At 40.3% G+C, this 109,366-nt stretch overlaps 1 protein-coding gene across 3 annotated transcripts; it reads left to right on the forward strand.

The window, feature by feature from the left end:
- The first annotated feature begins 23,709 nt into the window (after positions 1-23,709).
- Positions 23,710-109,018, forward strand: PTPN4 (protein tyrosine phosphatase non-receptor type 4). Of its 3 annotated transcripts, XM_053403019.1 has the most exons (27): positions 23,710-24,453; positions 50,398-50,552; positions 56,323-56,430; positions 60,242-60,284; positions 60,397-60,475; positions 65,219-65,263; positions 65,904-65,956; positions 67,755-67,875; positions 68,406-68,493; positions 70,181-70,269; positions 73,440-73,503; positions 75,254-75,426; positions 76,733-76,801; positions 82,353-82,487; positions 84,760-84,918; positions 87,181-87,346; positions 88,282-88,365; positions 88,447-88,503; positions 89,151-89,307; positions 93,966-94,132; positions 98,112-98,202; positions 98,292-98,353; positions 98,986-99,132; positions 99,830-99,958; positions 101,244-101,392; positions 103,429-103,564; positions 105,337-109,018. In XM_053403019.1, exons 2-27 carry the CDS (start codon positions 50,415-50,417, stop codon positions 105,418-105,420), a joined length of 2,793 nt encoding a protein of 930 aa, XP_053258994.1. In that variant the 5' UTR covers positions 23,710-24,453; positions 50,398-50,414; the 3' UTR covers positions 105,421-109,018. The 3 variants fall into 3 exon arrangements, with proteins under 3 accessions (XP_053258994.1, XP_053259012.1, XP_053259002.1); XM_053403037.1 differs by lacking the exon at positions 82,353-82,487; XM_053403027.1 differs by lacking the exon at positions 65,219-65,263.
- Positions 109,019-109,366: the final 348 nt, after the last annotated feature.

The following is a 109,366-nucleotide window of genomic DNA, read 5'->3' on the forward strand; positions in this document are numbered from 1 at the left end:
GTTTGGCAACAAGCAGCTATTTTAAGCAAATCTTCAGACGGTTTCCATCTGCTGCACCATTCACCAACCGGAATATAATTAAGGGGCTTCCCTCATGCTATTCAGTGATAATTTATTTTGAAATCAGTCCCTTACAATAAATGGGCAGATGGGCAAGTGTGTGCCCATGTGTGTGCGCACAGGGTAAACCTCAGATCATATAGAGATCATTTCTGTGCAAATCAAAACCCTTACACACATGCAATAGCTTTTCTCACCTCTCAACATTTTTGCGACAGTTTTGGGGGAATATTTATGAAGAGCAAGAGAGAGGGTGGATATTCTAGTTTGAGTTGCCTGAAAACAAACCACATGCAACAATGTGAGCCAGTGTGGTGTAGTGGTGTAGTGTGGTGTAGTGGTTAAGAGCAGTAGTCTCGTAATCTGGGGAACCGGGTTCGTGTCTCCACTCCTCCACATGCAGCTGCTGGGTGACCTTGGGCCAGTCACACTTCTTTGAAGTCTCTCAGCCCCACTCACCTCACAGAGTGTTTGTTGTGGGGGAGGAAGGGAAAGGAGAATGTTAGCCGCTTTGAGACTCCTTAAAAGGGAGTGAAAGTCGGGATATCAAATCCAAACTCTTCTCTTCTTCTCTTCTCAATGCGATGGCATCTTCACCTGGGAGGGTACGTCTCTCAGGGAGTGGTAGTGCAGATGTTTTGCATGTAAAAGGTCCCTGATCCTATATTGTGACATCTCTAGGCAGGGATAAAAAAATACCCCCTAACCCTGTCTGAAATGGCGGAGAGCTGCTGCCAGTCAGTGTGAATGGATAAAAAGGAGCAGAGTCTAACTTGATATAAGACAACTTCATATACTCTTGTATGACAATGATCTACTCCAGGTATGTCTACACCGCAGCCTTAAACTGCTTTAATTCCTTTTTGCTTCTGTTCATCTTTGAGGGAACTGCAGTTTGGACTAGGGCGGGAGGAGGCACAAAAGGGCTGAGAAGAATTATTGGCAGCTTACCAAGAACAGTTAAAGTGTTCTTTGAAGGAAGTGATATAACACAAAAATAGTTATAGCAGAATAGAAACTGTGTTAAATCAGGACTGCAATCTTCCCCTCACTCCATCTTGGTTCTAAGGTGATGCAGACTTCATGGCTACAACACAAAGCCATTTTTGGCAGACATCCTCCTTCAGTCTACCCCCTAATTTGTGCAACATCCATCCATCCTGATAATTCTGAAGAGCTCAGAAGTGTGTTTACTATTTTGGGAACCTGTAGATGATCCTATTAAGATGTTGCCCAACTGTGGATTGTAGCATTTTTCTTATGGACCTATACAGCTTCCTTTGGGTTTTTTTACAAAAAAGAATTAAACAATCTTTCTCACAAGTACTTCGTATATTTCTTAATAGAGATGCGGGTGATGCTGTGGTCTAAACCGCTGAGCCTCTTGGGCTTACCGATTGGAAGGACTTAACCATCCAGTGGTCCTTTACCTTACCTACATATTTCTTAAACAATGATACATACTCAATGATTAATTCAACCACCAAAAGTTCATTTACAATTAAATGGACTATTTACTCTGCCTAGGATATTGTTTTTCTTTCTGCATCATGCTTTATTTACTATTTTTGTACTTTTATGCTGCTTTAACCTTTAGCTTTACTGTATTTTACATTTTGTATATTTTATTGTCACATGGTCTTGTTTTTTACTGGAGATTATAAGATCCTTTGTGGAGGAAGTTCCTCAAAAAGTGGAATATATATGGTTTATGCAACAAACAAACAAATAATAGGAGGGTATACATGTTTTATAAGTTAATTGGTATTTTGACTGATTTTACAGTATACATGGTTTATTTAAATGTGTATGTTCACTCTGTGTCAAGCTGCAGTGAATTAAGAATGCTAATTAGAAGCAGGATACACCCAAGAAAAACACTACAAAATTGCATTAAACAAAGGATGCAATCCCAGACACACTTTCATGGGAGTAAGTCCCACTGAACACAGTAGGACTGATGAGACATAACCAAATTTCAACATTTTTGCTCACGGCACGTGTCTGTTTCTTTTAGAGACAACAATGCCTCAGAACGTTCCAGCCGCAGGGGCTGGTTGGGAGATACTGGGCAGATGCAGAGCTGTCTTTCCCATAGGGCTTAGCAGTGCATTGCGCCAGGGCGCTGGCCTCTCAGGGGCATCCCAAAGAGTGGGGGAACTGTGCGGCTTTGCCAGAGGCCTCCCCTTAACCTGCACACCTGCCAGCTGCGCCCTGCCAACCATATGGCTGGCAGGTGTGCAGCTTCCTTCCCAAGCCTCCATGGGGATTGCTCTCCCACAGCGGCATGGGGGAGAGTTGCACACCGCCCCATGGCTGGCTGGCAGTGCACAGCTTGCCCCCCCCCCCCACTATCCATGGTAATTTGTGGGCTCTGGGCAGATATTTGCATCCTGGCGCCGCATCTGCTAAAGACGGCCCTGGGCTTTTCTAGGACGAAAAGGACGTGTCCCTAATTCAAACAAATTTGTAGCAAATTACAAAGCTCACAGTGAAATTGGGAGGGTGTGAAGTGGTGAATTGTCTGCCCTGATCTCCACATTTTTAAAATTCCACTCCTTGGTTCTAATGCAGTGGAAATTAGTTTTACTAACAGCTCCAAGCCTAGATGAGGGAGTCCATTGCTTGCCCCCCCCCCAAAAAAAGAATAAAGGGCTTTGGATTCAATAGATTTGTTTTGCAGCCTAACACCAACTACTACTGCAAAAACCACCACCAGTTGTATCTTTATGCCCTTGGAACTATCCACAGGTATACTGGAGGCCTCTGCAGCAGACATGCCCATGTGCTTGCAAAACCCTTCTCTGCTGGACACACATCTAATCACTCCTAACCCCTTCAAACTAGTGAACTGGGGAGTTAGAATTGCTCCCCCCCCCTTAGTTATGTAAAAATAGAAATGCACCAGTTTGCTAAAATGGGAAAAGTGAATTATCTTTCTTGTGAAGACCAGGAGCTGGATTCCAAAATCTGTGGTGACTTCCTAATTCTTCGCCCCCACTTTTAAATCTGCACTAACAATATAGTACAAAACCAATTGTGCCAGAATGATAGTTCTTGTCCAGAAAAATATAATTTATATGTAGTCCTTCACTGACAATCATAAAGTTGCCTTTAATTCAATGCATGATGGAGAGCTGCTCATTCAATTTTAAGTAATTATAATCATAGGTTTAACAGGGGTTTTATCCAGTTGATTTAAAACAAGCCATGTGTACATTTTTAATAACTAATAATAATAATAGTACCACTTGGTTTACATTTTTAAAACTCAGTTTAAATTTTTATTCAAAATTTTATTTGTCATTTTATTCAAGTAAAAGGGGGTCTGGTTTTAGTTTCCTTCCCAAGAGCTTATTGAAAGTGACAAAGTAGGTAATCCTACTGATCCTTTGATTCAAGAGACATGGGCAGACTCAGTTCATCAAATGCTGCATCTTGCCAGTGCTTTCCCTTTATCTCTGAATCATAAACAGGCAGCTCACTCCTTGGAGGAATTCCGTGGAAAAGCATATTTTTTCAGCTATGCTACAGCACCATAGGCCAAATCCAAGGACATCCTACAGAGCCATGTTCTGCACCTCCATCTCTTTAATTTCTTTCTCTTTCTTTTTGAGAAAAAGGGGGGTAAATTAGAGAGGAGCCACAGAATTGGGTGAGGGGTTAACACTTTCTCCAAGCCAGCGTGGTGTAATGGTTAAGAGCAGTGGACTCGTAATCTGGTGAACCGGGTTCGCTTCCCTGCTCCTCCACATGCAGCTGCTGGGTGACCTTGGGCCAGTCACACTTCTTTGAAGTCTCTCAGCCCCACTCACCTCACAGAGTGTTTGTTGTGGGGGAGGAAGGGAAAGGAAATTGTTAGCCGCTTTGAGACTCCTTAGGGTAGGTAGTCCTTTGGGACGTGGGTGGCACTGTGGGTTAAACCACAGAGTATAGGACTTGCGGGTCAGAAGGTCAGCGGTTCGAATCCCCGTGAAGGGGTGAGCTCCTGTTGCTCGGTCCCTGCTCCTGCCAACCTAGCAGTTCAAAAGCACGTCAAATGCAAGTAGATAAATAGGTACTGCTCCGGTGGGAAGGTAAACGGCGTTTCTGTGTGCTGCTCTGGTTCGCCAAAAGCGGCTTAGTCATGCTGGCCACATGACCCGGAAGCTGTACGCAGGCTCCCTCAGCCAATAAAGCAAGATGAGCGCTGCAACCCCAGAGTTGGTTACAACTGGACCTAATGGTCAGGGATCCCTTTACCTTTACCTTTACCTTTACCTTTAGGGTAGTGATAAAGTGGGATATCAAATCCAAACTCTTCTTCTTCTCTTCAAGTCATCAGGTGGGAAAATGAATGAGATTGGAACCATGGCATTTGGAGAATGGGTTTATCCTTCCTCCCCACCAAGCCATTTCCCTCCATCTAGAATCCAATCACAGATTTTCAGTGTGTCTCCCCAGTTTTGGCCTTACAAACTAAGCACTTTGCTGAGTCCTGGCTCTTCGACCTGATGAGCTTCTGTTTTTCAGAAGGAATTCTCTGGACCACACTGCCTCCTAGAGGTACTCTTAAAATAGTGCACCACAGCCTAGTGCTAGGATCAAACGGCATCAAGTTTTCCAACTATGGCATAAGGAATACAATGCGGGCTTTGCCACGGATGGCAGAAGCTTTGTTTTTCCAGGGCTTATAAATGCAGCAGACAAATGCATCATCATGGTCTAACAGCCAGACCATCTGCATGAACACTGAGTGCCAAATCTCACCCAGCACCATTAGCGAGGCTGTGCTATTTAGTTAAAAAAGAAAATGCTGTAAGATCCCGACCCACTAATTGCATCTGACAGAACATTTTCCCTGGTTGAAGGAAAGCAAGCGCAGCCCTTTGTTTCTGTGTGGGAGCAAAAATAATCGTCTTATGGCAGCATCTGATGGATTCTGTAGGTTTTTCAAAACCTGTTGCAAATGCAGAAAGAATAATAGAAGGGGATAAGATTAAAAGGGGAATAATAGAAGGGGATAAGATTAAAGTAATTAATCTTACAGGGGAATGAACAGTATATTCCTAATACTTGATTCCTCCATTGATTTTTCTATTAGGCTAGGGTATCAAGTGTGTGAACAATTAATGAATCTGCACACGATGTATTTTTCAATCTGTGGTGGTCATGGTTAGATTTCTTTGTTTAGACATCCTGTGTTGTTCAGTCTGATCCTGGGAGAAGTTGGTAGCAGTTTGCTTCATATATATATATTTGTGACAGAACCATATTTCTCCCTAATCATATTGGGAGATAATCTCATCTAGCCTCGTGTATCCAAGCAGGGCTTTCTAAAGAAAATCCATGTTGCCTAAAGATTTATTTGGCTTCTCATGTAAAGCCTCCAGTGGAGGTGGGGTGGGGAGTCTGTCCTACTCTTGTGGCCAATTTATTCCCTTGACCTTTTATGGTCTGGTGTTTTTCCCTGTATATTAAATATATGGCGATGTCAAGGGAATGATGCTCTACAGAGAGTACGGGAAGGCAGTGAGTCTACAAGCTAAAATTCTACATTGGAATGAAACAGAAGAAGTGGAGGCAAGGCTTAACAGTCAATAGGAGAAAATGCATTAATTATTATTATTAATTATTTATTGCATTTCTATCCCAAATTGTCTGCAAGGAGCTCAACGTTTAATTGACATAACCACCCAGTGAGGTAGGTTAGGTGGCCCAACATCACCTAATGAGCTTCATGGCTGAGTGGGGATATGAACCCTGGTCTCCCAGGTCCTAGTCTGACTACATGTCTGACTGACAGGTGCCAGGGGAAGAGAAGGAGGAAGAGCCAGGGTTTTCCAAGACAGAGGAAGGCTGTGGCAGAAGAAGAAGAGGCTGTTCAGGCAACAGATGGGTCAGTAGATTCCCCACCTTGTTGTCTCAGAACCAGGAGGGGCTTGAAGCAGGAAGAGCAGCGACGACTTCCATGCAGAAGAAGTCTCAGGTTGCAGAAATACAACCCAACAGGGGACAGTATATAAGCGGGCAGAAGGGTCTCACTGTGGCTGCAACTGCTCTGCAGGTGTCATGGGCCAGGAGTCCATTTCACCTGCTGAGCAGCAGCCTGAAGGGGTAGAAGGCGGAATCTCTCCACTGCAGCTGATCAGCTTTCAAGGACAGGAGAAGAAGGCACTAGTGGGAATCAGCTGGCTCCAGCCTTCTTAAACAGAGCTCTCAGCAGCACTCAGGTGCTGGAAATAGTGTCTATGGTTCCTGGTCCAACCTTCCTGCTTCCTGCTGTCCATCTGGTCCCTTGTCTCTGTGATCATCTGGATCCTCTGACCTCTGGATCCCCTGACTTCATATATGAATTCTGCTCTCAGACAAGGGTTCCTCAGAGACTCCTAGCCCATGCTTGCTCAGCAATGGGGCTACGACAGCAGGGCACATATCTGGGGGACAGCTGCCTAATGCTAGAGGCATGTGTGCGCATATTAATCCAGAGCACTGTGGGAGTTGCTGTAAGTGCTTCTTTTGTCAATAAAGATTTCAGTACAGTGGTACCTCGGGTTACATACGCTTCAGGTTACATACGCTTCAGGTTACAGACTCTGCTAACCCAGAAATAGTGCTTCAGGTTAAGAACTTTGCTTCAGGATGAGAACAGAAATCGTGCTCCGGCGGCGCGGCGGCAGCAGGAGGCCCCATTAGCTAAAGTGGTGCTTCAGGTTAAGAACAGTTTCAGGTTAAGTACGGAACTCCGGAACGAATCAAGTACTTAACCCGAGGTACCAGTGTATCAGATTTGTGGCTTTCTTAGCTGGGTGGGCCAGGTGGGCCAGGACAGAAGGTGGGATATGAGAGATGAGGGGAAAGAAAAGGCCAGGGAAGGTTTTGAAGGCAAGCACGAATAGTTGGTTCTGGAGCTGGGAGCAGACCAGAAGGCAGTGTAGGAATATATGAAGGAACTGGTTGGGAGAGGTGCCAGAATGGAAAAAAATGAACCAGGCATCAGTTACAGCAGGCTTCCTCAAACTCGGCCCTCCAGATGTTTTGAGACTACAATTCCCATTATCCCTGACCACTGGTCCTGCTAGCTAGGGATTATGGGAGCTGTAGGCCAAAAACATATGGAGGGCCGAGTTTAAGGAAGCCTGAATTACAGTAACTCTCTGCTTGCCTGTACCACTGTCCCCAATAATATAGTGGACAATTTCTGCATCCATCTTGTTTGTGACATTTTAATATCTACTGTCTCCTTTCTTGAGCTTCTTTTCAAACTAAACAAAGGTGATGTCTTGGACTTGTCTTCCAGTGATGCGCTTGCAAAACCTTCTGCCATCTTTGCCAATTGCTTTTGAATTTTCTTCAGTTTGTCTGCACTTGTCCTGGAACATGGGAATAGAAAATGGGTTTTGATAGTATATATCTACATATGCTATGAATGCCCATGACACAGTTATACTATACTGTTGAATCACAAACAGTTTATCATCCATTATAGCAGTCAATTCCTCTCGGCAATGATGTTATCTAACAAAATATCCCATTTTTGAATGTAACACTTTATTGTCAAATGCACAGACAAAGCACATTTCTTGCCAAAGGCTTACAATACTGTATTTTTTTAAAAAAACAATTGAGGGACAGGGACAGGAAGAGGAAAAGCTGATTTAAAAGCAATAACAATAACAATTAAAAGAAACCTAGTATGTTAACTTCATTTTCATTCTTTACAGGATAAAATATAGTTCTCCAAATTAACAATTATATCTGGAATCCAAAACTTAGCCTCCAAAGTGCTTGCCGCCCCTTCATTTTATTTTCATCTGCAATTTCTATGAGCACAGTGGGGCTAAGTCACAAATAAATAAAAGAAACAAACCAGAATACAGCCAAACCTAATCTTTTTTAGGACCCCATTTGATGCCTCCACCTCAGAGTGGCTGTGAAGTGGCTCCTGGGTCATAAGAAAAGGATTGTTGACCTCTACATCCATACCTCTCCCCTTGCACAGAATGGCAGGCTCCTGTTTGCTCATTTGGTCCGTGTTGCACATCCCAGGCCATTGCATTTGTCCTGGTGGTCTGTGTTGCAGCAGAGAGGTGAAATCTTGTTGGCATAAACCACCGATTCGGAACGACTAGGCCATTGTATTTTCATAGGCACTGGTGTGCTTTCCCAGGGTACTGCTGCCAGTTGGCACCCTCAGTGATGACATGATAGAAGAAAGCAGACAAAGGACAACAGCTGCAGCAAAATCCACATCAGCAACCATTTGGTCAGGCTGCTGTAGTAGCCACTCTACTCTCTGAGTAAGAGGCAACTCATCATGGCCTAACACAAAGTCAGGTGGTGGTTGGCATTTGTTGCCACCCATCATAAGTTCACAGGATGCACACTGCATACAAACTTTTATTTTTTTAAAGAGTACTGGAATTATTTATGGTGCAAAAATATTTAGGCTGCATTCCAAAGGCACATTTTAAAATAAGTTTATTTGAAATCCATGGGATTTAGTTGTCGCAAGTAACAGGGCTTAGAATTTGGAGCACCGTGCTAAAATATCCAGACCATTTAACTCAAGGGGAGTCCTGTGCAAGTAGTCATGTAACTGCTGCTACAAAACCTTTTGTGAAGCCTCTTCTACAGCGGCCTGTCCAGATCTCGAAGGGCAGAAGGGAGATTGGCGTCTGCTGGTAGATCTCACTGTGATCTGAAGTAGATCAGCAATGCTTTAGGACTCCCACTTGTTTTAACAATGGCTGCAACAAAATGACTCACCCACCGCACCTTGATATACTGTGAAATGAAGAAATCTGGGTGGGCGGGTAACCACAGGTGGTTTTTTGTATGGAAGGACTGTGAGCTCAGTTCAGCTGTCATACTCAAATCCCCGTGCTCAGAATTCTTAAATTCTAAGTGAATGTCTTTTGCACTAGTGCCTTCTATTCAATCACTTCATTTTTGAGATTATTTTGAGTGGTGATGATGTCTCATCAGTTGAAACAGTGTGTGTGTAACCATGCCACTACATGCAGTTTCACTCCACTAAGAGTAAGATCAAAGCTAGGAAATGACATGTTATATATACACTTGGGTAATTCTGCCCAATGAATCTGGAATTCTGCAATCACCCAATCCAAAATGTAGTATTACTACATAGGTATACTATGTAGTATACTACATAGGGCTTGCACCCACCACGCCAGTTTTGCTCTTTGTGATTCTCCAGTGGTTTGACTTCACCCCTGAAGGTGCACTCCAGTGTCATTTCAGACAGATGGAAGCCAGCAATTATCCTCAGAGCGGAACTTTGTGTTTGTAAAGATGCAACCTCAGAATTTTGTGCAACTGAGAGTGGGCACAGGCAAACATTTTTCAAGTAGTAACTGACCATTGTGTAATTGTAATCATGAAATAAGGAGGATAAGAAAATGGGTCGGGGAGGGGGGTGAAGTTGAATGAATTATTTGCATCTGTCTTTACTACAGAAAATCTAGGGCGGATACCTATGCCTGAACTGACTTTCTCCCTATGGGACCCTAAAGAACTAAGGTGGTGACAAGAGATGATGAGCTCAGTGGCGTAGCGTGGGGGGTGCAGGGGGGGCCGGCCGCACCGGGCGCAACATCGGGGGGGCGCTCGCACTCGCAGCTCTCTGCCCCTACCTGGCTCACTCACTCTCTCTCACTGCAGTGCTGGCTGTGCGAATCCGATCCGAGCCGCCAGGTCGCCACCCACTGTGGAGGGGGTGGGTGCCAGGCGTGCAGTGCGGAGAGAGAGCAAGGGACTATCTGGGGGAGGGACAGTGCAGCGGCTGCCCAGCGCAGCGCTGAGCGCGGGAGAGAACCACACCAGACCAGCCCAGGCAGCAGCAAGAAGAAGCTGGCAGCGGTGGCAGGTTAGGGGTTAGGGGGCGCAAATTACTTGCCTTGCCCCGGGTTAGGGGGCGCAAATTACTTGCCTTGCCCCGGGTTAGGGGGCGCAAATTACTTGCCTTGCCCCGGGTGCTGACAACCCACGCTACACCGCTGGATGAGCTAGACCTTATTGACAGATTTAAAATTAACATCAGGTCCAGATGGGATCCACCTAAGGAATCCAAGTGTGAAATTACTGATCTTCTGAGAAAAACATGTAACTTGTCCCTAAGGTTGGTCTCTGTACTAGAGGACTGGAAAGCAGCCAATGGAATATAAATTTTTAAAGGGGGATGCAAGAAATTACAGGCTGATTAGCTTAATATACTCTGCTTAAATTGATGGAATATATTATTAAAGATGAAATTATCAAGCATTCAGAACAGGGGTTGACAGCCTGTGAACCTCCACCTGTTGGCCTCTGAACTATCAGCCCCAACCAGTATGGCCAATGGTGGAGGATAATGGCTGTCCACTATCATCTGGAAGGCTACATGTTGCTCACTAATAATATAGAATAATAAGTCTTGTTAAAGATTTTTGAGAGTATCAGTAAAAATATGGACAGGGGTAATCTGTTAGACATGGCATACTTGGACTTTTTAAAAGCTTTGACATAGTCCTTCACACTGTAGTAAATTCTGGTAAATGTTTGCCCACATCAACCTTGTTTTTAGGGTACGTTGTTTTTGTCCTTAAGTATGAATATGAGTACTGTATTCATAGGTAAAGGTAAAGGACCCCTGGACGGTTGAGTCCAGTGAAAGGCGACTATGGGGTTCATCTCGCTTTCAGGCCAAGGGAGCCAGTGTTTGTCCACAGACAGCTTTCCAGGTGATGTGGCCAGCATGAGTAAACCACTTCTGGTGCAACGGGACACCATGACGGAAACCAGAGTGCATGGAAATGCCGTTTACCTTCCCACTGCTGCAGTACCCATTTATCTACTTGCACTGGTGTGCTTTCAAACTACTAGGTTGGCAGGAGCTGGGACAGAGCAATGGGAGTTCATTCCATCATGAGGATTCGAACCACTGACCTTCCAAGTGGCAAGCCCAAGAGGCTCAGTGGTTTAGACCACAGCGCCACCCATGCCCCCACCGTACTCATGAGCAACCATCATTCAAGTATTGTGTACAGCAGGGCTAAAAGTGCACTCATGCAGCTATTCCTATTTGATCCACAAGGCAATTATTTTTGTACTCAAGTATTCAAATTAGAATACAGCACAAAACTTGTCATGAGAACCAGCCCTTAGACTTCACCAAACAAATGGATTCATGCAGATTTCTTCCTCCATTTTTGCTGTTGCAAAATCCAGCCAACACAATCAAGGCTATTGTGATAATAGTGTCTTTAGGCAAGATATATACTAGTATTTTGTTTTTCATTTTAAAAATTGAGTCCTTGCTGTTCTTTCCATTCATTGCTTATTACAGACAGCATATACTGTAAGGTGGGGGGAATCGTAAGCATTTGCCATAGATGACAGAGACTAATACCACATCTGTTAAGAATGTTTAATTTCCTTATACAGGACAAAACTGTACCTATGTGTCTCCCATAAAGGGGTGAGCATTGGGTTCCTGTCAGCTCCCTGCCAATTAGCACTGTATTCAATTGGTTACCAGGTACACGTTCATTCATAATGATTTCTCTGACTCCACTCCCACCCTGCCCATGGCACTCTAAAGCTCACAGAGCACATCAGAGGTTTTGCAGTCAATACTAAGCGAGGTTAGTTCTTAAAAATTAGTTCAGGAGAAAATCCTATATATTCCATTCCAAGCCCCCTGAGGCACTTGCATCCCCTTTTACACAACACAGGGCAGGTTCACTGATTCCCAGCCATCAGAGTGAAACAAACTGCCCTTTGAGTCATGACCTCCAGAAACCAAATGATGTGTAATTTGGGTGTGAAGATGGGAAAGCACACATCAGATACTTGCTGGCAGACAGGTGAAGCCTGGAAGGCTTTTTGTGGGGGACAGGTTTCCTGTGCCTTTAATGCATGCATGGAAAAGCACGTATTGGGCAAGTGCCTCTGCAGCCTATGTAATTATGAAAGGCAGAGGGGGCCGGTTGCCACATTTAAGTTTGCAATCTACCACCCTGGTGTGCAGATGACCTCCCCATAATAAGAGCAGGAAGAGAGTCCTTCCCCCAGTAACCCTGGATATAAAGGGAAAGATTAAACACAGAAACACTGAAGAATTAGAACATGTGCAGAATGCCCTTCACCCCCCATACTTGGCCAACCAGCAGAGATCAGCTAGTCCTTAGTTCATTCTGCATCCCCACAGAGTTCAGGGTATAGCGGCCATAATAATTCATTCACGTAACTATAAGTCGCCATAAGTCTTGTGAGTGCTGCTCTAAAAGAACTGAATCTCCCCGTGTGATTCCATGGGGATGCAGTTGGCTGGCAGTGGTATTAAAAGGCTACATCTGATGGCACCCTAAGCAAATTTAGCCAAATACTGAAGGCCTGCCAAAGCAGCATCTGCCCAGTAGCCAATAAAGCATTTGTTCTCTGCTCCATTTAATAGAGCAGTGCTTTCAGCTCCATGAAACAAACGTCTCAAAAGATGGCCCACAATCGCCTTATGGTTTCTGCTGTACAACTTAACAATTGAGGCAATTATCTCCAAGGTACCACAGCTTTCACCCACAATAACTTTCTTATGTAGAGAAATGAGAGTATAGCAAATAAAATATTTACTCAAATACAGTACAGTGGTACCTCAGGTTAAGAACTTAATTCGTTCCGGAGGTCCGTTCTTAACCTAAAACTGTTCTTAACCTGAAACACCATTTTAGCTAATGGGGCCTCCTGCTGCCGCTGCACCGCCAGAGCACGATTTCTGTTCTCAGCCTGATGCAAAGTTCTTAACCCAAGGTACTATTTCTGAGTTAGCGGAGTCTGTAACCTGAAGTGTCTGTAACCTGAAGCGTCTGTAACCCGAGGTACCACTGTATTTCTTAAAATAGGCTACTTGGAGTAACATCAGCTCCAAGGAACATCACTGGATACTTGATCCTCAGTTATGAGTACAAGGAATTAGAAGGGAGGGGAGGATTCCCTCCCCTTTACTTGTTCTTTGCAATGTTGCAACTGGTTCCCCTTTACCAAAAAGCACCTGTGCATAAAACCATACCCCCAATAAGAGTTTGATCTCCCCTGCATCTCCCCCTCCAACCCCCACTGAGCTTTGCATTTGGAATCTGGACCAGGCTCTGGGCCACTACAGCATCTCTACAAAAAGGACTGATGACCCTCCCCATACTATAACCAAAGACATGGCCATTCAACTGTGATCACCTTTAGACCGTACACTAAATACTGTGTCATTATACATGCAGAAATGCTACACAGGGGGGCAGAAAGTCTCCGCTGAAGAACTCTGGAATCCAGATCTGTTTTTCTAAAGCACAAAGCACTTACCGTATCTCCTGAAAATCTCCAGCAAGGCCACACCCTGAAACATTTCCCTAAGTGGCAGTGTAGGCAAAATTATGCAACACTGGAGAACATAGTTTTCCTTGATCATTTGTATAATGCTAATGACACAGGAGATTTCATTGAATGCAACCTACACTTAGTCATATGTAGGTTGCTTTCTGATATGGGTATAGGAGTGGCTGAATGAGTAAATCCTTTGAACTGAGGAATGTCCCATTCCATTGTAGTTACAGATATGGGGAAATGGGTCTTTTTGATGGATTATTCCACACGTTTGAGACTGGCATACAATAGACTTCCATTTGACCTCCTCTCAGTAGTATCATGAAATTTATAACAGCTAATTTGTTCCAGGCATCTGGCCGTTGTTGTACACAGCAAAATAAGTGACCTTGTAGTAATTAGACAGTTGGTATATCTAGTTTAATCCTTTCTCCTCTGCTTCAGGAAGAGATTTTCCCCAGCCCTGCTACCCAAGAATCTTCATGGGAGAGGTCAGGAACTGAAGCTTGGATTTTATTCATGTGTCCTACACACTCAAGCAAAGGGGGAACAAACTCCTGCTTCCCCACTCACATTTTATCCAGTCAGCATCATCTCCTGAATCCTTTCCAGTCTTCTATCCTTCTCTCCTGTTTCCTGCATCTTTTCCATGGTTATAAAAAGTATCCTCCCCATTCTATGTAATATTAGAACAACAGGAAGGGACAGTATATTATGTGATAAAAACTAATGGAAGTATTCTATGCCCTTTTTTCATCTGGTTGTATGTATGGCTTGGAGGAAAGCTTTTATTTCTCTTCAGCTGTCTTTAGTACAAAGTGAAGTGTGTGACGCTGAAGTCAGAAAGGAATAATCCAGTGAAGCCCAGCAGGGCTCACCTCTGAGTAAACTAGCATAAGTTTGGTATTTCTCATCGGAGGCAATAAATGCAAAAATGGAAACAGCTCTCTGTAGCTCTTGACTAATTGACACACCCAGTTTTTGTGCACTGCCACAAAAATATGCAGGACTGAATTAATCACTCTGATGTTGCAGCAATTGATCTGACTGACAGACATATGGGAACCAGATCTACTGGAACACTGAATGCTTCTGTGGCTCTTAGAACCAGATAATAATTAACAATGGCGGCTGCAATTTGCTAACAAGAACCGTCCTTCAGATTACACAGCCATTAATAGCAACCTGTATTTTTGTGAGAGTTCAGGTAGCGATTTTGGCCTTTCCAGTGCACCTGTATGTATGCTACGTCATATTATGCTTCTTACCTGGAATTCCAACCTTTTGTGAGACTGTCTTTTACTATCTCCTTAAGCCTGTGTTCTTAGATGCTTCTCTTATCCATTCATCTTCCATAGTATGCTCTTTTACGTAACAATGATCCAGAAGATGTTAGGTGTACAGAGTAGCTAGCATTATGACCAGGCCAGTAAATGTGTGCAGAGATAGGAGTAGGGTGTCTAATATATTTATTGATAGAGATATTATTATTATTATTATTATTATTATTATTATTATTATTATTATTATTATCATCATCATCATCATCATCATGTGGAATTTTAAAATATATAAATACTCAGGTTTAAACAACCACATACTTAAATTGCTTCAGAACCATTTCAGTGATTTAAATCTGCACATATTACTTATCGCCTTGCTATACTTCTGCACTGGAACCACATAAAAGCTCATATAGTTTGTGAAGCTACTGTAATGACTATATGGAAAGTCATTACAATTTGCCTCATATATTTTTTACTGTATGTGTGCAGGCTTTAACATACCAAGCACAAACGTAATACATGGACCACTGTGATTTCTGCCCTTAGTGTCGAGTCCCAAAGAATAATTCAAAAGCAAATGTTGGTGCTTACGTTATTCAATTGAATTTTGATGTTAGTCCTTACTGTCATAAGGAGCATATGAAGGTAATATGTGAAATGCTATCTTAAACTGAAGATTCAAATTCTGAATTATTTTGGCAAAAAAAAAAAAAAATCCCTAATAGCTGAAGGTCACTTTCAAGTGCTGCAAGAGGATTTTAGGCTGAAACGATGGCTAATCTAGCTCAAGAAGAACCATCACTAGTTTGAAAGTAAAGACATTATTCAACCCTCTTCATTACTCTCTTTCCTCTCCTGCGGATTGACATGTGTTGCCATCTTGGCTTGCAACCAGCTTCCCTCAATTTCCTGACTAAACTGCAACAGCAGAGCAACTAACATCGGGGAGAAAGGAACACATTTTCTTTCATGGTCTCTGCCATTTCCTACTGATGTCAATGATGCCTCACTAAGCCCTGCATGAAAAATACAGTGGAAGACAGATCACAGGATTTGGCTTGGATTCCATCTGGCAGAAGACCAGCACTGTACTGTGTTCACTTCCACCAAACCTACCAACAGGAATTTAAAAAGGTTGGTGCATAAGAATGCGCAATAGATTTTTTAGTGTACGTCTTAACATTAAAGGAGAAAAAAGTTGAGCTTTTAAAAGATAGCTCAGCCCTGAGGGTGATTCCCTCAGTGTGGTCAGTGCCGGATTTATGTATAAGCTAAACAAGCTACAGCTTAGGGCCCCACTCTCTTGGGGGCCCCCAAAAAAATTAAAGGGGAAAAAATCTTGGATGTACATTTCCGAAATATAAGATAAAAAACAAATAAAATAAAACCTACATACAGCAACAGTGTTTTGTGTTGTGTAGGCTCCTATGATTTAAGTAATGGGCCCCACCTGCTAGCCTGCTCCCTAAAATATCACTGATTTTAGATACCCATTAGGTCCATAAATTACCATATAGCATATATTCAACACAAAAAACAGCGACAATTTGTTGTTGACAAAGGACAGCTGGACATATAAAGGACCCCATTACCTTCAGTAGCTTATGGCCTCATCAAACCTAAATCCGGCCCTGAGTGTGGTCCACAGCTATGACTGAAATGAATAATATTAGGGTATGCTGTCCAATCACCATAAAAATTGTAACTGGTTCTGATTATCAAAATCACATGACCAGGGCATTGCCCTCACTAAACGGGACCCGCAAATCAATGTACTCCAAAGTTGAAAATCTTGCACTACAAGGGGTTAGGCTAAATGATCCTCGAGGTCGCTTCCAGCCTTGTGATTCTATGATAAAGAGTTTGATCTCTCTTCCTTATCTTCATATTTTCCTGGCCTTTGCATTTTTGAGCTACCACAGTATCTCTACAGTCTCGTTAACAAAGACATGGCCACTCACCTATTTCCCATAGTAGCCTTTTGAAAAGGAGTGTAAGTGCACAAATAGTATGCTGGGGACTGAAGCAATTAACTGAGAATTGGCAGCACGTGTTTTACCTACAAGGCTGTCTTCCTGAATGTATGCAAAGCCATTCAATTTTGTTTAGAAGGAATAAAACACATTTCAGATGGGAATTAAGAGTTGCATGGCTGAAAAATCATAAAGACAAACATTTATTGTTATAATGCAGGTAATTATTGCTTTAAAAAAAATTCTTCTGCCACATAATCAAAGCTCTCTTGCTTTTATTGTGAAGATTATCCTAACCTAAAAAAAAAATCCATTCAGTTTCATTTCTTCCAAATCAATGATCATCAGAAAAGAAACATACATATAGGGGTTTTTGTTTAAAAAACAGTATCAAATACAAAACACAGCATCTGACTGCACCAAATTAACTTGGTGTTCTTTGCATACTTATTGGGGTTTGGCAGTATATAGCAGGTTGCACCAAAATCACCTTTGCCTATAAGTTTCCCAGGCATCTAGCTAGAAACTGACTCTTTTGAGGTTTCATGGAGTGGCGAACTCTAATGCATACGCTGGGATCCTGTGGCCCTTCTGTGTGCAGACCAGCTTTCGGTCCAGCATTCTGCTCCCGATGGCAGAAGGGGGAGAATGAATGTGAGTTTCATCAAATCTTCAATTTCCCCCTGTCCCTGCACTATTCTCACACTGTTCCAGAGAGTCCTCTCAATGCCCAAGAGCAGATTTTCAAGGGTGCAAGAAAGAGGCTGCCGCGAGAAGGAGCCCTCAGTGAAACCCTCCTTTGCTTGACAGCTGCAAGTGCATGTGTTCAAGAGACACTCAGGATCCAAAAACCATTATGTGAAATGGGGGAGGGGGCAGCTGAAGCACCAGGTGGGTGGGGCCCCTCCACATCACAGGATCATTCACCATCAACTGCATGATGAAAAGAATCCCAGGAGATTCTTGCATGGAAGCATGCAAAATTTGGTCCTGCTCCAGCTTATCTGGTATTGTTTTGTTTTACGTGCATAGGTGTGAACTGATTTGCTTCATTTTATTAATATTATGGCTGCAGTGTTCATTAAACAAACATCTTCTGCAGCTTGCTGCCAACATATGCATACTATCACCACTGATCTAGTGGTATTTTCATATGCCTCCTGACAATATAAGCAAATGGTGTTACAGTGGTACCTCGGGTTACATACGCTTCAGGTTACATATGCTTCAGGTTACACACTCTGCTAACCCAGAAATAGTGCTTCAGGTTAAGAACTTTGCTTCAGGATAAGAACAGAAATTGGGCTCCGGTGGCACAGCAGAAGCAGGAGGCCCCATTAGCTAAAGCGGTGCTTCAAGTTAAGAACAGTTTCAGGTTAAGAACGGACCTCCGGAACGAATTAAGTACTTAACCTGAGGTACCACTGTATTTGAAAATGAAGTTCCACAAAAGCCATTATAGAGCCCTGGTAATTAGCATTATTTATTAAATTTGGAGTGTTTCATGTGAGACAACAGGGTTCCAGTGCTATTTGTTGGATGTGGCAGCACCTCCTTCATGTGCACTGCAATTCTGTATATCCCTCAGTTGCTCCAAGGATCTCAAGGTGGTATGCATTATTCTCCCCCTCCTCACTTTATGTTCACAACAACCCTGTGAGGTGAGTTATGTCAGAAGACAATGACTGGACCGAGGTGAGCTTCATGGCTGAGTTGGAATTTAAACTCAGACGCTAACCACTATACCATGTTGGTATTGGGCCTAAGTTCAATGAGGCAGGTATCTATAAGGCAGCTTGCATGCAGAGATGCTGTTTAAGATATCATCACCTCAAAAAAGTCCACATTTTGCAATCATTTTGGGACAAAACCGATACTATCTCTCTGCTTACCGGTACTATCTCTCTGCTTGCACCAGGTGCAAGCTATAAGGATGACTCATGCTAAAGGTAAGTATTGCCATTATAACAGAGCATACTATGGGCTAATTTCTTACCAGGAAATTATGCTTCACTTAGTTCCTTAAACTGTGGCTTTCACTGATGCCTGTAATATTCCTTCCTACTTCACACAATAAAAACAAACCATCCCCATCGTCCTGCATGAGTTGGAGGAATACCATCTTCAGCAAGGAGTCTGTTCTTCTTGTGCGAGTTCCCTGTACAATTTACAATCCTGGGAAATCAGAGTTCCATGCTGCACAGGGAACCAAAATTAGGGTTTTGGTTTTTTGTTTTTTAAAAAGGAGACAGAGCTAGCACACTCATATTTGAATGTTGATTTAACTCAGAGCTAGAGTGCTGTGGCTTCATTATTTATTTACCATATTTTTTGCTCTATAAGACTCACTTTTTCCCTCCTAAAAAATAAGGGGAAATGTGTGTGCGTCTTATGCAGCGAATGCAGGCTGCGCAGCTATCCCAGAAGCCAGAACAGCAAGAGGGATTGCTGCTTTTGCTGCACAGCGATTCCTCTTGTTGTTCTGGCTTCTGAGATTCAGAATATTATTTTTCTTTTTTTTCCTCCTCCAAAAACTAGGTGCGTCTTATGGCCTAGTGCATCTTATAGAGCAAAAGATACGGTACTTACTACAGTTATATCCCACCTTTCCTTCAATGCGATGTACATACTCGTCGCCCCCATTTTCTCCTCACAACAACCCTGTGAGGTTGGTTAGACTGACTTAGTGACTGGCCCAAGGACACCCAGTGAGTTTCCTGGCTGAGATTGCTCGATTGATATCTTAATTTTGTAAACCAGCCTGGGAACCACCAAGCGAATTCCCTTTAGCCTCTGGCTGCACACAGTCTGCAAAACCAGTTCACGCAAGGTGAACAGAGAACCATTAGCAGAGACTGACCTGCTGTGGTAAGAAAGAGAAAAATATAAGAATCGATAGTTGTGCTCCAGAGCACAGCCTAGCCACCTGTTTCCAACAACATCAAACCCTAGTAGTAGGAAGAAACATGCAAGAGTGATTCATCCCCCATTTCCCTTGCAGCTGTCAAACTTCGAAGGTTGAAAGGGGCCCTAAGCACAAAAACCACATTTCATGGTCACATTGTTTAGGCCAGCCATGAAGAACCTGTGGCTGTCCAGTTGCTGGTGGTACTTACCATCCCTGATGGCCAAGCTGTGCAGAGCTAATGGGTCTTCTGAGTCCAAAATATCTGGAGAACCACAAATACCCCATCCTGGCTTATATTCTTCACATATCTTTTGAGGCTGCAATCTATTTTAGCAAAGCAAATTAGGAATTTCAGCATGCATAACTGCAAGCTAAATATATAACTGATTGTAACTAAGCTTACTCAGAAGTAAGTCCCACTGATTTTATTGGGAGTTCCATCCAAGTTAGTTTTAGGCACTGCCTAAATTGGTACTGGCCACCCCAATCTCTGCTGAGTTGGTGCACAAGATTCCAAGGGGCCTGGGTTACTTTGGGGGAAATGAGGTGTGGAGGAGTCTGCAGTGTCTTTGAAATATGATTTATTGACACATATTTGCACAATAAGCTTCCAATGGAAAAGAGATTTCGCAGAATTCACATCTCAGCAGGAGCCCGTCCTTCATAACAGCTCAGCACTGGTTTCCCAGGCACCTCTGTGCCTCTCTCCCAGCCTGCCCAAATGGTTACAGAGGCAGATTTATGGGATCAGAACCAGTTCAATCGCATTGGAGCCTCAGCAGAGCCTCAGGGGTGTTGCAACTATAATATAGAATGGAAGGTGAGAGGAGAGGGATCCCTGAATTTTGGCATCACACAGGGTGCTGCTGAAATCTGAGACTCCAAGGTCCACCGAAGGTTCTGGCCTTCACAGCAGCTCATGAGAGCTCTCCTCCTTCTTCCCCAACTTCTAAATTTCAAAAGGACACATTTTTCCTGTGTGACATCATGACCCCTGCCTCCTTGGCAACCTCCTCCTTCCACCTGAAGAGCATCCTGTCATTGATGAGTTAATGACTTGCTTCCAACACATTTTGTCATTCTTAATGACTTCTTTCTCAGGTGAGGCCCTGGCATCTTCCCTTCAATACTCATATTACTAAATTCTGCAATTTATTAATTTCTAACATTCACTGTCTCTAGCAGTTATGGGTGCCCTTGCACCCCCAAACTCTGCTACCTCAGATCTGTAACAATATTTTATGGAAACATGATACAATATTGTATCCTACATACTGGCATTTGGGGGGGGGGGGCGAATCTCACATGTGCCTGGTATGAGACCTGTTGGCTCCCCAGCACTCTTACACAACACCTGCCTTGGGAACTGTTTTTTGATCCAAAGGTGACCAAATATTAGCTTTAGAAATAAACCGTAACAGTGACATGTCATGCAAATCCTAAAGTAACTGTAGCTAATGTTAACTATGTTTTGTTTCTGAAGACTGTTTGATTCAGAAAAGCCATAGCTAATATTAACTACAGTGTGTCAAGTTCAGATGACAAACTAAGCAAGACTGGAAGTCAAAACTTTTGTCCTTCTTGCAGCTGCACCAGAGTAGGAGGCAAAGCACATGAACCTACGGCTCACTGTGGCTTGTTCTCATCATGCTAAATTATTGCCATCCCAACCAGGCAAGTCTCTATAAAGTACAGAGAGGCAAGACAGTATTTTACCTGTTTTATGTGATCTGCACTTCCCAGCCCAATTTAAGGTGCTGAGTGGTCCTAAGTGATTTGGGGGCAAAATATCTCTTGTTATGTATGCTGACCTGGTTGCATTTTTGTACATTATTTTCAGCTATACATGCATTTTCATGCACACTTCCCCTCAAAATATGCATTTTGGTACTCATGACTTGACCAGAGCACTGCACTGCAAAATTCAGAGAAGTGTGAATTTCAAAGGATTTCTGCATTTCAATTCATGTATTGTTTTGGCAGGTTCACCCTCAGAGGCAAACTGAATTAAATCTGCCCCACCATCCTTAACAATAGTAACAACACAGTCTGCTCCAATTCCCCACATCTGCCCACCCAGCATTTGTGGGGAACTGCAAGCTGAGCATCGCACAAATAGTGCTGTTGCCACAAGACCATAAACGTATGACAATATATTCCTGTCCAATGCAGCAAAATACAGGCAATCCTGCTGAGCTCTCTGCACCTTCATTTTAAGGCAGCTGAGTATTTCAAACCCATCACACATAAATATGGAACTAAAGCACTTTTGTCTGTTTAATTTAAATCACTATTCATTACATAGCACACTACTGTTCCTGGGTTCAAGTTAAATCATGAAGTCCTCATAATTTTACCAAGGATTCCCACATGGCTCCAGAGTCACAATCCTAAGATTTGAATATTGGACATAGGTGCAACTTGGGAATTCTTAAATCAATACTTCTGCACAGTTGAGCCTATCTTTAGGATGTTAAACATGTAGGCTACCTTTGAACTACAACTAATCCAGAATGCGGCAGCTAGACTGGTGACTGGGAGTGGCCACCGAGACCACACAACACCAGTCTTGAAAGACCTACATTGGCTCCCAGTATGTTTCCGAGCACAATTCAGAGTGTTGGTGCTGACCTTTAAAGCCCTAAACGGCCTCGGTCCAGTATACCTGAAGGAGCATCTTTACCCCCATCGTTCTGCCCAGACACTGAGATCCGGCGGTTCCCTCGCTGCAAGAAGCCAGGTTACAGGGAACCAGGCATAGGGCCTTCTCGGTAGTGGCGCCCTCCCTGTGGAACGCCCTCCCACCAGATGTCAAAGAAATAAACAACTACCAGACTTTTAGAAGACATCTGAAGGCTCCCTGTTTAGGGAAGCTTTTAAAGTTTAACAGACTATTGTATTTTAATATTTTGTTGGAAGCCGCCCAGAGCGGCTGGGGAAACCCAGCCAGATGGGTGGGGTGTAAATAATAAATTTATTATTGTTATTATTATTATTGGCGAGGGCATAATGTGTGGTAGAATAAAGTACCAGGATTTATATATTATTATTATTAATAATATATGCTATTGGGGGGGAACCTATGGATCCACTTTCACTGTGTTTTACATAAAAGAGTTTCCCTTCCTATACCTGCTTCCTCAAAAGTCTTAGTGAGCTGAATAGGGCTTATTTCCATATTAGCACGAGCATCATTACAGCGTAGGAGCGCAGTCTTACAGATGTTTACTCAAAAGTGAATCCCATGGTGGTTTTTACAGCGTTATACTTGGAAGGAAGAGTTGCAGCTTCACCGCTTAACCCTATGCACGTCTACTCAGAACACACTCCCAGGGAAGTGTGTCTGCAGGGTGGCAGCCTCAACAGCTTAACGCAAGAATATATTATAGCGATGTTGTAAACACGTCCCGCAAAACAGGCACACACTCAGTTCGCCCGCCTTTGCAATGCACGGTGCCGCTTTTTTACACGCGATTCTGACTACAAGAAGAAGAAATAATGAGGCTATGCGAGTTCTGCAAGCGATTGCACATCACAAAACAATGAGAATTGTGGACAAAACACCGAAAAAAGAAGGAAAACTACGATGATCCAAAAGCACAGCCGTAACGAAGGACAATGATCACAAGAAAAGAAGGGCGGGGGAGAGAACTGCGCTAGATCCAAAATAAAAAGCTGGTGAAATGCACAAACTGCGCTTCCAAAAAGAAAAAGAAAAAACACCCGCGACCCGCAAAATAAAAAAGCCCAGGATGAAATTGCCAGCAGGTGTCACTACAGCTCTCATTCAAGCAACCGCTCTCCTTCCCCTGCCTTTTGTAAGAGCCTCGCGAAATACTGCAAAAATCCACCCTTGGTTGCTCTGAATGAAGCCTCAACTTCGGAGAGGCTTACGGCCGTGACGGGCGCAGTCTCTGCCCTTGCAGCGACGGACGTCCCGGCCAGCCAACCGCCTGCCTTGGAAAGGGAGACGGGCGGGGCTTCGGCCGGCGCAGCCAACCCCGTCGCGTGATTCGAGCCAGAAGCTAGGCAGCGACAGAGGAGAGGCGAAGGGGCGGGGGCGCGAGAGCGGGCAGAGTTCGGGCGCTTCTCGCGAGAGCTTGCCCCCTTCCCACTTTCCGCTGGGTGACTGCGCAGCTGCCATGTTGGTTGCTATGCTGCTGCCTGTCTGAAGGCAGGCTGGAGGAGAGGAAGGAGGGAGGCAGGCTCTGGGGTGGAGGAGGGGGAGGAAGACGGAGGAGGAGGTGGTGGCGGCGGCGGCAGCTGCTGCTCGTTCTCGGCCCCCCGCTCAGTGCAGGCAGGCAGAGCCCCGGTGTTTAGCCAGCGCCTCCCCACCCCCCAGCCTCGGCCCCACGGCTGCAGGAGAAGGAAGAGAGGGGAAAGCCTCCTTGCGGGGCGGGAGGGAGGGAAAGGTCCGGGGGTGCCTTCCCCTCAGGCAGAGAGGGGTGACTGCTGAGACCCCTTCCCCCCTCTCCCCTCCCTCTATTGGAGGGGGTGCCCAGTGGGTGGGGAGGGGGGGAGGCTGCATTGCCTTCCCCCCTCCCTCCACCTGCTCACCCACCCACCCTTGCCTTTCTGTCTGCGGCAGGAATGTGGGGGGCTCTGAGTTGAGAGGGGGCGCTCACTGCAATGGTTGCTGGAGACCCCCATCGTATTCGCTTGCTGCTGCTGCTGCTCCTCGCGGGGTGCAAGAACTCGACTGAACTGAGCCTTTTCTGCGTGTTAAATTGAGCCTTTTGTGTGTGAGGTGTGTGTGTGTGTGTTGGGGGGCAAGACCCCCTTCCCACCTCCACTTTACCTTTTGGCTTCCCTTTTCTGGGTTGCTTCCTTGCTCCATTATCATCCTCTGGAAGGACGTGGCTGTTATATGAAGGTAAGAGGATATTACTGGGGGTTTCGGTTTTAAGTTTTCAAGTTAAAATGGGGGACTCCCTCTCTTCCAATTTTTTTTAAATAATAAAATTGTTACATGCTCTCGTTTCAAATGTTGGGTGTGTGATATCCCTTAGGTTAAGGATGTAGAGTTAAAAATTGCCAGCCCACCCCCTAGATCGCTGTGGGTCTGAGTGTTAAATGTTGGACGACCCAATAGATGCAGAGGAATGTGTGGCAACAGGAAAGGAGGTGGGTGGGTGAATGACTGTTAAGAGTTGCCAAATCATAATTATCCAAAGTATTGATCTGGGGAGTGTAGCATTTATTTACAGTTGTGGATTTGCTGAATTCTATAGTGTATATGGTGCTCCTTAAAAATGCAATATGCCTTCTTTGAGTGTGCTGTTTGCGCTAGAAAGGGAGTTAAAGAGATGGTAATGTTATTTTAGGTCAAGCTATTTTTCAGTTCAGTATTGGTTCACTGAAGATTGGGAAGGTCCTGAAGTAAAGGGGGTCTTTCCCCCCTACCTTTGTTAGTCAAGTTGATGTATTTACAGTAGATGCAGACTGGTAACATTTGTATAAATGGTTTCTTAAACCCAAAGGTTGTGTATGGTTGACTGTGTTGTGTTTGCGTTCTATTATGTTAGCTGAAGAAGCAGCAGGATTACGTTATTCTTAGGGGGAGTAGAGCCATGACAAATTTAGGTTGCGTGAAGGTGTGTAAGGGTCCTGTCTGGGTTCTTGCTTGCATTGGTATTTGAAGAAATGCTTTTCTATCACCAAGGCATTCAAATAGGTCCTGAGATCAAAATGTTGCTCTATTGTATTCCATTAATTTTTTTGCAGAATTATGATGTGTGAAGTGTTACGTTACATTTGTATATTTAAAAAAACTGAAAAGGCCAGGCATCAGTTATTTTGAGGTGTATTTCCAAAAGACATTCTGTAAAATCAAAAGTCAAGCTAGAATGTGTTGCATTGTATTTTCAAGGGGTAGTTGCCTGTATAAAAGGTAAAGGGACCCCTGACCGTTAAGTCCAGTCGCGGACGACTCGGGGGTTGCGGCGCTCATCTGTATATGTATGTACAAAACCCAAGGTTCCACTGTAGTATGAATGATCTTGTATCTATCCTGCTTCTAGCAGCACAGTTAAGGGTGCATTACTGTGTGTCAATCTCAAATCAGCATATACTAAAGATAGTAACTTTGAAAATAAAGAAATTATAATTAAAGGCTATTGCGGCTTTCTTTTCATTTTGATGTAGTTCCAGATGATCTTAAGAACCCTAGGGTTACACTTCTTTGGGGGGATATGACATCTGACATATCTCATGTAAAACTCTCATTTGTCATCTTCCCTTTGAAAAAGATGTCATGCCAAATCAGATGCCAAGGTTTAAAATGCCATTCAGAAGAACAATAAGGATAGTGGTAGTGTTTTTTATTTATGACCCTAATTGATTTTGCAACTTGATTTTGCTTTCTGAAATTACTTTTAAAAGTTCATAGCATAGATTCACACTGATGAATTGGACCAGGGTTTCATATCAATAAGGTGGGGGAGAGCTCAATTGCAAGTTACTTTGTTTCTAAATTAGTGTATACAATTATCTTATTGAAGGGGTTTATGTTATAATAAGCAATTGTTACCTTTTCTATATCTTCTGAATATGCTTTTGTATGTCACCTGCAGAGGAAAGAATGTTCATGAAGGTTTTTCTACTGGCTAGTTTTTAAATGAAATATAGTTTGACGTTATCGAATAAAGTAGCACTATTCATGTAGAAATAAAAACAATAGAGTTATATGCATGTAATAAATTAATAAAATTTGCAAAATTAGTATACGTAACATTTCTCTTGCTTTTTATGCTTCCGAAATCTTAGGCTTCAGCATCATTCCAGATTCAAAATAATTCTTTAGGCATTTCCTCATCTCATGAATTACCCAGTCTATAATACTGTAGTAGATCTTTTTTTCTTCACCTTTGTTTTGTCAATGGTTAAGTAATGCTTTGTAATGTTGGAGTCAATATTTTCTGATACTGTCAGATGTTTTGTAAGCCAGTAAATCGCCAGTGTATTACAATGATATGACTTTGTCAAATGAACATTTCTGGAGCAGCATAGCTTTACTAGCTAGCACGCTGCATAAAGATAACATAGCACTTACTATAATTCTTCTGTCCAATGTACTTTTGGCATCCTTATGCTTAATTTACTTTAGTTTTTTTCCCCTTCATACATTTTAATGGAATAACAGATGGTAGGCCTATTCAGAAGTAAGTCCCACTGAAGTAAGTGTGCAAAGGACTGCACCCTAAATCCAGAATCTGGTATGTTATACCATCCCTTATGATGGTATGCATATTTAGAATGTCTCACTTTTTGATTGAAATTCTGTCCTGACTACTTCATTTAGGACCTATCCTGGGTTTTGCATGCCAATCAATAAATGTTTAGTATGGGCTAAATTAATTTTTGGAAATGCACAGTAGTACAGGCCATTTAAAAAGAACATAACGACATTGAAAGCAGATATGTTGGTTGCATGTGTTTAAGTTCAGTTATGTGCTACTTCGATCCATTAAGGGGTAATTCATATGTGCAAGCAAGTTTCCATGTACAGGATGCCTCCATTGCATACTCAAATGGTTGTTGTGGTCAGTGTTAGAAACTCAGGTAGACAAGTTTGGCACCACATGACACCTGAAAACTAGGTTACGGTTGCACTAACAGAATGTCTATGTGATTTTATTATTGTTGTTGTTGTATAACAAGATTACAAAGCTGCAAATTAATGAACTCCAGCCAAAATCTTATGTTAATTTTTCATATGATCTAGTCCTCATCTGAAGATCGCAGAAAGCTCCCCTAATATTCTTATGTGGGTCCCTTCTCTAGTCTTCAGAGAGTGGTTGTAAGTTGGAAGGCAGAAAAAGGTACTCCATTCCTTCCACTCTGCAAACAAGCTCTTGACTGTCCCTAAACCCCTTTCCTTCATATAATGTAATCTTTCTGGCACAACAACTAACACTTATTGCAGGCCTACACAACTGATGGCAGAGACATCCACCTTGAGTGACCAGTTTGCACAACCTAAGACTTCAGTGTCCCTCAATGACCCCACTCCAAATTTTATTTAGATTTTAAACACTACTGTGATAGTCTGAGGTAAATACGTAACACTTTAAAATGCACAACTTAAACCGTCATAAACTAACCAGATAGTATCATTATGCCCCACATACATTAAACAAGGCAACTAAAACTTAACCAAAACATGTTGGGTTTAAAACACAAACAAAAAGTTATGGAAAGCACAAGCTCAAGGAATGAAGTTTAATCCCCAAATACCTTTCCTTCTCAGCAGATGTTATCTGATATTGCTCCAACTTCCTGGACTCACCAGCCATCCTAATACTGGGATGTTACTGGCAAAGACTGTCTCTCCCCACCCCCAATAGGTACACACATAGCTCTTACATGGCACCTAACCCCTACATCCACTACTAACTTTTGCTTCTGCTAGAAAGCCTTTAGATAAACTCTTAACTGCTCCCTAGTGCAGTATCACTCCCAACATCCATCATGCCTACCCACGTTCCCTTTCTCCTCTCTAAGCTGATTCCTGGAATGCCAACATATCCCTTCCAGGGAGTTATTCCACATGTACCCCCCCCCAGCTCTTTCTTTCTCACATGTGACAAGGCTTAACACGACAGATGATAGCTCAGTTGGTTAGAGCATGGTGCTGGTATTGGTGCTGGCAAGTAGTGGTGCCAAGGTTGCAGGTATGGGGCAGCTGCGTCTTCCTGTATTTCAGGGGGTTGGACTTGATGATACTCAGTGTCCCTCCCAACTCTACAATTCTATGATCCCTTCATGTTTCTCCAAACCGCATTGTCCCCACATGCTGATACTCTTCATTGCCCTTCCTCATGCTCCTTCCATGTTTTGTCATGTCGTCTTGGCACTTTTAATAGTTGCCAGCTTTAAGAGCCTTACCACCCCACCCCACAGAGGTATGTGCCCCATGGGCCAGTATGCGTGGCTGCAGCCAGGCTGGGTCCCTGCAAAAGTCCCGGAGCCGGAGGAGGAGGAGCGGACAATGCCACCAAGGCAACCAGAGTGGGGAGAGGAAACCCACTGCAGCCAGCCATAGGGAGCTGAGCTGGATGAGGAAGTGGGTGGAGGCAACGGAAGTCAGGCGCTCCGAGAGCACCCCACAGAAAAAGAGAAGCAGTGATGACTGGCTGGTGGCTCAGAGCAAGCTTCCTGGCCCTACCATCAGAGCCCAGCCTGGCCCTGCAATAGGGCGGGGGGGGGGAGGGAGAGAAGCACCTATCTGGGTGGCCTGACCAGTTCAGTGTGGCTGCTGTGAGGTGCCATGCACTTTGGCTCATACTGCAATGTGCACTGGGGAAGTTTCCCTCAGTGGTAACAATTTTACTTGTGAGTTGCACAAGGCGGCATTTTGAGTTCTGTGCTGTCCGCGGTGCCATCCAGGTGACTTACAATATGGTGCAAGTGGGGGTAGTATCTCTCAGCAGCAATTTTACTTGTGTGTTGGGCAGGTCGGCACTTTGACTCTCACACCGCTCACAGCACAACCCAGGTGACTTGCGCTGCAGCAGGCAGGTGGGGGGGGGGCTTTTTACTCTTGAGTCTCAGGCACCATACAACATGACCATGATGCAAAATGTCCTTAGCACCTGGGGAGTTTGGCTGCTAGTTGTGGTGGTCCAGGATCTCCCTAATTCCATTGCCTTGTCCTGTACAGTCTATTCTGGACGTGATCCAGAAGAATGTGTAGCAGGAGATTGTTCTGCTGCTGTTCTTGGGGAACTCCACTCCTTCTGTTGGAAGGAGGGGGACATGGTGCAAACACCTCCTTCCTGTTATTCGTCTTTTTGGGCTTGGGAGGGGAGAGGACTGCAAGTGCTGCTCTAGTCATAGAATTGTGAATCTATGGATGACTGAAAAACTAATCCCATTGATTTCACTTTGTGGTTTTCATGCAACTACAATATAGTGGAAGGATGAGTAAAGACAACAGTGTGGCTGGGGAATGCCAGTGGCTTAAAGCCAAAAGCTCATTTGAAGAAGCTGTGTATACATGGTTATTGCTGGCAACATTTATGTGTCTTTCTGGCTTCACGTAGATCTTTTTTGGGGGGCGGGGTTAATTTACCTTAGTGGTATTGTAGAAACATCTGTAGTTTCCTGAAAAGCAGAATGAGTGATGTTTTTGGCACATTTTTTTCGCTATCTACTTTTCTGATATATTGGGCTTGGATAAATTTGTATTTAAAAACAGTTGTAGTGCTACAAAAATATTGTGCATAGTTTTGTTGCTCTAGCTTATGTTTACCTTTCTAATTCCCAGTTTTTGTAGTTCTTCAAGCTTTGACATTAGAAGGGTAGAACTATCGCTTGGTATAGATATAGCTCAAGTATACCATGAACAATGTCTGGATTTTTTAAAACTGATATCACTTTCTAAACATGAAAATGTCACTTAAGGTTGCATATTGACTAAGGACGTCTTTTTGGTTTTAGCCTCTGTATTGCAAAACTCGTACAGGGTGTATGTGGATTTCATTACAGCATCTCCAGTTGGGTCTCTGCTGTAGGCACTCCTACATAAACAAGCTACAGAGATTCCCAATAAGTACTGACTTATGGGGAATCTCTCTGGCTTCTCCTTGTAGGAGATCAGGCTACGCCATAAGTGGCCAACCTGCAACAAAAGCTAGTAAACCAGTATAGCATGGCCTGCTTGCCTGATACTGGCATGTCATGACTAAGTGCTTGTCTGTCTGTTCATCTGGCTCAAAGAAACAGTAAGAGGCAGAATGTCAAAGGCAAATCAGGTTGCATATGTGCTTCAGTATGTTCATCTAGGATAGCATTATCTCATTGTTGGAGCCTGACTTGTGGCACTTACCCACACTAGTTGGATGGGGATGTTATAGCATTAACATCTAGGATTTGGTAGGATAGGGTGTAAGCTAGCACTGTAAATACATACTTTTGTCCCTGTGTGAAATTTCATTGATTTCTACACACCCACACATACATGAAGCTGCAAAATATTAAGACGGATTCAAATATGTATTTTGGTGCACAAATAGGCATATAACATGTTACTGCAGCAAATGTGTGTCTTATGCATATAGTCATCATGAATCCAGAATGGGCTGCCAACTCCTTGTTGTATACACATGCTGGCAAACTAGTATGTGGAATGGTCCACACCTAAAGCAGTTAAAGCCATTCCATGAAAATGGTGACTTACACAGATGTGCATTTTTATTCAATATTACAGCATTTTTAACAGATCCTAGTAATTTAGAATCATTGACTATGGTAGTAGGTTGTAAACAATACACGAAACAGCATGAGCTATAAGTTAAAGTACATTTGCTAGGAGCAGTTGTGAATAACCATACAAAGGACCTTGTTTATAGCTGAAATATAACAATTCTGGTGTAGCTAATAGATTGTGACTATTGTGTTTTAAAGGGGAGGGGCAATTCATTATATCTCAGAAAACTTTGCAATCTTCTTCTTCTTCTTCTTCTTCTTCTTCTTCTTATTATTTATTATTTATTATATCCTGCCCACTCTGGATGGCTTACAGCATATATAAAAACACAACCAAACATCAAACATTAAAAAACAGAATATTCTATGCAGACAACAAACCAATAAATCAATGGAAATCAATAATAATAATAACAGCAATAATAAACAGTTTACAGTTATACCCAAATTAAAATAACTGCCAACCCCAACTAAACATTTAAAGAACCCAAGCCCAACAAAAACAAAAAAAGAGGAACCAAAATTAGAACCGTCTAAAACATTGTGAAACATTTTGGCCAGCTGCCCCAACCCAAGAGTTGTTCTAGCAATGTCTCAGTGGCTTTCTAGGAGTCTCTTTTGGCTGTTCAATGTGAGTCTGGGCCCTGCCTCCTAGGCCAGGTAAAAATGGGCCTTGCAGCAAGGAGCAGTCTTCCTTCCAGCACTCATGGCAGTTGCTGTATTGGCCTTGGAATAAGATATATTTTAGTCATATGTGACTAACGCCATTAGTCTAGTTCCTCAATTTGCAGTAATAATAATAATAATAATAATAATAATAATAATAATAATAATAATAATAATATTTATACCCCGCCCATCTGGCTGGGCTTCCCCAGCCACTCTGTGAGGCCCTGTTTTTGGTGATCTGTTGCCCTAGCTACTTGGATTTCTCATCCTGAGTGCTTACATTTTGGTAAGGGATTGGATGATATACAGTATTTTTGATACTAAAGGCTAGGTATGCCAATGGTTGATAACTGGCCATCCTTCTTTTCTGGCTGGTTAAAATTCTTTGTAACTGAGATACTCATAAATTGATCCAGCAAAAGGTATTGCTTAACACTTTTTGTACTTGGCATTATTGGGTTGGATCCAGCTTCTACTTCTGAAAGCTGCCTTAGCCTGATTTTCAGGGCTTCTCCCTTCCCCCTCAGTCCCCATGCCACACCCCATCATTTTCAGCAGGTTCTGCTGACCTCTGGGAGAGGCTTTATAGTTTATAGGGAACTGATAGGGGAGGGGGAAAATCAGTCTGACATCGATTTTTCTCTGAATCCAACACATTCTTGTATTATTAAATTGGCTTAATGTGTATCTTGCACTAACAAATGTTCATATGCTGCAATGTTGCTTTTGTCTAGGCTGGCTGCTTGGCTAAGAAGAGTTTCACACTTTCAAAGTTAAAAGATGGCTTGCATTCTCCAGAAATAATCCATTGAGAGTAGTAGTTTGAAACCATTGGCTTTAAACATATATGAAAACACACAATCTGTTGTTGAGGTTACCAGGAATTGATATATGCCACCCTGCTTTTCACACCAGTCCTTTTCTGATTTTCTCATTTACTAATCATGAGCCTTTGGATTTTCTGTAGCACTTACTGTCCAGGCTCCCCCGCCCAAGCTACAACATGGTTGAACAAGCAAATCTTTCTTTTGAGACAAACAACTGTTCTTTCTTTTTGTACCATGTGCATTCTGGTGCCATCACTGCTTACAAAGTGATGGAAAGTCATCAGTTAGTTTCACCCTGCCTTTACTCAAGCTGCTGTGAAATTGTTGTGTACAGAAATAGTCATGCTGCAAGTGTGCAGCGGGAAACTGAAGAGTGTACTGTGGTATCATGAGGAGTGACAGGGTCACAGAAAGGTGTGGGACTAGGCAGCACAAGTAAGCACAGCTGCTGCCTGTCCCCTAACACTATTTGATGGCATTGCTATAGCTACAGTACGTATGACACAGTGATTCATAGGCCACTTATAATAATGTAGTCTTAATTGATTTCAGTGAAAGTGCATCAGAGTAAATAGTTTGCATATGCCAGGGATACCTTGTTAGCTCTTTGCAGATTTTAAAGAGTACAATATAGTGTTGGCCATTTGACTTGCAAAATGAATACAGTAGTCAGTAATTCAGTCAAATACTGGTCAGTTATACTATACAGTACTTGCAAACAAGGAAGAAGAGGAGACTGCCTGATAGATTTTCTTACACCATCCTCATCTTTCCCACTGGGTTGAGGGAAGCCAGCAGCAACGTTGTATCAGCTGAGCAGGGTGGAGGGAGTCATCCTCAGTACCTTAATGTAAAAAACATTCATTGTTTCCCCTTTTTCTGATAATGGAGGGTTCAGAAAACTTGACTACCCGTAGCAGTTTACTGGTACAGTGGTACATCTGGTTGTGAACGGGATCCGTTCTGGAGGCCTGTTCGCAACATGAACAGAACGCAACCTGTGTGTGCGCGGGTCGCGGTTTGCCGCATCTGTGCATGCACGTGACATCATTTTGTGCGCATGTGCGAGCGGCGAAACCGGGAAGTAACCCTTTCTGGTACTTCCGGGTCGCTGCGGGACGCAGTCTGAAAATGCTCAACCTGAAACAAACGTAACATGAGGTATGACTATATTGGTACTTAAAATTTTAAATTATTCTTTTTGTCTATAGAGAAAGTATAGGTTTAAATAATTACTGAAGACAACTCCCCTGAACTTCATTTTCACAGTAGAAGGAATTGTAATTATGACTTCGATGAAGAATGATCCGTAGCTGTGCAGAGGAATCTGGAAAAAGAATTCTCATGAGTCCTGTGTCAGAATTCACAGTGGGATGTTTTCTTAAACACAGCTCAGTAAAAAGTTGGTTTTTAGGGTTTTTTAGGGTGATCAGACTCTGCAATAATAAAGCAAATTGAATCTTTTCGACCGTATGCCAGTAACTTGTGCAGGTGTTGTTGGCAGGTCTGTTGATGCTTTATCAGTGTATGAGGTATATATGTACTGGGAAGAGGAGTTCACGACATCTTTGTATCTCCCCCTCCCCTCACCAAATTAAATAGAAAAGGTGGCTTTATTCACCACTTGGTTCAATTGCTAGTCTTGGGAGTTCCTGGCACAATCTCCTCGTTCTTGAAAGCCTTTTTTTGCTTCTTTACATTTAGCTTTCCAAGTTCTCTACAGCATCTTCTTGTCCATTATTTTTTTCCTTCCCCCCCCATTTGACCTGCCTTGTCTCTCTCACTAAAGCAATAGAAAACATGTTGTGATGTAACTCACCTTTATTGTGTTAGCACACCAGTGACTTGTTAAAATTACTACTTTCCCCTGTGATAAGTAGGTAGGATTTGGTAGCTGGTTTTTTAAATACTTTGCTTAAGAAGCGAGGTCTACAGTTACGTTGTGATTTCTAGGAATATTTTCTGTGAACTTTCTTGCTAGCGAGAAGTTTAGTTGTACTCTCAAGTCACAAGTGAAGTGTTGTTTCAATTCATTCTTCAGTGAATAATCAATGGATTTTTAAGAGGATGCACATCTCTGGAACACTGTCAGACTTATAAATATTTATGATGTGGAGGGAAAGTGTAGTGGTTGTGCTAGTAATTTTTAATTGCTTGGCTCTTTTTATAGCTTAAAGTCTTCTAATTTCCAGCTAATCAGTTAAAATTGAATATTCTTGTGGAATACCTTCTCTTCCAAATTTTACAGTGTGCTTTATTATTTCTAGACTGGTCCATTTGTTCCATGGTTTACATGTACTGTTTTGAAGTATGTACAGTCTTAGTGATTCTTCACTTATATGGGAGATATCCAATTGGTGTCCCTCTGCTGGCAGAAAGCATCTACAAGTTGCATGGGGAGGGTGACAGTCGTCAGCAGTTTCCCTCCCCCATCTGCTCTGGATAACTGCTCAGCAGATGGAGGTTGGGGCAGGGAACTGCAGGAAGAGAGGGAATTGCCAGACATTGCCTCCTTTCCTGTTCCTAGATGCCTTCTATAAGCAAAGGGACACCAATTGGATATCTCCCTATCTGTCATTTCTCTTACTGCAAGATTTCTGGGGATAATAAATTTTGAATAGAGAAGAATAGAATGCTAAAGGTGTCTTTTGGTACATTCAGGATATGTACTTATTAGGAAGAGCAGTGCTGATATAAACAGTATAAAATTTCCACGTCTGTATTTGATAGTTGAAAATTGTTTTAGAAATTTGCTCTTACTGCTACTATTAACCCATATGTGCACATCAGCATCTAGGTACACTTCTCTTAAATGAGTCACACTGATTTCACTTTGAAAGAATGGCATTCTAAATAGAAATCATCACAATGCATTTATTCATTGCTAGTGCTGATTCCACTAAAATACTATGCAAAATAAATATTCAGGTAAAACTGCAGCAGGTATAATTTATTTATTCATTTTGGAACCACCCATTAACCCAAAGGTTCCCATCCAAAGCACAGTGTTAATATATAATATTGATATTTCAAGTCCTGATAGGTGATATCTGACAAAGTAAGTTAGTGCAAGGACTTCTGGCTGTGCAACAGAACTTATTGTTCCTGCATGCCCACTAAATTTGCACTAGCCCTCTGTAGCAGATTTGAAGGGCTCACAGGGAGATGAAAGGGTGTAGTTCCATTTTGCAGAACTATTTTGTTGGGTACTTCCTAATGGGTTGATTATAGAGAAGTGCAGGTATAGTTGGGCTAGTGCAACAGGGCTTTCCTGCCCCTTCTGCTCCACTGCACCCTAAAAATCTCTGGAATGACATGAGACCAGCAGCAGAAAAGGAGCTGTAAGAATTCCAGTGATGCAAGCCATCTTTTGTATTCAACCCATTTTGCCTTAAATTCTGGCTTTGGTATTTTTGTGTGTCTTAAAAATATTTATAGATTTGTGTAGAAATCTTAACTTGGTGCATTTTATTGAATTCAGATTAGTTTAAAAATATTATTGGGATTTCATAAGCTAATCACTTTCAGAAATGCTACCCTATCCAGAAAAAAATGCCTAGAAAACCTGCTGCACCCAGGGTTCATTTTTTTTCCTCCTTCCACGCCCATTCTGACCAAGAAATACTGAAATACAAATTATTCCACACCTAGAGACTTACAAGTATAAAGTTGATAACAACAGGCTGAGACCATACATCAGCCATACCCAAAATAATGTGCTTCTGCCACCCCTGATCATTTGTCATGCTGGCTAGGGCTGATGGGAGTTGCAGTCAAGAACATCTGGATGGCTGAGGAAGGCTACTGTAAGGACATTTATTTCTGTGGGTCTATTCTGACTATGGGTTAGGTGGCTACAACCCACATAAAAGTAATGTATTGGCCAGCAAGGCATTAATTCATAGCTTAAAACTCTCAGTACCTTGTTAATTTAAAAAGAAGTGTCTATGATTTATAGTTAACATGGCAGTTTATGAAAACGTTAGCGCAGACCAAACAGTTATATAAAAAAATACATTTTGGGACAAGAGGAAATTGTGCATATGCCTCAAAATGTGTTAAGCAACAGATTTTTGGATCATTTTTCAAGAATGCAGTATCAGTATCAGTTCATTGGAAGTCTGCTGTTCAAATAAAACTGTTCCAACATAAAGCAACCAATTGCTTATCCTAGTATGCACTTGATTTTTCTTAGATTAATACTGGCTCACTCACCTAGTTGCTATAAGTCTTTCTGCATCAATAAAACTAGTAGAGGCATTCTATAAAACATTTGAGGATCTGATGGTCCCACATATGACTAAACTATATAAAGATATTCTAACCTGGGGGCCCATTACCACCAATCTGGAAACAATTGAGAATAGTAGCAATCCCCAGACAATACAAGGAACCCCTCAAATGTCTTACTGTCCAATTTCCTTATTTTATTTGGATTATAAAATTCTTACAGCAATCATGGTCAACAGAATAAAAAAAGGAAAATATATTCATCTGGATCAGGCTGGTTTTGTTCCAGGATGTGAGATTACAGACCCAATTAGGAAGCTATTAAACATAACTTATTATAGTAAACAGACGACTTCACTAGCATGCCAATCATTAGATATATTTAAAGCATTTGATTGTGGAATCAAAGTAAATTTTTTAAATGGATTTGGCCCTAAATTTACTAAATCATTTGGGAAAATTTACGGTATAGCATCTGTCACTATTGGAATAAATAATATAGATTCACCAAAATGTCTTCTTGGCTGTGGGACAAAACAAGGCTGCCCACTATCACTTCTCTTATTTGCTTTAATTTTAGAATCTATAGTAATAAGGCTGTACCAAACTTTAGCTGCAAAGGGGGTAACCATTAACAGATAGGAAACAATTGAGAGTAGTAGCAATCCCCTATTTGGACTTTATGCAGATGATATTTTATGTACATCAGATTCAATCAATGCTGGCAGGATATTAAGGGATAAATTAGAGGCTTTCCCCACTGTTTCTCAACTTAAAGTAAGTTTTCAAAAAAACAGAAGTTATGTTTTTCCATGCTTCACTACAGAAAGAATTATAATTACAGTTTGGCACATTGTTCAGAGGACTCTTTTCTCTTGGGTTTGAATTTATTTGCTTCTGTAAAAGGAAATGGCTGCAAGGTGCCTTTGTAGTGTGATTATTACTACAATGACAGATAATGGTTTTTGACTTTATTGGGAAGGAGGAGAGAGTAAAAATATGAATTGTGTTACATAATAGAGTAGGTAGACCATGGCCATGAAGAGGTTAATGGCAAAAGCAGCTTGTATGGTGAATTTTGAATAGCTTGATTAAAATATGGTGGGTAGTGTTTAAGAGAAATTTGCAAAAAGAAATTTCCATTACAACAAGTTCAAAATATTTATTGCTTTTTAGTATGTGGTATATAAACTGCAAAGTTCATCTTCATAACCAAGGGTGTTGTGAGGTCATTTTTAAAATGAATGATTGGATATGCTTATACTGTTTCTGTCATAGAATCAAGTACTCAGAATAAAATACAGGTATACAGATGAAAATGTACAGGTCTTTCTTCATGGCCTGTATATTTTCAAGAAGGCAAATGTTTCTAACGCATTTGTTTCTGCTTAGGTTTTCTTGTAGCTTAATAGATTGTGATGAGGAAGAAAGCAAAGAGAGGGGATAGATTAGAATATAGTGCCTGTAATCCAAACACTTTCATCTGAACTAGAGAAATTTCAAGTTAGACTGAGATTAAGACAGGCATGTCCAAAGTCCGTTTTGGGGTCTAATCTGGTTCGTTGGTCGGTTTAATCTGGCTCCTGTGGCAGTTTATTTTTTGGGGTAAAATCCTTTAAAAACCCCATAACTTCAATCCTAAAAAAGCTCAACAAAATAACTTCAATCTTAAAAAAAGCTCAACAACGTCGATCCTAAAAATAGGTCAACAACTTTGGTTGGCCCTTTGGCCGGCCCTCACGGCCCTTCACTTCATCAAATCTGGCCCTCTATGAAAAAAATTTGGCCACCAGTGGATTAAGAGCTTTATTCTGATCACAACAATTGAATCAATTAACACATGTATAGAGGTCTGTGACTTCATCTAAATATCTAATTCACCTGATATATCCAGTTATATCACTGTTGCTGCTTTCAAGTGATAGTGTTTGATCAAGAATCTAGGGCACAATAACAAATTTTTGCATCAGAAAAAGTATCCCAGGACTTAAGGATATGTGTGGAAATCCCATAGTTGGATTCTACCCCAGATTAAAATGAAACAAAGCAAACAACCCCCACCCATTCTATGTGACAGGGAGATGTCTAAGTGTGAATTCCTAACCTTGGTATGGTAGTTTGTTGCTTGTAGCCGAATTTAATAGGGGGAGCTTTCAAACACATGCTTCTTTCCCCTGATTTTAAAGCAATGATGAGGGAATTGTTTGGCTTGATTGGTGATTGGGTTTGGCAAAATGGTCTCTGGATTTGTCCCTTCTTTCGTGGCACCTTGACTGCTGTAGTGGCAACAATCAAAGTACTTTTGGATCCCAGGAAATAATGTTTTACAGTGCACCTGATGTCCATGTTAAGGATTCAGACATCCTGAAAACTACATTTATTCGGGCTCCTGGTTGTTGGCATGAGTGTAGAAATGAAGCAAATGACTCTCCAGTGACACTTTGGAACCATTGCCAAGAAAGCTATTAAAATTCCAGTTTTGGCTCCCTATTTGAAACATAGTCAAGCATTGACTTCTGAGTTGCAACCTAAAACGAAAACTTTGGGACACTGCTATTCCAAAATGGAGCCGTTGCAGGAGAGTAGTATTACATGCATATTTATTCTCCATGAATGTTTAGATCAACTTTCAGGTACTGTACTATGTGTAAATCAGCCTATCATAGCTGGTTTTTGTTTTTTAACCAAATACCAGTATCTGATAGCTTTCAGATTAACCTTTTTATTAGACTTTCTTTACCTGTACAGACATGCACAATCCATCAGCATACAGATTACATACAGTCTAGACACCATGAAACATCAAGTTTATCCATCAGAATAATGATATTATTAAAAATATCCCAAAAGGAATGTGGATCTGTATGTGGAAAGACATCCCGCTGTATGTACGAATCTTAAGGATTTTTTGATATATTTTTTAAAATGATATTTAGGTGGCATTTGCCTCTGTTTAGGTTGGGTGATATATAGAGAGAACTTTTTTCTTTTCTTTTCAGAGGAATTGTACAGAGAATTGTGTGTGTACATGTTGGACGGTTTTCTCAATGGAACATTTCAGTCTGAATGTTTACACAGGTCACAAAGTTGCTATACAAATGTGTTTTTTCACAATAAAAGGTTCCTAGGTATTATTTAAATTTATTCTTTCTTTTCAACCTATTTATTTATTTAGTCATTCCCTACTTCTCCCCCTGACAGGGATTCTGACATTGTATACTTTCACAAGTAACATGTTTAGCAATCCTGAGATACAAATTGGGACTCACTTCTACCATATGAAAGAAACTTTTCAAAGTTTTACATTGAAGTCCTTTTATTTTTTGTTTGGATTTCTCTTTGTATTAGAAAGCACATCAAGCACAAGCTGTGATGTATGTTTCCAAGATCACATAGAGTTCACAGTTCATACTAAATCTGTCACTTATCCCTGCTGAAACTAAAGTGATCTTACTATCTTTTGTTTGGTTCTTAGTTTTTTTAATAGTTGGTGAGCAATTGCCTATTGGTTTGTTCCCCGCCCCGCCCCCCAATAATTCATGGGATTTAGAATATCTAGTGACATGCAGATATTTAATTACTCAAACAACTCCATTCATCCTGGGAAATATTTACTAACATAATTGGGAAACCTTGTAATAATAACAACAGGTTAGATTAGGAACAGCTAAATCTCTTTTTTCCCTTGATCTCTACACCTTCAGTTTTCTCCCCCCAGTTGAGTTCTTTCAATAATCTCTGCTAATGGGAATACGAAAAATGAACAGTAATTTAAAAAAAATTGGGAGAACTGAAGTCTTTATGGTTGAAATTCTAGAATACTAGTATAATTGGTTTCTTCTCCACCTATGAAAAAATTCTCAAGTTTTTGAACATGGCCATAATTTTATGCATGATAACTGGCATAACAGGTGAGAACTGAAAGTGCACAAATATTTTGAAATCCCGAAAGGAGGATTTGCATATGTCATGTACCATGCATATTGTTTTCAGATTCCCAGCCTTCCTCCAGGATCTCAGGTGGTGATTTTCCATCTCATAACTCTGTGAAATAGGTTAGACTGAGAGGTAATGACTTGCCCAAGGCCACCTACAGAGTTTCATACTGTTCAGGGATTTGAACCTGGATTCCCACAAGTTTAACATTAGCCACTACATCCCACAGTGTCCCAATGTTATATTGCTCGACAGGAATAATTGAGGAGTAGATTAAAACAGAAAAATCACTCTTTGACAGTTTCACAGAACAGGAATCTTATGTAGAGAGAATCATATGCTTAAGTATTATAAACGTTCTCTCATGGCCTTACCTTGTACTGCATGTTTAATGGTAACTACTAAAACAAGAAACCATTTCCCATATGGTAGTGACTCTTGCATGGGAAACTTCATTTGCAAACCAGTCTCAAGATGTGCAGAACTGGGTAAAATAGTCTGCTGTATTCATTGTTTTTTATCTGCAAGTATCTGAGAAGTGAAGAAAAGCCTGCTGGATCAGCCAAGTAGCCCATCTAATTCAGCACCCACTTCTTATGGTGGCCAACCAGATGCCTGTGGAAAGCTCTCAACAGCACTCTCCCCTCCTGTGGCCCCTTGCAACCAATATTTAGAAACATATTGCCTCTGACAGTGTAGGTAGAATATATCCATCATGGCTAGTAACCTCTGATAACTTTATCCTCCAGGAATTTGTCTAATCCTCTTGACACAGCAGGAGCCAGTGTGGTGTTCCACAGATACTGCTTGACTACAACTCACATCATCCCTGACCATTGTCTATGCTGGCTGGGGCTGATGGCAGTTGGAGTCCAAGCTACATGTGGAAGGTACCCTTCCCCATTTACAGTGGTACCTTGGGTTAAGTACTTAATTCGTTCCGGAGGTCCGTACTTAACCTAAAACTATTCATAACCTGAAGCACCACTTTAGCTAATGGGACCTCCTGCTGCCGCCGCACCGCCGGAGCCCAATTTCTGTTCTTATTCTGAAGCAAAGTTCTTAACCTGAAGCACTATTTCTGGCTTAGTGGAGTGTGTAACCTGAAGCGTATGTAACCCGAGGTACCACTGTAATGCCATTAAAGCAAATGAAATGGAGCTGTACACAGATCTTTCAGTCCTTTAAAATTGTAAACCACCTTGAGCGCCTTTGGCAGAAAGGTGGTATATAAATGGAATGAATAAACTGAATGAATGAATGAATCTTCAGTTAACACAGGAAGTTTGAATTTTGTAATGATTTCAATATATGCAGAAATAATGTCATGTGTGTGTGAAGTGGTTCTTAACTGAAGCGAAAATATGTGCCTGCGTCAAAATTATATTAACCACTAAATCATAGAAGTATAGGGGGGAAATGTACATTGCAAGGTTCGGGCACAATCCCTATGTATATTCATCTACTTACATGAATGGAAAATGGGAGACTAATCTGTATACAGATGTAATGTTCAAAAATTTAAAAATCACAAGATCAGCAAAACCTGACATCTACAGAAATAATAGGCTTTGTTTGTTTGTTCATGGTAAATAGAAATATGGAGTGCATAAAGCACAATGGTAGCAGAAGCACTGTTTCAAGAACTCATGACAACAAAACATCTGTAGTATGCAAATAAAAACATGGTTTATATCTGAGGCTTCAAATCACTGAATTTGAAGACTTTGGAAGAATAGAACTTGGAACTGGCATTCTAGTCAGTGTCTCGTTATTTAAGCAGACTGCACTAAACTTAAACATGCCCAACCAAATGTCTTAACTGAGAGCATCATGCAGCAGATGTAGGTTTATTTTCTTGTTTATTGCTTCCCCCTTTTTGCTTTCTTGTATTCCTAGCACTTTCCCCATTACTTTCCAGGTACTGAGTTATGCTTGTTCTCTAGAAGTGCAGAGATAGGGAGGAAACTGCTAGAAAATTAAAATCATGATTATGTTCAAGGGATGTTAATGGAAAGAGCTTAGTTCACATTTTTTGATCAACTGAAATGCTAAGTTGCAATCTGAATATTGGCTAATCATATTAAATAACAGGAGATAATTAGTTCTTTTAGATGTAGCAGGTCCTTGTAGCAAGCAGCTGAAAGGAAAAGCAACTTGTTACAGAAATATCTGTGTTTCTGGTCAGGGAAATCTAAGGCAAAATTTATTCAACCTGAAATGCAGAAATGAGAAAACAGAGGAGTAATTTGTGTTGTTTTTAAAAGAGAATTTAATCCTATCTCTGTACATGTGCATCTCTGTCCTTAACTTTGTTTTCTGTTTGATTTGATTTACAGGTTATAGTTGACAAAATTAATGTTATCCTAAAGCATATACAAAGCTGGCAAATATAAATAGCTATAGAGCCATGTTTACAGAGTAGTTTAATAATAGTCTGACCCTTGGCTGCATGCATGGCAGCTTAGATCAGCATCACACACATTTTAGCCTTGAGTTTTACTCCTCAGGAGAAACCTTGAGCCATGTTGCATTACTTCTGTGCCTTGCCACATGTTGGCAGTCTTCAGAATCTTGAAAATCTGGATTTTATTAAGTATGTAATAACTGTGATTAATATTAAATTATTAATATTATTAACTATGTGATTAATATTAAAAAAAGACAGGCCTGCTTGTCTTTTTAAGGTGAATTTTGAAAGTGTTAAGCAAAAATACAGTAAATGATCTTCAGAGTTGCATGAATAGAAATTTCTTCATTGTTATATGTCATCATCTCATGTAATATATCTATACTTTTTGAAAGGCAGGCATTCAAATATATTTATTTCTGTTAAACATCATGTTCCATAGCCTCAAGGCAAATGGTGACCTTATTCTGCTTATTATTTTAGTTTTCTTATTACATACATTTGCATATTAAAAGGTAAAGGGACCCCTGACCATTAGGTCCAGTCGTGACCGACTCTGGGGTTGCGGCGCTCATCTCGCTTTATTGGCCAAGGGAACTGGCATACAGCTTCTGGGTCATGTGGCCAGCATGACTAAGCCTCTTCTGGCGAACCAGAGCAGCGCATGGAAACACCGTTTACCTTCCCGCCGGAGCGGTACCTATTTATCTACTTGCACTTTGACGTGCTTTCGAACTGCTAGGTTGGCAGGAGCAGGGACTGAGCAACGGGAGCTCACCCCGTCGCGGGGATTCGAACCACCTACCTTCTGATCGGCAAGTCCTAGGCTCTGTGGTTTAACCCACAGCACCACCCGCATCCCTATTTGCATATTATCTATGCTCAAATATATTTTTCTCATAATGCTGCTTTTCTGTCCTTGGCTTTTAAATGGGCCATTTAACATGGGTTCCAGGGAGCTAAGATCCATGCATTAAACACTTTTAAAAGAAGCTAAGAAATTGTCATCTTCCAAGTAGCACTTTTATGGGATATGAAATTGCGTGTCCCTCATGTAGTCCGTCCTTCCTTTCTTCCTTTTCTTTTTGGGGGCATGTTAAGCCCTTATGAAGTATGGGGGCATGTTAAGCCCTTAGGATTATGTTCACTTTCCTTTGACAGAGGAGCAAATTAAGCTCTTATAACTCTTAAACTCGGATATAATTTTAGGATTTCACACAGATTGCTTATGGTTGTACTTTTCAGAATCCTTATGAATATTTAGTTTGATTGCCAAAATATATACTGAAGAAATGTGCAACATTTGCCGCCCTCTCTATTTCTGTTTCCTCTGTGTGCTGCTTTCTCTTCCCCATCACCTTTTTTATTGGCTGCAGACTTTCCTTCATCTCCCATGTTGAAGGCATACACATATTTGGGCTTCCATCTAAACAGCAGAAAAAAATAACAATTAGCTTTGAAGTCTGTGTGTCTTTTAGCAATATATATATAATAACTACTTTGGTCCATCTTTCCTTTTAAAAATAAGTATAATCTTTGGCCATTATAAGTACAGTAATAGCAAGAAATATATTCATTTCATAGAGAGATGTAGGGAAGAGACCTTGCATAATACATGTGGTGTTCCTTCCTTTGGGAGGAAGGCAGGAATATAAATTTAATAACATCGTCACAAAAACATTTAGGTAAAAGAGACCCCTTTTAGTAACACACAAAACATATGTAACCATGTTGTCCTATAAGAAATATATTCAAAAGCTGGATTAGGCCAATACCTTTCTTAGTGCCACCAAAAAGTCACAAATAGTGAGGAAGCTTTTGAGTTTTCCAAAACACTCTTTTCAGGCTGCATGTTAAACAAAGCCAGTGGTGAGGTCGGGGAAGAGAAGAAAGTTGCTGCTGTGTGTATAACTCAGAATCACTTATGGCAGTGAAGGGGTGAGTACTGTGGGAGTGCTCAGAACATAGATTTCAGTTCAGATCATGATTTCGCTCTTCTGAAAACAGGCAGTCTTTGCCCAACATGCTTGTTAGGATGTCTGTTTCATTTTACCTTGATTATTCACTATTGATTTTTTTTATGGCCATAGCTTTTTTTCTTCAGACAGGAATAGATAAAATTTGCAGGCACACCAGCCCCTATGGAGTGAATAAGGCTTGGCAAATTATAAACAAATATGTTCAGGGACTTTTGTGCTGGGCAAAGTTTAAAGTTTTAACTTTTTAAAAAAGGAAATTTCTAACTTTATTTTGGGGTAGAATTGAATGACATTTGCAGGCAAGACCAGCCTTCTGAGGGCATGAATCCTCTGGACTGATTTCAGAAGGATAATGGCAGTGGTTTCCTGGAGGGGCAGCCATTGTAGTTTTAGGAACCCCCCCCCCCCCAAATCTTATCTTACTTACTGTTCTGTGGACATTGGTCGGAACATTGCAGACTGGAGGGGTTTTCCTGTGTAAGAAACCTGCCAAATTGTAAGCAGATAGGTTCAAGGAATGTTGTTCTAGATTTTATTGGGGCGCTCAAAGGGAATCGCTTTCTGGGTGAAATCATTCCCTCTTATTAGAAGTTTGACCTGTTGGTCACAACAGAGCTCTAGTTTTTATTCTCCCTTCCTCCAGCATTCATCCCTATCATTAGAGACATTTACCGTATTTTTTGCACCATAACACTCACTTTTTTCCTCCTAGAAAGTAAGGGGAAATGTCTGTGCGTGTTATGGAGGGAATGCCTACGGGTGGCATGCCTACGGATTTTCCTCCTCTAAAAACTACGTGCGTGTTATGGTCGGGTGCGTGTTATAGAGCGAAAAATACGGTATTTTCTTTCAGCAGAAGCTTGTCTGTAGTGTTTTGTTCTTATGTTTGGGTCACCAAAGCACCATGGTCCTTGCTTCAATTTGTACCACCTTGTATAGCTCTCACTTCACCTCAGACTAGCCAAAACCCCTTGAGGTGGTACCCTTTCCCCTTGAAATTCCATATTTGCCTGACTCCAGTGTAAACCACTAGTGAACATACAAAGGTGAGACTTCTCCAACTATAAATGTTTCTCTGTTAGCAAGTATGTAAGGTACTTTACAATATTCTGCAAATAGCTCATAGTAACAGTACAGGGTGCCAGCAGCTTATACTGATTTGGGGATGAATAACATCCTGTTTTCTGTAGCATTATCTGATGTGCTAATGCCACAGAACTTAGGTTTTGGGGGTTTCTGCTGTGATAGGTATCAGAGATGATGCACGCCTCTGTTGTTGCTCACAATATATTCATAATTGAAAATGAATAAAAACGATGATACCTCTGCCTCATCATTTTCTGTCTTACTTATTCCAAACGGTGCCATGAGAGCAGTGACTTATATAAGAAGTATTGAAATAGCTGTTAAACTAAGTTTGCTGTGAAATAACCTTGAAATCCCAATGCGAAGTCCTTGGGTACTTTAGGGCGTGTAAACTTGGCAGCCAAAGAAAGTCAAAACAAACTTTCTTAATGAGTAATTCTAGAAGACTAACCTTGTATGCAGAAGCAGAAAGATAGTGCTGCAGTACCAAAGGACTTGAACATGGTCATCCTTCATCTACATTTTAATTTATTCACAATACTTCTGCTTGTACATGCAAACCTGTCTGCTTGTATTTTATATTTCTGAAGGATAAATATGCTGTAGCATACACAAGGGGAAAGTGTGAACCTCTTCATAAGAAATAATGCAGTAAACAGTTTACATAGCAACAAGGTCTGGGTGTATGGACCACATGGATCAAGTGTACATAGACTGAGTTCTACACTACCACTTTGGAAAGTATGAATAGCAGGAGCTTGGTACTGCCTTTAGCACAATCTGTTTGGCTGCCTGTTGTGTGGTTTCTAAAAATTACCAAAAAAAAAATTATGTACACCAGCCAGTTATGGTACACATGGAGACTCCTGCAAGCAAAGTGAGCTGACAATGACTTCCATAGATATCTGACTTCATCATCAATAATGGATCCAAAATATACCAAGAAAATAGGATGAGGGAAAATGTAGAATAAACCAAGTTATAGATAATGAAGCACCAAAACAAACACAGCAGCAAATTAAAAATTAAAAATAATGCTTGCTGGCTCATTCCCAACAGAGACAGATTTCTTGTGCATCATAGTCTCTTTTTTTCAGCATCCCTAGAAAGCACACCAGTGACTCATAACCTTCCTAGTGTGTCTCCCTCTCGGCTTCCACTGCCCTGAGATCTGATCAGCAGCTAAAATGCAGCAACTAGGATTATGCTTACTTCCAAATCAAATGGGCCTTTTGGCAGCTCCAAATGGGTCTTTTGGCAGCATGTTGCAAGATACATGTGCCCCAGCTTAAGTCTGTTGCACCACCAGTGCAGAGAATTTCATTCAAACATTTGTTCATGTGGCTTATTTTTTTAAGCCTAGACTCACTGCACTATATTGGATAGTAGTTGTTACTTGGTTGCGTTTATTTTGACAATATACTTCATGGAATCTTGACACAGTATATCCAGATCTACAGCCTGTGTGCTGCATAACCTTGAACCCTGTAAACAAGAACAAGTTATAGTACAGTTGGACACTACACATTCAAATGAGTGTCACACAGGTCGAGGTTCATGATGGTCATTGCATGTATCTACAGTGGTACCTCGGGTTAAGTACTTAATTTGTTCCGGAGGTCCGTTCTTAACCTGAAACTGAAACTGTTCTTAACCTGAAGCACCACTTTAGCTAATGGGGCCTCCTGCTGCCGCCGCGCCGCTGCTTTGCAATTTCTGTTCTCATCCTGAAGCATAGTTCTTAACCTGAGGTAATATTTCTGGGTAGCGGAGTCTGTAACCTGAAGCATATGTTACCTGAAGCGTATATGACCCGAGTTACCACTATATACACTTAGGACGCTAGCTTTCATATACATACACACACACACCATTTGTATACTGTCTCTGGGCAGTCTACAACATAAAAATTACATTAAAATAACAAATAAACACAACTATTAAATCAATCAATTGCAAACTGAGTAGAATGAGCATTTTCTTAAGTACAAAATTAAATATAGGAGGGACTGAAGGCACAACTGTCTGCTGCATACAGCATTATGTAGTAGAATCCCCCATTACTTTTCTGTACTGTATACATACTCCAGGCAGGTAGAAATTGCTTGTGTAGAGCGTTCTAGCTCCAGCTACTAAACTTTGCCCCTGCTGGCTTTGTGATCACTCGGGTATTGTGATCTGGAAAAAGAATCAGCTCTTTGCCTTTAAACTGCTCTCTTGCAGGTCCATGAAGGGAAAATAATTCTGTTGAATTTCCAAGGGGCTCTTTCCTGAGCTTTGTGGTTCCTTGCCAACAAGCATCAGTGTAAACTTACGGAGTGTTGAATTTCATTTAAGAACAAGTAGTGGTGCTTCTTCACAGATGTGTGTTTGTGTGAGAGTGTGTGTATTCTAAAAAAAAGCTTAATTTTAAAATGTAAGTATGAGTTCATTTATGTAGTTTTGAGCTGAATTTAGCATGTTAGAACTGAACTTTTAGTAACTAGGGAGGAAGCTATTGTCTTTCTGAAATTATAATGGAGGGATAGCTTTAAACAAATCCTTTTGGAATTAATTAATATGTCAAGGCTACATAGAAATTTAAACAAATGTTTTACTCTTTGCTAATCTAAGTTTAAGCATGGGTCTTAAAAACTACCGTATTTTTTGCTCTGTAAGACTCACTTTTTCCCTCCTAAAAAGTAAGGGGAAATGTGTGTGCATCTTATGGAGCAAATGCAGGCTGCGCAGCTATCCCAGAAGCCAGAACAGCAAGAGGGATTGCTGCTTTCACTGCGCAGCGATCCCTCTTGCTGTTCTGGCTTCTGAGATTCAGAATAATTTTTTCCTTGTTTTCCTCCTCCAAAAACTAGGTGCGTCTTGTGGTCTGGTGCGTCTTATAGAGCGAAAAATACGGTACTTTTGGTACCTGCAATGTATCTCTTTATCTTCTTTGAACAACAGATCCACATGCCACATCACAAATTTTCTTGGTTTTCAGAAATGGTTCCCTTATGACGGGGGGGGGGGCTGCTCTTTGAGCAACAAAAGTTTGAAGACTCCTTGTGCTTATTGAACTAGTGCTGTGGTACTCTTGTCCTTATTCTCAGTTTATAACTAGCAGGGAATAAAACCCATTTTTGGTTCTACAGATGTTCTTTTAGCTTCATCTCTATTTAACTTCCTGGGGCAATTCTGGTTCTTCTCTAGTAAGAGTTCTTTCAGCAAAGCAAAAAATGTACTTAGCCAGTGCAGAACCTTTGATCTACTCTATTGACTTTTATATTTTGTTTAACTCTGAAGATTAATCTGTAGTTTGGCATGACAAGCTTTGCTTACATTTATATTTATACTGTTTGCGTTATAACTTTATAACCTGCATTTCTGAAAGCTTTTTTAAACTCAGTGATGTTTACTGTTGCAACACTGTAAAACTCTACATTTGGGTACTTGGATTGTGTTTGATGTTACATGCACTAAAAGGAGTTAGCTTTCCATGTTCATTATGTTAAGTTTGTTTTCTGTCTTCTACACTATTCATAAACCTTTATAAAGCAGTTGTTTGAAGAAATGAGCCCAGTAAGTTTGCAAAATACATATTGGACATACTACTTGAAAACCTGGTCTCTGGAAAGGTGGCTACTTAAAATTCCACCTTTCAGAATTAGATGTCAAAGCTATAACTTAAATAAAGGAGAGAGGTGGTACTTAGGATTGCTTTAAACATTAATTTACTGCTGTGAACTAATGTGGGGAAATCATGAAGTGTGGTGTGGCTTTCATTCTGTTTAGGACACAACTTCATTCTCATTTCCATTATGTTGCATAACATATAATAAATTTAAAAGGATAACTTACATTTTACGAGCACATACAGATTAGAGTGAGATGATTGCCATCAGAACCTCTTGACATATGGCTGTGTATGGTTGTCATAACACATTTCATAAAATCTCCATGGCATTGCTAGCAGCTCTTTCAAAGGTGCACTGCTGCCATGATTTTTTCATAGTAGATGGGTGGTGTGAGATTTGCTTAAAACAACAGTATGGATCCATCACCATATGGAAGCAGTACTTGGATTTTACACTACATACATAAAGTTGGCCCCTCAAAGACAACTAAGGATTTTACAGAGATTGCCCCGTGATCTGTGCTTTACTTGCTCTTGCCTGCATTTTCCTCCAGAATGTTTGGATCTATTTTACAACGCAGACTTTCTTGACTTAAAAAAATAAATTTTAGAATTTATAATTATGGGTGGCTGTGAGATAATATTGTAATGTTCTTTCCTAAATAAGAAAGGGTCAAGTTAAAGTTGGCACTCAAGGATGGCAGAAATTTGCTAGTTTCAACTTGAAAGGAAAAATACATTTATTCTGTAAAACTAAGTAGAATATATTGATACAATAATTGGGATTAGCTTTTATTATTAAACCCAACTTCTGAATTATCAAGGATAAAGTGTTTATGATCTTTGTTCCCCCCTTAAGACGTTGTGTGGACAGTAATGACCGCACGTTTCCGATTGCCTGCTGGCAGAACCTACAATGTACGAGCATCTGAGCTGGCACGAGACAGACAGCATACAGAGGTGGTCTGCAATATTCTTCTTCTGGACAATACTGTACAAGCTTTTAGAGTTAACGTAAGTATAATATTTTAGGAAACATGTTGTATCTCATTTAGAATTGCCTCATAGTAGAGTCCTAGGCTTTAGAAAATATGCTCTTGATTTTGCATATTTATTTAATCAATAGTATACATTAGCCATCCATTTACTTACATTAACATGGTCATTAATTCAGAGTCCTTTCCTAAGGGCCTCCTCTTGTTGTTTTTTGTTTTTTTTTTTTGAAGAGGCTTCTCAGCAGGGAATGGCCTGAGGAGGATGTGGGAAATTCACCTTGCATGAGTGCTGGCACTAGGTACATCCATGTATACAATGTTTTAAAGACTTTGCAGAACGCACTATTTTAATAGGAACCTTTGCAACAAATAATATAGCTAAAAATGTTTTCCCTCTTATTATATCTTGAAAATGATTCCTTGCTTAATTAAATACGATGAGACCTAAATAAAGGTCGTTATTAAGCTAGCATAAGAATAAATTTGAATGTTATACATGTTTTATATTAGTACATTCATACAATTTAGAAATTATTATTTATTATTAAAAAGAGTTTAAAGCAACTTACAGTTACAGAAATAAGGTGGGTCTTAATTCATATCAAGTGTTAAAAGCCAGAGGTGTGTTAAAATGCACTCCTTCGGACATTGTCCCAAAGCATCTTTTACAAAAGACATTTGCAGTACAGTTCTATGCAGATTTTCTCAGAAGTCCCACAGTGTTCAACAGGACTTACTCTCAGGGAAGTGCACATATGATTGCTGCCATAATGGTTTATTTTGATTATTGTAACCTTTTTGCATGTATTCAAAACAAAAGCATATAACTACAAATAACTCCATATTTAACATTTTTATTAATGCTCCTTGTGTTAAAAATCAAATGGAGGCACTATTCGAGATGCAGTGATCCTCGAACCCCTTCCAATCTATGCCCCATCCCAAGGGATGAGGGTAGGGAGAGCAAGGATTACACACCTCCGTCATTGATGCTGTGCAATGCCAGGTCCATAGGCAACAAAACCGCCACCATGCGTGACTTTTTTGTCTCGCAGGGGATTGACCTGGCTTGCATGACGGAGACCTGGGTACGGGAAGGCGAAGTAGTCTCCCTACATGAGATAACACCCCAGGTTTCTCTGTCCTCCATCAATCGCGGACTGTGGGTCGGGGGGGGAGGAGTAGCGTTGTTATTCCGGGAGGATTGCTCTTTCAGAGCTCTGCCATCACCGGCGATCTCCGGCATTGAATGTGTTGGTCTCGTGTGGGGCACCAAGGAGAGCTTGGCTGTCTGACTGGTGTACTGACCACCCAGCACACCTGCAGCCACCCTGTCAGACCTGCTGGAGGTGGTGGCGGGCTGGGCCTTGGAGTTCCCAAACCTACTGGTTTTGGGAGACTTCAACGTCCATGCCGATGCCGCTCCCTCCTCACAGGCTCTGGACCTAGTGACTTCCATGGCAACACTAGGGCTCTCCCAGTTTGTTTTGGGCCCCACTCATCAAGCAGGCCACACGCTGGATCTGATCTTTGGGGCTGACATAGATGTGATCATGCTCCCCGCTGTGGAGGTGCCATGGTCTGATCACTACACTCTGAAAGCCAAGATTGACTTCCCGCTCCTCCCCGGCTCGGGTGGCGAACCTATTTGGGCTCGTCCGCGAAAACTGATGAATCCTGATAGATTCCGACAAGCCTTGCGGAACCCTGCTCCTCCTGGCGACTCATTAGATGACCTTGTTGAGGACTGGAATAACCGGCTCTTGGCAGCCATTGATGAGCTCGTGCCTAAGCGCCCTCTGCGACCCCGTCAAAACCGGGCACCTTGGTTTACTGAGGAGCTCCGGAAAATGAAGCGGGATCTCAGGCGGCTAGAGCGAGTATGGCGACGGACTCGTGACGGAGCCTCAAGAACATCTTATAGGACGCTTATGAAAGCCTATGAGATGGCTATGAAAGCTGCTAAGAAATCTTACTTTGCAGCTTCCATTGCATCCGCTAGCTCTCGCCCGGCACAACTTTTTAGAATAATTAGGTCAATAACGTCCTTAGGAGGACAACCAAATTTAAGCACAAATTCGAGCCACAGCTGTGAGGCATTCGCAAGCTTTTTTGCGGAGAAAGTCCTGTTGCTCCGCCGTGACCTCCCTGCCAATTTAGATACAGTGACTGAACTGGAGGCCCCTCGACTGACTTCAGGTCCAGTGTTGGACCATTTCGATCGGATACTCCCTACTGATGTGGATAGATTCCTCCAAGTTGGTAGACCCACCACCTGCCTCCTTGATCCGTGCCCGTCTTGGCTGATTAGGGAGTGTCCAGATGTTGCACGGACCGCCCTGGTTGAAATTATCAATTTGTCCCTTGACATGGGGACATTCCCAGGGGAACTGAAGGAAGCAGTGGTGTGTCCACTCTTAAAGAAAACTTCATTAGATCCCTTAGACCTATCCAATTACCGCCCAGTTTCAAATCTTCCATACCTGGGTAAGGTAATTGAGAGAGCGGTTGCTGAACAGCTTGGTAGGTTTCTGGAGGAAACATTGGCATTAGATCCATTTCAGTCCGGTTTCCGTCCTGGTTTTGGGACGGAGACGGCTCTGGTTGCCCTAACAGATGATCTCCGTAGACAACTGGATCGAGGCGGGTCAGGACTGCTGATCCTTTTAGATTTGTCAGCAGCCTTTGACATGGTCGATCATGATCTTCTGGACCACCGCCTCGCAGACGTGGGGATACAGGGCATAGCCCGTAACTGGCTGTGCTCTTTTATCTCTGGTCGGGGACAGAGGGTGGCACTAGGGAGGGAAATGTCGTTGCGCCACTCCTTGGTGTGTGGAGTGCCGCAGGGCGCAATTCTCTCCCCGATGCTTTTTAACATCTTTATGCGCCCCCTTGCCCAGATTATCTGGAGCTTTGGGCTGGGCTGTCACCAATATGCTGATGACACTCAGCTCTATCTGCTGATGGATGGCCACACCGACTCGGCCCCGAACACACTGACCAGATGCTTGGAAGCTGTGGCTGGATGGTTTTGTGGGAGCCGATTGAAACTAAATCCTTCGAAGACAGAGGTCCTATGGCTAGGTCGGGATGGCATGGGGATGAGGGACCAACTCCTTCTCTTGCGGGGGCCCAATTAGTGCCATTGCTTTCCGTTAAGAGTTTGGGTGTAATCCTTGATGCCTCCCTTTCCGTGGAGGGGCAAGTTATAACAACAGCCAAGGCGACATTTTTCCACCTTCGCCGCATCAAGCAGTTGGTCCCTTACCTTTCCCGCCCCGACCTGGCCACAGTGATCCATGCGACGGTCATCTCCAGGCTTGACTACTGTAATTCGCTCTACGCGGGGCTGCCCTTGAAGCTGTCCCAGAAACTCCAGCGGGTACAGAATGCTGCAGCGAGGCTCCTCACGGGGTCTCTGCCATGGGAGCATATTCACCCAGTGCTTTTCAAGCTGCACTGGCTCCCGGTGGAGTACAGGGTCAGATTTAAGGTGCTGCTTTTGACCTTTAAAGCCCTTCACGGCCTAGGACCCTCGTACCTACGGGACCGCCTCTCCTGGTATGCCCCACGGAGAGCCTCAAGGTCCATAAATAACAACACTCTAGTGGTCCTAGGCCCTAAGGAAGTGAGATTGGCCTCAGCCAGAGCCAGGGCCTTTTCGACTCTGGCTCCGGCCTGGTGGAACGCCCTGCCTCATGAGACCAGGGCCCTGCAGGATCTGATTTCTTTCCGCAGGGCCTGTAAGACAGAGTTGTTCCGCCTGGCCTTTGGCTTGGAGCCAATTTGATTCCCTCCCTCCCTCCCTCTCTTTCTTTTTTCTTTTCCTTCTCCTGCGATGAGGCTACATTTTAATATTTTAATGTTCCATTATTTTAATGTTGTATTTTATTTTTGTTTTTAAGTTGTAATCATTCATCTTGTTTTTATTATTGCTTGTAAGCCGCTCTGAGCCCGGCCTTGGCTGGGGAGGGCGGGGTATAAATAAAAAATTATTATTATTATTATTATTATTATTATTATTATTATTATTATTATTATTCTCCCTGCCCACTGAGTGTTGGATACACATATATTTTAAGGTTGCTTTGCAAATAAGTTTGAGCTTTATGAGTATGTCAGCAGTAGCCAATAATTTAACCTGTCTGTCAGTAATAAACCTACAGAAATGACCTTGATCTTTGCTGAATGGAGGCAGCTTGTGACTGATTTAGACCAATGATGGGTTTTACAGTTAAAACTTAGGAGCTGCTTTATCAAAACAGGTGCCCAAATAAAGTATCTTTTTGTAATGAGCAAGCTATAGATTTGCATTAACACAGAGATTTGTGGAAAAACAAAATGCCAAAAGGCTATTTAGGACACTGTTCAGACCCCTAAAATTTACAAAGGAAAAATGTATTGTGAAATAGCTTTTCCGTGTCAAATGTTTCTCAACTTTTTTGGTCCTCGGCACAGAAAGGAAGTTCTGCATAAGTAACTTGGCCAACAGGCCAAAGCATGCAAGGTAGCGTGAAAGGAAACACATAGTCTGGAATGCGTGAAAGAAACAAAGGAGTGGTTAAGAAGCAAACCTGTGTGGTTTCGGAGGTAGAAACATGAGTAAAGTATTTTAGGCAGGGGCAAACTTGCTTAGCATTTTTATGGCCACAAGGCTGCATTGTAATATGGTGGCAGTAGACAAGCCATCTGAATTTGAGACATATAGGAACATGTCATCTTTTGAGCAAGCCAAACTTGGCTGTCACATTCAGTTATACTTTGCAAATGGAGACATGTTTAAAATAAATATTTTGAAATATGCATGCTCTTTTGTTTTTATCAGACAGTTTGTATTCTTGGGCCATGAGTAGCTGACAAGATAAATTGTATGTCAGTCTGATCCTTTAGCTTTAAGTAAATTAAGAGGTTCTTTTCAGATGCCCTGATAAAATTTCAGGGAACTGTTTTTAGAATTGGCATCACTTTGAAAGTCTCAGCTCCTTGGTTCACTGGCTTTATAACCACAAAAGACAAGGTAAAGCCTGTGCCATGGAAGCATAATGTGTTTCAGAATTCAAAGATCTGAAAGATTCACACTAGGTTTAAAAATGCATAACTGACATATATATAGTCATGTACCTGCTTTGGTTTCTATAAATGTGAGTTTTCAAAATGAATATCCAAGCCACTCTTCCTAAATTGTAGTCCAAAAATATAAACCAAGAGACAATGCAGTTGAAAAGTGGAACTGGTCTCTTGTTTACATCATAAAACCTTCCAAAGGACCAGAGTAGAAGTCTGGTAAGGTTTGTTTCAGCTTAAACAACAGGAAATTTCTGTATGGGTTATTTGGGAGGAAGGGCAGGATATAAACTGAGTTTAATTATTAATGATGATAGTAATAATAATAATTCATATCCCACCTTTCCCACAAGGTACACACACACACACACACATCTTGTTCTTGCAACAGTCTTGTTAGGCAGAGAGAATGACTGACACAAGGTTATCCAGTGAGCATCATGGATGGCAGGAATTTGAACTCTGATCTTTCAGGTCCTAGTCTAATTTTCTCAACTACTTGAGCATGCTGGCTTGAAAGTGGGAAGAAGTCAAAGTTGAAATGCAGATTTTCAGGTTAAAGACAATAAAACTTTCCGATTTAAAAGTCTTAAGGTTTTCTCAGAGACCCAGTTTCTGTCTCAATTTTTCCAGGATGGGTAGCGATTAGAAACAAAGTAACCTGCTTTGGTGGTGGTTGAATCATTTTGAAAACATTTTCATTTGCTATTTTCTTCCTACAGAAACATGATCAGGGACAAGTTCTGCTGAATATAGTTTTCAAGCATCTTGATCTGACTGAAAGAGACTATTTTGGTTTACAATTGGCTGATGATTCTACTGATAACCCGGTAAGCTGTGTCTGTTTTCTAAACAAATTCCTCTTTGTTGTTCTCCAAGTTTGAGATTGCAAGTTCTACACTTCTAGACGCTTGCACTAAGTTTAGTTTGCTGAGGGAGAGGCTGATGTTGCAGAGTCATTTGTAGGAGAGCTCTGTTGCAGAACTAAGACCTTACTTACTTAAAAATGATTCAGTAATTTTTTGGAGAGCCTGAAAAACCTGATAAAGTCTGTTGGGCCTTACAAGGGATAACTAGGTGTGGCATCCCACTTGAGCAACAGAGTTTTGATTCTGCAAATGAAACTTACCTTTCCTTCTCCCTTACAGCCCCCCATGACCCCCCCCCCCATTTATGTGGTTGAAAAATCCTCTGTTGTGGATTGGAAGAGTCATGGGGGCTGCATGGTACAGAAGAGGAAGCCCCATCACATTCATTGTCATGACATTGGATCTCATCCAAAATATTGACACCTCTGCTACAGAAAAAGATGAAGAGAATCTATTCATTTCACTTACTACTTATTCACTTATAACTATAGTCTTTCCTTCCCACCCCTAACTTCTGATTAATACATGACAAGTTGCAGATTTGCTTACATACTCTAGCATACTCTAGAAGGGATATATTGGAGAGAAAATGATCAGTACAATCATTCAGTATGCCTAACTTGGTTTTATTTCTGTCACTTTTATTTGTGACTAGTGCCTGACATGCAAAGCAATCATATTTACCAGCAGAAGTTTGGATCTTAGGGTATAAATACAAGTCATTACCTGGTTCTGTACCAGATATTCTGCAGATATCACAATCCATTGTAATGCTAATGCTAATTGTAGTTTAGTAGCTAGGGAATGTTATTAACTTATCATCTGAAGGCAAGCATTAAATTAAGTTTTAGTCTCGTGGTTCTCTAGAATGGTTTTATATGTTATTTGACAATACTTCAGATAGTTAATATTTTGCTATAATATAGTGGTTGTAATGGGAACTTTGAATGTCTGGTTTTGTTCCAGCTATTTATAATCGTTAAAAAAGCTTATTCAAGATCTTATTTAATCACTTGCAAAGTGATTAGTGATATAAGATGATATATGCTCATAGTATCATACAGAATTTCCAGGGTTCAATGGCCACATCAGAGTGACCCTTTAAAAAAAAACCAAGGATATCAACCTGCAGAATAGTCACAACTTTCAGACTTGCAGCATTAAGATAAATTCAACAGTGTAAATATGTTTTGATAGATGTAATAATGGAAAACTGATTGGTATAGTTTTTGTAAACTATGCAAGGATATAAAATAAGTAAAATGAACCAGGGAAAGAGACGAAAGGAAGTCACTGATAATTTAAATATGCAAAATGTTTATCTGAAATTTAAAAACAGAAAATTTTAAAAAAATCATAATTTAAAAATCAAGGCTGATTAAAACTGGTAGATCTCTAAGCAGATTTACCCTTCTTCAGTTGTCTTAGTAAGGTTGATTGTTTACTGTTGCAAGAAAACTTGATGATAGTATTTTGTAAATGAATGCTAAATATGCAAGTGTGCTGTATTTTCCTGGTTTTAAATATATTTTTTCTCTTTAACTGATCTGAAGTTTGGAGAATCATGCTACAGTTAAGGCAATGTGTGTCATGGAATTTCTAGAGTTAAAACAAAGCATTTTAGATAGGAGAAAAAAAATAGATGTTAAAATAAGCTTATATGAAGCCCTTTTTTCTTACAAGGAGAATGGTGAAAGAAGTAGGCTTCATTTATTCACTGCATTGAAGAAAATAAAAATTGTATACCAAGACAACTTAAGTAAAATGTTGCATTGAAGTGAAATTCAGATCCGTGCATCAGCATCTGAAAAATAGCAGTTCATAGAAACAGGTCATTCATTGTCCTCTGATATTGGTAGCATTCAAGTGGCAGCTATATAGTGTTCCAGGCAGGTTAATGCCAACTGAATTTAGAAAGGGTTTAGTTGGAAATTGGTAGTGCTGAGGGGAATAGAAGAACAGGGCTGATCTCAGATTTGAGGGGCCCTAGACAAAGTGTATTCTGGTGTGCCTGTTCTACAGTTGATGGTCCTTGCTTGGCTTACTTGGCTGTGAGGGCTTTAAGCAGTACCAGACATCCTGGGACCCTGGCAGCTGCCCAAGAACACCAGGTGCTAATGCCTGCATTGTGGGAAAGTCATATTCTTGATTTCTGTTGCATCCAGGCTGCTGGACATCCTTCAGAAGGCATAAGCTGAACAACTAAACACTTATTTGTGGATGCATATTTTCGATCCTATCTGTTCCATCCAGATTGTTAGGCAAGCTTTTTTTCAAAGAGAGAACGAGTGAGCTGAGAATATTGGCAATCTCTGTGTGTTAAGTGGAATTTTTTTCCGTGGCGAAGACTACATCCCTGCTTCTTGCCCTTAGTTTGATTCTTGTCAGCAAGCTGGCATTGCATTTGGTAGGAACCAGCTTTCTTTGATCTTGTTTTAGTCTTGGTTATTATTATGCCACATAAGGCAGGGTTTTCAACAGGAACAGTTTTCTTTATTGTTGTTGGCATGTCCACGTTTTTATTCCTGTTCATTTCCACAACATAAAGCTTTTTTACTGTTGTAATATTTTTACTGTGTTGTAGCATTTACTTCAAATTCTCACAGATTGTAAGACCACTCACAGTACATCATACATTCTTTCCTATTGCACCATCAGGTGACATGTTAGAACAACGTGGTCCTTTTGTTTACTGGTTCTTATAAGAATAGAGTCATACTGATTGTGCACTAGCTTAGATGACAGATCCTTTGTGATGATAAAGCATCTTTTCCAGCTTGCAGAGCCTAGAAATCAGTGGCCTAGAAAGCAATTCTTGAATGTTGCACATATGGTTGGTAACACACCCCTTGGCTCAGTGTTCATGCTGGCTGTTTCAGAGAGACAGAATTGGGCAAGCTTAGTTTCCTAAAGAAAATATGGCTATTTTAAACAGGATGCATGTGGCCTTTTGTTCTTTCTAATATCAGCCTGCACATCTTTAATAGGTGAAGTCTGGCAACTGATTTTTATTTTCATGCTTGTGATACCATTTATCTTAGCTCATTTTCCAAACCCCTGCTAGCTCTCCACTCAGGAATTAGTGAGTGTTTGTGAAGTCTACATCTTTGAGAAAAAGTATAGACACCTTCTTTAATTCTTTATGCCAATATATGTTAATGCTTGGAGACATAATATATTAAAAGCTTCCCTGGTAACTGCCCGGTTTTGCTCTGTTAACATGTGAATGCTTCTAACCAAAGCCCCTTCCAAATAAAACTACTTAATTTTATTAATCCAAAAACAGGGGTGGGGGAGAGATAGTTTCATTTCAGAATTGAAAAACAGTTCTTGGAATAATAATTGGATAAATGGGATATCTCATTCAAGGTGTTAAACTTAGCTACAGCATCTGGAATTATCTTACCTTATAGGCTTCTCATTATGCTCCCTCTAGTGTTGAGTTCAATTGCTAATTTTTATAGTAATGTGACAGATTGGCACTTAAAATGATTTATTTAAGAATTAGAGGACAATCGTCACTGCTATAGGGTATACTAAAAATGTGTAGTAGTCTAAATAGAAGTCTGTAAATGTATTTAAGGACTTGGAACAGGGTCCAAAGAGCCCACCTTGGACTAGTCATCAAGGAAAAGTGTGTTTTTTATCTAGCAATTATGACATATGGTAAAAACATACATATGTACATTTGTTTTGTTAAGAGACGTGTTGCAATAATGCTTTGTGTTACTTTAGAAAAACACATAATGAAGTAATCTTTTCATTCCCCCAGAGGTGGCTGGATCCAAACAAGCCAATCAGGAAGCAGTTAAAGAGTGAGCAAAAATATTTTTTATCTATTTTGAATGCAAATGTTCATTAAATAATGATAAATAATTACTAAATTAAAGTTGTAAAAATCTAATATGATATTTTGGTTAATTTTAGGAGGATCTCCTCACAGCTTGAACTTCAGAGTCAAATTTTTTGTAAGCGATCCTAATAAGCTTCAAGAAGAATACACACGGTATCAGTCTCTCTCTTATTTTAATAAGATACTTTGATGTTCATTGCATAGGAGTGTCTGCAATTGATACAAAAATGTGTATACATTTTGATTTCATCTGAGGAACTTAGGGATTTTTTATTACCAGCCTATCCAAAACTGAAAATTATTCTTGATTAGCATGTACTCTGTGTAGCATATATTCTGAACATACTTGAAAACAATTCAGTAGTGTAGTTCATGCCTATATCTGGATTTAGAACTTATACATGCTCTTGAACCCAAGTCATGCACAATTTGACAAAAAGGCACAGTGTTTTAAGTTGCATTGTGTTGAATATAGTCTGATCCTTACCCACTCATCCCTCCAAACTCTTCGTGCACTTTAATATCTATATATTAGGGAAAGCTGTTGTTTAAGGGACTAACCAGACGTATGTATGTTTGTTAAACATGGGTTTAACCATTCATTTTTAAAGCAGGGTGGAGAGTGCAAGGAAGTAGTGAAATCTTTTACTTCCCCACTTTATCTTATGGTGCTTTCTTGCTTGACAGGTTTTATTCTTTGCCTCCCATGCTCCTAGCATGTAAAATTAACCCCCACTATTCCTACACTTTATTAAAAATGGGCTTACATCTGATTTTGTCCTCAAATTGCAAGTTAATTATTTTAGGGTAGATAAATATGTGTCCAAAGGCATACTTCAATTCTATACTCAAGTGCCTTGCTAATGAAAACCATATTTTTACATTTGAATTAATCTGTTTTTAACATACACTAAGTAATGTAGACAAAAGGTTATTTTTGTTGAACTCTTTGTTCACTGAAGAGTTCAGAGGGCTGTTGCAGCAGTTTTGCGAACGCTGCTTTAAAATCAATTGGTTTTCCAATGCAGAAGTGGTTTGCAATCTACGTTGTAAGTGAAGTTCAGGCAACAACTAATTAAGCTCCTTTTGTATTTGAACACACACAGAGCTGCATTCACTTCATCTGACCCTATCCTCCCCTTGCCCCACAAAAATATCTCCCAGGCAGCAGCGTCTTTCAGCCTATGACTACAACCAAACAGCCTACATACAGAGCAGCTCTAAATTAAGTCCCTGCAAAAGTGTAATGCTACACTTTAAAAAGCACCCCTAATATTTTTAAGTTATAAATAACAACACTGCAAATAGAGAAGCGGTATTGAAGAATACAGTTCGGGTTTTAGCAGTACAGAAATCACTCTGCAAATCATTGTTGATATAGTTGATGAAATTGGTATATAATTTCCAGAGTTCAACTTCCATCATCATGAAACAAGAAGTTGGGGATTTGGGTATAACTTTTTTTAAATTGTCAATTTATTTTCATTTACATCCTGGGGAGTTTGAGTAATGCAGAATAGTTGGGAGGACTGATTTATGTGTTGCTTGAGTTCTATTTTAATGTAGCTAGAAATCACACCACATAGGGGCACCCACCTGTCAAAATCCCTCCTACCGCTTTGCAAGTCTTCCCATGCTTCCCCTTCAAACCCAATGTCAGAGGTTTAAAAGAGGAGCATGGGGAGATTTGCAAAGTGCCCTTTGAAGCAGCATCCATTCCATTCTTTAAAGGATGGAGTGGAAGTTGCTTCAAAGGGCACTTTTGTCAAGTGCTTTAAGATGCTTTAACTCTGGTGGATTGCTACTTGGAAAGAAGGCAGAGGGGGGAAAGCTCTCTTCACTTTCCTCATTGCCATACAACTGGTACTATTATGTACTCTAGTATATGTTTGCTTGTCCTCACAGCAACCTGTGCTCTAGTAATTGTCAAACTTGTTTGTCACCCAAAACTCCTCAGAATGCCAAAGAGCAAACCAGGCCCTGCAGCAACAGAGAATGCACTTAGATACGATCTTATTGATAGCCTGCTGCCTCTCACAATTCCATGGCCAGATCAGGCCTTTGACAGGATTGTCATCTCTGTCCCTTGGAAAATCACTCAGAACTGTTGCTGGAAACTTTGATCTGGCCAGCCTAATGCTGCATTGCCATTCACCTCTGCCAGAAAACTGCTGGAAAAAACTACTTTGCAAATTTCCTGCTCCCCTCTTTTCTGCTTTTCAGCACATGTGTGCGTGCACACGCAGACATACAGAGATAGAATAAAGAGGGGGTGGATTGTTCCATTTGCCAAACCCTGAAAGGAATCAATAGGGGTGCCAGGGTAGGGCTTCCTAATTTAATACTCCTGGACTGAGCTTTGGCTCTGAGAATCTGCTCTTTAACTACCAGTTGAGCTATTTGTCATGCACGCCCACCAAGCCACCCTCATCCATATGTCAGATGGAAGAAGAAAAGAAGAGAGCAGCCTGGCTAGGACAGAGGAGAAAGTGTTGTGCATGCAATACGAAGGAGTGGGAGAAAGATGAGGAGCAAGGGGCTGATGAGTGCCACAACTAGAGGCAGAGGCCAAAAGAGACCCAGGGAGAGTTACTAGCAGCACTAAGAGAGCCTTGGCTGGTTTGGATCAAGTTCCAAAGACTTCCGTGCTTCATAGCAAAACCTGAAGTCTTCAACATGACTTGATCATTTGTTATTGGTTTGTTTAATATTTTTTAGACTGCTTACACCTGAGTGGTTTAAAAGTAAAAACCGTAAAAATCAATAGAATACAATAGAATACAAGTAATAGTGTCAATAGAAGTCCAGAAACATACCACTGAGCAGTGCAATGTAAAAAATAAGTAAATGTCTAAACAAGCAAATGTATTTAATAGGCAGAAACAATGTGTCACAGTTGACTCCCCTTGGCTTCCACGGAGGAGGGTGTTCTCACACTTTGGTCCTCCAGATGTTGCTGAACTACAACTCCCATCAGCCCTAACCAGCATGACCGAAGGTCAAGACTGATGGGAGCTGCAGTCCAACAGCATCTGGAAGGCCAAAGGTTCCCCATCTACTGCAGAAAAGACCATGTTGATACTAGCCATGGTGCAATGTGCAGGGCTTCCTTTGGTGGTGGTTGATCTATACAGGGAAGACAGTCTGCCACATACCTTGCTCCTAAGTTGTTCAGGGCTTTATATGTTAACAGAACCTAGAATGTGCCTTGGTAGCTAATGGGCAGCCAGTCCAGTTCTTTCAACATAGGTATAATAGATCTATAGCTAGATACCCCACTCATCATGCTAGCTCCTGTGCTGTGTACTAGCTACAACTTCGTAAGGTCGCCTCACCTAAAGCACATTGCAGTGCACAGACCTCAGTGGGCAGGGTGTAGTTGCTGAACCAATTGAAGGTTGAGTTGGTGAACCAAGTGGAGTTGTAATACCCCAAGAATACCTTCAGATTAAGTACCTGCTCCTCTCGAGAGTGTCCATGTCTGTTCAGAACAGGTGAAAAGAATTCCTGTGGCCTAGGAACCCCTTACTCATAGGATCTCTGCCTTACCAGGCTCAGTCCACTTGCACCATCCTTTGCAAGTTTGAATGGCAAAGAAAAGTAGGACACATTGTAAATAAAATTCCAATAAAAATTATTTAAGAAAAGAAAAGTAGGGCACATTGAAAAGCAAGGCTTGCTTCAGGCTCTTCATCCTTCTTTATTGAGAAAGCCTTTTCACCCCACTTGTGGCTGGATGTAAAGACTTCATAGCACACCTGGCTGTCCTATACTTTAAAAAAAAATGTTTTTAAAAGGTCACTTGGGGATCCCCTGGACTGTGAGCCTTGGACTTCTGACCTGAAATCCAGCCTTAATGTATCTACTGCCATCTCCTGTTCACTATTGAGAAGCACTCCTGAAAGAAACATTTTGGATCCGTGCCTATGAATCCCAAGTGTGAAACCAGGATATGCTTAATCCATACAAGTTTATGCAGGGGGTGGGCACAAACTACTATATAAAAGTAAATTACAAATGCATCGCTTAAGAGTAATTCACAGAGAAAGAGAAATAAAATAACATGGCTGTGTTTGTGGGTAATTGCAATAAAGTGTGTCATTCCACAACCCTTGATTTAGAGGATCAGCTTCCCTTATGGAAGTAGAAGGAAGTCTCTGTAAAGGCCCGTAAGATAAAAACACTGCAGTGTCATACCAGAATGTTTGCTACATGGAAATTCATGCCTTTCAGATTTTATTGGTGACTAGAAATACTTTAAAGGTAGATTAGAATTCTAAACCAATTTCAAACCGTCACTTCAGGTAAGACATCTGAGATGCAGGGGCCGGTATTAATACACACTCATCTCACAAGGCCTCTTCGCTTGGAGGTACATTTCAATAGATGGTTGGTATTCATGGGTATTATTATTGTTGGAGGCATGCCAGTGTGGCTAATCACATTCTTTTGGCATGGGTTAGAGATGGCAAAATGGAACTTGCAACAAATGTTGCAATAGGGAGGGATGAAGAGATAACAATCAGAAATTGTTTTCTATTAATTTTTAAATATGCCTATCCCATTAGTTTCAAAATACCACACAGAACAACATTTGTCAATTGAGGCATGAAAATATGATGTAGATGTACCTGAGTCCAATGAATGGATCCTAACCTTTTATTGATTTTATAAATTCTAATGTAAACTGCATGTGTTACAGCAGCACCAAAATATTTGGATTTCTTATGTTTATATGACTTTGAACTCAGTTTAATTTCTGTGTCTTGCTAGCCTGAAATAATGGTATATGGTGAAATGCAGATGCTGAAGTCAAAAGGTGATCTTAATTTTGTTAATTAAAAAAACAATAGTAACTTTGTCAACCTGTTGTACTGTGTTTACTTTTTCTTTAAGGTACCAATATTTTTTGCAAATTAAACAAGACATTCTTACTGGAAGGTAAGATTTGCTTGCCATGAAGACTTGGGAACCCTTGCAGACAGTTATGCAAAATTATTTAGTAATTCAGGGAGAGGGTGGAGATAAATAGTGTGATCGAATGCCTCACCTCAATCAAGTTATGAAAATATGTATGTGGCTGCTGACTTCCCACATGCATCCCATGGTAATTGGCAATCCTATAATAAAGCCTATAGAAAAAGGTGTTATGGATATGGTTGCAGTGTTAGGGGTTGTGCGTGCAATATTTTATCAATGAATCAGGAACTATGCATGCAATGCCAAATGAGATTTGGATCTGCCTCCCATCCATCTTAAACAGGTGATTAGTGGAGTCAAAGCTGACAGTGCCCGCCATTTATGTAAGCTTTTGTGATTGCACACCTCTAGGTTGGTATCCAGATGTTTAACTCTCTTTGGATACTAATCTAGAAGCATGCTTTCCTTTGTAAAGCAAATATGTAAAAATAACAGCTGGTGTGTTTTTAGTTGTGTCATTACATATTTGCCTGCTTTAAAAGGGAAATCTTGTCTATTTGATGCTTCAGTGTTTTTTTGTTATGTAATTCAAATAAATGGGTAAAACTAATTGGCTCTAAATATTACTGTATTGAAGTGTGTTGGTTATTTTCCCACATAGATTGCCCTGCCCTTATAATACTGCTGCACTCTTGGCTTCCTATGCTGTTCAGTGTAAGTAAAATATAAAAAAATATGTTCTTATATTATGCTTCTAATTTTCCTGATGTTGTTACTTTTCTTTTGTGTTAAGAAACACTAAACCTTCAGGAAAAATATTTGAATAGACTGTGTTGTGTAAAGCCGATAAATTTATAAAAACAGTTTGTATCTTACCCATGTACAGTACAATTCTATGCCTATCTACTTAGAAGTAAGCCCTGTTGAGTTCATTGAGGCTTATTCCCAGCTAAGGTAGTATAGGATTGCAGCCATAATATTACCTCTGAAATGTACATTGAAAATATGAAACTGTTCTTTATACCTAACATGTAAAACATATGACAAGATAAATACATTGGCAGAGTTTATCATGGCATTTGTCATCAAAATATGTGTGGCTGCTAATGTAAAGATTGAGTGGATTTCCCACCTAAACAGAGTTACGATAAATGTATATACCTTGAAAAACATTTTTCTCTTGGTTATGTTAGCTTATTACTATCAAATTGACATGCTTTGTGAACTATTATTGCTAAGATGGGAATTTAACAACCTCTAAAGCTTCAGTTCTAAAGGGGAGAGGGAAAGAGTACTCAAAGTGGTTATTCCATCACATCCAGCAGTCTGCTGGACTTGCTCTGGCAGGGCGTAGGTAAAGGCACAGCAGCACATTTCTGCTCCTCTGTCCTTTTTATTTTTCTTGCTTTAACTAACCATGCCAGCTCCAGAGATGACATAGCATCCTCCCTGATTTGGGGGTGTGGTGGGGGATTGAGGTGTTTCCTGTTGACCCTACCCATGTTGGAGCTCCAGTGTCAACAGGGCAAAGACTGTGGAAGCTTCTGTGGTGACAGGGAGGAGGCATCCAAGGTTACACCTCCCTCTCTGCCATCCAAGAGTGAGATCCCATACTTCTTACTGGGGAACCCTCCCAGGGACCATAGGATTTTAAGGTTAGGGTGCCTTTGCCCCCCCCCCCCCTTTTTAAAGAAGTGATGCATATTGTTGCTTCTGAACAGTTTTTGATAAGATTTTGTATTTGTATTCATGAGCCCTGAGTGCCTCTGTACAACCATTAAAGTGGTAACGGTTTCCACAGTTTAGCAAGAGTTTGCAAGGGTTTTTGGAAAAACAGCTGAAAAATCTGGCATACTGCTAGGTTACAGAACCTGATTTTTATTTTTGTTTTTGTAGAAAATGCATTGCTTCACATAAAAATATATCACCAGTACAAAAATAAAATTCCTTTTCCAGAAGTAAATCACATCAACAAAAGTATTTGTATATAATAAAATGGTACATGTGTAATCACACTGCAGTTTGTGTGACCGCCAATAGGAGCCTACCTGACAACTTTTATCTTCCCAGGCAGGCCAAAGATCTGGCCTTTGGGCCAGAAAAGCTTCTTCATCCCAGTCTAAGGGGAAGATGGGTGTAGAGAGGTTTGGCAAACTATAAGGGGGGTAGTGGTGTGGAGTAAGGATGTGTGTGGTTTTGGGGAGAAGGTGGCTTTGGTGAGAGGAGGTGGTAGGTAGGGTTGAAGAGTAAAGCAAGCAGGGGCAGCAACCCCTAGTTGTTATGTTTCTTGTAGTCAATCTTGTGGAACTATTTAGTTCTCTAATCTTGAAACTAGAGTGCTTTCAGTTTATACAAACAACATTAGGTGCTTTTGTACAGTTTTAGACTGAAGTTGTTTCATATGTAGTAAAGGCTGGTGGATTAATTATTATTATTTTTACCTTTCTTACACTGCATGGATTGCAAGGTGCTTAAATGGGGCTGTTGCTAAATGGTTTCTCTTAACTTTCAGCTGAACTGGGAGACTACAACCTTTCAGAGAACTTCCCAGGCTACCTCTCAGACTATTCCTTTATTCCCGGCCAGCCTCAAGAGTTTGAAAAAGAAGTGTCCAAACTACATCAGCAGCATATGTAAGCATAAAAGAAAGAAGAAATAAGGTTGCAGTCTGAAGAACTGCATGACCAGTTTAATCTATCCTGAGCTGCTTCTGTGTGTGTAAATTAAAAGTAGCTCCTTACATTATAACCCCAGGTTACTGCATGTGTGTCTCATCCAATCCTTTTGTGGAGAAATGACTTATTTAAGATCAGGTAACTGCTACAGAGAGAACTAGTGGAGAAAGATCACTAATACTGTTTAGGTTTTAGACTTAAAATGAATTCATGCTCTCAGAGTACATGCATCTGAAAATACACTTTTACAATCATAATTGTATTTTGAATATTAAAACTATATGCTTGGAGGCGTGGTGTGACTGCTCCTCTTTAGTGAGAGAAAAACCAGGCAAGGAAGCAGGGGCAGTTAAACTGCTAATTGCCCTAAAGCCAGTGTAACTCCCTCTTGCTCTTTGGGCTCCAGTAAAAAAAGTTTTTAAATAAGAACCCTCAAGTTACCTTAAATATATTTTAAGCTATTTTATGTTCTTATTTTGTCATTACAGAGGTCTGTCTCCTGCTGAAGCAGAATTTAGTTATCTCAGCACAGCCCGGACCTTAGAACTCTATGGAGTTGAATTGCACTATGCAAGGGTAAGCGTCAATTGATTAGTATTAATCACGCAAATAAACCCAAAACAAAACATAGCATTATCTGAATGGTCAATAGTTCTCTTCTTAGAAATTAATTTTTAAAATGTATCATAATATTCAACAAAATTAAAGTAAATCTGATTTCCATAATGTTACTTTGAAAATAATATATAGTTCTCTATTTAATGTTGTTGATGGTGGTATCTGTATGTCTTGAGTGACAATGGGGTGTGGCTCCCGGGGTGAAGTCAAACCACTGGAGCATCACAGCACCTGCTATGGCTGCAGAGACCAGTAACTCATAAATGCTGCTTCCATGTTCTTTTTGCTGTGTTAGCAGCACTGAAGTGAGCTCTCTGGGGTGCAAGCCTGGGCAGTGTGTATGGAGGTCCTGGGCTCCCCAGACGACAAGACTCTTGGCCTCGCTGATGTGGTTCAAAGGAAAAGCAGAGCAATACAAAAGGCACCAGCTTGGCTGCAAGACCTGCCAGAAAGTGGTGTACAAGGCACCATCCAACCACCTTAGCCCTAATTAATTGGACCCATTTCCCCTTCCCTTCTAAGTTTTTTTTAATTTAAAAATGTATTTCAAGCATTTGTACCCTGCTGTTCAGAGCTGCTTACATACAATCAAAACAAGTCAGTCCCTGGGCGTACAATCTGTACAGTGATACCTCGGGTTAGGTACTTAATTTGTTCCGGAGGTCTGTACTTAACCTGAAACTGTTCTTAACCTGAAGCACCACTTTAGCTAATGGGGCCTCCTGCTGCCGCTGCACTGCCGCTGCACAATTTCTGTTCTCATCCTCAAGCAAAGTTCTTAACCCAAGGTACTATTTCTGGGTTAGCGGAGTCTGTAACCTGAAGCGTATGTAACCCGAGGTACCACTGTATAGGGGAAAGGGACAGGGAGGGAAGACGAAAACCGAAAGCAAAATTTAGGCACTAGTTTATAAACAGTTCTTCCTATACTAACCAGCTGGCACAATTCAGGTGCAGAAGGTGCCTGATGTTGCTGGACCTCAGCAGATTGAATGGAATGAGCCTTCTGCCTCCTGACTCTCCCACTGAGGCAGTCTGATGGAATGGCTGCCTGCAGAGGACAGCTGAAGGGAGAGGAGGCCTCATGGAGCTAGCCTGTCACAGCAGAGCCCATGTCTCATTTTACTCAGCCCTTCTTTCTCTGTCCCTGAGACTCCACACCTCTGTCGCCATTAGCTCTTGTTCCTCAACCACCCACAGAGTGCTGAGGTTCTTAATTCAAGTTGCTTTATTGCATAAGATTGCTCGTCAAGGTTGGGGTACTGAAATAGGGTCATGAGAAATCTTCACATGGGTGTCTGCTACACTGAAGAGTCCCCTTTTGATTAACAATTATTTCTCATCCATCCAAGCCATTGCTATATAGTCTGTCTAGTCTCTCCCTTTGTTGCTCTGTTGTATAGTAGAGTTTCTGTACTGAGGAGGGATTGTGGGAGGGCCTCAGGGATGTTGATGGAAGGATCAGGATGCAAGGTGAAGCAAAGTAAAGAGACAGGAAGTGATTGTTGAGGCAACAATGTTTCCTTCCTGTAAACATTCTAGAACGTCATCTTGCATGTTTTCGGGCAATAAGATCTGCAAGACGGCGATATGAGAGAACAGAAGACACATAAGCATTCATTTTTTTCCTGTTCTTTTTTTATAGGATCAAAGTAACAATGAAATTATGATTGGAGTAATGTCGGGAGGCATACTAATTTATAAGAACAGGGTACGAATTAACACCTTTCCATGGTAAGGATGTGTTTAAGGGAAACATTTTGTTTGCCACACACTTTCTTAAATCTGAATAACTTCATAATAAATTGCTAAGTGTACATCAACTCTAAATTAGTCACTCTAAAATGTAGCCTTTGATAAGTCCAGTGGTGTCTCTTGTGTGGCAATTCGCTTTTGAAAATATCCCTACAAAGTTTGCCGCATAATTGTAATGTAATGATTGTAATGGAAAATTTAGTGCACTTAATTTTTATTCAGCTAGAATATTTTGGATTATCCTTTATCACACTTCCAGAGTTACGATTCAGTATAGCAGTATAGCAGGAGTGAAAGGGGAATACCTTACTATACATGCACTGTCTAGAATAGACATGTGCTCATCCAATTTATTCAGTGTATTCTGTATAGGATGTAGTAAAAAGACTGTATTAAATACTTGGGTCCAAAGAGATGTGGGCAGGGTTCTGTTCATGTAGCAGGGCTTTTCCACCACTCCTTCCTGCTGCTCCCCCCAAAACATTCACTCCTGAATGGTGGAAATCAGCAGCTCTCTGTCCAAGAGTCACTTGATGTACCTCTGATGTTGAGGAAACCCAGATAACATCTGCTGAGGTGGATCTGTATATATTAATTTGAAAATCTACATACTGTCTTTCACACTGGCATCAAGACAGTCACAATGTAAGATCAAGTAAATTAAAGTTCCATAAAAATATAATAAAACAACAGGCTCCTAACTACTGAACAGAAAAGAATTAGGAACCAGTAAATGCTCAGGGTCTGATTCTTACATTTATGTATCCCACTCCAGAGGCCAACTTTCACAGGTGAAAGAACACTGTTTACCATGCAGTCTTATTTCAAAAGCCCTGAAACTTTGTCTTCTTTAATTGATTTTAACTATGGCATTTGAATATTAGACTGAGAATGTCTTGTGTGTGAGCCACAGTGATGTATCTAATTTTATCGTGCTTTCTTACTTACATGCCACAAACTCATATTTTTTTTTAGTTAGACTGGGGAAAGTAACATGTATTCTCTGCAGAAACTTACTTGCTCAACCAACAGAGGCTGGGAAGCACTTGTCTGAAGTTCTCATTAGCATACAAAGTTACAGTTACACCCATGCATGGAATCCTATTTAAGACTGCATATGTTTTGCTGATGAAATAATTTGAATGGGGTGAGGTTTATCATGAATGGTGTTTATTTAGCAGCACTGATACTTTTACAGTGTGACAAAAAGCAGAGCCCAGGTACCAAGGAGATTACAATCTAGAATTTGATAAGGAGAAGACCTATGCAGTCAGAGCAGTTGCGCATACTTAAGTTGGTTTTCAAGGCCTAAGGGGTTTGTTGAGCCAAAGGTTCACAGAAAAGGGGAATTTGGGGGGGAGATTGGAAAAGAAAGAGAAGCAGCAGCATTTAGGATGGGGGTGGGCAACCTTTTTCTATTGAGGACCACATTCTCACACAGGTAATTATTGGGGGCTGCTTACTGGCAGTGAGTGGAGCTAGAGCAAATAGAGGATGGAGCCAGAGAAAAATGTGTTTCAAAGTAATGAATGCTTCAATTTGCACCTCAGCTTAGAATTTTTGTGGGATATCTTTAGCAGGCATAAGAGAATGTGCCTCTCTCTCCTCCTTCCCGTGCCCCCCCCACATGTGCTTTAGGTTTTCTCCTAACCTTTCAGATAATATTTCAGGGCAGTGTTAGGGTTGGACAAAAGTTGTTGAGCTTTCTATCTTTTCCTTTTTAAAGTAAAATTGCCCCAAACCACACTGCCAACATGCATTGCTGTGTGTCTGGATTATTTCCACCCCGAACACTGCTTTCGATAGCAGTATTCTGGGTATGTCCTAATGTATGGCAACCCTAAGCAGTGTGAGGGATAGCTCAGTTAGTAGAACATGATACTCTTAATCCCAGAGTTGTGGGTTTGAGCTCCACGTTGGACAAAAGATTCCTGCATTGCAGGGGGTTGGACAAGATGTCCCACGTGGTTCCAACGCTTCCAACTGATTCTGTGATTGAAACAAATCATACTAAATATTTTCATAACTTGGTTATTCACAGAACAGTGTGGGAATATAGCTTCTCCTTGGGAGGTTAGAACAGTCCTTCAGGGTGGATTGGTTTGGCCTACTTATTTTATTTGATGTCCCTGGGAAGTGATACGATCTTACAAGGGAGTCAATATTTGGATAGGTGTGATGCTATCTAAGCTGTCTTGTTGGCCACACATGTAGTAAGAACAACTCTGGATCCCAGCAATAATTTGATACTTTGATGTGTTGTCATTCATTAATAGCACAGCAAATGTGCTTAAAATAAGGAATGCATACTACACAGAGACTTGCTTTAATTGAACAACTTGATTCTATAATCATGCCTGCTTGATTGCAGGCACACCACTTTCATCATCCATGCTCATCAGTATCTTATCCTTCCTTGACAGCAGCAGCACAATAAATATGTTAAAAGTAATGTTGCAGCAGTAACAACCAATATTGTCATCTTGGTTACAGACAACTCTCCTAACTGTGTGTGGAAAGTGCCAATTGTCTTACAGGTGCATCACAATTTCAGTACTGGCAGTGCTTAATCAGTTCCTTGAACCTCTTCCAGAAGTTGCATTCTGATACTCGAGGATTCTTGTATGTGATCTTATCATATGCAAATCATGTGCTGGAGGAGAAAGAATATTACTCTTGCTTGCATGGCTGAAATCACCCTCATTCTGATAAAAGCCAGACAGGCGCTAGTTTTGCAGCATTTTATTCGGTTTTTATGAAACAAATACTCAAAAACTAAGGTTGCTATGTTTTACAAAGGTTAAGGAAAATATCCTTTGGCCATTTGCTGAGATTAATTACCCATTCCTCCCCAACCAGGCTCTAGTGAGTTTGAACCTCCCTCCACTTCATTCACTTCATAAATTGTAGCAATCATATATTGGGATCATTGATGTTCAAGGAATATCACTTTCTGATTGTTTTGCCTTTCTGGTGGCTGTTTTGGGGAACTTCATCATGAGCAGAACTGATCTTTACCCTCTCCCATGGATCATAGTGGCATTGGGCAACAAATATGTTTGTCATAACCTGTCCAGATCCCTTTTGGTAGATACCTTTTCTGCATTTTAAAGAAATATTACATCATTTTGATTTTTTATTTCACTTAGGTTGAAGATTGTTAAAATTTCTTTTAAGTGCAAGCAGTTTTTTATTCAGCTTAGAAAAGAATTGGTGAGTACTGTTATTAACATTTTTATCTGAAGTTGCAAAGTGCTTCACTGTTGTCAGAGATGGTTGTCATGCAAGTTACGTCTTTGGAGCTTCATACATGATAACACTACTTCAGTAGTGTGTTGTTCATTATAGAATTATCTAGTGGCAGATACTACAGTTTAAATGGTCCCTATTTTATGAAATAGTATATTAGATATTTTAAAGTTAGAGTTGTAGTCTGACTGATAGTCACTTTTGCAGACTGAAAATGGGAGGTGCAAATTCTCTTTCTTAAAAGTTCTTAATATAGGGTTGCATGAGTACAGATCCTCACGTGTCTTTGTCTGTGTCTGCATCTGGTGGGTAAAGGGGAAAGGAAGCAGGGATTGAAGGCTGCATTAAGACAGCAATGCTATGAGTTGCTTGTCTGCTCACCTCCATCGATTTGCAAGTGGGATTCAGATGCCAATAACAAACAGGTTCCTACCATCATTCTTTGCTATGAGAAAGGCAAAACTCTGGTTCTTAGCTGCCAGTCAAGTAAAACAGCTTCCCACCCCTTCGGTGAGTGGCTTAACAGGTTGCCCTTGGCAAATAAGGTGCAACCATGAAAGAATAAACTGCATGATGTAAGAGAGTTAGCAAGCACAAAGAGCACTAGCCAATGTCTAAGTTCAGCTTTATTTACTTTTCTGGAGCTGAGCAGGTAGAATATTCTGGGTTAGTGTGCATCAGCCAATCCTGCCTCAGCCCTGGGGGTGAGATTGAAGCACAGAGAGTATTGATTCCTTAAGAAACATAGACTGTGCTGCTGCTTTCTACCTTGCAATCCACTTACCACAGGGTCAGTGTGAAAGGGCTGGAGCGAAGTTTGGCAGGACTGCTATAAAGATTGAAAAACTGTAGTCTAGAGCATCGTAATCTAATTGCAACGCTACACATTTTGTCATGCCGTAAGTTAATCACAAGATACAGACAGATGCAAATGTTAGGGAGAAGATGCACACACTGTGTGACTACCCAGATAATACAACAAGCTAATTTTATATAGAAAAATGCAAGAATAGATGGGAGAACCCTTGAATGTGGAGCATGGGACACAGAGGAATGCAATCCAGGTTTTTGGAGGGAAAGTTGAGACAAGGTGTGGAGTATAAGAAAGTGCAAGAGAAGAAAGGCAAAGATGGGGATTGTCCACAAGGTTTTATAAAGAGAAGGGGCAATGAAGGAGCCTGGCATGTCCTGGTTGCATATTATAGGTTTTGTCAAACTGGTGGGAAACCCTTTTGTTCATTTGGAAGCCGAGTATCAGCAATAGTGGACATATTTCTCTCAAATGTGGATTTCCTAACACTACTGATGATCTCCTGTAATGAGTAACTTAAGTAAGAAGGTAAATTCAACAGATTTGGTCAGTGTCATATATGAACTGAATATGTGACCTCGAACACAGGATTTTTATGACAGACATGCAGGTGTTCTATAGCAAATAAATCAATATGAAAAGGCTTTATTTAAGGCAGAGGGTTTGAGAACCACCATGGTTAAGAATATTGTCATGGGTTGTTGTTTTTTAATGACTGGGAGTTGATTTAACAGCCAGGAGAGAGAAGGAATAGATCCCTAATTACAGTGTTCCTTAGATAACCAGAAGGTCCTTTTTCTTGGAATATTTGTATGTGTTTTTTGAAAGAGAACCATTTCATAAGAACTGTAGCCTCAACTACATTTCAGAATGCAAGGCTAATTTTATTAAATTTTGTCCCAGCATGAATCTAGAGAAACGTTACTAGGATTCAACATGGTGAATTATCGAGCGTGTAAAAATTTATGGAAAGCTTGTGTAGAACACCACACTTTTTTCCGGCTAGACAGACCACTGCCCCCTCAGAAGAACTTTTTTGCACACTACTTTACTTTGGGTTCAAAGTACCGGTACTGGTAAGTTTGGGCCATATGTAAAAAGAGGGAGGGATATCAGCATATTGTTAAAGAATAACTTACTGAAAGATCAGATGAAGCGCCTGTTGATTTTTAAACATTTAATACTCCAGATTTTTATGTTGCTCTATAGCCTGCATAGACGTCTAGTTAAGTTAGCTTTCTTTACACTGCACTGTGCCAATTTTATTTTGAAAATGTGTGTTCTTCAGTATAAAACTGTTGTTTGAAGTATATCCCTGCCTCCCATAATTTTTTTTTAAATGGCTTAAAATGCTAAGTTCTATTAATATTTGGGGGCAGGTATAGAAATCCACCAACTCCATACAGATTGAGGCGAACATGTAGAAAGCGTCCCAGATGGCACACCTTTCCTTTTATAAAGGACAGTCAAACAAATTTCCTGGTGCACAGTGAGAGAAAAGTGAAACTGGGGGAAAATAAAATAAAGGAACACAGGGCATGATTGTGAAGAAACAAGAAAAGGACTAGAGAAAACCGCAGCATCTTCTATAATGCTATTCTTGCAGGTTCCCTGCTTTCATTTGGCACAGCATTGAAGAGGAGAGCAGAAACTTCCACCTTCATTTTAAATTAACCACAGTATAAGAATACATCTCGGCCCTAAACCGTGGCTAATCTTAACTAGGATTAGTGAAAGCAAGTCAGCTTCCAAAATTCTGCTTTGAGTTTGGCTTGTTTGCATTAAGACTAAATGCAATTTTTTCCTGGGTTTGGATGTTGTAACAAGTTGTAATTAGTCTGAAGCAGATGCAAAAGCCTCAAGGTGATGGGGGGGACGGGACCGCATGAGCTCAAAGCTCATGACAACTAGCCAGGATGGTCGTGTTCTGCCTTTGAATATTAGTTGCTGGTAATCCCAAAAGAAGGAAGCACTAGTACAACTAATTGCCGCTGTTAAAACAGGATGCTGGACTAGATGGAACTTTGGCCTAATAAAGCACAGCTTTTCTTATCTTTATGTATTCACCAGACAAAAAATCTCTGTTGTTAATCCCTGATTACAATGTATTACTATTTGACATTTTAAAGACTTGGAGAAATTTTGTGGCCAATTATCAGTATCTGATAATAGTGTCAGTTCAGGTAAGAATTGCTTGGCAATTAGTAAAAGTATCCTAGAATATGGAAAGCCCCTGGTTTCATCAGGTCTAACATGCATTCACTGTTAGTCTAGTAATTTTACTGTTGGACTTGGATGCACCGGTGTGCTCATATTTAGGCAAAATATTTTTCCCCACACTTCCACCACTATTTTCTTGACAATCTCAATATTTTATTTCAGTGGGAGAACAGAAGTCCAGTCTGTACAGTACGGTAAAGAAAAGGCAAATAAGGACAGGGTATTTGCCAGGTAAGCAATTTCAAGTTATTTGCATCCTCTCCTATTGTCTGTGGATTGTTACAGTAGCTTATTTTACCTGTTTTGAATTCTCTTCTTTCCTCAAAATCAGCAAATTACAATAGCTTTGTGCAGAAATTACTGTGCAGATTTTAATGTATGGTGCAACATACTACAAATTAATTCTGTACCAGAGTGAAATACATTAATATGTTTTCATATTGTATCATAATATACATATTCCCTTAATGCAAATTCCCTTTTTATGCATTGTGTGAAGACAGGCTATGCTTGTTGTAATAGGCCTTCCTTGGTGTCTGTGCGTTCATCGTTATACTGAATCTGTTACAGGGAATGATCTGAAAATCTGATCAGCTAGGTTTCTGGATCACACAGTGGAACTCTAAACACATGTCTCTACACACATCTGAACCTATTTTCTGTGTTTGGTGGAGTCAGCACCTTGAGAACAGCAGATGAATGGGAAATTTAGTCTTGTGCTAGGGGGATTTCATGTCTCTATGGCCACTAGTATTGTTCTAGCCGAAGGACAGGCCATGGTTAGTTCCATAGAACTAACATGATTTTCAGTTCAATAGAAACAATAGTGGATAACTTTGGAGTCTTTGGTCCAGCTACAACAGGGAGCAACATCAAGCTGAGGCAGTGCAGCTACATCCAAGAGCATTGAGAGAGTGAAGGGATAGTAGAGACCAAATAAAAGAATGAGAGTTTGTCCTTCAGTTTGAGAGAGATGCAAGGGGGAAGGAAGGGTGAAATGGATCCTCAGCAGGATAAATCCAAGAGTTGGGGAAAGCGGGTTTTCCCAAACAACATCACTGGGCAGAATGCAGAAGTATCGAAACAGGCAGCAGATTGGGAGCTTCCAAAAAGATCTACATTGGCTCCGTGTAGGCTTCCGAGCTCATTAAGTGTTTCTGTTGATCTTTAAAGCCCTCAGCTGCTTTGGCTCTGTATACCTGAAGGAGCGTCTCCACCCCCACCATTTAGCCTGAGATCTAGCTCTGAGGGTCTTCTGCTGGTTCCCTCACTGCGAAAACTGAAGTTACAGGGAACCAGGCAGAGGACCTTCTTAGTAGTGGTGTTCGCCTTGTGGAATTCTCTCCTGTCCAATGTCAGGGAAATAAACAACTATTTGATTTTTAGAAGACATCTGAAGGCAGCCCTGTATTGGGAAAATTTTGACGTTTTATGTTTTATTGTGTTTTTAATATTTTGTTGGGAGCTGCCCAGAGTCAGATGGGCAGCAAATGAATAATTGAATTGAATTAAAGTTGAGCATAGTGTCTGCCTACAAGATTGGAAAACAGAAAACCTGGGTGTCTGCTGAAATAAGTTTCCCAGAAGGAGAAAAGGACTAGAGATGTCAAGGCTACTTCCTGAAAAGGGCGTAATAGGTGCTTTATGCTGTGTTTTGGTACTAGGTAGAAGATCACAAAAGCACTCAAGGTTCAGGGGGTGGCAAAGTGTTGCCTTGATTCCATTAGGTTTCATTAGGATGCAAGGGAAATTGGCTTTTGCATGTCCAAGCAGCTCATAACCCAGGGCATTTAATTGTTATTTTTTGTTGGGAGCTGCCCAGAGTGGCGGGGGCAACCCAGTCAGATGGGCAGCATATAAATTGCTATTATTAGTAATATTATTATACTTTTCCATTTCTGTGGAGGATGGAGGCTAGTTTGGTTAGATTGTTTTCATTTTGTTTGACAGATCTTGCCTGCTTAGCAACTGTAAACAGACAAAAAAGAAGCTGAGGGACAAAATGGAACTGATATGGCAACAAAGGCCCATTTCACTCAAACACCAGTCAGTGAACTGCAGGCACTATTAAATGTCATCTTCACACAAACTTTGGATGCATCTAAAGCATGCTTACTCAGCAGTTCAAAGGGAATAATTATTTAACTCCTTAAAACTGTTTAGGATGGTAAACAGAATGACAGCATGAACTTCTTCAGTTTTCAAGCATTCTGCTGTTTGTACCTTTGCAACTTTTTGGTGCTTAAGCAAATGTTAGACTGATGCTTGGAGGTATTGAACTAAATGGGGCAAAAAAAAAAAAAGGAATAAAGGAGAAGAAACTGAATCCTGAAGAGATAAAAGTGTTGTGTATCCCAAGTTCTCACATCTAGAAATTAGGGAGGTGCCATATTCTGGACCGGTTGTACTCCCGTGGAAGGAGCAGGCCTGCAGTTTGTGAGTGCTCCTGGATTCAGCACTGTCAGTGGAGGCTCAGGTGGCCAGGAGTGCCATTTTGTAGCTTCAGCTGGTCCACCAGCTAAAAGGCAGAAATGCCTTAACCACCATACTCAATGCTCAGGTAACTTCCAGATTGGATTATTGCAGTGTGCTTTATGTGGGGGTGTCCTTGAAGACAACTCAGAAATTTCCATTGGTACAAAATGCAGTGGCTAGATTACGGGCTGTGGTGAAGGAAAGCTTTGCTTCTGCACATGATTCTGGCAAACCGTTCTAAGCTGAAACATTCCTAGAATGTTCAGTTCACATTGAGTTCGTATCTGACCTGTTCTTAATGCATAGTTGACCACATCTACGGATGAATGCTATATCAGTCACTAGTAAAAGTTTAATAAGGAGGTTTTCACGCCTGTCCAATTCTGTGTTCCCTTTCCCACCCTTTAATCTATTGGTGATTAATGCCTATATGCAACCTTTGCTTTGTATTTGTGTTAACCAATCAGCAATAAGCACATATGTGGCAATGCTGTAATATTCAATAAAAGAGGCTCCTCGAGACTTGCTCAGGAGATGCCTCCCAGATGACACTCGCTACCTGTCTGTCGTTATTTCAACCCAACACTGTGGTTCCATTTACATCTCACAGAACCCCTGTTTTAGAATAACTGCATTGGTTGCCAATTAATTTCTGGGCCCAAGGTGCTCACATTAGTGATTAAATCCCTAAATACCTGAAAGACCACCTCCTTCCCTACAGTCCCTCTTGGGTGCTAAGAGCAGCAGAAGAGAGCCTCTTGGTAGTTCCACAGCCCTCAGAAGCTCAGGTGGTGGTGATGTCCCAGGAGGGAGCATTCTTTGTAGTAGAAGCTGCCCATAGAGATGTGTCTTGCAACATCAATATACAACCTTAGGTACATTCTGAAGACACACCTCTTCACCCTGGCTTTTGATACAGGATGTCAGGGAACTGCCATCAGGCCAGAGACGAGAGGGGGAAGGGCAGTTGTGTTAAAGGGAACCTCCAAAGATCTCCCGAAGCAGCTCCTCCTCTGGCGAGGAAGAAAGCCCCACCTCCAGTGGAGAGGAGGTGGTGGGACCAGGGGATGCTAGGGAGAGCCTCAACGCCGAGGCTGAGCAAGCCGGAGGGGAGGGAAGTACCCCTTTGCCAGCGCCCAGTCTGCACAGTAGGTTTCGGCGCAAGGAAAGGAGGAGAAGGCTGGGGGTCACGCAACTGTTATGCTGGGGGAGGTACAAGGACCCACCCACTCCCAGATTCTGCTAGCGGCTGAGCCGGACATGAACTTGCAACGCTCTTCACTGTAAATAGTTTGCACCAATAATAAAGCCTGGAAAAGACAGGTTGGAGTCTTGCCTGTTTGCTCTCGAGTAACCACATCACCACCTGACACATGAGAAATATGTTTTTAGCATACCTTAACCCTTGGTGAGCAAAGCTACCTCTTGGTCGAGAGTACCTCTTCACTAATAATGGATATCTATCTTAAATCTATTAATCCTCTAAAATACAGTTGAAATTTCAAAGCCAAGACTGGTGTCCCGAGTTGTTTGGAAATTGTCCCCTGTACTTGTTAGATAATTTCCCATAACCTAGTTAATGTGAGATGGAATTGAAATTAAAATCTCTGCAATGTTTTGAGTTACCCAAAAGTAAACCATAGAAATGAAGCAGTTAGTATTTTTTTTACATGGGCACTTATTAGAAGAGGAAGCCCTGGGAAGTGTATTGCTGCAATGTGGTGAACGTTTCTTTGAATTGCCACAAAGAACAGGAAGCTTAGGTAACATGCGTAAGTGGGTGGGTCTCCAAGGTTAAAACAGTTAATAATCAAATGTTCAAAATACAGTTTGACAGTTAAATGTTTCTGCTGTGTTGGCTGCTGAGGGGCACTACTACAAATACAACTTTTCACTTAGTAATTAAGGTGAGTGTTTCTAGGAGTTGCAATGTTCCTAGAAAGAGAATTCAAGCTCATTCAACCTACAGAAATCCCTTTTAAATGCAACACGTCTAAAGCCATCAGCATTTGGATGTTTGCATTCTTATAAAGTCTTATTAATCCTTACAGGATTAATTCTTTCCTAGACTACAATAGATATAGTTGTCTATCGTACACCTTTTTAATTCTGTTCCCAATATTTTTTCTTTAAAAGCCTGTGAAAAGTTTATTGCATCTTGCAGTTAGAATCATGTTATATTTGCAAATTATTTTGTTCATTTTAAACTAGAAATCATCTGGCTAAGTCGCAGAGAAGTCTTGCCTATTTAAATTTCATATAGATGTACCTCTCTCTCTCTCTCTCTCTCTCTCTCTCTCTCTCTCTCTCTCATCTCTCACACAGTTTGCTGTAGAGATGGTTGTTTGTTTCATTAGCCTGGTTGTGTTTCTCTTTTGATAAGAAAAGTACTTTAATGCAGCTGTTTAGTTTAATGTCAGAAACTATGGACTAGTACACATAGTTGCATAAAACATAGTAGTTGTGTGTAACAAAATCTGATTGCTGTTTTTGAGGAAAAGCAGCCGGGAAAGAGGGCAATACTTTTCTGCTTGCCTGTGTTTCACTGTAATACCACTTCCACTTCCACTTCTCCTACACACACACACACACACACAGAGAGAGAGAGAGAGAGAGAGAGAGAGAGAGAGAGGTTTTCCTACTGGAACCTTAATACCCTCCTTGTGGGCTCTGCTCCATGCGTCTGTGAAGTGAAGTGGGGCAGGTGGCTGCCAAAGAGAGGGCCTTATTGGTAGTGAACTGGCTATAGAATAGCCTTTCCAGAAACGTTTGTCTACTTCTTTTATGGTCTTTTTCCAGTGTCAAGTGAAGACCTTTTAATTATCTAGGCTTTTCAACTGAATTTACAGCCCAAAATTTAAAACAATCTTACACTGCTTCAGTGCATGGATGTTTTTTTGCTGCCTTTTATTAATTGTTGTTGGCTTTAATTATTATTGTACACTGTGTTTTTAATTTTTTTGCCTACCAAATGTTCATTGATGGGCAGCTATATAAATCTAATAGCAATGATAAATAAAGTGGCATATCTGAATTCATAGTGATTCAGTATTGTAGTGAGAAAGACTTTGCCACAGCACAAGCTATGATTTGGTTGTTTATATTCATGAATTTAGTGTTCTGCATCACGTTTCTTTAGGTGCTCTGAAACCCCTTGCACTATTTGGAAGAAATATTTAAATAACAAGTCAGCGTATCAGCCCCTGTATAGGGGAAAGCTAATGCTATTTTCTTGTTCACCTCAATTCCCAATTAATTTCTTCAGAGAACTTCCAGATACATATTGGTAATTTTTGTATTGTTTTAGATCCCCAAGTAAACCTCTGGCTCGCAGATTGATAAGCGGGATGGACTGGGAGGTTGTCAGCAGGAATTCAATGTCTGATGACAGGTTAGAAACTCAAAGTTTACCATCCCGCTCTCCACCTGGAACCCCTAATCAGTAAGTAAAATTGAATAGTCCCTGAGCCACTAGTTACCTCTTATTTTTATTTTATTAAGGAAGGGAAAGTACTTGAGATCCGTTTTTTTGGAGGGATGTGTGTTGAACCATAGTTATTTCCATACTAAGCATTTAAAAAGAAATTGTGAAGCAACACAGAGGCAGATTGACCAAAGTGTATGTTATAATAATCACATATAAAGAAAAACAAACAAACCTTAAATTAAATTATATTGAAGAAAAAGCAGTTATGAATTTCAGGATGTGCTCCGAGATTGAGCCCTGCACTGGTTCTACCTTCACCCAGACACTATTTTCATTGCATCAGAAAAACAGGCCTGGTTCTAAACCATAGTTTAAAGCTATTGAATGGCCTGATTGAGGCTTGAACTAGCATGCCTGTCTCTCCTTCTTCCTCATTGCCATGAGGAAGGGATTGGAAACATTCATTTCCACATCACAGACTATGGTTAGTTTAAGCTTTGTTTCTGATCCTTGCTAATTTCATAAACCGTATATCAAATGCACTGTAATTTGCATTTTGGATGTAACACAAATTGTTACTTGTTTAAATCGGGAGGTGGATTCTTGCTATCTCCTTCTTGTGGCTGTGCCGAAGGAGAGGGATGTGTAACCAGCCATTCACATAGCCCAACACTATGGTTTACGTCAGTCTGTGTTACTGTTGCAATGAAACCTCTAGCTCTCTACAACTTGAATGTGTGTGTAGGAAATCTAATGTGACCCAAATGAGAGGGAAGTCATGTTTCTGAGTTAAGTGCTGTGTGTGTGTACATATGACTTATTTTATAAAAAAACTAAACCACAGTGGGGACCTTTCCACATAGGTGGAAAGTCAGGTTGTGTCAAAAGAGGAAATAACATTTTTTCCTGATGTATATTGGCCTTTTGCCTCCATTTATATCTGGATTGCTGGGTTCCTACAGGAAGAGAAGGCAGGGTGCTGTATCCAATGCTAGTCCTGCTCAGAGTAGACCCATTGAAGTTGATTGACCTGAAGGTTTGAGCCAGGTAGCCCCACCCTGTTGCTGTTTCCAGGCAGACGCCTATTTATTTGGCGGCTGCTGTGGGTTTAGAGGCAGCAGATAGCAATAATAGGACCATTGGTGGCTTGAAGGTGAATGCCAACTTTATCCTTGCTCCTGTTCCTGCACCTGGAGAACTGCTGCCTATTGAGGAGTCAGGAATCTGAGCCAGTTAGCCCTGCCCTGGAGAGCAAGTGTAAGAACTTTGCTTTGGCTGTTGCTGTTTCTAAGGAGGAAGCTGCTATGTAAGCAGTTGTTTGTGAAGGGCAGCTGTGTCTATGGGGAGGACGCAAATGCAGCTCATGACTGTAGAAAGTGTGATTCATGGTGTGCCTGGGTTACTTCATATTTCATTTTTTTCTGGTTTATTTTATTATACTTTTGTATTTGTATTTGCTGTAGTTTTATTGTGTGTTCTTTAGTACTAATCTGTTCAGTGTTTTGGGCGCCTTGACAAAAAAGTGGTATAGAAATAAACTGATGATAACTAACTTGGGTACATGAATTTCAATAGGTCTATTCTATATAGGACTAGCACTGGATTCAACCCAACGATTTTTTATTAGAAGCCTTTATGTTGATATTTGTGAACTTCTTAATAGACAAATATACGAAGTTTTAAAAAACTGTACAGTTATACCTACTACACACTAAAGTTGACTTGTTGGAGCAACAGTGGTAATAGTCAGGATTTGTGATGGTCGCTTATTTGTTGATGCATATTTTTTTCTTTCTTCCATGGAAATCTATAATCGGTGTAATATATTTCTATGGTGCTTTAATTCATGCATTTAGGATTACAGGCAGTGGCTTTGATCCAAACCTGGCCTTCATGGAATGGAAGGATTCTTTCTGTCTACAGAAAGCTTTAGATACTCTAGTGGGGGGTTATGCTGACAAAATGGGGGAGCAACTGCTGCCAATTTTTTTCATCCCCTGCAGCCTCCCTCCCAGCCCTTGGGATCAGAATTTTGGAGGACACACAGGGCTTTACCCTGGGGGAATGGGTAAAAATCACCACTTTCCTCATCTCCCTTCTACCAGTGATAATGTCTTCTAAACAAGTTTGATTTGGGGGATGTTCCTGCCAGGGGTACTGTGTCCAAGACAGAAGAAATTAGAGGAATAGATAAGTTTTAGAAGCATTTTTTTAAAAAAGCATAAATCATCTAAGTCTTGACAAGCATACCTGCAATTATTGAACAAAGTGTTCTTTTCCTGATTAGTCGCAACTCTGCATTTACTCAAGAGGGAAACCGTTTACGGCCATCTTCAGTTGGGCATCTAGTAGACCATGTGGTTCATCCTTCGCCAAGTGAGGTTTTTGCAAATCACCGATCTCCTTCTTCCACCCAAGCCAACAGTATCATTCTGGAATCATCACCGTAAGCATAGTTTTTATAATGCTTTATTTTATAGCAGAACAACAAAAAAAGGTTTTTAAAGGCTACACCTAAAAATAATCTACATTTTGTGTTTTTAATGTATTTTATGTTTTGATGTTAGCTGCCCTGAGCCCGGTCCTGGCTGGGGAGGGCAGGGTATAAATAAATTATTATTATTATTATTATTATTATTATTATTATTATTATTATTATTTTATTATTAATTGGTTGACAGCCCCATTCTTTAGTGATTGCTTTGCAAATGAAAACTGATGTAGCACAATTGTAGCATTTTTAAGAGAAGCATAATATAAATAAACAACATGTTGACAAAGACTTGGCTACAAATCGGGAGTTGCTTGTTCATATTTCACCTAGGCTGTCAGGTGGCCTTAGGCAAGCAATTCTCTGAGCTGCAGCGCACACACGCTCACCTGCTGCCATTAGTACATATTACACCATTAGTAATATGGGAAGAATAATACTATTCTGACTTAAACTGGCATGCTGTAAGGATCTCAGTAATGTACATGAAACCTTGTGTTCCTTACACTATATACATGTTAAACATGCAGTGAGTAATACTTATTATTTTTTATAACTATTGTCCATCCTGATTCTTGACAGTATAGTTGGCCATAACCAGTGTCAGTTTGTTAGAAGTTCCTGCGTTCAGTTCCTGGCATCTCCAGTGGAAGGGAGTTTAATTCGGCCCTAGTTCACATTAAAAATCATATGCCCTATGTGTACAAATAGTTGTGTGGCCATTCCAAATGATTTTTGTCAATTGAAAGGTATGTGTAGTATCTGTAATTTTTTATTCATGAAAGTGGCAGTAGGGGAAAAAACACATGCATAGCAAGCAATCCAAATGTGTTTTTAAGAATCCTTTTTCTCTCTCTCTGTCAAATATGAAACTATGTTATTTTACACAGCAGTTTATATATATTTAACACAAACAGAGCTTATTAGAGTAGGGGTTTTTCCTTTTTTATTTGATTATGCAAATTGCTGGATGCAGTAATACAGAGGGCTGCTTTGACTGCAAAATAATCTGCTTTCACATCTATTGTCTAAGCATTCATAAGGAAATTCAAAGCTGACTGGGCAAATATAAAGCAGGCAAGGTTTTGCCCAAAGCTTCATCCCTAGTTCTCACAATTTATTATGGTAACACATTACAGTATATTACACTCACAACCACTGTGTTACTTTACCTAGTTTCAATGGTAGCTTATTACTTCACATAGTCTGTTTATAAACAAATGCATAGTTCCTTTATTGCATTTTTAAAAAAGAAATAACTTTATTGTGACTTTAGTCATGCACATTGTGTTATAACAAAAGTGGGTACTGATCAGGAGTTGGACAGACCACAGATGAAGCTAGGACTTTCTGAGGTAACACTGACTTGTTTTGCGTGAATGAGAACCATTAGTCATTTATCAAATTAATTTTGTATGTTTGTGGATTTCACTGTCCCAATGGTGATTAATGCTGATTTCAAATGTTTGACAGTGATTCAATGACAGCTGCACTTACTATTAATTTTTATTCAAAATACAAAGTAATAATATAGCAAATCTGTCACATTTGCAAAAGTTCTGTAGAAATTTCCAGTATGGATAAGTACCCAATTAAATTCATGTACTGTAAATTGATTATCCACTTGAATAAGTCACTGACCAGTGCACATGGGTTTAAGCAACATCAGGTGTTCAAACATGCAATAAATATGGGCTTCCTGCTTCCACATCATGATTGTGGATCTCCTCCTTTCTTATCTGTAAAATTTGTGCCAACTAGTAAGTGGGAGAGTTGAAATTTTAAAATGAAATCCCTTATATAGGACTGCTCTGTGTTTTTAAGAGGCTCAATGCCACAAATGATTGAGATCTCCTTTGTTGTCCTTAATTTGTCATCTAAGATTTAATTTGGAGGCCTTGTGAATTAAATACTTAAGGGAGAGGTGCATAACATTTTTTCTGAAATGATCCTATATATTAATAGCAAATTCATTCTCTCAGATGTGAACCTTGCCAAAAGACAACTCTCCTGTCAAAGAGTAATAGCAGGCTTGGGAAAACCCCAACTTTTGCAGAAGTACAAAAAAAAAAAAAAATTAGTCGGGGAACCATAATTGAGGTTGCAAGCCAATGATGTCCAACGCACCAAAATTCCAAAGTCTTTTTAGTGATAGTTTCTCTTTATTTAGCATGCAGTTTGGAGTTTTAATGAGATTTCTTTTCATTTTGTTTGTAGATCTCAAGAGACCGCTGTAGATGGGCAACCACCTGCACTGCCACCTAAACAATCTAAAAAGAATAGTTGGAACCAAATTCATTATTCACTTTCTCAGCAAGAATTGGATAACCATATCAATGAAACATATGATGATGATTCTTCTTCATCGCCTGAAAAATCTACAGTAAGAAGCTACTTTAAATTTGTTTGTCTAGTTTGAGTCAATATTCTTCGTGGAGGGAGGGGGGAAATTAATCAGTATCAGCAGGTCTGATGGAAGTAGATTCAACTAGAGTGAATTAATAACATATAAATAATGGTCCTCAGGTTCCCTACCCCAGTCCATCATGCTCTTGGTGAAATGGAACGTGAGTCCGAAAAACTGCTTTTAATGTAACTCTTATTTCTAATAGAGCTAAAAGTATAGACACAATGGAAAGCAAATCCTGTGTAACATTTTCATGGTGTAGCTCTGGGATGTTTTATAGCATGTATTAATTTGGAATGGTATTTATTTATTTGATCTATTTATTTTCCATCTGAAAAACCTTTAGGCAGTATAATAGTTATGAGATGTCTTTGCAAAATATTTGCATAAATCATATTCCCAAACTGTATCTTTATAGTACACAATATAATTCCCTTATTTGCACATACCACATACCACATACCCTTTCAGTGAGCCACGCAACTTTCATTATACTTATGCAAACCAAGATGGTAGGTACTTGGAACACACTTCCTGGTAATGAATGCACTGCTGGTACTTTGGTCATTTTTGCATCAAACAAGTCAGTAGTAAAACCATTAACTTTCAAGAAAATTCCAACAATGTCTCAAGGAAATTGAAACTTGAAGATATCTTCTTATATGAATACTGGTTTTCAAGTAAATGTGTTTTAGGATTAGCTATAAATTTCTAGTCTGTCTGTCCCCCCTCCCCGGCCCGCTGTAACACCTTTCTTTTCTTTCTTTTCTTTCAGTCTTAAACAGTTATGTGCTCATAATGAGAGACATTAACTAGCTATGCAATAGATGATGAATTATGGATCGCTTGGGGTTTCAGTAGTGCCTAAAGAAATTCAGGTATAGAGAATAACGCTATGTTTTCATTTACAGCCCAATGGTGGGATTCCCCATGACAATCTCGTTCTGATCAGAATGAGACCAGATGAAAATGGAAGATTTGGTTTCAATGTAAAGGTATGAAGACCTACCCTTTTAATATATCTTTGAATACAGCTCGAGCTGTACGTTCTTTAATTATTGCCCTTTCCTTTAAAGGGTGGATATGATCAGAAGATGCCTGTCATAGTGTCCAGAGTGGCTCCAGGAACACCTGTAAGTTGTCAGAGAAAGTATGCAGTGATGTCTACTTAGATATATTATTACAGAGTGCTTTTTATTTACTTTGCTTATCCCCTGGCTGTATGTAGCAATCTAATGTTTGAAACATCCCGCTATCATAAATAGTCTTAGAAAAGGACTCTAATAGAGAATCTCCAGTGCCTTAATATAGAAGAATTCATGATTTGCTGTAGTATATATCTGATCAAAGATAATTTTCCTATCCTTCACTTTTCTCCTACACTATATCATGTAGAGGTTGAAAAATCCTGTTTGTGTGTGTCGTGCTCTTCTTCCCAAAAAGTGTATATTGGCATATTTAAAGTTTAGTTTAAATTGAAAAATGAGATATTTTAATTCGCAGAGATAATAATTGTTTATAGGATAAAAAAATTGGAAAATTTAACTTTATCTTACCAACGACAAAATGGTTGCACTGCCAGAATTCGGGTTAAACCAAGGTTCATAAATTATTTATCAGGTCCGAGTCTTTATTTTTTCATATATTCAGACCCTAGTGATTAAATCTTCAGATCAGAACCACCACAGTATCTTGATACTGAGTTCTTCTTTTCTTAAAAACAAGACAGCAAGCCCTATTTGTAATATCCACTGCATTAAACACTTGTTTCATGTTGCAGGCAGATGTTTGTGTTCCTCGTTTGAATGAAGGAGATCAGGTTGTACTGATCAATGGCAGGGATATATCAGAACATACCCATGATCAAGTTGTTATGTTTATTAAAGCTAGCTGTGAGCGGCACTCAGGGGAGCTTGTGCTCCTAGTTCGACCCAATGGTGAGTAATTTTATCAGTGGAAAGCATGCTTCCTTTTTGCTGTTTTACCATGTTCTTTTCAGGGCGTTTGTTGCGTCTCCTACTATCCTTATATTGGCTATGCATTTTCTACAACTGTGTAAAATACCATAGAGAGGGTCGTGTTAAATGAAAGCAGTCAAAGCATCTTTTGGCATCTTTTAACAAACATTGTATGACACAAGCTTTTGTGGACTCAAGCCCACTTCATCAGATGCATGAAGTGCAATCTTAGTTAACATGTACGTTAAGAAGAAGATTGTAAGGTGAGCATTGAGTGGTAATGAGATTTTAAAATGCAGTCAGTGATAAAATACAAAGTTTCCCTGTACTAACAACAAGAATCCAGTAATTATTTCCTCACTTCCAGGTGTGCCATACATTTCATTGCTTCCCTTCCCCAATGCCCTTATCACTCTTGTTAGGTATAACAGGGGTACACAAGTGACATAGCCTCATATACCATATGGAATTTCATTGGCTGACCTTAAATTCCAGTATTACGAAAGAGGAAGTAATATTTTTCTGTCTGCTTTCTCTGTGCTATTCAGGGTATTATATGTGTCTTGTCATGTATTTTGTTACTCACCTTTTTCCTAAGCTAAGAAAGCCAAACATTTTAGCTTTTCCTCATAGGGAAATTGTTTCAACATCATTGATCAGTTGAGTTCCCTTTTCTGTTTCTTTTCTTACTCAGATAATTAGTTTTTATTTTAATTGGATGGCCAGAACACAAAATTTCAAATTCAAGCACACCATGGATTTAGGATACTAGTGGACTTACTTTCATTCTTTCTTAATTTCTTTCCTTTGCCAATTTATTTCAGTCATCATTTTCTCGTTAGTCACTACTAATTCAGACTCCACCTGTGTATATGAAACTAGTGTTTCTCCTGACCTCCCCCCTTGTTTATCTTTCTACTCTTAACCTACATTGAATCTGATTTGCTATTTTGTTGCCTATTTAACTACTCTGTAGAGATTCTACTGGAGTAACTCCACCTGGGTTTTCAGCAGCACTAATACCTTGGTGTCATTTTCGTACTTGGCCATCCTGTCTTCAAATCACTTTTCAGGGAACCCCCATTTCCCTCTACCGTGATACCTCGGTTTACCAACTTAATCTGTTCTGGAAGTCCGTTCTTAAACCAAAACCATTCTTAAACTGAGGTGCGCTTTCCCTAATGAGGCCTCCCACCGTCGGTGCCCTTCCACCATTCGGATTCCATTCTTAGACCAAGGTAAATTTCTCAAACTGGGACACTACTTCCGGTTTTGCAGAGTTCGTAAACCGAATTGTTCATAAACAGGACTGTTCTTAAGCCGAGGTACCACTATATTGTGAAAATTCCTGAATTTTGCTTGTAGCTCTTCAACCAGTTAGATTCCTAAGAGGAATTCTCGTATCCTACGACATAGTCGTTTACTCAGGGCCCTTTGGTGAGCAACTTAAAAAAACAACTGTTTGGAGGTCCAAATATATAATGTCTGCCTGTCTAATATTTGTTTGATACACTCAGAACATTTTGAAAAGCTTGGTGTAGTAAGAGAAGTCTTTTGTAGTTGTCAGAGGTATTCTCAATTAGCAACCTTAGTTCTGTATGTCTTAATCATGTGAACTCTTAACAATGTTGTCCACCAATTTATGTGGGACAGATTAAACTAGTGAACCTGTAATTTCCTGGGTTTCAGATTTCTGGCGTAGTTACTGATTTTAGTGAGTAGCATATTTTCCCCATTCAGGTTCTAGAGAACCCTTGAATTCTTGTCACCCACACTCAGAGACAGGTTGGTTTTTAAGTATTCAGTTATCACCTAGAGTCACCTTGTATTTGACTTAGTTCTTCAAATTCCCTCCCCTACCAAAAAAAATCATTTGGGTGTGTCTGTCTTAACTTATTCACAGTGAAGATCAGCATAAAGTTCATTTAGCGTCTCTGCAGTTTTTCTGTTCTCTCCATAATAAATCATTTCACACATTGTCATCTAATGGTCTGACTTCCTCTCTTGCTCATTTCCTGCTTCTGATGTATTTATAGAATTTTTTGCTGTAATGTTTTTATAGCAATATAATCTTCAACATATTTTTGCTTGTCTTATCAACTTGGAATTATTCTTACCAAAGTTTGTAGTCCTTAATTTTTCTATCGTGGGCAAAACTTTTTAAAGCATGCCTTTTTATATAGTATCTTGGTCTCTGTTCATTAACTCGTGTTCTAAAACTAGCAGTCCTAGGCACACTTCTTTGGGGGAATTGGTCTCATTTAACTTGGTGGGACTTACACTAACAAGGAAATGATGAATTGGATCTGGCTGTAGGTGTCACAGTTGTAGCTTTCTTACAAGCCTCTCCTGAGGGTTGGGAAACCTTGTTCTATGGAATGTGGTGCAAGAAACTGAGGAAAAGCTCATGAAAGCTGCCAAAAATCAGACACTGAGGTGTGTTCTACATTTATGGAAGACGCCTCTGCCTGATTTTCAGGGATTTTCGCTGAACCTTAGAAGAGACTTTTTGGAGGGCTGCTTGGAAAGGATGAGGTGGAAAAGTAATCTTTCAGCTACTTCTGTGGGATGGTGCTCAGGCTCCAACACTATCTGTTTTTGCATGCTGTCAGTAAACATTTATCATGGAGGTATTTGCACAGGTCACTGTGCAAGTGGAACATAAGAACCATGTAGCAAAGAAATAGGATAAATAAAAGTTCTTAAGCAGAACAGTTGAAACTGGCATAAAAACCTTCATTTATTCATTTTTTTAAAAGATCATTTTTTTTTAGTTCACCTTTATTGCATCCTAGTCCCAGAAAGTAGGTGTTTTGATTTAACTTGCCAAGCTGATGGGCTCTCTGTGTTGATTGTCATATTAGTTTAAATAAAAGACCTTGAAACTGAGAATTTAGTAGACAGCCATGATTTCCTACATTGGCTCCCAGTACGTTTCCGAGCACAATTCAAAGTGTTGGTGCTGACCTTTAAAGCCCTAAACGGCCTCGGTCCAGTATACCTGAAGGAGCGTCTCCACCCCCATCATTCTGCCCGGACGCTGAGGTCCAGCGCCGAGGGCCTTCTGGCGGTTCCCTCATTGCGAGAAGCAAAGCTACAGGGAACCAGGCAGAAGGCCTTCTCGGTAGTGGCGCCAGCCCTGTGGAACGCCCTTCCAGCAGATGTCAAAGCGATAAACAACTACCTGACATTCAGAAGACATCTTAAGGCAGCCCTGTTCAGGGAAGTTTTTAACGTGTGATATTTTTGGTTTTTATGGAAGCCGCCCAGAGTGGCTGGGGAGGCCCAGCCAGATGGGCGGGGTATAAATAATAAATTATTATTATTATTATTATTCCTCCAATTTTTTTGCAGATTTATTTTAGTTACAAGCATTACTAATAAAATATGTTTGTATTTGGCAAATAATGTCTGGCATTTATGTATATAACACATGTTGTTTCCAGGCAAGAAATGAATGCAGGGTGGTTGTTAAGTGATAACAGCATGCATTCTAGTAAAAATTAACAATCACACCACTGGATAATAAAATGTAAAGCCAAACGTTTTCCAGGTACAAAGGAGAAGGATACCAGAGTTTTTTTTATTGAATTAAATGTGTGGATTGATATTACATAAATTCAATCTAATACATTTGTATCAATAAACCTCTTGTTAAAATTCTAGTTAGCTTGGGGTTTTCTCTCTCTGGTGCAGGGTGTTTTGACAGGAGTTCCTTCGTCATGATGTGATTGCACAGTAGTGGGAGAAGAAAGCAACCACCTAGATCAGTTGCTTGGAATTTTTGCACTCAAGCACACCTCATCATGCAGAAAAGATCCATGCATGTGTGTTTCTTTAATGTGCTCTCCCTGGTCCTGAATGGGGGCAACTGTGCCCCTGAATGACCAGGTGTGCAGCCTTGGAGTCATTTTTTACTCTAAGCTGTCTATGGAGGCACAGGTCAATTCTGTGTCCAGGGCAGCTGTCTACCAGCTTCATCTGGCAAATACTGTCTGGCACTGGCATACTGGTGCATGCTCTGGTTATCTCCTGCTTGGACTAATGCAGTGCATACTACCTGGGGCTACCTTTGAAGGTGACTTGGAAACTACAACTAATCCAGAATGCGGCAGCTAGACTGGTGACAGGGAGTGGCTGCCAAGACTATATAACACTGGTCCTGAAAGACCTGCATTGGCCCCCAGTATGTTTCTGAGCACAATTCAAAGTGCTGCTGCTGATCTTTAAAGCCCCAAACTGTCTTGGCTCTGTATACCTGAAGGAGCATCTCCACTCTCATCATTTAGCCTGGACACTGAGATCTAGCTCCAAGGGCCTTCTCGGTAGTGGCACCCACCCTGTGGAACACCCTCCCATCAGGTGTCAAGGAAATGAACAACTATGTGACTTTTAGAAGACATCTGAAGGCAGCCCTGTATAAGGAAATTTTTTATGTCTGATGTTTTACAATTTTTTATATGTGCTGTAAGCCACCCAGAGTGACTGGGGAAACCCAGCCAGATGGGTGGGGTATGGATAATAAAATTATTATTATTAATTTATTAATATTAATGTAAATTAATGGATGAAGCAGCTGTCTGCTGTTTTGCATAGTTCTCTTCCTCAGTAATTATGCTACTTCTTGTTTATTGCAGCTGTTTATGATGTGGTAGAAGAAAAGCTGGAGAGTGAGCCAGACTTCCAGTACATCCCTGAGAAGTCCCCACTAGATGGTGCCCACCAGGATGATATTGCTCTGAGGGAATCGATGTTTCAACTGGCAGAGGGGCTTATCACGGGAACTGTCCTGGCTCAGTTTGATGTAAGTAATGTATTTCCTGGGGAGTGTGTGCTTCTTGGTTTGCTTTCCAGCTGAAAATCCTTTACTCTTGGGGCTAGGAGATAACCTATAGCTAGATCCACATTACTTTGATTAGGTCAAGCGGTATAATGGCAAACAGTTTGCATTCCTCCCTTGCCTCTTTTCTTCCTTCCCTCATAAACATTTGTGGGCTCCATTTAAAAATCAGTGTTATTATCTAATATCTGTTTTTTCTGAGTAAAGTTGAGCCTTTCTTAATAGCTATAGACAAACTCCTTCTTAGTGCTTCCTGGTCAGCTATTGCATCTGTTTCCCTTCAGTATCATGGCCCAATGTGGGGTAAAACGCTCCTCAATTACTATTACGTACAGCTTCCATTTCTAAAATGTGTGTCGTGTTAACCATATAGCCAGAGCTGTAATCCCAAACGCACTAGATAGCTTTTGGCAATGATGCTCTATCTCAGTACTCATGAATAGACTGTTGGCATGGTCAGAGATGGCACTGACCATATGCTTGGAAGGTGCAAATGGAGAGATCTGGTTCAAGTCTTTGCTTTAGACCAGGCTTCCTCAACCTCGGCCCTCCAGATGTTTTTGGCCTACAACTCATGATCCCTAGCTAGCAGGACCAGTGGTCAGGGATGATGGGAATTGTAGTCTCAAAACATCTGGAGGGCCGAGGTTGAGGAAGCCTGCTTTAGACTAATGATTTTCTTTTGCTCAGGGACAGCTTTTTGTCAACATCATGCCCTCCAGAAGTTTTGGAGTACAACTCCTATTAATCCCAGCCAGCATTGCCATATTGTCCGAAAATCTGGAGAGCACCAGATTGGTGAAGGTTCCCATATGGAAATAACTAGTTAATTGACTCTCTTTGTAAACTATGCCAGGTTTTCAGTTTTCATTCAGTTGTGAATGAAATATTAAACATTTGGCATTACATAACACACGCCATTACACGATAGATTGAAATATGTACAAATGTAGGTCAAATTTTGGTCTGCCACTCATTTTTCTGTCTAATCTAAAATGTGTGAAAGAACAATAGTTCTTTCAGCAAAGATTACTAGAATGTTGTCAACATCAGTGAGCTTCATTTTCTGTAGATCTATTAAAATAATTGATTTAAGGAAATTACAGTGGTACCTCGGGTTACATACGCTTCAGGTTACAGACTCCGCTAACACAGAAATAGTACCTCGGGTTAAGAACTTTGCTTCAGGATGAGAACAGAAATTGTGTGGCGGCGGCGCAGCAGCAGCGGGAGGCCCCATTAGCTAAAGTGGTGCTTCAGGTTAAGAACCATTTCAGGTTAAGAATGGACCTCCAGAACGAATAAAGTACGTAACCAGAGGTACCACTGTAATTTCATTTCAAGTATTCTTTCTTTTTTGCATCAACACATGCATATACCGATTAGGCACTACACTCTAATTTTATAAAGAAACAAAAATGAAAATAGTAGTTGTTGACTTTCGGTTTATTCCTAATTTTGCTGGTGAGTTTTTTTCTTTTGTCGCTAAGTAAGTAGAGGAAGTGAATTGGGTGTATATTGCTTTTCTCCAGCTGCTGCCGTTCTTTTGTTTCAGAAATATAACTGAGTATATAATTCCTTTACCTTCAGAGCATATTGCTCATTTTGATTACTTTAGTAATGCATTTCTCTTCTCCCCTAGCCCGAAGGCATTAAGAGGAATAAACAATATGGTTTATGTTCTGCTTTATGCTGCATAGGGACTCAACTGTCTCTCATTCAGGCTTCTTCCTATGACTGTATAAACCCACAAAATAGGGTGTTACTTTCAATTTGTGTGTGGAATGGAAGAAAACATCTTTCATGCTTTTTTGAAGAATCTTGTACTGGGTGCTGTCACAGTTCTCGTGACTAGGTGGGCTATTATTTGGACGAAATATGCTATTTCTTATATTCTCCTTTCAGCTTAGGGAACCATCACTTTTGTGGTCTCATTTGCATGGCATGATAAAGCAAACCATGGGTTATGGAGACACTGTAAGTGTGTGGCCTCCTGGAGAGGTGCTCACTGCCACTTTGCTGCTGTGCCACATAGAGTTAATCTAGGTTTGACTTAATATTTATTCATTTATTTGGCTCCCCAAAGCGGTTTACAAGCTAATAACATACATAAAGCAGTTATACAAAAACAATTTAAAATATTTATAAATGTTTTTTAAAAAACAGTTTAAAACAACAGCACTTACATAAAATCAATTCAAAGCTCAAAACAGCTCTGCCAACTGGGATATAGGTTTTAGAAGGTTTGTAAAAAGAGAAACATCTTTAGCGGGAACTTAAAAGACAATAAATATAGCTAAGGGCATAGAATCATAAAATCAGAGAGTTGTAGAGTTGGAAGGGACCCCGAGGAGCATCTAGTCCAACCCCCTGCAATGCAGGAATATGCAGCTGTCCGATACAGGGACAGCTGCAACCTTGGCGTTATCAGCACCATGCTCTAACCAACTGAGCTATCCATCTGTGTGATACACAATGAGAATGAGTTCCAAAAGGAACTCACTAAAAGTCCAGTTTCAATATTGTGCAGAATGGACCCCCTGATAGGATGCAGGATGCTGTCTCTTGCAGAATACAGTGACTGGGTATGTAGGGGAGCAGGTGGTATTTTCAGTAGCCTGGCCCTTTTGCACACCAGTAGCTAACCGGCAGGGACACGGGTGGCGCTGTGGTCTAAACCACAGAGCCTAGGGCTTGCCGATCAGAAGGTCGGCGGTTCAAATCCCCACAACGGGGTGAGCTCCCATTGTTCGGTCCCAGCTCCTGCCCACCTATCGGTTTGAAAGCATGTCAAAGTGCAAGTAGATAAATAGGCACCGCTCCAGCGGGAAGGTAAACAGCATTTCCATGCACTGCTCTGGTTCGCCAGAAGCGGCTTAGTCATACTGGTCACATGACCCGGAAGCTGTCTGTGGACAAACGCCAACTCCCTCGGCCTATAGAGCAAGATAAGCGTGCAACCCCAGAGTTGTCTGCAACTGGACCTAACGGTCAGGGGTACCTTTACTAGCTAACCGGCAGCCAGTGCAATTCTATCAGGAACGGCATAAAGGATGGCAGTATTACACCCTAGTGAGCAGTCAAGCCGCTACATTTTACATTAACTGTAGCTTCCCAATCATAGGTCACATAGAGCAGATTGCAGTACTTAAGTGCGGAGGTCAGCCTATCCCAGTCCAGAAACAGCCATAGCTGCTTTACCAATCCAAACTGGTAAAAGGAACTCCTAGCTAGTGAGGTCACTCTAGCAAAGGAGGTGTGTCCACGAGCAGCTCCAGTCTGTGAAGCTTTAGGAGAGCATGTCCCTGTCCAGTTGACAAATTATCCTGACTTTGGAACTTCCCAACCACAGTGCCTCTGTTTTGCCGGATTGAGTGAGTTTATTGTCCTTCATCCAGCACACCACTGAATCTAGGCATCAGGATTGTTAACTATATAAATCAAGAACTGCAGTTTGTAGCTGGTGCAGAGAATAGGGTAACCGTACTCTTTCGTTTGAAAGACACAGCAAGCCAAACATTGGTGTGGCAGTAAAAAGGACTGAAGAGGAGCAAAGTGGCTGCAAACTCCTCTCCCATTCATACAGTCTCAGTAAGCCACAGTTTGGCCTACTGTGCCATGTGAACCAGGTCTATATATATCTTGTCATTTCAGGTAGGTGATTCCACATTGCCTTTTGTTCGTGGCTTTTTCCCTTAAAGCAAGGATTATGCAGTTGCTATACATGTCAGCCTTCAGACATGTTATTTGATGCACATTTTAGGGGTAAAGTTAGCTTACTGAAAAAAAACTGCAAAAGTGTAAAATGCCTGTGATGCTTCTCTTTTCCAAGCAGGAAACAACAATATGTTCGTGATAAATGTGTTTTGTTTTGTTTTTGTACCATGTCTCATGATTACTCAGATTCTGCTTGTTACAACCTGCCATTTTTGTTTCTGTTCAGCAACTTTACAGGAAGAAGCCTGGGATGACAATGTCTTGTGCCAAATTACCTCAAAACATTTCCAAAAATAGATACAGAGACATTTCGCCTTGTAAGTGCTTACATGGATATCAGCTAATGCATTTCATTGGTTACCATTTGGAGAATTTTACATAAGTGTTTGTTTTGTTTTTTTCTCAGATGATGCTACACGGGTTATTTTAAAGAGTAATGATGATTACATCAATGCAAATTATATAAATGTGAGTTGGAGATTGCCATTTCTCTTCATGTTAATTCCATGTTTGGATTCAGCAGTGAAAGAATTAGCCCTTTGGATTTTAAAGACGTACAAAGATTTATTTTAAAATTTCATTTGATATTGCTTAGATATATTCTAGTTGGTTAATGCAGTTGTAACATAGATGGAGAGAATCCTGCTCACGTAGTTCCTCATGTCTGTTGGAAACAGAAAAGTTAATAATTTTTCTGGGTATTCCTTCCCCAGGTGTTAAAAAGTCCTTGAATGAACTTCCAATTAAAATAGTGGTTAAAGAGGAAAATATCTTGATGTTTGGTTAAACTGTTTTAGAGTAGCAGTTGACAGTTAATTATGCAGTAAAACAAATTTCTAGCTTTCTGTTTATTTCTAAATATTCCTATATGCTGCAATACAATACAAACCACATTAAAAAAACTAAATTCACAGATCATCAGTTGACTATTTACAGAATAGGTTTCCTTAATCGTTATCATAAGCCTTGTGGCACAGAAAAGCTTTCAACAAGCATTTAAAGGTTAAAATAGAAGGCACCTGTTGAAGATTACATATGATTTAGGCAAGAGTACATAAAGTTGTGAAGTTACTAAACACATTCTGCAATTTTATTTTTAGATGGAAATCCCTTCTTCCAGTATAATAAATAAATACATTGCTTGCCAAGGTCCTTTACCAAACACTTGCCCTGATTTTTGGCAGATGATTTGGGAACAAGGCTCATCTATGGTTGTAATGCTAACTACTCAAGTGGAACGGGGAAGAGTAAGTCAGTCTGTAATTTTAACTCTTAAAAGCTTGTAATTCCAATGCAATGCATCAGGAAGAAATTAATGTGGCCAATATTTTAACCAACCTAACTCACACTTCCTAAACCAACATGTGAACTAAATATTGTTCAAGAGGATTGTCAATTAGTTTCAAAGGATAACACTATTCATTGACTAACCTGTACTAGGAACAGCCTAGTGAACTGGAAAGAGAAAAGTTGTATGTGCTGAGAGAGTCCCTGTTTGTTCTTGTGTTGTTAGGGAGTCTACTTTAGCAGTTCTAGTTTAGATAAGATTTTTGGGGGGGGTGGGAATAAATGTAAATATATTTTATTTCTTGCATTTGCATACTGCATTGCAAAGTACTAAAATAAGCAAATGTAATGAAATAAAAAACATAGTCTTCTCAGGCTAAGTTATGTGGTTCTACTTTTTATAGTAATCATGGAGTATCTATTTTCATGGTCAGAATCGGGTTTAAATATGAATAGAAACAAAGGAAGTATCCTAGCTAAAATCTTTCTTTGACAATTTTTTTTTAAAGGGCTCTTATTATTTCCTTAAAACAGTGTACAAGAAATCATCTTATTGCATGTTTCAGATAACAATGAGAAGTAGCAAAAATTGATCCAAATGCAACTTTTGGAATCTAAGTAGAAACTTTTATTTTTTAAACAAAAACCTGTTGACAGGTGAAATGCCATCAGTACTGGCCAGAGCCCACCGGAAGCTCCTTGTATGGGAATTTTCAGATCACTTGTCATTCAGAAGAAGGAAATCCTGCCTATGTCTTCAGAGAGATGACAATGTCTCATCTGGAGGTGAGAGAGACCATTCACTGGCTGTTTATGTTATTTTGTGAATTCCTTTAAAACTAAAACCATCTCACTTCAAAAAGTTCACTGCAACATTAATCTTTTGATTGTTCTTTTTAGACTCCCTAGAGAAATGGCCCACTGTGTCACTATTCCTTGTTACATTTTGTTGCCGGGTCAAACTTTTGTTACATTCCATTTGATCCAACGTATTAAGCTTGGGGGTGGGCAGAAATCCATGAGACTGTATGCTAATTAGCTATCGTAAATACATTTTGTTTAAGATAATGAAATTGATGCTCTTTTTATGATATGCAAGGCTGTCATAAAAAAACTAAAATGCTGGCTGGGGTGGATGGGAGTCCAATAACACATGTTGGCTACTGCTGGCTTAAACATTTATCACTGTGAACTGTAACGTAAGAAAAATGTAAGTTTTATTCCAATTTTGTTGTTTCTCACAGAGCTAGCACAGCTGCCTTGTGGATCTGTTGATTCTCCACATACTTATTTGTGTCATATACAGCAACATATTTTTGTGGCATTTCAAAGACTTAACAAATTTATTATGCCATTAGCTTGTGACTAGTTATACACTAGCAGCTCAGGAAAACACCTCACACATCAGTTGAAATGGACTCTAGTTCATGCTGTAATAAATTTAAGACTTTAAAGGTCCTGTAAGAGACTCTTTGTTGTTTTTGCTTCAGCAGACTTAATATGGCTACCCCTATGGAAATAAAGATACAAGGCAGAAATTAGGTAAAATGGTAGACTAGTGCTTTTCCTCAGGAGAAACAGACTTCTGCCAGATGCATGCGAAACACAAAATGTTGTATGCACTTACGTCTACATAAAGTGGCTAGATAAAATATGTAAATTTACCTGTTTTGTATCTTTAAAAGGGGGTGGGGAACCTGTGATCGCCCAGGTGCTGTCGGAGTCTACTTCTCAGTCCCAGCCATGATCACTAACAGTCCCAGATTATGGGAATTGTAGTCTGCCCACATCTGAAGGACCACAGGTTCCCCCATACCTGTTTTAAGGATTATCTTACCTTTAACCTCAAATCAGCACAGCATATGGCCCATGGGGTCTATTTTTGAAAATCCACAGGACACTTTTTAATGATCTTGCACTTCGTTTAAATGGCATGAAGCATCTAGATATTTATTTTGTGACACGTGAAAGTAGAAACTTGAAACCGAGATAGGTTGACTTCGACAATTAAAATTGTTATAGGAAAACACTGAAATGATCTATTGCATTTGAACAAATTTTGTTTTGCTAGAAAAATGAGGACCGTCAGCTTACTCAAATCCAGTACATAGCATGGCCTGATCATGGGGTTCCTGATGATTCCAGTGACTTCCTGGATTTTGTGTGTCTCATCAGGAAAAAAAGAGCTGGCAGAGAAGAGCCAGTTGTTGTTCACTGCAGGTATTTAGCTTGTAGGGAAAACTCACTGCGCCTCCCCTCTCAAGATTTCAACCAAAAACCTTATTTCATTTTGTAGCCACCTTCCTTTTCAAATATAGAGCTGAATTCTTGTTTCTGTTAAATTAAAAGAAACAGTTACTTGCTGTGTTCTTTTGACCTTCTGGTTTTGAATGAGAATAGCTTTGCCTAATTGTCTGGAAACATGTTTTCATGCTTCATAAAGCTATGATGTCTTTATGTGCCAGAACTAGATAGGAAACTAATTTAGGAAGCTGTACTAACCATGCATGTGAACTATGAGGCTAAAATAGAAATGGCTAAACTGTCTTAAAGAGGGGTACCTTACTAGTAATGTACATAGTGCCGGTAATTGTGCATTGTATTGTTTAATACATGTTGCCAGCAGCATCCATGGCTTCTTTATTCTTCCTTCTGGCCTAATAGCCAGTTCTTCAGTTTCTGTAGCTTTTTCATCTGTACAGCAGCTACAGCAGTTCTGTCCCATGCTGCTGTTGTGCTTCTAAGCTGTTTCTGGTCACCTACAAGTGGTTTTCACTCAGAACAGGTAAATAGGCTAGGGCTCAGTTTCAGGAGCTTCATTAACTAAACATCAGCTGCTGGAGACTGTATAAGTGGGTTCTCCCATTACACTGTAGGTCAAAAGCATAGATACCAGACTAGAATTATTTAATTCTTGTTTGAAGTTCTAACTGTTTTCATATTCAGCTTTGGATTTCGGTGTCATCACAAGGTCTGAGGTCAAAAACAATTATCAGTCATGCCTCATTACAAAAATGAAATTTATTGAAATGTATCAATGCCACATTGTCTGGTCCATATTCTTTTGCTCCCCTTCCTATGTGTATGTGGATGGGCTTTGATTTGATAATTCAGTAATAACTGACTGCCATCTAGTTGAGACCTGGCACATAAAGCATCATGGGTGGGATCTACCTAATGAGCCATCAGCGGAATGCAATGGGGCTCTCCCCCGCTGCATGCCCCCTGAAATTGGCTCTAGGGTTATTCAGTGAACTCCCAGAACAGCACACACAAGGGGGAAGCTGAATGATTGTACAGACAGAACATTCATTCTAGTGCAATGCTGAATTCCATCTAGTATTCCAAAAGATCTATTCTCTTGCTGAGCTCTGGAGTGGAAATGGGTACAGTCAAACCACTGTTCCTGAACACCTCCGTGATCATACGTTTCAGCTCCCGAACACCAAAAACCCGGAAGGAAGTAAATGCCCCGGTTTTCAAATGATTTTCAGAAGCCGAACGTCCGATGTGGCTTCTGCTTGAGTGCAAGAAGCTCTTGCAACCAGTTGGAAGTTGTGCCTTGGTTGTTGAACATTTTGGAAGTCGAACAGTCTTCCAGAATGGATTATATTCGGCAATCAAGGTTTGACTGTATCTGGGCTGATAATCCTGGGAATTATGCCCTATTTTTCTCTTTATCCAGTCTTCAGTGTTTGCTACCACAAAAGAAAAAATTTACATAGAATTCTAAAAGATAAACTAAGCACCAAAGGATAATTATGGATGCAGCAGCGCGCCAGAGCTCAGGAAGACCTTGTTACTCAAACCATGTTGGATGGAGCCAGAAAGAGCAGCTCCTGACTATTTCTTGAATATTAAGAGCTCTTGAATATATACTGTTACTCTGTACATTCTAAACATGTGGATCACATGGGTTCTAGTAAGCATAACACCTAAATAAACTACATAAGTCTGAAGTTAACATACCTTCACTGCCTTTGAAGGGTTTCCTAACAAGTTCAGACCCAGCTATTTACCTATTTGTGTGATGTGGCTGCTTCCCAAAGAACGACAGTTATAAGTACATATATATTATTTCTCATTAAATCTACTATCTTTGTTATGGAAAAAAATGTGTTCATTTAGTGGAGAATGCTGCTGCTGTATATGTCAGCTAACTCAGAAAAGTTTGACTTAGGCCACTTAATTATATATGTCTCCTAAGTGCTTTAAAATATTAAATGTGATAAGAAGTAGTCCTTTTTATTTTACAGTGCCGGGATTGGACGAACAGGAGTTCTTATCACTATGGAAACAGCTATGTGTCTCATTGAGTGCAATCAGCCTGTTTTTCCCTTGGATATTGTGAGAACTATGAGAGATCAAAGGGCCATGATGATCCAAACTCCTGTAAGTTATTGATACATTAGAACAAACTGCTTCCAGTATCACAGATGCCTAACAATGACTTTTAAATAGATGACACTTAACTGAATTTTAAAGAAAGAACCCATTTAAAATTTAAAGTAAGTATTGATTTGTATGTAACTTGCAGCATCTGCTTTGTCAAACAGATATTGTTTGTTGCTGGTAGTGGTAGACAGTTATGAGAGAAAAAGATACAAAACTTTTAGCTACGCATATAGCCCCCTTGCATGAGGGAGCAAACAAACCAGGAACTCTTCCATTAATTATAGTTTCTCATGTCATGCATGCTGGGAAGCCGTGGTTAAAGCCATAGTCTGATGTTGGCCTAATATCCTGGCATTTTCTGAAGCCTATATATCATAGTCCCCCCCCCCCCATTTTATCCAAAATGAGAAATTATAGTTAATGTAAGACTTTGTTGATTGCTCATTCATTTGCGTTATAAGAGGAGCAAAGGGGCTATGCGTGGAGCTAAAACATTCACTTGTATTGGCTTATGCTAGCCTGACCCCAGCCGTTGTGTCTGGTGTCCAACACCTGCTTTCCCCTCCCTCTGTCAAACAACAAAGGAAATGATTAGCAAGGTCAGAGCTGATGCTATTCATCTTCTGTGCACACAGTACAGGAACACCATCTGTGGACTCCAGATGTTTCCTCCCCTCTTCATAGCACACTTCCATGCATGGAGTAGGAAAAATGTACTTGCAAGAATGTTTCTGCTTACATATATCTTTTTCTGGATCAAGGTGCACATATTTGATGCAGAACAAGCAGTTAACCATACGCAAGTTTATTTAGAGATCATGAAATGAAGTGAAGGTTTGCTTTTACGTTCAAGAAGGAAATTAAAACACACATAGGAAAAGTGATTTAGTGTTTTGTTATCGCCATCCTAAAACTGAAATCTGAATCTTTCCGTTTCCCCTGTAAATGTTCATACTTCCACATGTTATCCACAAGGTGGCATTGTCCTAGGTTTCATGTTTTAAATGTGAATTTAGATTTACCCTATATATTAGAAATTACGTAGCTATTGTCTTGTGCGAACACAAATTTCTTTTTAGACCTTTGTTCCTCTAGGTGCACTAAAGACTGATTATATGCTAATAAAAACCTGAAAAAGTAGCCTATGGATATTATAGAATATAGGATGTTATAGAACCTAGAATTCATATTTATTCTAATGATCAGAGTGAGCAACTTGAACAATATTTAAAGAATATGTCAATGGGAGAAAATCTCAAGGCTGCTACTTAAATATAAATTTCACATTCATTCTTTGTTTTTTGTTTTTAATTTTCAGCCCTTGAAATGTCAGTTTATATATTTGTATATGAAAACTTTTAAACTGTTGTATCAAACAGTGTCACTCAAGTACTGAAGACTTCCATCAGCAAAATGGAGAGGGAAACAGTTTTTAATTTAGCCCCGTAGCCCCCCTAAGGTTTTCCAGAGCAGATTTAGGAGGGGTGAGAGGAGAAAAAGGGAGATTTTTAACAATTGTTTGCTGATGGATGCCTTACCATCAGTTGTTCCACAGGGTTGGAGTCGGAGCAAAGCACAGAGGAAAGCTAATCCCCCCCCCCCATCCTACCCCCTGAAGCCTCTCCTGCAGCATGCTGGTCACTGGATCCATCCTGTAGTATTTTCAGCACAAAATTGTTCAAGTCTTTTAAGTTTATGCTGATAGTTCATTGTTAGTTTCTCCAGTTTGTTTTTCTGTGACTTATAAATTATTGCACTGTTCTTTCTAGAGTCAATACAGATTCGTTTGTGAGGCTATTTTGAAAGTGTATGAAGAAGAACTTGTTAGACCTTTAACGACTTCGCTGCATTAATAGAAAACAAAAGATACCTTTCAGAAGAATCCATACAAGACACTGGTGTGCCATAACATTACTTGCAAGAAATGGTGTCTGAAAACAATGAAGAAATGAAAAGGACATGGAAAAAACTTCAGCACTATTGCACTTTATGTTGAAACTGAAAATTGGTCTCTAAAACACTATGATTTTTCTGTGTTGGAAGACTCTTTCTTCATGCTTTGCTTCGAACAAACCAGACTTAAGGAACTCCATGACTTTCCAGACATCATTGTGGTGCCATACAGTCCCTTTTTGTTTGAACTGCTACAAAAAAAAAAGGCTTGGAACACTTTTCACTCTTTGGTTGACACCTATGTCTTTTAAAAGCAACAACAATACACACAAAGCCATTTCTTCCAATGCTAAATTTTGCTGTGTTAAGATCCTTGCTGTTTTGTTTTGTTTTTTTATTTTGGTGAAACATTAGCAATATTACTACTACTAGACACACTGCCTACTGAAGCAGCACATTTTGCCCAGCGCCGTTCTAAGGATCTAACCTGATTAATAGTGGAAAGCTACATTTTCGTCTAACTCGGCAGTAGCTGCATAAAGGCCCGTTTAACCAGCATCTTATTTAGGGTGGGATAGGAGGGGCATTTATTTTTGACCTGGTAGCTCTGTTTCTCAGCATGTCACAACATTGGTGTGTTTTGTAACATCTGACGACATTACCTAATGGGAATGAATGCATGTGTTTTGTCTTAACCCCTTAAGTGCCTTGAGACTTACAGTGTATGTCTTTAATGACAAGGCACTTGTATTGGCCCTAAAGGGGGAAGTATCATCATTGTAACATTTACTTTAGCAGGTTCACACTTTAAAGCATGGCCCTTGGTGCTTAGAATATGGTACTTAGAATACGATAGGGGGTCACAGAAATACCATTCCTTCTCTTTCTACAAGTACCTGCATGCTACTATGGGTAGCTAGAGCACCCCAGCCTATTAAATAAGTAATAATTGTTTACTGCTATGAATTGAAGTGGGAAATCTGACACATTCCTTTCAACTGGTAAAATATTTGCAACATCAAATGTAAAGCCAGTAGATAGTTTTAGAATTTCTTTCTTTTAGCCTTCCACTGAGAAAAAAAGCTTTGTAATTGAGTACGCTATACCTTTTTGATAGTTCTGATAACTGTTTTAAAACTTCAAGGTAAGCTTTCCCCATGATCTGCTTGCCAGTTACATTTCCTGAGTCCACATTTGTGCTTTCTTGAGTCATGTTTGTGCTATACTGTGTTAAGACAAGACAAAAGGGGAGGAAGGTGCATAAAATGCCATCAGCTTGTTCCCAAAACATTTATGCTTTCCATATGTTGTTTGGGATCTCTGTGTACTTTTGTGCTTTTTTATTTGTGTGCCTCTTTTTTTGAGGTCATTAGCATGTATGCAGTTGGAGGCACTTAATTGATACAGAATCTGAACTCATTCTAGGGTCATGTAAAGGTTTTTGTCTCTTTTTATTAAAGAAGAAGAAGAAGAAGATCTGAGACAGCTTCTTGCACAATATGCATTTAGGATTCAATTGTTTCTTTATGAAAACCTACACTGCCCTGTATTAAAAAGGTTTGAATAATTACTGATTTTTTAAAAAAGCAGAATATGCAGACTATAGATGACAATATGAGGTTTGTCTTTCCTTTTAAAAAAAAAAAAAACCACACACATTTATTCTCCTCTATATGTACTGGAAGGGGCTGCAAATCTGCTGTATAGAGTTTGTACCCAATGCCCTGAAATTGGTGGTGCAAAGTTGTAGCAGCTCTTCATCATGATACCAAATGAAAGAGAAACTTTATTTTTTTCAGAAAAACAAAACCTCATCTGCTGGCCTGTTTGTTTATTTTCAAAGCAAATCCAGTAGTCTCCATTTCTGGTTTTGAAATTATTGCATTATTATCCTTTTAATATAACTTCTTGAGTCAGTGTAGAAATGAATGCTAGTGTCAATTCCTTTCACCCAAACTGTAGTTTCAGTAGAATGAGGTGTAATGGGCTTCTTAAAACACACACACACACACACACACACACCCCTCAGTCTCTAACTGAGCATTTGTCCAGGGTGTAGGAATACACTTTTGTCTGCTTTCACAAATTGGAATGAGTGCTTGATAAACTGCTACTTTTGACAGCTTTGTAATTGAAGCGGGATAGTGGGTTCAAATGTTCTACATCAATTGATAATTGAAGGATCCAGTGGCTTTTAATAGTTTGTTTCTGTTCAACACAAAATGAAAGGCTGAAATGCATTTTTAAACTATGTTTCAGACAGTTTCAGATTACCCAGCACAATGTGAGTAACTGCTAACAATATTGCATTGCACTCTAAACCATCCTTAGATGTTAGTGCAAGCAATGTAAAATCCTTTTTATAAAAAGCCTCCAGTAGTTCTACCAACCAGTCAGGTGGCAAATAGGAATATAAATAATGCTATATACTGCATATTCATATTCTATTTTGAACCGCTTACTTTAAAAATGGTTTAATACCTAGAGAAGGCTTTCCTGCTTTTAATTTGGAAATTGTTCTGTGCCATAGTGTTGGTTATTTGCAGGACTAATTTAAGCATTTGTAACACATTAAAGTAAATACTAAATTACTGCATCCATTCTAGTGAAACACGTGTTACTATTGCCAACGTATGTTACTGTTGCCAACATATAAATGAAAACAGCATTACCCATTTTATAAACTTATACAAGGGAAATTACTAGAGAGTTGTATATCATTGAATTTTAAATACGCTGATTTTCTTATGTGAGGTTGCCAAAGCAATTTGAATCCATGAGAAACATTTATACCACGATGTATAGTTTTGTTGACATATATTTTTGGTACTTAGGATGTTAATCTGACATATAGGCAAAAACATTAGCTGCCTTCAGGCCTCCATCTCCCCTGATATAAGCTGATTTAGGGCTTGCTGGTTAGTGGCAATGAAGAAATATGGAAAGAGATTAGTTTGGTAGGGTAAGCAGCAGATCAACAAGCCACAGGAATTTCCCTCAAATGCACACATAGTAAAGAAAGGATAACAAATTAAAGCATTATCATGCCATATAAGTGGATCTTCACAACATGCATCTTCCCATAGTGGTATAAATAGCCTTTTACAAGTATTTTTATATGGCCTAAAAGTTAATACTGTTCATTGCTTTGCATTGGGTTATGAAGATCTGTATCAAGCTAAAAGGAAAAGGGAAAAAAATATTTTTTGTATGTTTTTTCATTCTGTACAAAACATGAATGTATGTTTCAGGAATAATGACATATAAAATGATGGGTGTTATGGATGTTGGATTTTATGAATAATTATTTTCTTACTATTTGCTAAAAAAATGGGAGAGAAAAGAATCATATGTAACACTTCCTGTTGTTGTTGTTGTTGTTGTTGTTTTAATTCAGGTTGTTTTAATTGTAAATAAGAGCCATAGGGAAATGGTTTAGTGCCAATGTATGTTTCCGATGTATGTTTTTTTGTGTTTTTGTTTTTTATCTTAAGGACTGAAAACTATGATTATTTAAAGTACTTTTGAAGGTTTCTAATGCAGAAATCTAGGACTCTTGAGAGACTTCTTAAAATTGCTTTTTTGCCTTTTTAGGTGTGTGGCTTTTGGGGTGGTAGAGGTATACCTTGGAGAAAGTTAAATATTAAGTACCCTCAGTGTCAGTCATTCTCTGAGCAGCATGACTTTAAGTGTGCCAGCTAATCATGCCACTTAGAGCATAGTCCCTCCAAATCACTGGAGCAGACATCCGCTTCCAGTGCTGCAGTAATGTCCCTATGTTAACATAAGAACAGGAGTCCTGGTTGTCCCTTAGTGGTTTTCCTATACCCAAACATGCATCATTTGAAACCAAGATCAGCATAAGGCCACAAATTAAGTCTAAAATATACGACATCTTCACTGATG

Source organism: Podarcis raffonei, chromosome 1 (genome assembly GCF_027172205.1).
Source record: "Podarcis raffonei isolate rPodRaf1 chromosome 1, rPodRaf1.pri, whole genome shotgun sequence".
NCBI classification, from domain to species: Eukaryota; Metazoa; Chordata; class Lepidosauria; order Squamata; family Lacertidae; genus Podarcis; species Podarcis raffonei.

Coding starts and splice junctions, on each gene's coding strand:
- PTPN4 (XM_053403019.1), top strand. CDS start 50,415: ATGACCGCACGTTTCCGATTGCCTGCTGGCAGAACCTACAATGTACGA. Junction 75,427..76,732: donor GGTTCAAAGTACCGGTACTG/GTAAGTTTGGGC, acceptor ATTTTATTTCAG/TGGGAGAACAGAAGTCCAGT. Junction 88,504..89,150: donor GAGTGGCTCCAGGAACACCT/GTAAGTTGTCAG, acceptor TTCATGTTGCAG/GCAGATGTTTGTGTTCCTCG.